The 125,194-nt window shown below is 40.7% G+C and overlaps 3 protein-coding genes and 1 pseudogene across 3 annotated transcripts in view; 2 read left to right on the top strand and 2 right to left on the bottom strand.

Annotated features, from left to right (window-relative positions):
- Positions 1 to 9,494, top strand: part of C3H2orf72 (chromosome 3 C2orf72 homolog) — a 9,763-nt gene extending 269 nt beyond the window's left edge. Inside the window, exons 2-4 of the mRNA XM_029932871.1 lie at positions 3 to 114; positions 2,662 to 2,769; positions 6,853 to 9,494. Coding sequence (XP_029788731.1) covers positions 3 to 114; positions 2,662 to 2,769; positions 6,853 to 6,992 — 360 coding nt within the window. The 3' untranslated portion in view covers positions 6,993 to 9,494. The remainder of the gene's footprint in view (positions 1 to 2; positions 115 to 2,661; positions 2,770 to 6,852) is intronic.
- A 7,755-nt stretch (positions 9,495 to 17,249) lies between these two features.
- Positions 17,250 to 110,343, top strand: PSMD1 (proteasome 26S subunit, non-ATPase 1). The gene is made up of 25 exons (XM_029933601.1): positions 17,250 to 17,422; positions 21,697 to 21,740; positions 22,347 to 22,420; positions 22,600 to 22,769; positions 24,946 to 25,151; positions 27,920 to 28,063; positions 30,969 to 31,195; positions 36,004 to 36,064; positions 37,425 to 37,553; positions 39,020 to 39,108; positions 39,746 to 39,824; positions 40,307 to 40,480; positions 41,857 to 41,968; positions 42,897 to 43,093; positions 44,040 to 44,135; positions 45,166 to 45,230; positions 82,377 to 82,491; positions 85,801 to 85,917; positions 91,415 to 91,517; positions 96,396 to 96,565; positions 98,786 to 98,878; positions 100,391 to 100,477; positions 101,238 to 101,384; positions 107,662 to 107,818; positions 110,122 to 110,343. The coding sequence occupies exons 1-24, from the start codon at positions 17,407 to 17,409 to the stop codon at positions 107,806 to 107,808; spliced, it is 2,862 nt and encodes a 953-aa protein (XP_029789461.1). The 5' UTR covers positions 17,250 to 17,406; the 3' UTR covers positions 107,809 to 107,818; positions 110,122 to 110,343.
- On the bottom strand, positions 50,810 to 65,925 carry HTR2B (5-hydroxytryptamine receptor 2B). The gene is made up of 3 exons (XM_029933602.1): positions 65,553 to 65,925; positions 56,635 to 56,835; positions 50,810 to 52,108 (listed from the first exon to the last, which is right to left on the bottom strand). Exons 1-3 carry the CDS (start codon positions 65,899 to 65,901, stop codon positions 51,216 to 51,218), a joined length of 1,443 nt encoding a protein of 480 aa, XP_029789462.1. The 5' UTR covers positions 65,902 to 65,925; the 3' UTR covers positions 50,810 to 51,215.
- On the bottom strand, positions 89,613 to 89,712 carry LOC115288701 (annotated as a pseudogene).
- Positions 110,344 to 125,194: the final 14,851 nt, after the last annotated feature.

Raw genomic sequence — 125,194 nt, 5'->3', positions numbered from 1 at the left:
AGGCGGGGGGCCCGGTGCAGGCGGCCGCCTACTGCCCCGGCCACCCGGCCTCCAGCCTGGCCGTCCAGGCGGCCGCCTGCAGAGCGCTGCAAGCCGCCGGGTCCTCGCGACCAGGTGAGACGACGAGGCCCGGGAGCGGGCGGGCGGCCGGGCGTAGGGGAAGACCCCCAAGTTGGAACTCTTTAGGCCGGCTTCCCTCCAGTGCATCACAGTAAACTGAGGCGGGGGTGGGGCGGGGGAGGAGTGCCTAGCCATAGATAGGTCTTCCAGCTCGTGTGGAGCGGGCCCTGGGCACGGGGTCCAGTCTGTTCCCGGAAGGATCGAGAGAACATAGATCAGGGGCTTGGGAAAGCCGAGCAGGCAAGCTCGAGGCTGGGAAGTTGGAGAAAATATCGGACTGGGCAGGGAGCTGGGGGAGGGGGAGACGGTGAGAAAGCCTCAGGATGCCCGAGTTGTAAGGTGGGAATGGGGACCGAACTGGGACTAGGGGGTTGGCGGTGCCGGGAGCTTCTAGGACGCTATGCAGCTTAGGGATGCGACGGGAGAGGCTCAGTGCGGAAGCGCCACGGCCTTATCATAGGAAGAAAGTGAGGAATCGATGGAAAGGGTGTGAGGGACTGAGGACCCAGATTTTTCTAATCCTCCTTGGCTACCCACTCTGTGCGCCCCCACTGCTGAATTTGTCCCTACATTTTCCTGAAGCGGGCGGAGGGGAGTGAGGGGCTTTTCCCAGCCCCGGTGACCACTGCCCGCAGCAGCAGTGTCAGAATCCCCTCCAGCCTGTGCAGAAGGTTTTACAAGAGCTTTTCTGTCTCAAGATTAAGGACATTAGGTATTTAGCTGGATCTGGAAAGGTGAGAGATGGTAGGATTGTTCTTTGCATTCCCCTTGCCACCCTCACTTTTCCAGCATCTGCGCCACCCAAGCCCTCCAGCTTTCCCTTCTGCTAAAGAGTTCATGAAGACAGAGACTGTGTTCTGCTTCCCCAGACACTGGTGTGTTACCCAGAAACTGGAAAATTCCAGGCTTGCAAGGGGGCAGGTCTTTTCCAACAAGGAGTTATGGGACCTCTGATGTCACAAAATGTCACAGACCTATCAGCTAGCCTGGCTTGCCTGTGTGGAGGCCGTGCATCTCGGCCCTAGAGTTGGCCCAACCTTCCCCTACATGCCTGCAACCCTTTTCTCTTGAATCTGTGAGCTAGCCGGCTAAATTTGAAACTCCACAACCAGTATCCTGGAAGATACGGGGAATGTCCCGAGGTGAGGTGTTATTGTGACTGGTGAGGCCAGCCCCTTCACTCACCCAGCCCCATGGGGCAAAGGGGGGAATTTGCACAACCAAATTTTCTCCCCCTTATGAGCCGGTGCCTAGAAAATTCTGAGTTCTCAGTCTCTTAGCCCTCTTCCATTCTCTGGGAACGACGTTTAATTCCCCACAGCCAAGTGGGCTCTGGCCTCCTGCGTTTTTGTACACATTACAGTTGCCTTGAATGCAGTTGCCTCACATGAAAGCCATCCTCCTCTTCACCTGACCAATCCCATTTCATCTTTTGGGACTGGACTTCCTCTTCCAGGAAGCCTTCCCTGACCCTCCCTACTCCCACTTGTAAATTTGTAAGTGAAACCCCAGAACCCTATGGTTTTGTCACTTTCCCTCGTGAGTTTAATCATCATTATATTCCCATTTCCCAACACCCTGCCTGACATGCAGATTCCTCGTCTCCTTTTACATACTAACACTTAGGAAATCTTAACACTCTGCAAGGTAATCCTTCTCCACTGCTTAAACTCATTTCTACTTTGATAAAAACATACTAAACAACAAAGAAACCTTTCATGACCAAAAGTCATGAGTATGATTGTAACTCATTGTCCACTGATTTCTTCAGGGTTTTTGCAGTGAGTGGCACCATGGATTCATTTGCTAAGGTTTTGCTAGCAAAACTGTGTCTGGCTTTTTACAGTTTTCCAGTCTGTTTCCTCACTGCCTCGTAGCTAGTACACTTTCAGCTTGCCTGCCTTTTGTCAATGATCCTTCCCCTGGTTTATGTTTAATTCAACCGAGGGTCCCAATCCTAATCCAACTAAGCATCCGGTCTCGTTAGGAGTGGGTACAAATTAAGAGTAAATAGGTCCTGAGTAAGGATTTATGAACAGGACATTTTTATGTTCCATTTGGCCTTACTGCAGAGAGGTGGGACTCTCTGAAACTGAGGTGGTACTGTAGAATAAGGAAACTAGACTCAACATGTAATTGCTTTATTGTAATTATCAAAAAAGATTAAATCTATTCCCGTTAAGAAAGAGTTTGAACTGAAACCCAGGGGGGAGAATTTCTGCTCTTTGAGTATTTTCTTTGGTGCTGTGTGATTGTTAGTTTCCTGTCAGTTTCGTTATTCTCTTTCCTGGCACAATTCCTATATCACAGGGTTTGGAGAGGATAAAGTAACATAATATATATAAAGCAATCTTTTGCAAGGGGGCTCAATTTTTTAAGTGTAAAAACCCCACCCCGTTTTATAAATCAAAATCCTTGTTTTGTTTTAGTCGCACAGAAACTAGGGCAGTTAATAATTGAAGCTCTTGGTTTGCTGAACAATCTCAGTCCTGTCAATCCTCACCTGCTGCCTCTGAAACTTTGTGTTCTTTCTCATGGCAGGAGCCTGGGAGAGACCGGGCCTCCCAGCACTGCTGGCGTGCTTTTCTTGGGGTCCCTGGAGCCGGGGAAAGGACCCAGATGCCGCCTCCCCCAGTGACCCAGCTCAGGGTGAGTGTGCTGCCTTCATGGCCTTCTGGACCCTGAGGGCCGGGTGCTTGGGATTATGGGAATGGTCATGTGGTCACGGGGACCTTAGGGACAGAGTGCACGGACACCCATGGAGCACTTGGCGTGTGCGGGGTGTGGAGGTGAGCAAGGTGAGGTGCTCCTTCCATGGGCAACAGGCACACAGGCTCCCCAAAGGGCTCAAGCCCCATGGGTCTCTGACTCATGAAGGCAGCTGGTGCGGGCAGGGCTGCCCTGCGGGTGTCCGCCACGTGCACAGTGGGACACTTGGAGCCCCACACATTCCATCTCCCCTAAGGGTCCAGGGAGTATCAGGAACAAGTGACCATGAAGCTGGGGGTTGGAGATTGTCCTGGGCAGAAATGAGAAGACTTACAGAGGAAGTACTGTGAAGGAAGGCTTGAATGCACAATGTCATGCTCCGAAAAGGAGCCCCTTGATGGGAAAGCGATGGGGGGGGGGGGGGGGGGGGGGGGGGGGGGGGGGGGGGGGGGGGGGGGGGGGGGGGGGGGGGGGGGGGGGGGGGGGGGGGGGGGAGCAGCGGGGAGTGAGGTATGGGAGACTGGTCCGGGCTAAGGCTGAAGAGGAGAGTTTAGACCAAATGGGAAATGGGGCCCTGGACCCAAATGTCTCGGGAATAGTGAGCCTCTGGCCATTTCTGAGCAGGGGTGTCCAGATGAGAGGTGTTTTGGAGAGGTGACAGACCGTGGAACAGTGAGAGACAAGAGGCAGAGCCAGGTAGCAGGGGACTGCCTGGTCCCAGGAGGACCGATGGGCAGCCTGGACCCAACGCCGGCAGTTTGGGAAAGGAGAGGAAGGAATTCAGCCTGAAGCCATTTCTAGGGTAGGATCATCAGGCCGCTAAAGGGGGCAGGAGCGGGAAGACAGTCCTGCCCAGTCCCCGAATGCTCTGTAAGCACTGAGGCTGCTGTGTCAGAGATAGGAAGTACCGGAGGGAGGAAGTTGTAACCAGCTGAATGTATGTGACCCGCACCCCCAAAGTGGACTGAACGGCACAGCTCTGTTACAGAAACAACGGCCAATGTTTTGTTTACTTAAAAAAAAATTTTTTAATGTTTATTTTTAAGAGCGAGGGAGGGGCTGAGAAGGGGACAGAGGATCCCAAGCAGGCTCCGCATTATCAGCGCAGAGCCCCTATGCGGGGCTCGAACTCATGAGCGTGAGATGGTGACCTGAGGCAAAGTGGGACATTTAACTGACTGAGCCGCCCAGGCGCCCCAGGGCCAATACTTTAAAACAAACTTTTATTGTGGGCTTTACGTTCAAAAAATACCATTAGGTGAAGTATCAGCCTTCTACTGGCACAGAACAAGTTACCACAAACTTAGCAGCTTAAAGTAACACCCGTTATTTCTTCACAATTCCCGTGGGTAAGGAGCCTGAACAGGGCTTAGCGGGGCCTTCCGTTCAGGGTCTCCCAAAGCTGCATCAGAGTGTCTGCCAGGCTGTGGTCCTTTCTGGAGCTGGAGTCCTTCAAGCTCACTTTGCTGTGGACAGAATTCACGTCTTTGCTGCTGTAGGACTGAGGCCCCTGCCTTCGGGGGGCTGTTAGCTGGGGCTGTTCTCCACTCTGACAGCTGCACCCCTACATGTCTCTCTACACAGCAACGACTTCTTCAGTTAGCAGGAGACTTTCTAGTCTCCTGTTATGTCACTTAATCATCAAATGTCACCTTTGTCATATACAGTACCCTAATCAAGAGTTTCACAGATCCCACTCACACTCAGAGAAGGAGATCAGACAGGATGGTACACCAAGGGTTGGTCATCTCAGAATTCTGTCTATCACAGGTGAAAGCTCAAAAAAATTGAAAAAGGAAAACAAGTATTACAATCATTTGCTTAATTCTGTCGCTCAGAAGTAACGATGATCTGCATTGTGGTGTAGACCATTCTGTCCATCTACCTATCTGGATCCCCTTGGTTATTTAAATTTTAATAACCACACTTCTATATCATATAGGAATCATCTGCAAAATGCATCAGATATTTAAAACATTTAACTGCAAAAATGTTAACTTCAACCTTTCATCATTTTGGATATTTCTGTGGAAACAAAAGAAAAAAATAGTAAAGCCAAGGAATCCTAAACAATTTTACATAAATCTTGGATAACGTCTCTTTCTGTAGCATATAACACATTTTTAAATTTTTATTTATTTATTTTATTTTGAGAGAGTATGCGCAGCATGTGCGCAGGTGGGGGAGGGCAGGGAGTGAGAGAGAGAGAGAGAGAGAGAGAGAGAGAGAATCCCAAGCAGGCTCTATGCTCAGTGCAGAGTCTGACATGGGGCTCGATCTCACGACCCTGGGTTCATGAACTGATCAAGAGTTGGATGCTCAGCTGACTGAACCACCCAGGCATCCCAACAAGTTTTTTTAAGTTCTATTTGTTTAAGTAATCTCTGCACCCCACTTGGTATTAAAACTCATGACTCTGAAATCCAGAGTCACATGCTCTTCTTTTTTTTTTTAAGTATATTTATTTATTTGGGGGTGGGGGCAGAGAGAAGGGAGAGAGAATTCCAAGCAAGCTCTGTGCAGAGAATACAGAGCCTGATGCAGGGCTCGAACCCATGAACTCAAGATCATGACCTTACCAAAACCAAGAGTTAGATGCTTAACCAACTGAGCTACCCAGGTGCCTCTGTAGCATACAACAATTTATTTACAAATGAAATAATTTACAAATACAACAATTTATTACAAATGAAAATTGCATTCATGGACTATGTGTAGGCAATCGTATAACATATATAATAAATACAGGGTCATACAGACAGACATTTATACATAATGTTTTGGAATCAGCTTCCTTCACAGTAACATATTGTAACTACAATATTCCATGGCAGTGAATACGTATCCACAACGTCTTTTCTCTTTCTGGGGGGATAGTATGTAATTGTAGATTCACGTGCTGTTGAAAGAAATGATACAAAGAAATCCTGTGTACACTTGGCCCAATTTCCCCCAATGGTAACATCTTGTGAAACCCTAGGATAATATTACCACTGGGATATTGACCTTGAAACAATCCACAGATCTTACTCAGCTTCCCCCAGTTTTACTTGTATGTGCGTGTGTGTGCGTGTGTGTGTGTGTGTGTGTATTTAGTTCTATAGAGTTTTATGTATCTTTTTTTAAGGTTTATTTATTTTGAGAGAGAGAGCATGCACGCATATGCATGCGGGGAAGTGGCAGGGGCAAAGAGACAGGGAGAAAGAATCCCAAGCAGGCTCTGTGCTGTCAGTGCAGAGCCCGATGTGGGGCTTGACCCCCCTGAACAATGAGATCATGACCTGAGCCAAAATGAAGAGTTGGATGCTTAACGAACTGAGCCATCTAGGCACTCCTATGCATCATTTTTTTTTAAAAGTTTTATTTTTGAGAGAGTGCAGGTAGGGGAGGGGCAGAGAGAGGGGGACAAAGGATCTGAAGCAGGCTCTGTGCTGACAAGCAGGGAGCCCCATTCAGGGCTCAAACTCACAAACCATGAGATCATGACCTGAGCTGAAGTCAGATGCTCAACTGACTGAGCCACCCAGGCACGTGCTTCATGCATCATTTTTAATCCCTGAATCCCATCATGAGGGCGAGCCATGGTGAACCCATCCCTTGGTTGCACATCAAATCGGTATGTCCGCTTTCAGTTGCAGGTAGAGAAACCCAACAGCAGTGCAGGCATTCAGTATCTCACCTAAAAGACTGTCTAGTGGTAGAATCAGCTTCAGAGCTGGTTCATTCAGGGGCCCAGGTTCTTTCCTTCCCTGCTGGGCTGCCCTCACTGTTGTTTCATCCTTGAGCTGCTAGCAAGAGGGCCGCAGCATCTCCACTAATTATCCCTAATTATTTCCATAGGATAAAATCCTAGAAGTAGAATTGCTGGGTCAAAGGGTATGTACATTTTTTAGGATTTTGATATGTATTTCACTGTGGCTTTTAAGTAGATTTTGGCTGGGGCCAACTCTCTCCCTTTCATTCCTAGCCTAGTCACTCCCAAACTTGACCTTCTGATTGTGTGGTTCCTGCTCTTTGTTCCAGGTCACCTCCGGGACCCCGAGGAGGAGCTGGCACTGACGGCGGCATTTCCCAATGGAGACTGTGAGGACCCCGAGAAGGGGCTGAGAGCTTGTGACGGATTCGTCCACGCTCCGGCTGAGCCCGCTGGAGGCTCGAGATGAAGGCTGACACCCGGCCTGCCTGGGCTCGAACCTGCACTCTGGGGACTGGGACCTTCTCACTGAGCCCCCTTGCCTCCATGGTGACCCTGGAATGGTGGTAACCACAAAGGCCCCCCGACCCCCACCCCGCCAGGGGGCTGCCGCATTGAACCAGCCAGGAAACTTACGTTCCTGGAACCCGCTGCCCCCCCTCACATCTGCTCACTCTCTGGTCATGGTGAGGGTATTTGTTCTTTCTGTACCTCAGTTTCTCTGCCCCGTGGGGACAGATGGCTGTCTACTTTGAGGCTCTGTGGTGCTGTGGCAGCCTGTGGTGCATTTGCACGAGGATCCATCATTTCAAGTGTGACTGGGAGAACTCTGGACCAGAAGTCATCAGATCTGGGGGGAGTGGTCTTGGACATGTCGCTGAACCTTTGCAGTCTTTGTTTCTCAAATACCTGAGGGGGCTATTGGCCCAGGGGCTCTCACCGAAGGGCCAGGCTGCTGCTCTAGGCAGCAGTGGAAACGTGTGTGTGTGTGTGTGTGTGTGTGTGTGTGTGTGTGTGTGTGTGTGTTGGGAGGGTTGCTGTAACTATGAGGTGCCCTTGGTACTTAGTGGGCATCTTACAATGTACAGGACAATCTCCAACAGCAAAGAATTGTTCTGCCCAAATGGCCCATTGTAGCACCTTTGAAAATTCTGAATGAGACAATCCCTTCTCCCCGTGAAAGTCTAGGAAGAGTTCCCCAGAGCAGAGAGGGTTGGGCTTCCTGAGACCCTGGCTCCCAGAGCAAGCCAAAATAAAGACTGCACTGCTGCCCTGGGGCTCTCGGGCCAGAGACAAGACATCCAAGTGCTTTGCATGCCCTCTCTCTTCCTCATGTTGACATTGACTTTCTGTGCCAAATCCTTTGAGAATAAGAACGCTAGGAGCTGCCCAGGGCACCAAACAAGGAAGAGTAGAAATAAGGATATGGGACTCTCTCTGGAGCTCAGGCCCTTGTCCAAGGTCAAAGCAGACCCAGCCCAGAGGTGCCAAGTTCCTGAATCATTTTTTCTCTGTTGGAGTCAGACAGGGTCAATGATGTTCCCTTAAAATCCAGGAAAACCATCTGTTCCTTCTACAAGGAACTCGGCATTACCGCCCTGCCTTTCTCGCCTGCTCCTGGAGTTAATAGTCTTTGGAGTGGCAAGAGCAACCTGATATTCCCTGGTAGGAAGCACTGTCTAAGAGAAGTCGTTAAATTCATTCGTTCGTGCACGATTTGCTCAGCAGGCGTCCAGTGGGGCAGGTTTCTGGCCAGGGTCCGCGAGATGCTGCATGACACCCAGTAGTTCTTTTGGCTTCCATTTCTGGTACCAAATGTGGACTTGTGGTTGAGGGGCTGTATGAGATCAAGGAGGGTCCCTCCTGGCTCTATGCTTCCATTTGTTCTTCATAATAAGCCTAATTCTACCCCTCTCTGCCTCACGGGCACAGTGTGAGGGCAGACAAGGTGACATCTTATTTGGGACTTGGTTATCAGCAGGTGTCATTTTAATAATCCAAGGCTGTCTCACTGATAATGGGCCCCGCTGACCTCCTTCTCCGCAAGAATGAACTCAATGAATTAACTTTTGATTTTGTTTTAAAATGGGGAGACTGGTATTTTTGAAGCTGCTATATTTTTCTATTTCTCTGTTAATTTTTTTGTAATAATCAGGTTGGAATTTTATATCTTAGTGGGAGGAGGGGAGCGTTTATTAAGTTAGGAAGTTATCAAAGGCAGAAGTTATAAGGCAGCATAGCAGCCTGTGCTGTGCTCAAAAGCCTTTTGTATTTGTTCACAATATTTGAGACTTGAGAGATTGCACATATAAAAGCTAGTTTTGCAGGGTGGAGGAAGGGCCATGCCGTCATCTCCAGTTTTCTGCTATCCCTCTCCCCTGATTGGAGGCCCCCTCCCACCCATCTACACCCCGCACACACTGCACGTCACTCATGTATGCCACCTGCCTGATCCTGGAGGACATATGAGTTTTGCAAGCCTGTGGCGTAGAGGGTGGCTTACCTATGATTTTTTTCATTGCTTTCAGTATCTCTGGTGAATAGTTGAAGAGAGAAGGTCTTTACTGAGATTTGTGTCCTGCCTCCCAACGGATAAATACGACTGAGATCCTTCCAGGTCTAGCTGGCTTCCTTGACACAGGGCTAAGATAAGCACTGTCCTTTTACGAACAGTCTAGTTGATATTTTCTAGCAGACAGAAGAGTTAGGTGCTGGAAGGGATGACCTTGGTGGTAGATCTCTTCCAAGAACTCTTCCAAAGCATGAAGATTGGGATGGGCCTGAGAATAGAGGCTCCAGATTAGGTCAGTGGTACCAGGAGCCATTGGCGAAGACTTCCGGTCAAGTCACGGTCTGGACCGTTGGGTATTAATCCTTCTAATATGGCAGTAATTGTGCTGCTTCTGACTGGAATCCATAAGTCCTTATATCTAATAAAACCAAACCGTACCTCCTTGCTGTCTAATCAAAACCAGAGTGGATCTTCCCTTTCATTTTCATAAGGAGTTCCTTGCAAGGGCCCCTGGGAGTGGGCGCAGAGCCTCTGGGCAGAGGGTGGGAACTTCTGGAATAGTTTGGCCTGAAAGACTTCCGGCGCTGCCCTGGGTCACACCTCCACCCCCCTGTTGGCTAGAATTGGAAAATCTATAGCTGGAAAGTAAATATTTGAAACGACATTTCTTACAAGATAGCATTTAGCTTGGTATTTAACAGGATGTGTGTGCATTATGAGCATGTTTAACGAGATCAAATGTCCTTGCCTGAGTCTCAGAGAGCCCTTTATCATTTGTGTCGTGGTTTGTATAATTCAGCTCAAAGGATTTGTCTCCAAGACTTACCACACAGGAGGAATCCCTTGGTTGTCAAACCAAAAACAAGGCAAACCTGCAAAGGGGCCAAGGGCTGAGGCCCCCAAACCTGTGTGCTCAAAACAAGCCCCTGTTATCCCAGACAGAGAACCCGGGGCCCAGCCACACTGGAAAAGGTGACTTCAGCCATGTTAACCTGACGGCAGTCTAAAGGGTGACAGAACCGCGCTGCGGGGCCGGGTTCCCTGTAGTCAGGCGGCCTGCACTTTGCTCTGTTTGGATGGCAAACATAACCAGCGCAGTGGAGAGAGCCTTTTGTTTTGTACCCAGAAGCTGCACAACCCCCTTTTGACCTGGTTTTGTGTGTTAGTGGATCAAGGATTGAGACAGACTGTCGCTTGTGTAATCGTAGAGTTCAAAGGAAATGAGGTACAAGGCAGCGTGGATGACCAGGATCCTGCATGAATTCCTGCGATGCCTTTGGCCCCGTAGCCAGAGCCCTCTGGCTGCCTTAGACTGGGGTTGCCAATTTGGGAGCAGAGACAGAGTCTGCCCGCCGGGCCACGCCATGGTTCACAGCCCTCTTGAAAGGACCAGGGTGAGGGATTGCTTGGGTCCAAAGTTGGGCAGGGCACTAGGACCCCTGTGGGTCCAGGGCTTGGCGAGGGCTAGAGCCCCATCTGGCTTCCTCCCTGGGCTCCCCAGCCCCAGCCAGGGCTCCTGCTTCAAATGCAGACCCACACCCGCACGTTCCATGGCTGGTGACACTCAGAGACACTCCACTAGGAGTTCCGATGTTAAGTCTTAAGTCAGGCTTGTTGCTATCCTGCTCTGCCCTCCTTTGGAGTAGTTAGACCCTTAGTCCTTGTGACTAAGCTCTCATTTTGAGTTCTGGTTACAAATACTGGGCCTCTGTCTTGTCAGCTTGTGTTCCTTCTCTCCCTCACTGGTTACTGAGGCCTTCTCAGATCATTTGCCCAACCCCAGTCTATTCTAACCCTGGCCACCTGCTGTCCGAGGTATATTGCCTATTCCAGAACTCCTGAATGCAGGGCAGCCACTCCAAGCCCCTTCCTCCCTGACGGGAGTGTTTCTCACCCATAGTCTCTGCCCCACAGTCTGGTCTGTTCCAGTACATGCCAGCACCAAAGAGCGGAACTAGGCTTGAAGGTTAAGTCAAGAGGGAATAAGACTTCTGCGTAGGTCCAGACCTGGCCTAGGAGAAATCTAGCATCAGGAACATATGTAGGTTCAGATCTTCTAGTAGCCACATTAGAAAAAAATAGGGGCTGGTGGCTCAGTCGGTTGAGCGTCTGACTTTGGCTTAGGTCATGATCTCATGGTTCATGGATTCGAGCCCCATGTCAGGCTCTGTGCTGACAGCTAGCTCAGAGCCTGGAGCTGCTTCAGATTCTGTGTCTCCTCCTCTCTCTGACTCTCCCCTGCTCACGCTGTCTGCCTCTCTCTCTCAAAAATAAATTTAAAAATACATAAAAAAAAAAAATAGGGGAGCCTGGATGGCTCATTGGTTAAATGTCCAACTCCTGATTTTGACGCAGGTCATGATCTCATGCTTTGTGAGGTCAAGCCCCGTATTGGGCTCTGCACCGATCTGGAGTCTGCTTGGGATTTTTCTCCCCTCTCTGCTCCTCCCCTGCTCACGAGCAACCCCCCCACCACTAAAAATAAATAAACTTGAAAAAAGAAAAGAAAAATAATTTAAAAATTAATGAAATCAACTTTAGTATATTTTATTTCACTCAAATGTATCCAAAATAGTATTATTTCAACTAAAATATTTTAAAAATGTAATGAGATATTTTGCATCTTTGAAATTCTGTGAGAATTTTACACTTACAACTCCATTCAGATCCTAAATTTTTGTTCAAAATACTTGATATTGTTCCAAATAAACTTAAAAGTTTCCCATAACCGAATGGGTGTCCATCTTTAAGCTTCAGCGAAATAAAATAAAATTTATTTTAAAAATCCGCTCCTGGATTGAACAGCCGCCTTTTCAGGCCTCAATAGCACCTGTCGCTAGTGGCTACTGGATGTGAAAGCAAGGTAGAAAACACTGGAAAGGTGGAGACCTGTCTTGGGGGTTCAGTGTGGCTCTTCCCAGCCCACCCTCCAGACCCCCAGCAAGGGAACAGCAGCGGCTTGTCAGCTTTCCGGTTGGCCAGGATAGGATTGTCCTCCTGGACACCGTCCCTAGCTAGGGTGCAGAGATTTCAGCATCTCAGATGGCTTTGCGGCTCTCTGGGCCTCGGTCCACCCAGGGCGATTCTGGCCCCATCCAGGCTTTTCCCTCCTACCAAGCACCCGCCCACCGGAGGCTCACATCACCCGCTGCGGTTCAAGCTTCTGCTCCAGTGAACAAATGCCTTCAGTCTAAAAGCACGTGGCATGCGTGCTGTACGTGAAGCCGGCCAGCAGCCTCTCCGCCAGGCCCTGTGACATAAGATCTAAGGCTCATTGAGCACTGCTCTATGCCAAACCCTTGACTAGAGCAACCCTCCCACCCCCCACGAGTGGCCCTACCAGGCAGGTGGACCCGTCCCCTCTACACCTGGGGTCGAGTGACCCAGCGCCACAGCGCCGCTAAGTGGCAAAAAAAAAAAAAAATCAAGGATTTGAACCTGTGGTTCCAGGCTCCGACGCCTGCCCTGATATCAACTCTTCACGCGGCTGCTCCAAAAGCAATCAAGCCCGATTCGTGGGAGGAGCGAGCCCTCCTAAGACCCAGGATGCAAATGCCAGGAGGCGGGGCGCCGGGGTGGCCGGGAATGGAGGGTGCGGGTGGTCACAGGGTCTCTCCCGGAGCGGTTTTCCGCCTTCTGGGGAGCACTGCGGCCACGAGAGGGCGCTGCTCCGGTCGAGGAGATGCTGCAGGCCGAGGGTGGCACTGAATCCTCATCGAGGTGGGCACACGGGCAGAGAAAGCGCAGGCTCTGGTTTTCTCCCTTCACCCTGACGGAGACCTCGGGCAGGTCGATACCTGTGTGAGCCCACAGATGACCTTGTGTGGACTTTGAGAACTTTTGTGTCTCTCCTAAACTTGGAGGGAGATAGTTGTTTATGAACAGAGCACTGGGTAAGAATTATTTCTGTGAGTTTGGTATGTCCTCAAACTTCTTTGAAGATAAATAGATCTCATTTTCAAGTCTTGAAGAGGATGGGAGCCTGGGTGGCTCAATTGCTTCAGCATCAGACTCTTGATTTCAGCTCTGGTCATGATCTCATGGTTCATGGGTTTGAGCCCCGCGTCCAGGTCTGTACTGGCAGCACAGAGACTGCTTGGGATTCTTTCTCTCTCCTCTTTCACTGCCCCTCCCCTGCTCTCCCTCTCAAAATAATTAAATAAACTTAAAAAAAAAATCTTGGAGAGGGCAAGGGTTTGAAAGACGTGGGCGTGAGTTTAGCATTGTGCCAACAACTAACTGAACCTGCGTTTATCCATTCATTCAACAAACATTTATTGAGCACCTACTGTGTGCCTAACACTGTGCTAGTTACTATAGGGGATGCTGAGCTGAATACGATGCAGATCGTTCTCTTGAGAAGGTCCTGGTCCAGTTGGGACATGGGCAAGGAGACAGGATACTAACTGTGTGGGGTAAAGTCTGTAAGAGGACACATAGGCGAGTGGTCAAGAAGGCCTACCTGGAGGAGGAGCTGCTTGTTAGCTGAGGGGGAGAGAGAGAAAGACAGGGGGAAGAGCAAGTACAAAGGTCAGAGACGAGGTGCATGGCCGCATGGCCACTCTGGGACATCAAGATTGAGGGAAGCAGGATTGCGCGAAAGTCTTGGAGGAGACAGTCCTTGTCTTCTTTGTTTTTGATTGTGCTCTGGGCTGGCTGTGAAGAATGGATTGGGGAATCATGAGATGGTAAGCAGGAAGTCAAGGTTGTTGGAAGCTGTTGCAGCCACGAAAGAAGAGGGGGAGCCCAAGCCCAGACTGGTGGGAAATGGAGCTGCGCTAATGGGAGCGACATTAGGTAGACCAGATCCGGTACAGAGCAGGTGAGAGGGAGTGAACAGTCAAGTGTGCGCCCCAGGTCCTGCTGCAGTAGCTGTTGGGTGCCCTTCACCACACTGAGTCCAAGGCAGGAGACACACATGCAGCTCTGAGGTTGTTGAGTTAAAGAATATCTGGCAGAGATGTATGGTGTGTGTGTGTGTGAGTCTGATGCTCGAGACAGAGGACAGGCATGCAGGGATACATTTTAGGGGCCACATATATGTCCATAGAGATGGGAGGCATTGATCTATCACAGGGAGAAGGGGGAATGTGACAAAGGCTATGGACAGAAACTCAGAAGAACGAAGCATAAGCATAGAGCTCGGGATGAGGGGAGAGCGTTTCAAGCAGTAGAGGCAGTGGTCAGAGATGAGTTTTGAAAAGATCGCTCCGACTACAGAGTGCACAATTGAGTGGAGAGGAAGAAACCAAAGGCCAGGAACAGCCATCTGGGTGGAAGGGCAGAATCCCCAAGAAGAGAGGGGGCCCCTCACGGGGGCTCCCCAGGGCTCAGGTGGGTTGTGGCAGCCAAAAGCACAGAATCCAAGCCAGAGGCATGATCGCCCTCCCATAGGGAATTGCTTCTTATTGCTTCTTTTTGAAGAGCACAGGTGGTGACTGGCCTCCTCTTTTTTTTTTTTTTTTTTTGAGAGATGGGTGGGGGGCAGAAGGAGAGGGAGAGAGAATCTTAAGCAGGCTTCACGCCCCAGCACAGAGCCCAACGTGGGGCTAGATCCCACCACTGTGAGATCATGACCTGAGCCAAAACCAAGAGTCGGACACTCAACTGACTGAGCCACCCAGGCACCCCTCCTCTTGTTTGAAAACATTTTGAATTAGCTGCCAACGTTTATTTTTCTTTTATTGAGATATAACTGACATGTAATATTGTGTTAGTTTCATATACAACATAATGACTTGGTATGTGTATATATGATTTATATATAAATTTATATATAAAATATATTTATATATATAAATATATATTTATATCATTTATATATAAATGATTACCACAATAAGTTTAGTTACCATCGGTCAGCCTATCACTAGAATTTTTTTCTTGTGATTAGAACTTTAAAGACTTTCTCTCTTGGGGTGCCTGGGTGGCTCAGTCGGTTAAGCGTCTGGCTTCCACTGGGGTCATGATCTCACAGTTCCTGGGTTCGAGCCCCATGTCAGGCTCTGTGCTGACAGCTCAGAGCCTGGAGCCTGCTTCAGATTCTGTGTCTCCCTCTCTCTCTGACCCTCCCCTGCTTGTGCTGTCTCTCCCCGTCTCTCAAAAATAAATTAAAAATACATAAAAAATTAAAAAAAAATAAAGACCTTCTCACTTAGCAGCTTTCATATACACAACATGATATCACGAACTATAGTCATCATACTAGTACATCCCCAGGACTTTTTTTAAAAATTGAAGTATAGTTGACACACAACTATTCATTAGTTTCAGGTGAATAGACCTATTTATCTTATAACTTGAAGTTTGTACCTTTTGACTACTACCTTCACCCATTTCACCCAAGTTACCAGCATTTTTAAAAATTAAAAAACAAATTTTTAAAATTTATTTTGAGAGAGAAAGAGAAACGGCAGGTGGGGGGGAGCTGAGAGGGAGAGAGAGAGAATCCTAAGCAGGCTCTGCGCTGGGGCTCGATCCCACAAACGGTGGGATCGGGACCTGGGCTGAAACCAGGACTTGGACACTTAACCGACTGAGCCACTCAGGTGTCCCCAAGTTGCCACCATTTAAAACTCAAAAGGTTTCACATGAAATTCTGATTTCTGGCTTTTCGTGGGAAAATCATAAGCTTTCCCAACATCAGTCCTACATTTCCGTACAGCAACTCTGCAGGGGCTGACCACAGCTCTCTTGCAATGGGACGCTCATCCTTCACGTTGGTACGGTCATCACCACCCGCTCCTGCCTCCCTGACACTGTTCGTTGCGATTACTCAGGCTGCTTTATTACTTTACATCACCTGTTACCATTTGTGATTCCTCTAGAAGTTTCGGGCATACAAATGTCTTTATATAAAGGATTGGCCAAAATGCGTCTGTAAAATGATACTCCCAGACATTTGTTGATATTTTGCGCACCCTTCCCAGGGCAGTGCCTTTCTGAGCTATAGGCTCTTCAAATGTGTCTAATATTTATATTTGATATATTTTAACAAGCTTATGTAAGAATACTAATTTTAAAAAATCACACGTACACTCCAATGTGTTATCAAGCAAGTTTTAATTCAATAGCAAAATGTTGCTTGTGCCAGTAGGTTACATTGTTTTCACAAGGCCCCAGAAATAATCTTGATTTTTTTCTTTCAGAAATAATCTTTACTAATTGCGATCCAACCGATGAGTAGCTTGATGGTGTAAGGCAAGTGGTTTATAAATGCCACCATCTGTCCCTAACCTTTGTCAAGGCTTTCTCAGGACTGGCTATTGAAGTAAATTGGCTATTGAAGCTGGTGTGTGACTGCAAAGGAGGACCACAACTGCCATTTCAAATTAGATACATGAAAAACCAAGAACCTGTTGTTATTGGAGGAAAGAAGGCAAGAATGGAAAACTTTCCCCTCCTTGGGAACACTTTCCCTGTATATCTTTTTACATTTCTATTAAACAACATACTGTATTAACAATTCCAAATGTAAAACAGAATTCTCATTGTTCAATTTTATTTTAAACTAGTGATTACTTAGGGATTCATTATAATAAAGCATTTCTGTGAGAATTTCTTTTGAAGACAGTTCTGCTTTTTAAAAACTTTTGAAACTTGGGGCGCCTGCGTGGCTCAGTCGGCTAAGCATCTTAGCTCAGCCCAGGTCATAATCTTGCAGTTTGTGAGTTCAAGTCCCACTTCAGGCTCTGGGCTGACAGCTCAGAGCCTGGAGCCTGCTTCGGATTCTGTCTCCCTCTCTCTGTGCCCCTCCCCACTTGCCCTTCTTTCTCTCTCTCTCAAAGATAAGTAAACATTAAAAAAATAAAATAAAATGAAAACTTTGAAACTCATTTCTCTAAGAAAACGCTTTGCCCTACTGCCAAAGGTTTGGCTGGGTAGGATGCTGCAGAGAAACCGCCTAGCCAGCAGGTGGCGCTGCGAGCACTGCGAGCACCCGCCTGCAACACCCTTTCTCTGCGCAATGGCGGGTGATGGTGGGGGCCTCTTCTTGGGGGTGGCTGCTCTGAAGCCTGATCACAGGTGCGCAGTAGTGTCCACGCCCCAGCAGGAGCGCTGAACCTCAAGGAGCGTTAGAAAAAACATGGAGCTCTCCGTGCCTTCTGCAGCGAGGGCTAGGGCGGCGGTCGGGGCGCAGACAACCGCAGGCCGCGGGAAAATTCGCGCCGGGCAGCAGGCAGGGCGGCGGGCAGCCCCGGAGCGGGCGGGGTCCTGGAAGAGAAGCGAGCCGGCGGCCTGAGGAGGCTACTGACTGAGCAGCTCACCGGGAGAGCGAGCAGGCGCGGCGGAGTGGACGGGCCCGGAGCTGACAGACACACGGCGCGGCCGGGACGGCGAGCGAGCGGGCAGGCCTGTGCGGGACGCAGCCATGATCACCTCAGCTGGTGAGTGCGACCGCAGCCGGCGCCGAAAGGGAGGAGCCGCCACGCCGGCTTTTAGCTGAGTCAGGGCCGGTGACTGGGCACCTCCCGGCGGAGCGCCGGCCCGCGCGGCCCCTCGCTGCCCACGGCCCACCCCTGGGCCGGGGGCTGGCAGTCTGGCCCGGCCTCTCTGAGGGTCCCCGCGTCCCCCCTCCGGCTCGGGGCAATCGCGCCGGCTCGGCCGCCTGGGCATCCCTCCCCGGTCACACCCCCGTGTCCGGACCCGAGCAGCCCCCTGGGCCCTTCCCCGACCCCGGGGCCGTGGACGGTCGCAATTCAGTCCCTCCCGAAGGTGGCCCTCTGGGGGTGGGGGGCGTCTGACCCCAGGGCGTCCTGGCAGGTGCTTGGGGTGGAATGCCCCCCCCCCCCCCGGTGCGGTCCGCCGATAAGGCGGCCTCGCTGCTCCCCAACTGCTCTGGCCCCATTCTCCTGATACCGCATTCGAGGCGGGTGTTTCTGGGCCTTTCCCGGGAGCGTTCAGTTAAAACGCCCGGAGAACTTCTGTGCCCGGTGAAGACCTCACCCGGACACAGCGTTATATTGAGAATCAAGCTGGGGCTTGATAGGTGCTCAGCAGATACTCTGCATCGAAGAAAGAGTGCCCGAGTGTGCGGAGCGGGCTTCGGACGCTTACTGTGTTTGGAGATTCGGGGAATGGCCTTTGACAGGGGATACGCTGTGCGGGTCGAGTGGCGATTTTCAGCTACGGATTGATTTGCGTGTAGCTGGCCCCAGCCTCGGTGGGTTTTTGCTTTGCCCGCTCCCACACCGTTTTCCCGTCCTGTTCTATCTCCGCTCGTCCCTCAAGCGTTTTGTTGTCCAACAGACCGGTGATCAGAGTAGCTTGTAAGGAGCTCAGAACCACGTAGTTGTGAGGATTGCTTCGAGAAATTGGTGGAGACCCTAAGAGACCTAAGAGTTACCTGCAGAGACTTCCAAGAGCTGTCACCCGTACCCGGGGTTAGAGTTTGGTTCCCAAGGGGTACAAATGAGAGGCGTTTTAGTTCCAACAGGGAAGAGTTTTTCCAGAACCAGCTCTCTGAAGATACACTAAGCGTGAAGTCTCTTGCCGTTTGTAAATGGGGGCTCTTTCTACTTCACATCCACGCGGTACCGCGGCGTCTTTGCCAGAGACCACCTTTATCTTTTGCCTCGGTTACTGTGACAGCCCTACGGTTTTGGTTTTCCGCTGTTATCTTCGTGCGTTCCATTCTTCGGGCTGTGTGTAGTCAGAGTTTTTTTCTTCAAATTTTAATCACATAATGTCATTTTATTTTTAAAAATTCTGTTTTTTGCTCTAAATCTCCAGTGATTTCCATTGTGTTTAGAACCAAATTGAGTCTTGTAACGAGAGACTTAACATGATTGGATGATTTTTCTTGCACTATTCTCCTCCTCACTCACTACATCCTAATCTCACTGGCCTTCTTTCTGTTCCCTGAATATGTCAGTTTCTCTCCTACCTGAGGACCCTTGCACATTCTGTTCCCTCTTCCTAGACTCTTTTTCCTCAAGTTTTCCCTTGGCTTCTCCATCTCTAGTCTCAGTTCAAATATTATTCTAGCCTGATCATTCTGTTTAAACATGCTGCCTGCCTCTCCTCCCTTAGCTGTCCCCTCCCTTCGTCACAGTCCTGTGATTACTTTGTTGACTTACCTGAGTGCTATCTTTCTGTTACAGTTTTGGGTGACAAACTGATCGTTTTCATAATTCCTAGAGCACCATCAGGCAGGTGGCAGGAGTTCACAAAGATGTCTTGAATGAGGAAATCATTAGCTAATCAAATCAATAAATCGATCCCTAAAGTATTTTAGAGGCCGAAAAAGCACTTGGTGGGAATATAACGCAAAGAATATAAGTCTTTTAGGGGGTGGCAAGAATAATGACCTTTGAGGTCCTACTCTGAGACTGTGGTGCTAATACTGTGTTTGTGGTGAGTGTGTATTTGTTGCTATCATTTGTTATATTTACTGGATTACTAAGCTTCTGCCCCAAACCTTATTTTCTGTCCTTTGGCTCACAGTGGCTTAGGATCTGTCCCAGGTGCTAGACAGCCTAGCTGCATGGTCCTGGTGTGGATTAATCAGTTTGTTTGTTCATTTGTTCTCTACTCACTTGCTAGACACTAAGAAGGTAGTGGTGAGTAAGAGGTGAGCATGTATTGTTACATTTTTCAAAACATTTGGCCGAGAAAGGGAGTGGAGAGATAGAAGGATAGGTGGTTACAGGAGAGATTCAAGATTGTGTTTTTTTAACATAATATAGGCACAGAAAGAGAAATTATGCCAAAAAGCTCTAAAAGCATAGCTTCCCACTCCTTTTTCCTCTTCTTCATCCCTGGAGACAGCTACTTTCAACTTTTAAGCTGTTTTTACTGGAACATACTTCAGTATTCATAAATCACATCCAAAGATTTCTAAAAACTGATTGGATAAGTTACATAATATCTGCTTACTTTTTATCATGGCAGAAGAGACTTTTCTCACATGCTACCTTTTTCACATTCCTTGCGTATCTCTCCTTCCCCCTGTCCAAAGGACTGTTCTTTTATTTTTAAGATGAGAAATACTTGTGTATGGAGTGTAGAGGATGTGATTTAGTTGTGTTCGTGAACAAAGGCTGAATTTCTAAGCCAGGATAACCATGTAACAAATTAGTCATAACCGAAACCAAACAGGAGAGTGTAAAAAATTTATCACCTCTTTTGGTGAAAGCAGTTCAAATACATCATTGATTGGTGATAGGCAGTGAGTGCATTTTTAGTAGTGGTCGAAGTGTTCTGTTGTTCATGATCTGTGTCACATTTAAACCATCAGCTATTCCACATCCCAGGTTCACAGTCCTACTTGTTACATCTTTTCATCTGTTTTCTGTCCATTCTGTTAGTTAGCCTCTCTGTTCTGGACTTGCCCTACCAAACTAGATAGAGTACCAAGAAGTTCTTTCACTTTGCTTTTGTGCTTTTAGAATAGCAACAGGACCTAGCCAGCACCATGGTGTGATTTTGTTGGCTAAATTTGTATCCTTTCCTATGTGGCTCTCTAAAGACTGCTGGAGCAATTTGGCAAACCAACACCAATTAAAAATGGCGACATCTATGGGGCACCTGGGTGGCTCAGTTGGTTAAGTGACCAACTTCAGCTCAGGTCATGGTCTTGTGGTTAGTGAGTTCGAGCCCTGCATCGGGCTCTGTGCTGACAGCTCAGAGCTTGGAGCCTGCTTTAGATTCTGTGTCTCCTTCTCTTTCTGCCCTTCCCCTGCCCCCCTGAGAGAGCTTGTGCTCTCTCTCTATCTCTCAAAAATAAATAAACATTAACAAAAAAAAATTTTTTTTAATGGTGATATTTCCTAAGTAAAGTTGTATTGATCAACTTTAATCACTCACAGTTTCAACTCAGTCAGTGTTCCAGAATGATTTTAAGACCTGCATGGAAAACATGTATCTGAGAGATAGTTTCTTTGTGGTCTAATTTCCTGTATATATTTTTCTAATAATCCCTTTGACGCATGACTGTTTTTCAAGGTGTGTTCTTTTGGAGAGGTTAGTTGTTTCCTTTACTCTCCAGTGTTAGTGTTAATACTTCAAGGTCCTGTGGGGAACACTGTGCTTGGGTACTTGGAAGTCAGAACCAGTTAAATTGCTCATCATTTAACATAACATCTAGATTACTTGTGATAAAAAGGAGGTGCCTTGAAATATTAGATGTATTTTACCCTGTTGAGTGGATGACTCTTTTTTTTATAAATAATTTTATAACTGTTGATTTATTTTGTGTGAATAAATTTGTTCTAAAATTGTCTGGGAAGGTTTCCCATTTTGGTCGGTAAGCTAGGCCAGTGATTATCAAACTGTATTATCAGTATCACAAGGAAAACTTGTAGCCCCATAACTAGACCCCATCCCCACAGTTTTTGATTTAGTAGATCTGAATGGGGCCAGGAATTTGCATTTATAACCAGTTCCCAGGTAATACTAATGCTGTGGATGCAAGGTCCACCCTTAGAAAACTACTGAGTTTGGCAAGTAATGTGATATATGTGGTGTCATAAGGGTTTGATAACGTAATTCTTAAACTTCAAAATATAAGTATTTACAATTATAAAGAAAAATAATCATTCTTGTAGTGAAGTCGCTCCTCAAAAAATACTTTTTTTTTTCCGACTGTGATATATTTTTGACTAAGTAGTAGGTTCTGTCTTATGTATTTCATTATCATGATAAACCTTTTGTCTTATAGCTGGAATTATTTCTCTTCTGGATGAGGAAGAACCACAGCTTAAGGTATGAGTTGAAGAAAAATTAACTGGGGTTAATAGGAGTACTGTGAAATCTTTGGATATAGTGATATTTGTGTATTTTCCATCATTTAAAATAGCCGTCTTACCCAGTCTATACCCATTCACATCTAGCCCCAAAGGACAGTATTTTGCAATAGCAGTTGGTCTTCCTTAGAGTTGAAGGAAGCTAAGGTAAAGGAGTCTCAGTATGGCACCAGAACGCTCCCCCCACCCTTGTTTCTTTATTATTCCTCACATGTCACATATTTTAAAATTATTTTTATTTGACTGAAATTTGTAACATATGTGAACAGGTTCTATACACCTGAATTCATTTATATCCAGACTTATAATCAACTTTGTATATACAGAGAAGAAAAATGTTCATTATAAGGAATAACCAATGGCTAGTCTGATGTTTTATGATTAAAAAGCAAGGAAATGTGTAAACCTAAGAGACAACATAAGTCAGTAAATTTTTGTATTTCTCATAGATTAAGAATTTTAGTAAATGTAACAGAATTTGGCTATTGATTTATTGGAAACTTTTTTTTTTTGAAAAAGTAATTGTAAGTCTCTCAAAATTGAATTTTGGTTTTATCTTCTACAGGAATTTGCACTACACAAGTTGAATGCAGTTGTCAATGATTTCTGGGCAGAAATTTCTGAATCTGTAGATAAAATGTAAGAAATCATTTTATTTCTATAAACTGGATTAAAGTAGATCAACTAATCTCTGTGGATGTGGGCCATGTGGCTTATTAATTCATTTAGAAATTTGCTGCTACTAAATATATTTAGATTCAGGATTTTTAAGAAGAAGCACAGTTTGAGCTAAGCCTATACTTCCTAATTTCTTTCAGAGAAGTTTTGTATGAAGATGAAGGCTTCCGGAGTCGGCAGTTTGCAGCCTTAGTGGCATCTAAAGTATTTTATCACCTTGGGGCTTTTGAGGAGTCTCTGAATTATGCACTTGGAGCAGGTGACCTCTTCAATGTCAATGATAACTCTGAATATGTGGAGACTATTATAGGTAATTATTTTTCATCTGGTAAGGCTTGGTCTTGTTGGCTTCTTTCTTGCTGTAGTACACGTATTCCTTCTTGCTCTTGCCAAATTTAATTTTTAATCCTTTTTTTTTTTTTAGTTTACTTATTTTTTGAGTGAGAAGGAAAGCAAGAGCAGAAGAGTGGCAGAGAGACCGCGGGAAAGAGAGAATCCCAAGCTTAGCTTAGCACAGAGCCTGACACAGAGCTTGATCTCACAGACTATGAGATCATGACCTGAGCCACAACCTGGAGTCAGATGCTTAACTGACTGAGACACCTAAGGACTCTGCCAAACTTAATTTTAATTGGAAGTTTATAATCTTATAATTTTATGCAAGCTGAGTTTTTATATTTGCCTTCTAATTTTGTGCTTTATTATCTTTTGACATAACATTAGTAACAGTAATAATGAAGATGCTCACCTTACAAAACATTTTAAAAATGAATTTAAGAAATTATTCAGGGGGCACTTGGGTTACTCAGTCGGTTAAAGCATCCAACTTTGGCTCAGGTCATGATCTCATGGTTTGTGGGTTCAGGCCCCGCATCAGGCTCTGTGCTGACAGCTCAGAACCTGGAGCCTGCTTCAGATTCTGTGTCTCCCTCTCTCTCTGCCCCGCTCCTGCTCGTACTGTCTCTTCTGTCTATCAAAAATAAAATAAAAGACATTAAAAAAATGTTTTTTTAAATATTCAGAAACTGCCTAATCAACACAAAGATCGTTATCTTAGATTATGGTTATTGTTATCCAGTGAGCATTCTGTAACATGAAAAAGTTCAGTCAGATTATTATGAATAACAAATTAAATGACAGCAGTTTATAGAGTTGTTTCTAATACCAGAAACCGTTATTGTACTGGGCACTGTGCCACTCATTCTTCATGGCGTGGTTTATTCCACAGCTCCTCTGTGACGAAGGCGCTATAACTCGAGTTTCGAGATAATAAAGACCCAGGGCTATTAAATGGGAGGGTCAGAATTTAAAACTGAGACTTAACTTCAGAGTCCGTACTGTTTCTACTAGAAACCGTCATTTTCTCATTTGTTTCTTTCTTTTTGAAGTGGGGGATAGGCTGCTGGCAAGGCTTTAGGCTCTCTATCTTATAAATTGAACTATAACCATGTAAGGATTTATTCAAAGATGTCTCACTTTAAAAAACGTTTGGAAACTGAACTAGTAGATGGAAAAAGGACTGCATACCCTTCAGGCAAGTCTTTAGGAATATCAAGCTTTCAATCAGAGAGAGCCCAAGGATGTGTTTTCTCAGGAGTGTGTGGTGTAAGTATTTTTTTTGAGTTGCTGATTTAGAAGAGATCTGCATTATTTACCTGAACCTTTAAAAGAGATTTGGTATTCCTCTTCAGAAATTAGGAAGTGCTGCACCGGGTGGTTGAAAGGGATATCTCTGATGTTGTAACTAGAATTCTGCGTTTGTGTTTTTATTTTTTAAGTTTTATTTATTTTGAGAGAAATGAGAGTAGAAGAAGGGCAGAGAGAGAGGGAGAGAGAATCCCAAGCAGGCTCCGCCCTGCCAGTGCAGAGCCTGATACAGGCCTCTAATTCACAAACCGTAAGATCTTGACTTGAGCTGAAATCAAGAGTCAGATGCTTACCCTACTGAGCAACCCAGGTGCCCCCACCATTATTTTCAAAAGATGATTTAGGCAAGGTCTCTACTGTCAGTGAACTAATAGTTTAACTGATGCAAAGAAGTCTAATAATTTATTGCTCTGTGATAATTGTTACAATAAGGTCTTTCTCAATATCCTTAATGATGGCAAATAATTTGGTTTTGAAAGTGAAGGAACTCTTGTAGGCAGTTCTATTTAATAAGCAACACAGTCAAATTGAAGAGTATAATTTTGGTTAAAATATAGTAACAAGATAGAAATATAGTGAATTACGTTAGCCTTATTGGAATTAGTGTGTAAGCCCTCGGTAAAACTTTGAAGGGAACAATATTAATTTGAATATATAACTTCTCAAATTAAAAATCTTTGAAATTTGCTTATTACTCTATAGTTACCCATACATTTTGCAATTTATTTATTACTCTACAGTTATCCCATAAGTTTTTCTGATTATAAATGTAGGCATTTGTCTTTTCTAGTATCTTACCCCTGTTTATAAGATGATTCATTATTTTATTTTCTTCATAGCAAAGTGCATTGATCACTACACCAAACAATGTGTGGAAAATGCAGACTTGCCAGAAGGAGAAAAAAAACCAATTGACCAGAGATTAGAAGGAATCGTAAATAAAATGTTCCAGCGATGTCTAGATGATCACAAGTATAAGCAAGCTATTGGCATTGCTCTGGAGACACGAAGACTAGATGTCTTTGAGAAGACTATACTAGAGTCGGTAGGTAGAATTGATGTGATTTTAGAGACTGTTATTAATGGGAAGTCAGCAAAGCAAGTTATTAAAACTAAAAACCTCAGGGATTGTGGAAAAAAAATCTAGTGTAGAAATAATAAGATGCTTTTTAACCAAATGTTTTATTTTTGTGTATTTATATGAAGTTTTGTGGTCCTCAAATACCTGCTTTTATCTTACCACATGTGCTCCTTTGAAGTCTTTCATAGGGAAGTTGTTTTTCATTATCCTACCCTTTTTAAGAAGACTGTACTGATAAGCTATTTTAATGCATTTATTATGGTTAAAACTATAGATTCTTGTTTGGGGGTGTTTTGCAATAATTATAACAGTTGTAGTAAGTTAGTGTAAGGAAGTGGTCAGGAAGGTGTAAGACTGAGTTAAATGGGTGTTGAGTTTTATGCCCACTTCGCCCGCCTACCAGCTGTCTCCATGAGCTGGCTCTCCGGACTCCAGCCAGTTTAACCCCACCTCCATTCCTAGATTTACCCTGCCCTAATCCCCTTACCGGAATACTGCCTCTGCCAAAAACATTCTTTCCTTTCTTTAACTGCTTTATCCCTGTGCAAGATACAGAGTTCAGCTCACCTGTCACTTGTTTACAGATCCATCGATTCCCAGTGCCCATACCTCCTCAACCCCTACTGCAGACTAGGTCCAGTTCTTCTAATAATCTCTTGGAGCCTTGTATTTTTTCATAGGGTTTATTATTATAGTAACTAACTGATTGTGTTACTTGGTAGTTAACAGCTGTCTTTGCCACCAGATTATAACTTCCATAGGACAGGTATCTTGTGCTTTCTTCACCACTGTGTCTCCAAAGCCTGAGGCAGTTTTAGCCGCAGTGATAGGATTTGTTTAAATGAGTAAATGAATAAGCAACCTAGTGTGATAGAATTGGACCTTGTTTTATACTATGTTTCATTTTTGTGTCCTTATCTTCATGTGAATAAAATTAAAATATTTGTTTTCATTTACTCAGCATATATTTTTTGACTCTCTACTGTATGTTAGACAACTGTTCTAAGCTTTGGACATGTAGTGGCAAACAAGACCAACAGTTCCTGCCGAGATGGAACAAACTGTTAGGGGATTGGCAGATGAGCAAGCAAAAATATAAAGGAAAGGGGTGACAAATGTTCAAAACAAGAACAAAGCAGAGTAAGAGATGTATCTTATTGGGGTATCTGGGCGGCTCAGTGGGGTAAGCATCCGACTTTAATTCAGATCATGATCTTGCAGTTTGTGGTTCTGGCCCCATGTCAGGCTCTGTGCTGGCAGCTCAGAGCCTGGAGCCTGCTTCAGATTCTATATCTCCCTCTGTCTCTTTCTCTGGCCCTACCCTGATCATGTTCTGTGTCTCTCTCTCAAAAATAAACATTAAAAAAAAAACACCTTACTTTGCATCCCAGTGCACACATACATTTGAATATAACTTAAATTTTATGAAACATTACCTGCTTTTACTACTTAGGATATAATTTTGATTTTTTTTTTGTAGTTTTTAAATGTTTATTTTTGAGAGAGAGAGCACACTCAAGCACCAGGGAGGGCCGGAGAGAGAAAGGGACAGAGGATCTGAAAGCAGCCCTGTGCTGACAGCAGAGTGCTTGATGCAGGGCTCAAACTGACTATCCGTGAGATCATGACCAGAGCTGAAGTCAGATGCTTCACCAACTGAGTCACCCAGACACCCCTACTCTGTTTTGAAATTGTATTTGATAAGAAATGCTGGTCCCATTGAGTTGATTTCATTATGCACTGATAGGTCACAACTTGGTTTTGGAGAAATAACTCTGATAGCTCTTCAATATGCTTATTTATGTTGAAGGAGTTTTATAGGTTGGTATGTCAGATATTATATGCTTGGAAGAACCACAAGGTATACATAGTCGAGTCCAAATTTTCTCGGGGAGGCACCAGCTAGGTGTGACAACACCAGCTGTATGTCACAGCACTCGAATCGTTCAGAGCTGGAAAACATGTCTATCATACTGTGTTCCTGGCTATCAAGTATAGGCAGTAAGCATAAAGGATGAAGGACTTCAGTAGACACAATTAAAAAACATAGCCATTTGACGTATGGACAGTTGTATATTAATTAATAGCACCACTCTTATAGGATACTGTGTTCACATAGTGAGGATTCAGGATGATCATTAAATATAGTTTTCAACCTCCTTTTTTATGAAAACAAGGAAATAGGTAATTTTCTTTTAAGATTTTTATCTAAAATGGTTATTTTTTAACTTTTTAAGTTTTTTAAAAGTTTATTTTGAGAGAGAGTGCATGCATAGATGTGTGAGAGAGCTTAGGAGAGAGGCAGAGAGAGTGATTAGGAGAGAGAGAGAATCCCAGGCAAGCTCCATGCTGTCAGCATAGAGCCTGTTGCAGGGCTTGATCCTGTGAACTGAGATCATGACCCAAGCTGAAATGTAGATTTGAATACTGAATTGATTGAACCACCCAGGCACCCATAAAAACTTTTTTTTAATTTAATTTATTTATTTAATCTCTGTACCAAGCATAGGGCTCAAACTCATGGCCCTAAGATCAGGAGTTATGTGCTTTTGCAACTGAACCATCCAGGCATCCCCTAAAATGGTTATTTTTAAGTTTTATTATTTAAGTAGCAAATAAATCTTTGGTTGCTTAAAATAACTAAAGAATGTAGATTCAAATAATTTGATTTCTAAATAAACATAATGCTTCAGTAGCCAGGTAATGATATATCTTTAAATTATCTCTTTCAGAATGATGTCCCAGGAATGCTAGCTTATAGCCTCAAGCTCTGCATGTCGTTAATGCAGAATAAACAGTTTCGGAATAAGGTTCTAAGAGTTCTAGTGAAAATCTACATGAACTTGGAGAAACCCGATTTCATCAATGTTTGTCAGGTACTTACATTACATTACTTTGTATTATGTTACCTTACCTTACGTCGCACTACTTTCTGCTGCATTGCTGGGCTAGGCCTTACTACGTTATATTACTTTATTTTATTGTAACAGTTTCATACATGTATCTCAGTTGATTTTCACATCAGCTCTGAAGATAAGGTATACATTTATATTCCTTTTTACTGACAAGAAACTGACTCTTAAAAAACTAAAAAAACTTGTTACACTGCATCCTGTGTATTATTTTTTTTTCTTTAATGTCTATTTATTTATTTTGAGAAACAGGGTATGTGCATGTGTGGGCAGGGGAGGAATATAGAGGAGGAAAGAGAATCCCAAGCAGACTGTGCAGATAGCGCAGAATCGTGAGATCATGACATGAGCCAAAGTCAGGAGTTGGATGTTTAACCAACTGAGTCACCCAGGCACACCTGTATTCTTTTTCATTTTGAAAGTATTCCAAACGTTTAAGGAAATTTTGAAAACTAGGTTAAAAAAAAAAAAGGTAGAAGGAAAGATAAAAAAACAGTACCTATGTTGTGTCATTCTAAGATGAATTTCAGGTAAATGATCTCTGTTTTATTACCCAAACACAACCAACACATTCAGGTATGTTTTATCTGTTTTCATGTATGAAATTTTTTTTAAGGATTTTATTTTAAGTAATCTCTACACCCGGTGTGGACTCAAACTCATAATCGCGAGAATAAGAGCTGTATACTTCCTGATTGAGCCAGCCAGGTGTCCCTTCATGTATGAATTTGCTTGCACATTTTTTAAAAATTCAGAAAACAAAAAGCGTATCTTTCCTTTTCCTTGGGCCTCTTCTCAAAGATCATGCATTAGAAGTTTTTCTTTCACTCGTTAGCACATGTCTTTTTAATGGCTAAGTTTGCTTTTTAACAATCATCATACTTTATAAATTTTTGTATTCTGCTTAGAGCCTAGCATTTTAACACAGCTTTTGTTATTTTTTCACTATAATGTGTTCTCATATATTTTCATCATCTGTATATATTTTATGTTTAGAGTAATGCATCCTTTTTTAAATGCTTTTTGAAGCAAGTTTGAAACAGAAAAGGCTGGGGGAAAATATCACTTATATCACCCAATCGCAACATTTAAGTGTATTTCCTTTCAGTTTTCTCTATATAGCTTTTTAGAGTTTTGTTTGCTTCTAAGCAGTTTTTAATAGGTTTTGTTTGTTTTTGTTTTTTAAATAATTGTGTTTTATTTATTTATTTTAAAAAATTTTTTTTAATTTTTATTTTTGAGAGAGAGACACAGCATGAGCAGGGGAGGGTCAAAGAGAGAGGGAGACACAGAATCCGAAGACAGACTCAAGGCTCTGAGCTCGCTGTCAGCACAGAGCCTGATATGGGGCTTGAACCCACAAATGTGAGATCATGACCTGAGCCGAAGTCGGACACTTAACTGACTGAGCCACCCAGGCACCCCCAAATAATTGTGTTTTAAAACTTACATGAAAAACAATAGTCTTCTGTTCACCTGTGTATTTCAGTTCTATTCCTCAGAGGCAATTTTCTTTTTAGCTCTTTTATTCCTTGTCTCTTCAAAGCTTTTTAAAATTTTATTTTACATGTCTAAAATACATTTTTTTGAACAGGTAATATACATTCATGTGATCCAAAATTTAAAAAGAATAAAGGGTATACAAAGAGAATCTTCCCACTCCTTTCTTGGCTCTGGAGGCAAATAGTATCAATTACATATATCCTTTTAACATTGTTTTCATATTTCGCAAACTCTTGTTCCAACTTTTTGAATATGCAGCAGTCATTTAGTGGATATACTTTGCCTTACTTAACCATTCCCCTATTATGAGTCATTTATTTTCATTATTTCCTATTTTTCATTAATTTTAATGTTTATTTTTGAAAGAGAGAGAGTAACAGCGTGAGCTAGGGAGGAGCAAAGAGAGAGGGAGACAGATTCCAAAGCAGACTCCAGGCTCAAAGCTGTCAGCACAGAGCCTGACGCAGGGCCTGAACTCAAGAACCAGGAGATCATGACCTGAGCCAAAGTCAGCTGCTTAACTGAGCCTCCCAGGCGCCTCATTATTTCCTATTCCTTTTTTTTTTTTTTTTTTTAAGTAGGCTCTACTCCCAGTGCGGAGCCCAACATGGGGCTCAAACTCAGGACCCTGTGATCAAGACCTGGGCTGAGCTCTAGAGTCAGATGCTTAACCGACTGAGCCACGCAGGTGCTCCTCCATTATTTCCAGTCTTAATTTGTAAACTTGATTAATATATTCATTTTGAAATTAGTTATATGCTACTTTAAGGGAACCAAAAATGTTTAATTGAATTCTTAAAAATTCCTAAATTTATTAGATAATTTTGTTAAAACATATGACAGATTATAAGTGATAAGAGAAATACTTCAAAATGGTCATTTCAGTGCCTCTTAGTAGTCTTGCCCAGCACTATACAATGCGTGTTAAATGAATGAATTACTCCTACAATTTATGGTTAAGCAGAAAATTCAAAGTAAGGAGCACGTGATAATAAAATACAAATAAAATTTGAAGAATCCAAGATTCATTTATTAGTACTGGTAGTCATTGAGTACTGCTGATTGCCAGGCATAATATTAAGAGTTGTGAGTATGATATTGTATGGGTTTTCTCATGGAAGGTAGCTGCCATTTTCAGGAAAACTTTGTCTGGTGCCAGGATCAGAAATAGAGTGCTAACACTGGAATTAAAATTAAGAATTATTTTTTTTAAAAAAGAAATGGAGTGCTGGGACAATTTATCTGCCCCAGTTTGCCTGTGCTTATATTTTCAGGTTCCTATATTATTATTAACTGTTTGTCAATCTCTAAGTATCTTGTAGACTGTTTTCAATTGTTATGTAATTGTTCTTTATCTGCATTTCAGTGCTTAATTTTCTTAGATGATCCTCAGGCCGTGAGTGATATCTTAGAAAAACTGGTCAAGGAAGACAACCTCCTGATGGCTTATCAGATTTGTTTTGATTTGTATGAAAGTGCTAGCCAGCAGTTTTTGTCCTCTGTAATCCAGAACCTTCGAACGGTTGGCACCCCTATTGCTTCTGTGCCTGGATCCACCAATACGGGTACTGTCCCAGGATCAGAGAAGGACAGGTATAAGTCTCTTTTTCTGCATCAAAACTAATTCAACAAACTTTATTTCGTTTTGAGCAGAGGTGGAATACTCGTAGACTGTGTATTCTAAGAATTATTTTCAGAATTCGCTTTCATGGATTGTCAAGTCTTATTAAGGCTATTGCTCTGTTTGGCACTCTGCTGGGTACGTTAAGGAAAACCAGAAATAGGGACTCTCCTGGAGAGAAAGGGAAGTGATTGACCGGGAGGGCTGATTGCAGCTGTGCTTTCTCACCAAGAGAGTTAAAACCCTCAGGGGAGCTGAGCTAGATTTTAGATGTTTGGGAAGTAAGAAACATTTCCAGCTTTTTGTGCTTTATTACAACTATATATACATTTTTCTTAGGCTGATACAGTATTAGATTTTAATTTTATTTTCCTGTATTTTCTTATGCATTTAGACCGCCTGTTTAAAATGTTTAACTTTAAATGTCTTCCTTATGCGTCCTTTTTTCCTTTCAAAGTTCACACAGCAGTGAGGGTTATTTTTCTGAAACCTAAATCTCACAATTCTTTCAATCTCCAGTACTTTACAAACATATTTCATATAAAATTCTAAATCTTGAACATGGCCTGCAAGGTTATACATGATCTTTCCTCTCCATACCCCTCAACTCATCTCTTGCTGCTTTCTTTTTTACTTAATGTCCTCAGATCTCACTGGCCTTTTTTCTGGTCCTCAAAAACACCAGAAATAGTCCTGCCTCAATAAGGTTTTCTAGTTTTTGTTTTTAGTATTTGTTTTTTTCCCTTTATATGTAAGTTGGATTTTCTTTGCCCATCTTCTGTGTTTCTCATTTTCTTTTGAATCCTTTTCAGCTCTTCAGTTCTTTCTTTTATTTAAAAAAAAAAAAAGGTTATTTATTTTGGGAAAGAGAACACATGTGCAGGTATGGGAGAGGCAGAGCGAGGGGGAGAGAGAATTCCAAGCAGCTTCCGTGCTGTCAGTGCAGAGCCTGACTCGGGGCTACATCCCACAAACCAGCTGAAATCATGACAGCCAAAATCAAGTCAGACACTTAATCTGACTGATCCGCCCAGGCGCCCCTTCAATTCTTTCTTTTAATTGAATAATAATTTAAATACTGTAAAATACACATATCCTAATGATACAGTTCATTGAGTTCTGACAGTATAAATACCCATGTAACTATCACCTGTATTATCGTCCCAGAAATTTGCCCTCTGCCCTTCAAGGTCAACCCCCTGCCCTTGAGGCAACCACTGGTTTGATTTGTCAGAATAGATTAGTTTGCCAGTATTTGAACTTCATAAAAATGGATCATATAGCATGTATTCTTTTGTTTCTGCTCCTTTCACCGAACATGTTTTATATATATATATTATATATATATATGTGGTTTTTGGGTAAAACAGTAACTGATTCCGTTTTATTGTTGATCAGCATTTCATTGTATGAATATACCACAGTTTGTTTATTCATTCTTTTTTTTTTTAATTAAAGAAACCTTTTTTTTAGGTTTTTTATTTATTTTTGAGAGACAGAGAGAGATAGTACGAGCAGGGGAGGGTCAGAGAGAGAGGGAGATATGGAATCTGAAGCAGGCTCCAGGCTCTGAGCTAGCGGTCAGCACAGAGCCCAACAGGGGACTGGAACCCATGAACCATGAGATCATGACCTGAGCTGAAGCCGGATGCTTAACCAACTGAGCCACCCAGGCGCCCCTGTTTATTCATTCTTATACTGATGGACATTTGGGTTGTTTCAAAACAAGGCTACTATGAACATTTCTGTAACGTCTTTATGTGGATGTTTTCATTCCTCTTGGGTAAATCCCTAGGATTAGAATAGCTGGGTCACAGGGTATGTGTTTAAATTGGTAAGAATCTGCCAAACTATTTTCCAACATGGTTGCCCATTTTACCCTCCCAGCAGCCGTGTATTAGCATTCCATTTGTTTGTTTGCCGACATTAGATGTTATCGGTCTCTTTAGTATTACTCATTCTAGTGGTATAAAGTGATGTTTTGTTGTAATTTTAATACAAGTAATTTGTCAGATATATTGTTTTGAATATTTTCTCCCAGTTTTTGGCTTCTCTTTTCATTTTATTAGTGGCATTTTTTGATGAACACAAGTTTTTACTTTTTTTTTTTTTTTTTTCAAATGCTTACTTATTTGGGGCTCAGTCAGTTAAGCGTCTGACTTTGGCTCAGATCATGATCTTGTAGTTCATGAATTCGAGCCCGCATCGGGCTCTGTGCTGACAGCTCAGAGCCTGGAGCCTGCTTGGGTTTCTGTGTCTCCATCTCTCTCTGCCCCTCTTCCACTTGCACTCTGCCTCTTTCTCTCAAAAATAAACATTAAAAATTTTTTTTAATTTTAAAAAATGTTTATTTAAATAAGTAAGTGGGGAAAGAGAGAGAAAGAATGCTTTGAACATGGCACTCAATCTCATGAATCATAAGATTGTGACCTGAGCCGAAGTCAAGAGTTTCACCCTTTACCAGCTGAGCCACACAAGTACCCCAGAAGTTTTTAATTTCTATTTTGGGATCCCAATCTGAGAAATTCTTTGTCTCACAGTTACAAAAATATTCTGCTCTTCTGCTACATTTTCTTCTAGAAACTGTATAGTTTTAGGTTTGTATGTGGTGTCACGTAGGAATAAAGAGTTTATTTAAAAACACAGGTGTCTAGTAATTTCATTTTTATTTGAAAGACTATCCTTTCCCTCTTGAATTGCCTTGGAACCTTTGACATGTGATATGTTGATAGATTTCTCTATTTTTTTCCGTTTGTCTTTCCTTATACCAATACAATAGATTGCTAAAGCTTATGGTCTTAAAATCAGGTCAGTGGAAGACCTACAGTTATGACCTCCCTTCTTCTCTCCTCACCACCAGGATTGTTTTAGGTCTTTTGCATTATTTTGTAAGTCTGAGGGAATTCTGGTTGGGATTCTCTTCAGTTTGGAACAAATTGAGATCCTAATAATATTGGGTCTTACAATATATAAGCATAGTTTTGTTCTTAATTTATTTAGATTTTCTTTAATTTTTCTCAACAGCATTTTATAGATTTTAATTCAGAGATTTTTTACATCTTAAATATATTTCTAAGTATGTTTTTTGATGCTATTATAAGTGGTATGTTAAATTTCAATTTCTACTTGTTTGTTGCTAATGTGTAGAAATACAATTGATTTTTTATATTCATGTTGAATCCCACAACCTTGCTTAAATCACTTATTAAGTCTAGTAAAATTTTTTATAGATCCTTCTATAGACTTTTCTATATAGGAATCCTTTTATCTTAATAGAAACAATTTTACTTCTTCCTTTATAACTTTCATGCCTTTTTCCCCCTTGTTTTTCTGCATTAGCTAGGATTTCCAATGTTACTGGGTAAATATAACAGTGAACATCCTTCATTCCTGATCTTTGGGGAATAGTATTTGTTTTATTTCTTGTTAATTTAAATTTTTTCTTTCTTACCTTCTCCTTTACTTGTGTTTATTCGGTCTTATGTTTCCTTTGAATTAATTTTATGAAATTCTTCTTCTTCTTCCTTCATTTATAATTTCCCCCCAGTTTTATATTTTATTTCTGAGTTTTCTAAATCTGGTATGTTTTATTCTTTTAGATCTTGTATAATTTTTTTAATGTCTTTTACCTTTTTTGAAATAATTTTTTTCTTTTAATATTGTATGGGCTTTTACTTTGATTCTTGTCAGTAACTTATCTGAACTGAAATTAGTTTTCCCAAATTTTTGCAAAAGGAGGCTTATTAAGGGGGCGCCTGGGTGGCTCAGTTGGTTAAGCATCCAACTTTGGATCAGGTCATGATCTCACGGTTTGTGGGTTCCAGCCCCGCGTCAGGCTCTGTGCTGACAGCTCAGAACCTGGAGCCTGTCTTAAGATTCTGTGTCTCCCTCTCTCTCTGACCCTCCCCTGCTGATGCTGTGTCTCTCTTTCTCTCTCAAAAATAAATAAAACATTTTTTTAAAAAAGGCTTATTTAGGATAGTTTTTCTAATTTCACTGGTCCAGAACTTTCTCTTTTATTGTGTTATGGAGTTTTAAACAAAATGATATCTTAAAATTTGAGGTCTCTCAACTCTCTTTCCCACTTTTTCCCCTTAAGTTTATTTCAAGAAAAACAGAGACAGCAAGAGAGAGGGAGAGAGAATCCCAAGCAGGCTCCTCCCTGCCAGTGCAGAGCCTAATGTGGGGCTTGAACTCACAAACTGTGAGGTCATAACCTGAGCCAAAACCAAGAGTCAGATGCTTAACTAACTGAGCCACCCAGGCACCCCTACTTAATCACTTTATTTGATCTTTCTTTTTCCTTTGTTTCTGCCATGTTAATTTGGATTATATACCCAGCATTTCATCCCCAGTAAAATGCTTTGACCTAGAAGGGAGTGTTGGCAGGTTGGTTTTCAAAGTTGTTGGGAGGGCCTCAGCTGCTTCACTTCACACTGGTGTTGTAGCTGGTGCTGGTGTATCTCCACTTGACTGTTTCAGGAGTTTGGCGGGTGCTTCGTCACCTGGTTTTGTTGTATTTGTTCTTTGTGCTAACCTAGTTAGTTGTTTTGTGTGGTTTTATGAATTTATCTAGAGTAAATTAAATCACTGTGCTGCCTCCATCTTAATAGAATCTTCTCTGTCTCTTAAGGGAAATACTTAAGTAATTAAACTTTTTTTTCTTGCAAAATATTTAATTTGAGCATGGTTCAGATCTCCTGTTTGGTAACAAGTCATGTATACATACTATTCAGAAAAGATTTATCAGATTAGTAACTGTTGATTCTCTTCATTTTAGTGACTCAATGGAAACAGAGGAAAAGCCAGGGAGTGTACTTGTAGGAAAGACACCAGAAGTGGTAAGTGTGTTTTTTGAAGTTGAAGTTATGTTTTAACGTATAATTCCCCCAGTATATTGTAAGTTACTTTAAAGTGTTATATGTATTATATATTTATAAATATATATTAAGTTTAATACCAGAGTTATTTTATAAAGATAGATCTTCTGTAAAAAAGTAAAATTTTTAAATTTTTTATAGTTTACTTATTTTTGAGACAGAAACAGAGCATGAATGGGGGAGGGGCAGAGAGCGGGAGACACAGAATCTGAAACAGGCTGCAGGCTCTGAGCTGTCAGCACAGAACCTGACACAGGGCTCAAACCCACGAACCGTGAGATCATGACCTGAGCTGAAGTTGGACGCCTAACTGACTGAGCCACCTAGGCACCCCATAAAAAAGTAAAATTTTAAAGATTAACCCTAGAAAGCACTTAGAAGAAAGCAAATCCTTAGATCCTTACAAAAGATTGAACTCTGGGGCGCCTGGGTGGCTCAGTCGGTTAAGCCTCCGACTTCGGCTCAGGTCAGATCTCACGTTCATGGGTTCGAGCCCCGCGTCAGGCTCTGTGCTGACAGCTGGCTCAGAGCCTGGAGCCTGCTTCCGGTTCTGTGTCTCCTCACTCTGCCCCTCCCCCTCTCATGCTCTGTCTCTGTATCCAAAATAAATAAAACATTAAAAAAAAAATTTAAAAAAGATTGAACTCTCTCTATAATAACTCTGAATTAGTTGTCACAGTGTGAGAAAAAAGTATGGCCTCTAACAAATGACAACTTACCATAGACAGAGGGCACTTTAGTTGTCTTTGTTATTTTTAATATTCGTGGTGTATGAGAAATGCGCTAAGTATTAGAACAGTGATCTGTTGGATGTAAATGTTTCCCCTATGAAGACTTTTGATTTTTGATACTCAGGTATATAAACGTTAACTATTCTTTACCTGGATAGCTTGGCAGTTCATGAGATCATGTATATGTGTTGGTTAAATGTGCTTTTGATTTTTCCAGTTGGGAGTAGAGAGTTTCTCACCCAAACTATGAGTTCTGTATAAAATAGGTTTTCTTGCATATCATCAGTAATCAGTTATTCTTTTATAGTTTGGGTTTTTTTTTTAACATTAAAGTAATTTTAGATTGGAAGTTTTTTTCAGAATGAATTATATTCTTCCATTAAACTGGTATCATATTTCAGTGGTAGCTATTAAAGAAATATTCTTTCTCTCAAATAAGTGATACATGTTTTCTAGGTTCTATTATTAAAATACAAGTTTTCTTGTGTGTATGGACTGTGAATTTCACTGGTTTAGGGCTGTTAAAACACAGTTGGCTTTTGGATATTAGTAATATATGAATTTTTCTTCTTGTTTGTTTATTTTGGCAGAGTCCAGAGCCCAAGGACCAGACTTTAAAAATGATTAAAATTTTAAGCGGTGAAATGGCTATCGAGTTACATCTACAGTTTTTAATACGAAATAATAACACAGATCTCATGATTCTAAAAAACACAAAGGTAGGAAATTCATCTATAATGGAGGCTTTCTAGTATTTATGTCTTTGTAGCATGTTAGTATGTATATTTCGTAGCGAATGTTGCATTTTATTCTGATCATGAAAGTAACAAAAAAAAAAAGAATAACAAAGGGAAAAATTCGTATATTTGTTGAGAGAAGAAAGGAAATTAAATTTGAGCTCCTATTCTTGTGTTCACATTCATTGGAAAGTTTAATGGTTTGTTGTTGTTGTTGTTGTTTAACGTTTATTTATTTCTGACGGAGTGTGTGAGCAGGGGAGGGGCAGAGAGAGAAGGAGACCACCAGAGAATCCCAAATAGGCTTCATGTCATCAGAGCCCAACTTGGGGCTCAAACTCACAAACCATGAGATCATGACCTGAGCCAAAAGTCAGGTGCTTAACTAACTGAGCCACACACATGCCCTGTGCTTTCATTTTTTTTTTTTATGTACATGTAGCACGTGGACAAAGCACAATCAGAGCTTTGATATAGTTTGTTTATGTGTCTTTGTTTGAACTGCATGCGAACTCCTAGAGTGCACAGGTTTTTGATATTGTGCAACGTTTGTTGAGATATTGATACTAACAATTCGTAGGATTAATTTCAATCTTTGAATAAGTAATATATTCATCAGGTTCAAGAAAATATTTTAATATGAAAAAAATTTATATAGTTTTCGTCCCTTTCCTGTCTTATCTACTCAGTAGCCTTTGACAAAGTCAATTATTCTTCTTTTACAGCAATATACTATTTCAGTACTAAACAGTTGTTTGAAACATGTAGTCATACTTGTCAACATTTTAATGATTATAATCAGCAGCTAGACACAGTTACACAATTTATATTTATGACAGTTTTTTAGGCTAATCTTTCTCATATAGTCTCATTAAAAATAAACAAAATCACTTTGGTGACTGCCAGAGGTGCAGCTTTGTTCTCAGGGCTGCCCTAACGTCTCAGAGGCCTTAGACAGGCCGCTGAAAGGAAGTGGCAAAGTAAGCTATTCAGAAACCAATAAACAGAAAATCTGCTACCTAAATTCTGACCTAAAATCTGCTGATCTCAAGACTACAGATAAAACCCTGACTTGCTTGTGTTTATAAACTACCTATTTAATCTTTATAAAAAAATATCCAAGGGGCGCCTAGGTGGCTCAGTTGTTTAAGCATCAGACTTTTACTCAGGTCATGATCTCATGGTTCGTGAGTTTAAGCCCTGCATTGGGCTCTCTGCTGTCAGTACAGAGCCCGCTTCAGATCCTCTCATTCTCTCTCTCTAAAAAATAAGTAAACATTAAAAATAATAACAATAATAATAGTAAGTATCCAAGATTCATAGTATAAATGTCAGTTCACTTTATTAATATTTTCATCACAAAATAGTGCCTCTGATGGTGTGTCTACATGTGACCTTGCATATGTGTGAATACTTTGCCAGTGGTAAACGCTTATTTGTTTTTATAGGATGCAGTACGGAATTCTGTGTGTCACACAGCAACCGTTATAGCAAACTCTTTTATGCACTGTGGGACTACCAGTGACCAGTTTCTTAGGTAAATATACTTGAAGGTTTCCACTTTGGTTTAAAATCATCTTTAATAGAGACTCTTTAACATTGTTACATAGATGTGGCTGCCAGTCCTCAATTTTAAATCCTGTTTTTGCTATTTTATACATTTTTATTGCATATGCCTGCTTAAGGTAAAATTAATTCCCTTTATTAGTTGGCTTGAATATAGGCTTTTTCATGTAATAATATAATTCTGCTTTTGTTCATAGTGAAATTGCATATCATGCATTTTTTATTTGTTTTTTAATGTTTATTTATTTTCGAGAAAGAGCACAAGCAGGAGAGGGGCAGAGAGGGGAGAACACAGAATCTGAAGCAGGTTCCAGGCTCTGAGCTGTCAGCACAGAGCCTGATGTGGGGCTCAACCTCACAAACCACAAGAACATGACCTGAACCAAAGTTGGACGCTTAACCAACTAAGCCACCCAGGCGCCCCTATCATTCATTTTTTAAAGTCTTCAGAATACTAAGAACTTAGGAGATAAAATAGAATCTGTAGTAACGAGCTCTGTAAAGTAAAATGATTTGTTATGGTTGAAGGTAAAATTTGATGCTTTGACTTTAGTATTACAAAAAGCTTGATGGAATTATTTCAATAGTATTGCCGAATTTTCTTGCAGAGATAACTTGGAATGGTTGGCCAGAGCCACCAACTGGGCAAAATTTACAGCTACAGCCAGTTTGGGTGTAATTCATAAGGTAATATACAATGATCAGTATGAACAGATGCAATTTTTCTGGAGTTCAAAAAATAAAAGTTTATTGTATTTCATTCATAAATGCATTTTGTTAAATTAGATCAATTTTTTTATAGGAAAGAGTAAAGTAAATAAATGAAAATACATATATATGTGTTTGTTTTTAATAAAAGGTCTAATGAAGACTAAGCCATTTCTCAAAGGATTAATTGAAATAAGTTATTTGCATAGTCTGAAATGAATTTGGGAGAAATATTAAAATAAAGGGAAAAATTGAAGCATTTGTTTCTAACAAGAATGTGATTCGGTCTCTTAAAGATTATCCTCTCATTTGAGTTATAAAATTGTAATGGAGAGAGCCCTACTTCCTCCTCTTTTAGAAAGGGAACATTCTGGAGAAAAGAAAAAAATTTTAGAAAATATTACATCTTTTTTCTCTCACTTCTCTCTTACTGACACCTTTATTGTGGCTCAAATTTACAGGGTCATGAGAAGGAAGCGTTGCAGTTAATGGCAACATACCTTCCCAAGGACACCTCTCCAGGGTCAGCATATCAGGAAGGTGGAGGTCTCTATGCCTTAGGTCTTATTCATGCCAACCATGGTGGTGATATAATTGACTATTTGCTTAACCAGCTTAAGAATGCCAGCAATGATGTAAGTACTAGGAGGGGAAACTAATTTCTATTACTTAAGAGTCCAGGAAAACACTACATTTGCCAAATTATTTAAGTGAATAGAAATTTTATAGGATTTTGAAATTTCTAAAATAAAACTGTTCTTAATAGAATTCTTTCTTAAAGTAGTTTTCCTTCCTGTTCTATAAACTAAAATTGTGCTTCTCAGTCCTTTAAAATTTGTGTGTGACAAGCAAAATAAAGTATTATATGTTTGTAAAATATATGTTGTATTTCCACACTTAGGAGTTTTGGGATGTTAGAACTGTAAGTGACCTTAGTGATCATTTCGTTTAACCTTGTTATTTTGTAGGAAACTAAGTCCCAAAGAAGTAACTTTGTCAGGAATCCGAAATCTTGGTTATTTGGTGTTTTATAATTTTTTAAATGTAATTCTTTTGGAAAAACTTACTAAGCAGCTTGTTCTTATTTTACAGAACCTTGAAATAGGATTTTAGACTTTAACTTTTATGTTAGGCTTTTTTTTAGGAGGTTATTAGGAGAGTAGCTAAGTAAGCCAGACAACTTTGTCCTTCTATTTCAGTGAAAAGATTGAGGCCCATGTCTCCACTAATAAGCCCCTCATCCACAAATTTTACATACATTTATTCATGGCTTTGCCTCATTTCCTTTAGTCTCAGATAAAAATTTTCTAATCAGACAAATCTCTTTGGTTACCAGCAATAGAAACCTCCACTGATTGACTTAAAACAAGATGTTTATTGGAAGTAGTGTGCATAATTAAAGGAAAAGGTGATGAACCAATTCTTGCAACAGTTAAGAGCCAGGGCAATTCTAGAGATCTAGATAACAGGAACTAATGGTATCATTTCTCTAGGGTCCTGCTGTCAGGATGAATGAACTTGGAAATGTTTTTTTGTCCTTTGGTCGTTTCACTCAAAGATTGAAATTTCAGAGAAAGCATATTTTTTTGAGAGAGAGAGACGACGTGAGCAGGGGGAGGGTCAGAGAGAAAGGGAGACACAGTATCTGATGGCAGGCTCCAGGCTCTGAGCTAGATATCAGCACAGAGCCTGATATGGGGCTTGAACCCACAACCATGAGATCATGACCTGAGCCAAAGCCAGAGACTCAACCAACTGAGCCACCCAGGCGCCCCATCTTTCATTCACTTCTCAACTTATTATTGGTTTGCATCAGCAAGCACCATTCTTTTGAAACTGAAGTTGCTGAGGTTACTTGCCACTGGCCATCTCATTCTCAGATCCTTTGATCATTCTCATTAGGTCAGCTGCTCTGCATGTTTGATATCACAGTACATTTTGAAGTTAGAATAAAAGCTTGGACTTTTAAGTACACTCTTCCAAATCAGTGGAGCCCATGCTTTTTCCCTAGATCGTTCGACATGGAGGCAGTCTGGGCCTGGGTCTGGCAGCCATGGGGACTGCACGCCAGGATGTGTATGACTTGCTAAAAACAAACCTCTATCAGGATGATGCTGTGACAGGTAAGTGATTCTTGGCAAAGACAACTCACTGTAGGATTAATTAATGTGACTCAATTTGTTTTCTACTTATATTTTGTGTGTGTGTGTGTGTGGTTTTTTTAAAGTATTTATTTGGAAAGATTGCGAGCTGGGGTTCGGGTGGGGAGAGGCAGAGAAAGAGAAGAAATAAAGAGCCCGTGCTGTCAGCACAGAACCTGACTTGGGGTTTGATCTCCTGAACCGTGAGGTTATGACCTGAGCCGAAATCAAGGGTCTGATATTTAGCCAGCTGAGCCACCCAGGTGCCCCTCTACTTCTATTCTGTAGCCTCTTAAAAATCTAATAAATTACTTGTAGAGGGAGTGGATTTTGTCCCATTTGTCAAACTCATAAAAATAGGTTTTGTGGTGTATAAGCTTTTAAAAATGACATATCCTGTGTCTGTATATAATGGACTTGCAAACAGATTTTTAGAGTGACCTACTTGTATCATAGAGCTATCTGTACTGCTTAGTGAGAGCATAGAAAAACATCACTGTTGGATTTGATGGTGCATTCTGTCATGATTTGAAAGGAAAGTAGCTATAAATATATGGATGTACTTTTTATCAGCTGGCTTGAAAAAATGTTTCCAGAAACTAACAGATGTTTTGGTAGTTGATAAGTGCCACTTCCAGTAGGATATGTTTTATTGAGTTTACATATGTAATTTTGTTTTTTAATGATTTTTAATGTTGATTTATTTTTGAGAGAGAGAAAGTGAGCATGAGTTGGGGAGGGGCAGAGAGAGAATGGGACAGAGGATGTGAAGTGGGCTCCATGCTGGCAGCCTAATGCAGGGCTTGAACCCACAAACCGTTGGACCTTGACCCAAGCTGAAGTCAGACATTCGACCAATTGAGCCACCCAGGCGCCCTGTATTTTTTAATGTTTTATTTTTACTCACTAGGGGAAGCGGCTGGCCTGGCCCTAGGTTTGGTTATGTTGGGCTCTAAAAATGCCCAGGCTATTGAGGACATGGTCGGCTATGCACAGGAAACTCAGCATGAGAAGATTCTGCGTGGTCTTGCAGTTGGCATTGCACTGGTGATGTATGGGAGGATGGAGGAGGCTGACGCTCTCATCGAATCTCTCTGCCGTGATAAGGTGAGCCGTACGTTGTCTGTCTCCCTCCTGCCTCACTATCACCTCCATTTACAGAAACACTTTCATTTTACCTCTGTTCCTGTCAGAACGCCTGCCTACACTTTTTGACGAAACTTTTTGTTAGGTATATCAAGCGTAATAGAATGTAGGAAAGAAAAACACTGATTAGAAGGCATGAAAGGGAATAATTTGAAGATTTTAAACTGTAATCAAGATTTCAGATCAGTAATTTTCAGATAAGCAGATCCAGAAAAGGTATTTAGAAATTTACAAGTTGGATTTATTTTAGAAATAGTATTTTTGAATTATTTTGTAATCATTTAATGAGATATAAAGTTTATTGTTTTTTCATCAAAAACCAGTGCCAATCCCCATGCTTATTTCTTTGGGTAAGTTTTTTCCATTCCTTTTTGTATTGTTTTATTTTGACAGTGGTATAGTATGTGGTGGGTACTCAGTGGAAAATAATACTGTTCTCTATAGTCTGATAAAAAAGAATGACTACTGTATTAAAAAATAAAGCTACTAATTATTTTGCTCAGTACTGAGACTCATATCTCTTCCATTCAGTGTTCATCGGTGCCCAAGAATTAAATAAGGCCAAAAAACAAGGTAGAAGGTGGAATTAGAAGCGAGCTTCTTTGTCATTCATTTAATAATGAAAGTTGAGTGTCAGAAGGTAGTAAGTGTTGGTATGGGACTTGAATTTATACTTCCTAGTAAGGATGAGGCAGTATAGGCATGTTACACAGAATGTTGGGAATGAGAAGTTAATTCCTCCTGTATTAGAGTCTTTAATTTCCACATTTGTTTAGAAAATTACCAACCACAAAATAGTTCTTATCATTTCTTAACTAAAACCAGCATCCTGGTCGATGCCAGTTAGACTGTAGAAGTTACTATTTGAAATGCTAACCTGTCTATTGATGTACATTATTCTTCTTAGGACCCAATTCTTCGAAGGTCTGGAATGTACACTGTAGCCATGGCTTATTGTGGCTCAGGTAACAACAAAGCTATCCGACGCCTGCTACATGTTGCTGTAAGTAGTCTTTCTTGGATGCAGGGGGAAGGGAAAGTTTGCAGATGGACACTAAATGTCTAGGTTACGGCAACCTCCACACTACATGACCACCACCAGTGATTTCATGTTCAGATTCTCATTTGCTGGACACAGTCAGCTGTAACCTAAGCACTAGGTTCACTTAGCTTTTCAGAAGGATATCCGACAAGATACCAGTATGTCGATATGAATAGAAGTCCTTAAAATCATTCAGGGGCAACTTCTGAAAACCTACTCCAAGGGGCATCCTCATTTGTAAGGGACAAGACCATGTGAGTGTGTGCAGCCACCCTAGGATAAGGAAATCTAATGAACAGTAAAAATCACTTCTTTTTACAGCCTGTGAAGTTAGCTTCCAGGTAGCCCTAAGTGACGTGTTCTATTACAAGAGATACGTTATACAGGAGCCAGTGCCCGTGTGTTCCATTAGGCTGGTCCCACGCATCAGCCTCCCAATCCAGAAGGAACTTATGAACAATAATGTTGCCTGGTAACACAGAGGACATGCACATATGTCTTAACTTAGTAGGTTTCTACCATCTTGGTGCCAGGAAAAGGTAAACCTGAAGTCATCTTCCCATCCAGAAAGGGTTTAGAACTTATTATTTTCTTTCCCAAAATACATCCCACAGATTTATTATTAAATTGTCTTCTGTCGGTGCAACTGTGGAGTGTTGTAAATGATAAATGTTTGTATTTTGCTTGAATTTAAGACCTACTTTTTTTAAAAACAACTTTGAAGAATGATTAAATTTTCAGTGTAGTCCACAAAAGCTAGTGTGGCTGAAATAATCTTTAGAAGTAGCCCTGAATCCTGAACTTCACTAAACTGAAAAGCCCTGAAATGAAAAGTATATCAGATTCGTTTTTCTTAAGTGAGGGAGGACACGCTAAAGAGTAATAAATTAATGAGGTCTAATTTACATTTGAATGACGTGAGCCTCATGGCAGTTTATTCTAGTAATAGAATGCATGGTATAATGTAATCATCCTTTAAAATTTTTCCTAGGTAAGTGATGTTAATGACGATGTCAGGAGGGCAGCAGTAGAATCACTTGGGTTCATTCTATTCAGGTAATAATTTCTGATTTCTGGTTCTCTTTATAGTCTTTTTTTTTTTATAGTAACTAAACAAATTAAATGTCTAAGGAATATGTCTAGGTTCATAGTGAAGACCATTTAATAATACGATTAGTACTGTTCGTCTGAAAAAGAAGCAAGTGTGTCTTGAGAGTCTAAGAACCTATTTGAGAAATAGTAAAATGACTTTATTATTTTTGTTTATTTTTTTCCATAACATTCAGTGTATTTGCTTAGTTTTTAAAATCCAAATAACACATTTAGTACTCTTCTTTCCAAGAACATTGGCAATTCAAGGGATGCTATCTCTTACACAGATTTGTAGAGTTTATGTTTAAAGAAGGTTGAAAAGTTTGCAGATTTAGAAAAACTATTTTGGACTTGAGATTTGGAGATGCCCTTGGCTTAGTGTAGTTGTGATTAGGAGGACCTACTCTGAAACCAGTCTGCCAGGATTGAATCATGGCCCTGCCACTTACCTGCTGACTGACTCTAGGCTTGTTACTTAGCCTTTTTGAATCTCTGATTTCTCATCTGTAAAGTGGGTACAATAATGGTGCCTATTTAAGAAAGGTGTTTTTACGTGAATAACTGAGTTAATATCTAAAGCCCTTAGAACAGCATCTGGCACGACTACGTGCTATTTAAGTGTGTGGTAGAGGTGGTAACTGTGATGGTGGTGGTTACAATAGTACTTCTTGCAGTAGTTCTTCCTGTTTATCTCCAATCTCATACCATTGTTTCTTTTAGCTAAGATACTTTATATTAAAATCTAACAAAGGCAAATTAAAAGTGCTTATTTAGCTCTATTTGCTTATAACAACATCAGGACGTTAATCCAGAAAGGCTGTAAAATATTTTATTCTTATTGTGGATTAAAATGTTGAGTAAAATAGCAAAGTACAGATCCATTTGACATGCTAATAGGTTTTTGTTAAATAAGGTTGTTCAGCACATACTAACCTCCGTCATTGTCCTCAAACCCTCATTTGCTCAGCTTGTTCACAAAGACACTGGAGAGCCTTCTTGAAATCCAACGACATAGTATTTACACAGATACCTCTAAAGTAGGATATGTGATTAGTTGGTTATCATTGCTTTTTGTAAACCCATACAAGTGTCAGATATTCATAGTTTTTCTAAGATGTGACAAAGCCTGTGTGCATTAAGCTATTCTACGTTTTTAAAAAGATCTGCAGTAGACTACGCAGTTAATTTTTTGATTCCTGTCTCTCTTCTCTTTTTATGAACATCATAATATTTAGCCACTTACAGTCTTTTTGTACCTTTGCCATTTTCTTTTCTTTTTCTCAGATTTGTCAGCAGTGGTTCCATAATTACAACCACAAAGTTCTGCTTCAGGGAAGTGATTCGTTTAGCTTAGAGAGTTGAACTCATTTAAGGCAGCTAGTCTTTTTCACCTAGTCTACATTTCAATCAATCTTTACATTACTTTTTATCTTTCTGGTCTAAAAATCATTCTCCTGAAGAAAAAATGGAAGCAAAACAGAAGTCGAATTGTTCTCTTTTCTCCCTGTCATCTTTGGTATATTACTAACTTCTGACCCTGAAACTTTGACTGGTTTTGCTCTACAATTTAGATGCAGTGTGGGGTTGGGAGGTGGGTAGTTATCGCCATCCAGAGAGGTTCTTTGACCAGAGGACCAGGTAATTTTGATTTGGAAAGTATATTTTTCTCGGAGTACCTTTAATAACTGTTGGTTTATGTAAACCGTCCTACTCATGATGGTGTCTGTTTTGTTTTCTTTGTTGTCAGCTATTAATTTTTAGAGGTGATTTTCCATTTCATATTCTCGACATCGGTGGTCTAGGATGTACATTCTGGCACATAGGAAGTTGAGCTTCGTGAAAACTGTTTCTCTTCCCTCTTTAACTTGACAGCACTTTGCTCTCTAATTAACAGACTTCATTTCTGCCTTGCCTTTCCCGTAGTTCACACTCATGCTAAATTCCCAGTTTCAGCAGCAGATGTCTCTCATGAGCTGCTTGTAGGCTTTGCTAAGATCTCAATTACCTATGATAGTCAGATCCGGCTAATGAGTGGATTCTGGGGGCTTGTTATTTCTTAGGGATCATTCTGAGTTTTATTTTCATGATAGGATTCTTTATAAGTAGAAGAAACTAGAAAAGACTTTATAGAGATGATCTTGTCTAAAAGTTACTTTATAGATGAAGAAAATTAAATGTAATCAACTTGTCTAAGAAATTGCTGTTGAAACGAAGTTCTCTAAATTTTAGATTAGTGCCATTTCCCTGGAGGGAGAATTTTTAAAGGTGAAAGAAACTAGAAAATTTTTTTAGGGGCCCCTGGGTGGCTCAGTTGGTTAGGGCTCCGACTTTGGCTCAGGTCAGATCTCACGTTCGTGGGTTGGAGCCCCGCGTCAGGCTCTGTGCTGACAGCTAGCTCAGAGCCTAGAGCCTGGAGCCTGCTTCCGGTTCTGTGTCTCCTCTCTCTGACCCTCTCCCTCTCATGCTCTGTCTCTCTCTGTATCAAAAATAAATAAGGCATTAAAAAATTTTTTTAAAAAAGAATTTTTTTAAAGAGAAGAAAATTGAATTCTAAAATAGTTAATAAAATTTCCTGTTGTCATAGAGCTAAATGGTAGACCTAAAATTCAAAACTGTTCCATTAGAGACCACTGCTTTCTACATCGTGGCTTTCTATCAGAGTACTATTTTTCTGAGCATCTCTCACAGAACATTTTTATTCTCAAATTTCCTTTTTACCTTTAATATTTGAAGAGTTTCTGTCCTGTCTCCTAAGAATAGTAAATGTTTTCTGGTATATGATGATTTATTTTCTTAGAATATGCTCCATTTTATCATTTCTCCCCTTTTAGATTTATTTTTAAAATAACTGCAGACATCTGACCTTTTTGAACCATATTTTAAGAATTTATTTCTTCTTAATAATCTTCTTTTCAAATGTACTTACTGGACATGAAAACTGAAAACACGTGGATAAACATGTATTTGTACTTTCAGCCACTAAATTGTCTTTGTGGGAAACTAAAAATTCTTATGGCTGTTGTTACCTCCTTTACTCTCAGATAATCCAGTTAGAATACTTTTACTATTTCTTTCTCCTGATATTTGTGGGTTGTTTGTTTACAATGTGTATGATAAACATTGAGAATTGAGTTGAAAAACATTCTTGCCAAGTTGAAATGAACCTAGTACATTTTTTGTATAATAAATGGGTGATTATTAGGCCCATTGTTATCTGTCAAGTAAGTAGATTTTATTATAACAACTCTTTGTACAGTACTATGCTTGGCACTGACTGAAACTCAGTTGGAACTGAGCATAATCTGAATTATTATGTGACATTGGAAAGCAAAGTGAAGAAAAATTAACAGAAGCATTGATCTTTATACACCTGTTTAAGTTGCTATCATTATCTGATATAGATCTTTCTTAAAATTATACAGTCCTAGAGGTCCCTGGTCATCTTTGCTGTAACTTTGCATTGTACCAATGTAAAACTGCATATTTTCCAGTGTATACATTAAAATGCGATCAGATATGGATGGATCTTACAAGATATGAGGGAGAGTCTTGGTGCACACACTTTTTAAGACCATAAAAAATGTTTCCTTGAATATAAAAATGTTGCACTATTATAAATCCTTAGAATTGGAAGGAACCCTAGTAATCAACTAGTTACCATCAAGTGCATGAATCATTTTTACAATATCTCCACATTTTTAAGTCATTTTGATACGTACTGTCCATATTGTTTCTACCTCATTGTGTTTATGATCTTGACCCTATAACTTCTTTACTTTATTCCTGTCTTTTTTAACTTTTTTTCTGTACCTTTTCACCCCTCCAGTAATTAACAGTAAATATGAAATTGAATGGAAGTTTGTTCCAAAATTATTTTTTAAAGACATACAGTCTACTCTGTCTTTGAAGATAAAACTATAGTCTTTGTGTTGTCATAGATGTGGTTAACATCTGAAATTTGCTTTGAAATTATAGATTTTTTGGAAGTATTTTGAAATGGAAGTATCAGTTTTATATCAAATTGATAAAATTTTGTACTATGTTGTACTTTTTCAGAAATAGTTGATATTGGAGTTGTATTTCATTTTCTATAATCTTCTGGAAGTACTTGAATGATTTATTCATTAACCTGAGAAAGATCTCTCAACTAACTATAAAGCAAAGATTTTCCCCCCCAGGAATTGAAGCTAACTAGTTTAAGGTAATATAGTTACTTTTGTAGGTGTGCGATTATTTTAAGTGCGTACATGAATTTGGAGGCAGTATAGAGCATGTGAGAAGGTAGTCCATCTAATTTAGTTCGTCTAGGGGTAGAGCTTTGGCAGTGTGAGTGCCATCTTTATTTAGGTTTCCTGAAACAATTATATCTGCCTTTAGATACACAAGATTCAGTTTGTGACACTTTCAAAGTGACATCAGAAAACTTAATCTTATGTGTCTTGTACAAATATAAATCGTAATGTATGTCAAACCCATCATATTAGAAACTAGAACCAAAATAGATTTTTTTTTAAGGAATGTAGTTTATTTTGCCTATCTGAAATGGGCCACCCTTAATGCTGCTGAAGAATCTTAGACTGGAAGGGAAGAGTGCCTAAAGCTTTGAGATTTAGGGAGTAAATTTGTAATCTGTTCTTTCTAGCAGATGACATAGAGCCCATAAAGTCTGTGTTCTCACAGTGTTCTAGGAAAGGATCCTACCATGTGGAGAATATACATCTGGTTCACTTGTGCTGACCTCCGCAGCCAGCGCATCTCTTGAAGTAATTTTCTTAAACTCAGTCACCTGGACAGGAACAGCAATACAGTAACAAATAGGTTGAGACCTAAGAATGGGTCAGCATGAAAAGGAAAAGCTAAGATACGGGCTGGCTTCACTGCAAACTCCCTCAGCCTGAACTTATTCACCATTTATGGGAATAGTGTAACAGTAAAATATCAAATGTAAATAGAATTGGCTAGCATGTACAGACTGCCCGTATGTACTAATTCTCATAAGAACCATATGAAATGTCCATGAGAAAACTGAGAAATTAAGTATCTTTCATAAATTCAGTCAGCTAGTACGTGAGATAGCTTGGATTTATTCCCAGATCTTGCAATGCAAAATGAAATGAGGAAGGGGTGAATAAAAAACGTTGTGCCACAAATTCAGCAGAGTTTTTGGGTGAGCTTGGGCAGCCATGATCACAATTTGATGTGGCCATTAAAGTTTAGGTTCCTGGATTAAGATCCCATGGCTCCAGTTTGCATATGTTCTTTAAGGAACAAAATGAGGTTTGGGTACCCAGGAGTGATTTCATTTGCTTTCTCCTCCTTCTCTAAGTTAGCCCCACCTCTGCTGAGTAGATTCCTGGTATCAGCCATGTAACAAAGAGGTCTAATTCTAAGCTCCTGTTATTTTGTCTGATATCCAACCACTGTCCTCTCTGTCCCTTCCATCATGACAAGTCTCCTGATCAAAGCAAAATCATGACTGTATCGAAGTAAACCAGACTAAATGACAATCTCAGCTTACCGCCAGATATGATTATTTTGTGCATTTATTTTCAGTCTTCTGTTCTTATCACTGTTGTTCTGTGTTACGCCTTATATTTTTAAGGCTTTGAGGAGGTTAATGCATTTTGTTGCTTAATAAAATGACACTCTCAACACAGCTTTCCATACAATTAGGAACTAAAATTCTTAATAGTGATCTTTATTTTTAAGCTTGAAATTATTTCACTTGAATACCTTAACATTTAGCCAGAGTGCTGTATTATTTTCATTTGCGGCTGTACAAAATGATTTTTTTCATGAAGTAGTGTTGTCCAAATAAAGAAAATTACATAATCTTGATAAAGAGATGATTTGATACATAGCATAAAATTCCTCCTTATGTAATTTTTGGTACATTTATATCTGCTTCATCACCATACTCGTTACATTAGATGAAAACTGACATTCCTTCTATACATAACTGACTTGCTCTTCAGTTTTATCACCTTCATTTTCTGTGAGGAGAAGTGTATCTAGTAGAATGATTGATGAAGACTGAATGGTCGAACTGCAGAGCCTCATTGGGCTTTGGTACATGGCAGGATTAATTCCATTCCGCATTCCGTGTTTCATGAAAAATGTAGAGTTCTCTGCCATTGGATTTCGGAAGTAGATATTACGGGAGCATTTTCTGACAGTTTTTATGGATTTTGTGGCCCGGTAATTGCAGGTGATGTATCGGCCAAATGCTCTCCGAAATGTCTTGTTGAAGAGGGTGTAGACCAAAGGATTCACCCCTGAGGAAACGTAGCCTATCCACACAAATATCTCCAGGAGCATTTGGAGAGTAGTCTGATTGCAGGAATCACATAAAACTAAAGTTATATTTGTAATAAAAAATGGGCACCACATAAGCAAAAAGAGAAAAAACACAATCCCTAGAACCTTGGAGGCTCTCTGTTCATTGGAAATGGTTTGCACTGACTTTTTTCCAACTGTAGACATTCTTCGCATAAGTAGATTATTCTTTGAATTGGGCAGAGTTTTGTCCTTGTGGGTACTATCCAACATTGCCATCTTTTCAGGTGATGAGCAAGGTGTTTCATCCCTTTGGAAAACTGTAGACACGGTCAGCCATGTTAGGCGGTGAGGTGGCTTGGTTCTGACCAAGTGAGCTTTCTTCCGTAAAGCATGGATGGTGAGGAAGTAGGTGACGACCATGATCGCCAGAGGCGTAAAGAAGGAGGCCAGTGAGCCAAAGAGCATGAAGCTGCCAAAACGGTCCTTTGTTAGCACACAGGTGATGTTGCTTGGGCTATCCACATCAGTTTCTATGCCTTTAATAGGGACTGGAATGGCAATGCCTAAGGAAGAAGAAACAAGATAAATCTAGTTAATATTATACTTTTGACTCTTAGATTATGTCCTTTTAGAGTTAATCTTAGTGACTTTATGTGGTTAGTGGTTAGTGTATCGTAATTCATGATACACACAATGCAGAATTTGTCAAAGCACTTAATCCATGGAAGATTTAACCAATAGAACCTAAGTAAGCAAACCTGCTGTTTTTTAGCAGAGATTGATTAGTGATTTCAAGTTTATAATTAATGCTACCCTAGAGTGCCTGGGTGGCTCAGTTGGTTAAGCATCTGATTCTTGGTTTTGGCTCAGGTCATGATCTCACCATTTGTGGGATGGAGCCCTGCCCTGGGCTCGGTGCTGGCAGTGCAGTACTGAGATCCTCTTTCTCACCCTCCCTCCCTGCCCCTCCCCCACTCTCACATGCGCACATACGCCCTCTCTCTCAAAATATCAAAATAAATAGACTAAAAACAAAAAAAAATACTTCCTAAATCTGTAGTATCTCCATGAAATAGCAGAGAATGTCTTCCTTTATCTCTGCTTATTGATCTATCCCAGGTTAAGGAAAAGGAATTCAGAAGAGAATTTGCTTATATCTTTATATTCCGTATAGTTGACTTAAAGAGACTTGACAGTACGTTCATGCAATATCTTAATTCTGGATAGATACCTATTATCTTTGAGGCTACGCAGCTTCATTGAATAGACATTTTCATTTTTTGAAATTCATGAATGTCTTCATCTTTTCCTCTAACTTAGGGAAAACTAAAGGGTTCGTTGTTTTTTTAAATAATGCTACTTAAAAATTTGAGAGGATATGAATCATAAAATCTATTTTCAAGTTGAGAGTTCCTCTAATAGAGATGAAAGAAATATATCTTATGCTAATCTTCTCATACTTTAAGTACCATGAAGTTCATCTTCATCTGCCTAGTGAAGTAGCTTATTAGGAAGACAAGTACACAAGTGTTACCTACAGCCTTACCCTCTGAAACAGCAGATCTTTAAAAGAAGTCTGAAGTAACTGATCTTCGGAAACCTCTAGAACCCTGTGTTTTATGAATCTGAAAGTACTTCATCATACACACAGCCTTTTTATGGCTACTGAAGAACCTTTGCCAGAAGTATCTTCCTCGAATCTTTTCTGACAGAAGGACTACTGCTTTTTCTACTTTCCCTCAGGTACACCACCAGAAAGAGGGTCCTGTATACTACTGTTCTGCATTGGGGCTCAGCATACTCGGTGTGAGGATCAAATCTGGCCTGTCTTCTGTTTTTGTAAATAAAATTTTATTGGGACAAGCCATACCTATTTGTTAACAAATTGTGGCTGCTTTTACTGTACTGCAGAGTTCAGTAGTAGCGACAGAAACCATACCGAGCTGCAGGCCCGGAGTGTTTACTGTCTTACCCTCTGCAGGAAAAGTCAGCTAACCCCTGCTGTATCTCTTTATTTCTAGGTAATCATTCCACTGTTCTTTACCCCCTAAAACCCTTCCTTTTTGAAGCCTGTTTAATCTACTTATACTACTCTGTTCCCCATCTACAGCCCTCAGGACATTTGTCCATCTTCCTCAATGGATTCCGTACTTTGCTGTTGCCTATCCACTGGTCCATTGCTGTTACCTTCCATGATTTCATCTCATTGATGACCTGTCTAGCACCTTCATTTTACATCTCTTGAACTCAACTCTGATTTTTAAAATTATTTAAAAATATTTTTTAAATTCCAATGTAGTTAAACATACATTGTTATATTACTTTCAGGTGTATCAACTTCTTCTTCTTCTTCTTCTTCTTCTTCTTCTTATTATTATTATTATTATTATTTGGACTCCTGAAGCCATCCATAAGCCCTCTTAAAACTGTCCCATATCAACGGACTCTGTGCCGACAGCTCAGAGCCTAGAGCCAGCTTTGAGTTCTGTGACTCCCTTTCTCTCTGTCCCTCTGCTGCTCACACTCTGTCTCTCAAAAATAAATAAACGTTAAAAACATTTTTTAAAAAAACTGTCCCATATCTAAGACTGAACTTTGTTTGATACTTCCCTTTCTTGTCCTGCTACTCTTCATTACTGTGGAACTTCTCTTTCCTGTTACCTTCACCTCTAGTCCATTCTTCCTCCTCTGTTTTCACACTCCATTAACCCTCTGTCAAGGCTCACAATACCTTCTCAACCGATTTGGTGGTCAGTAACTGGTACTTTTTTTTTTTTTTTTAATGTTTACTTATTTTTGAGAGAGAGTCAGGAGCAGAGAGAAAAGGAGACAGGATCAGAAGGGGACTGTGCAGCAGAATCAGGTGTGGTGTGGTGCTCAAACTTGGAAATTGTGAGCTGAGCTGAAGTTGGATGCTCAACCAGCTGAACACCCAGCGCCCCTTCAGTAGTACTTCTTTTTTTTTTAATGTTTTATTTATTTTTGATACAGAGATAGATGGAGCATGAGAGGGGGAGGGGCAGAGAGAGAAGGAGCCACAGAACCGGAAGCAGGCTCCAGGCTCTGAGCTGTCAGCACAGAGCCCAACATGGAGCTCAAACCCAGGAACGTGAGAGCTGACCTAAGCCGAAGTCGGAGGCTTAACCGACTGAGCCACCCAGGCACCCCTTCAGTAGTTCTTCTTATACCCTTTTCCTCTTATTGTTTCATACATTAACTGTTATATGCCAAGCCTTACCTAGGATAACTGAGCTGTTTTCAAAGCTCTTTGCAGAATTTAAAACCTAAACTGTACTATCCTCTGCTTTTTCTTTTACAAAGTTACCTAATTGCCAGTGGTTCTACAAAACAAAGTGTGATGAAATGAACAGAGCATTGATCTTGGCCTTGGTGCTGAAAAGCTGATAACAGTCTTTAAGCCAACAATTTAAAACTTTTAGGTTTCTTTTCTCATCTGTAAAAGGAAAAAGTGGATTTATGAGATCCCTTCTGAAGCTATAAACCTGGAGTCGTCTTTTTAGTTTTTCCCTTGTGCATACTTAACGCGTTGTATTAGTCTAATTTGTTTATTATCTGCCTTCCTTGAATGTAAAGGCTCTTTTTTGTTTATCTTTTATTCTTGGTACCTAGCATATCATAGGTACTCAAAGATTTGATCTGTTTATGGATTCATATGACCCAGCCTTAATTGAAGTAATCACTTCTAACAGGCTACTTATTTATTGGCTTGATCATATTTAATGGTTTCAGATGTTCTAATTCTTCTTAAAGATCATTTTTCCTATTTTCTCTCCTGCCTTTGCCCCCATTTCCCCAACCTACCCCAACACACACCCGTCACAGTGTCTCCCCCTTCTTCTCCCTCATTGCAGTAAGCTTACCAGAAAGATGGGGGTCTTTTGCCATGAGCTACTATAGTTTTCCTCCTTTCCACTTTAAATTTGGTAACTGTTACCTGCCCTTTCTCTAGCTTCTTTTGGGGGGGGGCCTCTTCTGCTCTGTCAATCAGCATTTGTTCCTAAAACTATCCTATTTCCCTGCCTGTACATTTGTCCATTCTGAATAGACTTTGCCTTGGCCCTGCTTTCTTCCCAAGCCAGAGTAGTAACACTCCGTACTTTTACCTCCAAACTTCTCAGCAGAGGTTTGGCCCTTGTATCATTATTTCAGGAATATAAAGGTCATTTTCATTGTCTTGCTTTCTTGCTTTTTTCTTTTTAGCCAGTTATTCTGGTTAGAGAGCATGTCTTAATCTTGTTTTTCTTTTAGCACTCCAGATCTCTCTTGGTTTTATTCCTCTTTGAATTCCTTTTTTGCTAGGAAGAAGTGAATCTGCTTGTCAGACTATTAATGTAAAATCATAATAACTGTTATGAATCTATTTGTTTTTCTGATGTTAACTTATAAATGGTTTGAGTTTTTTATGCCGTACTTGATGCTAAGATGCTCTATTTTAGTAGCTATTTTTGAGCATTAAAGATGGGCACAAAGGCATAAAACAGTTTAGAAGAAATATTTACTTCTTTAAATCATTTCTGTATATCTCTTGCATCTCTCTTAAAATCTCTGATTAAACATATATCCAAAACATTGCAGACATGTATTGCCTTTAGTCTATATACATATTGGCTTCCAAGATGAACTTACGATATTTAATATCTGCATATAAAATGTTTGGATTTTTTTCTCTTTTCCTGTTTATCTTAAATGTGATTGGAGATGCATTTTATTTTTTTGTCACTTGTGATTTCTTCATGCTGCCTAGATCTTAATGACAAAAATGAAAACTGCTTTCAGACTTAGTCTTCCTGCATGTCAAAATTAAAGCAGGAAGATACCTCAGTAAGCACTGTGAAGATGGTTCTTCAGAGGACGTGAACTTTCCTCCTCTTCACACACATTGCTGCTACTGTGGTTTAGGAGCTGTATGATGACGTGGGGTAAGGAGCTCATGTTGGCATATCAGTAGCCTGCCTTGATCTCTCTCACTGGGTCTCACAGCCTGCCAGGCCTGGTGTATTTCCTAGCCAAACAGCACCAAAGTCTATTTATTTACACCACCCCACACACCCTGACGTTCCCCACATACCTATTGAAATTAACCATACCACTGTAATCTTGATGAATGCTGTAGCTCGTGAGTTATATTGATTGGCCTGGATTGGCTTTTTGATGGCTATGTAGCGATCCACTGAAATGGCACAGAGATGCATGATGGATGCAGTAGAAAAAAGAACATCAAGAAATAACCAGGCGGGGCAGAGAACAAGTGGGAGGGGCCACATAGACTCTGAAAAACAAAACAAAAACACATTCTCCTGCAAAATGACAATCTTTAATTGGCAGCTTGTTTTTAAAGTGACATCTGAAATGTTATGATTTAACCTCCACAAAATGTTTAACCTAAGACAGTGGAGTGAATAATATTAAGTATATTTCTGCAAATCATACCATTTAAATACATTTTCTATTTCATGTAATAATTACAACACTATTTTTCAAAATCTGCAGTTTAGTATTCTTAGCATACCATTGCTCTTTTGTCTATTCTTTTGTGATTTTTTTTAAATTTTTTTTTAATGTTTTATTTTATTTTTGATACAGGGAGAGACAGAGCATGAGAGGAGGAGGGGCAGAGAGAGAAGGAGACACAGAACCGGAAACAGGCTCCAGGCTCTGAGCTAGCTGTCAGCACAGAGCCTGACACGGGGCTCGAACCCACAAACGTGAGATCTGACCTGAGCCGAAGTCGGAGGCTTAGCCGACTGAGCCACCCAGACGCCCCTCTTTTGTGATCTTTTAAACATTCCCAGTGTAGAGGTGCCTGGGTGGCTCATTCAGCTGAGTACTCCACTTTTGATTTCAGCTTAGGTCATGATCTCAGGGTTGTGGGATCAAGCCCCATGTTGGACTCCACACTGAGTGCAGAGCCCACTTAAGATTCTGTCTCTCTAAGGCACCTGGGTGGCTCAGTAGGTTAAGTGTACGACTTCAGCTCAGGTCATGATCTCATGGTTGATGAGTTTGAGCCCTGTGTCGGGTTCTGTGCTGACAGCTCAGAGCCTGTAGCCTGCTTTGGATGCTGTGTCTCCGTCTCTCTGCCCCTCCCCCGCTTGTGTGTGTAAATGCACTCACGCGTGCTCTCTCTCTCTCTCTCAAAAGTAATGAACATTAAAAAAACATTAAAAATTCTGTCTCTTCCCCTCTCTCTCTAATAAAAAATTAAAAAAAAATTTTTTTAATGAATGGGAGTCTCAGTGAGGCCTGGATTTTGGCTCAGTTCTAGCAATAACTGGCAGCATGATCTTTGTTTATACCAGACTCTCATTTGGTGAAATAAGTGGAATGATTTGAGTTTTCTTTTTGACAAAAAGTAGTTCTTTAATAAAGTTTGCAAAAGGAATGATTTCAGATCATTCTGAAGAAAAGTAGATCATTAGCCTTCCGTGTATTCCATCATTCACTCCAGACACTGGTGACTATAATTTAAAAAGTCTCAAGGATTAGACATAGTACTTAATTTATGTAACAAACTCTTACAAAAAAGCATTTACTCAATAATTCACATAGCCTTATGCACTTGAGAAATACTAACCTTGAAATTTTTCAGGTTTTGGAGATGATAACTATATTCTACATATCTTTCCAATAAAGTTACTTAGACAAGTATCCATACATATGTGGGTTTGATACATTATATATTGTACCCAGCATATATATGTTTGCAGTTCTGACACACATAAATTTATTTTAGGGTTCACCATAGAATATTCCAGTTAGAGTCCATTTTACTAAAACATACACACACAGATTTTAGAATTTGCTATAAAAGCAAATTACTTCTGTTTGAAGCAAATGTCATATATGAGAATATCTGAATCCTTTTTACAGTTTAATTGTTGTATGTGCACTGCCAACATAAGTTCCTTCTGTTGATTTTTCCACAGTGATCTGACTTTGACAGGTATGAAATGATTAGGATAATTGAAGGAGCACCAACATAACAATTTTAGGATTTCAGAGCACCAAGAAACTCTTCAGTTGTGATCTGTTTAAATTCAGGAATCCTGAGGGTGGAGAGAGGTTAATATCCCAGAACAATAAAAAAAAAAGTCTATAGTGTAGGGAAAAAGTTTTGAGATTGGCTTGAATATGTTATTTTTCAGAAGTATGCAAATTAATGTTTGAGAAGCAGTGTGTTAGAAGGCTCTGGCAAGATCGTGTCTAAAAGATGGCGCCTACATTTGTTTGCTGGTATGAGATAGGTGTTCAGAATGCCTCATAGAGAGGAATTTATGGAAGACCTCTCAAAATAAAGAAATCAAGAATGGCAGAGAAATCTGTCTTTAAAAAGAATTTAATAATATTTTAAAAGAATGTATAGTGTTCAGATTTTCTGTTAAGTGGAAAAGAACTTTGGACAGTGAAAGGCAGCAGTGGACCTGAGCTAAAGTAAACTAAGAATCTAAGCGAGTGAAAATAATCACATATGATCGAGAAAGTTTTGCAGCAGAAATGACTTGAAATGAGGCCACATTCTGAACTGTAGTGAAGTTCTACATTTAGGACTGAGTAGAAGATAGAAAAATGCTCAAGTCTAGAGCCACAACAAGAGATACTGATCATAGTTTTAAACTTGCTTATTTTGCTTTTCTAATTATGGGCTGTATGTCTTTAAATTAAGATATGGAAAATTCTTCTCATAAATCTAGGAGCTGTGAGCAGGAAGCCACAGTAGAACTCTCATGTAAAAAGGATGGATCTTTAGAAAATAGACTATTTGACCTACATATTCCTAGTTCTGTGCTAAAAGGGAAACCTCTTGAGTGCTCATGTAATTAAGCCTGTGAAGCCTTGTTAAGCTCACTTTCCAACAGAATGAATTTATTTTATAAACTCCAATTTTGGAACACAAAGTGGGTATTAAAATTAATGCAGATCGCTAGAATTTTACTATTTCAGACAGTACTTTTTGCTAACCGTAGAAGTACTGAGGCGTGTAGAGAAAAAAGGAGACTGTAATAGGTTTAGGATTAAGAGAAATGGATCTATGATTATTAACCTTTACAATTGCAAATTTCATGAAATACTAATCAATAGACTTTATGAAATGAATAAAAAAGTAACATGACTACATTTAATTAATAGAAATCTTTTATATGTTTGTCTAATTGCTTAAGTAGGTTCAGGTAATCTTAGAATTTATACAAATTAAAAGCAATTCTAGACATTCTCAAGTTACAAAGGGATTTTCCCTAGTCCAGATACTTTCATTCTAAAATTGTCTTTTCAGTTAGCATTCATTTGATAGGCTCAAGGTTAAAAGGGTGTCTTACTATTCAGAATAACTAGGGGCACCTGGATGGCTCACTCGGTTAAGTGTCCGACTTCAGCTCAGGTCATGACCCCACAGTTTATGGGTGTAAGCCCCATGTTGGCCTCTGTGCTGACAGCCCAGAGCCTGGAGCCTGCTTCGGATTCTTTCTCTCTGCCCCTTCCCTGCTCATGCTCTATCTCAAAAATGAATAAATGTTTAAAAAAAAAAAAAGTTTTTTTAAATAAGTAAAAAAATTGGGTTCTGTCTTGTCCCTTGTCCCTAGAGAAATTCTGTGGTTGTCTTTTTTTTTTAAGCCTTTATTTTTATTTATTTTGAGAGCAACAATCCCAAGCGGGCTCTGCACTGTCAGCTCAGAGCCTGCTGTGTCTCAGTCACAAACCTCGAGATCATGACCTGAGCTGAAATCAAGAGTCAGATGCTTAACTGACTGAGTCACCCAGGCACACCGATGGCTGTCTTGTTAGATGGTTATTTAAGATGTAAATGTTGGCTGTTTGCCAATTATGACTGTTCGGGTTGGTGTAATTTCTCATTTCACTTGAGAAGGCAATGTAGAAGAGGCTAAGAGTGTGAATTCTGGAATCGTTCTCCCAGATTCAAATTATTCTCTTCCATTTATTTATTCCTATGTCCTCTCTTGTAAAATAGGGATATGATGATAACAATACCAATTTTATAGGACTGCTTTGAAGATTAAAAGCTATACTACATGAAAGTGTTTAGAACAATGTTTGGCATAGAGAAAGCACTCAATAAAAGTTAGTTCTTATTATTGTTATTGTCTGACAAGAACTAGCCCAGCCATGAAAACACTGCTACTTAGAAGTGTAAGTCATGTCATTGCTGTAGCATGTTTGTCCTCCTGGCCGCTGTAGCAAGAGTGTGTGCATCCAGGGGCTCTGGGGCGGCGCAGGTCATGATCCCAAGCTTGTGGGATTGAGCCCCCCACATCGGGCTCTGTGCTGAGCATGGAGCCTGCTTGGGATTCATTTTCTCCCTCTCTCCCTCTCTCTCTCTCTCTCTCTCTCTCTCTCTGACCTTCTTCTCCTTCTCCTCTCCCTATCCCGCTGCCCATTTCCCTTGTGTACATGTGCTCTCTCTCAAAAATAATTTTTTTCCAAGGAAAAAACTTTTAAAAAAGAAAAATGGGTGCATGTGTCCAGTTGAACTTAAATCTGTACTCTTTTTTAAAAGCATGGGAACATGTTTAACTTTTAATTAAATTTGTCATGAAAGTATGCCTTTTGCAAAAGTTGATTTTAAGCTCTCTATATATGTGTATATGTATAAAGAGCAAACATAAATAACTTATGTGCATTCCCATGCTTAGCTATTTATGTGTTTGTTTATTTTGCTTCTTTTTAACCAGTATAAAAACCTGAATTTTTTTAACCAGAAACTTCGTTTCTTGATCAGATGGACTCATTTTATCTGAAACCTGCTTAATCTTTAAGGAAGTCTTTAATTTGGGAAACTAAATTATTAGTTCAGAAAGTAATTAAAATTAATCTGTAAATCTGGGATATAGGATATTTGTCTTTTGAGGACTTAAAGCCTTAAAAGACTTTTTTTAATGCTTTTTATTTATTTTGAGAGAGAAAGAGTGAGCGAGGGAGTAGCAGAGAGAGGGATGAAAGAGAATCCCAAGCAAGTTTCATGTAGTCAGCACAGAGCACGACATGGGGCTTGAACTCACAAACCATGAGATCATGACCTGAGCTGAAATGAAGAGTTAATTGAGTGAGCCACCCAGGTGCCCCTGAAAGACTCTTTTTAAAGCTGTCCCAAGAGGGCTGTGCCTGTAGAGATTACCAAGGTAAATCTCTAGAGCAGGACAAATCCTAAATAGCCTAATAATCCGAAAAGACCTAGTTCTCAAAATACTCATTTTTTAAATCTTAGAAATTCTTTGTTTCTGCCTTTGTCTTCCAGGAAAGGGAGACATGGATCAATGCTTCAGTGGTTATTACAAAGCTTCTGTTTTGTTTTTGTTGTCATTTTCCCACTACATTAGTGCATATTAAATATTCTGAGATTAGATGTCTAATATCATAGTGTTTTAAATGTTTCAAGTGATTTAATACTTAGGAAAATTTTTTTCTTGATTTTTACATTTCCACTTTCCAAAAAGAAGTACCTTTAATTGCTTTGCTCCCTCACTGCACAAGTGAATAACTGATGTTTTTTTTCTTTTACTGCTGTACATCTGTTTCATCTCTGGTCAGACTTACACCTAAACTAAATCACATATTTAATTATATAAACTCTTCTTATACTCCACTTAGCCAATTATTAGTGCCTATAATGTGGCCCTACTTGACCGCTCACAAGATGCCTTCAACGATTGAACTGATGTGAGTGAGTTGCCTAAGCCAACACAGGGGAACAGGAATCAGAGCCTGGTTGTCTTGCTTTAAACTCAATCTTTCAGTTATTTTATATTATACACCCTCTTCCAGCTGTACGGCAGATACTGTTTCAACTATAATTGTGAGGCATGGATTAAAACTTAAGTTATAAATAAGCCAATAATGACCAATGAATGACCAAACACTGTTATTTTCTCCTTTACATATTTAATCATTTATTTAACATGAGAAAGGAAAGTTCAGAGAATGTCTTAAACTGTGAGCATCCTGTCTTTTTTGTATTAGCATATGATGTTCTATTTTCCTTTGCATCTTATTCAATATTTCTAATGTAGGCATTTCCAAGCCTTCTGTTATAAGCTACTAACTTGTGATCATGCATTTTAGGAATTATATGCAGAATAGTAAAAACTGGAACTATAAAACAAAGGTTAAGTTTAGTGCTGAGTGGAAGAAATAGCAAAAAAACATTGACAAAGATATCACAATTCATTTGAGAGACCATGTTAGGCCGGTCATCATAATCTTGGTAAAAGAGAAATTCTGTAAAAAAAAAAAAAATTCAAACAGTATATAATCAAATATTATATAAATCATTGGTTGAATAAAATATTCTTTAGCCTAAGAGTCAGTTTTAAATTTTTTAACGTCTCTCCTTTTTTTGTAAACTTAATTTTATTAGAACATTAGTTAATGTAAAGTTTCTTATGTTACTTTCATTAAATTGCCCTTAGATAACTAAAATCACTCATACCCACTCAGTAGTAGTTAATTTTTTTATGTTAACAGAATTGGGGACACTTTTGTTTGTACCAGCTTCAGAAGTTCGGAAGATTATCCCTGTAATGAAAGAAAAATATACAAAATCTGTTCCTGCCTTTTAGAGTTAATCAGAAATTCTTATAAATGCGTTAATTTAGAAAGTCTTTGTGTTTGTTAACATGCGAAAGCCTATCAAAAACTCTTAGTATTTGAAGTCAGGTCCCAATTTACAGTATGTGCAGTTCCCAGCTTATGAATGTATTTATTTTTTTGAAGTTTTTAGAGGGCAGAGCATGCATTTTCTCATACACTTTCTCATAGAAATAGAATAGTGTTTTCAATAATGAATTTAATGTAATAATTTCCTAAATAGTGGTTCAATTCCCAGGTTAGTTTATTTTTTGAAAATCTAATCCCCCTATAGAGCTTAATTACTGATTGTAAAAGTGTTTGAGACCATGAAAGGTTTTATTTTGTAATTAAAAATTAACAAACATTTGAAAAAATGAAATGTAGTTAAAACATATTATTAAGACAAAAATAGGAAGACATTCCATATATTTTACGTTAAGATATGTTGGATTTTCTGCTAACATTTATTGCCAAGAATATTTTAGGCCCAAAAATTTTTAATATAAACTTAGTTGTCAGCTGCAGATACCTACTGTTTTCCTGTGGAATACTTGGAATTATCTCTTGTATCCGTTTTTGTGTTTTATCAGGTCACTTTAATACTGTAGAACTTTGCTTTTTAAGATTCATTAACTATTTAGCTGAAAAGTTGAATATTTTCCACAATATTTTTTATTTTGCATGTAGTAGATTTTTTATATTTATGGGCTCAAGTACTTTAAAGTTAAAATTCAGTTCTGTGTAACTCATTTTATCTCATTTGTTCAGTATGACATCAGTTACATTTATGGTAGTTTAAGATGAGTGTTGTAACATTTGCTGCATGCCCAGCAAAAGCGCAACTTGAAGAGTGTGAGTTCACTGTTAAGTTACTATTGTGTGTGCAGAGATAAGAGTTTGAACCAAATCGTTGTACAGTCTTTACCAAATATATATAAATGGTTCTATATAATACTCATTTTTTTCTTTTAAACTTTATTCAGAATTATGATCCTTTAGGTTCTCCTTTCAAGTAAGATTTCTTAATTATTTTCCATGGTTATGTGCAGCACTAAATTATCCAAAAGGTTACAGATTTACAGAAGAGAAAGGGAAAGATAGACATTATTAATGATTAGAGAATCCATTAAAGAAGTGGAACTTTATGTTTTACTGCCTGTCATGCTATAGAATGTAAAGCCTGGGCAAATGGATTTAGAATGGGAAGTTTCAGCTCGTCACTATCTGATATTAGGGGGATCAAATACTTAATTTTAGATATCTCTAATTACTTAAAAATGTAACATGTAACTTGAATGTAATCGTTTAAATTGGAGTTTTTCTTCTCTTTCTAATATGTATTCTAGTTAAATAAATTTCATTTTTCTAACCTGAAGTATTTTTATCTTTACTACATAAACTTAATTTCAAGAAGCCCTGTCTGCTACAAATAATCATCTTTCTTATGCAGTCAATGAATGGAATATCAATTTATGCCAGGCATTGAATAAGTTAATTCTGATTCTTATAAGCCCTCATGATTTATCAGGAGGATTATTTGAATTTACCCACATTCTATTAACTAGAGATGATACGCATAAATCAAGACTAGTGCATTTTAATATAATTATCCTTATTATTATAACAAACTAATATTTTAATATCAAACTACATTTTATTGTAATAACTCAGGGTCTGGTCACTTATTTTATTAATTTATTTTTAATAATTTTGTTATTTTAAGTAATTTTAAGTCAGATTTTTCTTACATGTATCAAGGACCTGGATGGTCAGAAATCATAAAAATTAAACAGATGAATCTAAGGACACTATGAGCCAGACCATTTCCTTTAGCAACCAAACATAATATTTTCTTAACATGACACACGTGTAAGAATTATGTTTAAGTCTAAAGTATACAAACAGTAAAGAAATTTAACAAGAATTTTTAGAACAATTCCAATTGTAAATAGGGGTTTGGTGATTCAAATTGGAAGTTAGTTACTCAAAGATTTTTATCTTTAGTAAGTCCAGCCCCCCCCCCCCAAAAAAATCCCAGCCCCTAACTGTTACAGAAGAGTCCTGTTACTTTGTCAAGGGAAAAATGTATTAATAATGGGGAAGTTAAAGTATAGGTCTGTTCTTCACTATAATTTTTAGGTAATGAATGCAGAATCTATGAATATTGATAACTTGGATGACTTTTTAAATGATGGCTGGGGAAGGAATAGAATTGTTCCTAAGAAATTATTTTTTGCTCTTTAAAACTGATTATCAACCATAGGAAATGATGGAAATAAGAATCTGTTTACTCACTATGTCTTTAAATAGTCTAAGTTCATCTTTAAAGACTAAATGAGTATCCATTTCTCAAACAGTATATCACAGTTCTGTGGTTTAATGTCAGAAACAAAGTAAAATACTTACCAAACATTATTGTCAAGAGGGCAATCGGCATCACAAACAATCCAACCAGCAAGTCAGCCACTGCCAAGGACATTAGAAAATAATTGGTAGCATTTTGCAGCTTTTTCTCCAGCGAAACAGCCAAAATAACCAGGATGTTCCCACCAATCGTGGGTAGTATCACCATGAGTGTCAGAAGAGCAGCCCAGCGTGGTTTATTTCCCTGTTGCTCCCCGATCTGTTTCATTTCCTCTGGTATCGATTCTGTCTGTAATCCAGACCAGTTAGCAAAGATTAAGTGATCAAATGAGCTCTGCAAAATGTGCTCAGGAATTGTGCTTTGTTCTGATATTCTATAAGAGAAGGCCATTTGCTGTTTTTGTGTGATTTGATCCAATTCCAGACGATGGTCAGCATGGTCAGCAGCTAAGCTTGTCATCTGCTTCTTAAAGGCATTGTACCCAGGACAAACTCTCAAAGCCAAAGTTGACTCCTTCCTTTAAAAAATATTTTCAGGTTCTCTAAAATGAAAGCGTACATCATCTGTCCATTTCTGTAGGTAGGTGTTTAGTCTTCTGTAGAGGCTCCAATTTCGTAAGGCTTAGTGAAAGAAACTGATAGCTGTGGGAAAAAAACTTGATTAGTTTCTCTTGCTCTCTTTTTTTTGCAGTAGTGGTAGACTCCTGTCTGAATTTGAATGCCAATGAGTTCCAGGAGTTCCCCTTAGATATAAAAAAATGTGAATTGCATTATTTTATTTCTTTATTTTAAAAAAATCGTTTAAAAAACACTTGAACTTAGTAGCTATTCTCATCTTAATAAGTCTCTTGTGCATTTATGACAATGCAGCCTATTTCCATAGTCATATTCCTGATCTGTCTCAGGTTATGAAACAGGAGGTACATTAATTTTTTCAGTAGTTATAAAAAAAAAAAAAAAAAAAAACCTAGATGTTTCCTGACCCTTGAATGTCTTTTTTGGCCTTTACTTTAGAATATGTACATTAGAATAGAAACATCAAAGCACTAAATAGTTCTGAATAGAACTTTTTGGTACATACTCATTACTCCCCTAGAAATACTTCAAGCCCACCTAAGGTTCAAATAAATGATTTACCAGCTAGAAATCCTTATTTGTAGTTGGGTTTTATCTGGCCAGGTTTATCTTAATACTGATGTAAATGCCATTTCTATGAAACATTTTAGAATTCCTTCAGTTTGTGAAAAGGAAAAAAATAAATATTACTAGGATCCAAATAATTGTTTTTAGTAACTTCACCTTTCATAGAAAGCCTGTTTCTGCAATAACAAATATTTTCCAAATATATCACTTTATGCCAAATTTCAAGCAGTTCTTTTTTTGTTAAGTATCATTTTTCCTTAATCTCTCCAATTTCGTTGAGAAGGAGGGAAAGCTAAGAGGAAGGTTAAACCATTTATTCATGAAATCTGTAAATCCCCTATTAAATATCTCTCCTTTAACATCAGTAAAATTTTCATTTTAGATTTTAAAACCACTGCATAGAAATGAAAGATATGATAGCAGTTTTTTTGAAGAAAGAAAAAAAAACCTTTTAGATTATTTGCTAAATACTTACCTCGTACTGTTATTCTCTCAAGCATGCCCTCTTATCTGCTCAGTGGACCTGTTTGCTGCTGGGACTGAAGTCGTCCCATTGACTTCTCCAGAGCCTCCAGCACTGGCCCTGAAAGCAGTGAAGCAAATGTGTTGTATAGCTGCAAGCCTGCCAAGGTTATTTCCTCCTTGATACACTCATTTTTAGAGAGAAGCAGCATTCATTACAACCCGTAAAACGACCAGTTAAGTGTGTTGAGCCAGTTCATGACCCTCTTCATGTCGTATTCATTAGAGCTTTCTTTGATATTTGGGGGACTGAAATAAACCTCTGTCATTTTAGTTTAAGATAGTTTCGTTTCAGATTAATACTGAGCTGTTTTTCCCATTTGAGAAAAAACAAATCTAGAGATTCTAGAGCTTTCATTCTGTGAAGATTTTGCCCTGTGAGCCTTATAGTAATTTCCAGAGTTCTAGTTTCAAAACAAGATTCTTATCCAGCTTTTATGTGTTTGCTATGGAACACAATGAATTCTCTCTGGTTACAGCCTTATATAGAAGAGTACAGAAAGGTCTGAATTCTACATGTATACATTGGTTTTAGCAGAAATTTTCATTGCTCATTTTTTAAACAGATGGCCTCAGGATTGGGGAGTTGGTTCTTCAGCAGGTTTTTCCTCCCATGGATATCTTGGGGAAAGCATACAAAATGTAATGAAAATGTATTTCTGCCTTATTTCGGAAAATTGGTATAAAAATTTTAACAGCTGTACGAAGTTTTTTTCTAAACTGTAAGACCAGCTTATTAGCATTAGAACTTCGAGCATTCTCAAAATTTTCTTTAAAAAATCATTATAGGTCTCTCATTTTTTATTTTTTTTTAACATTTATTTATTTTTGGAAGAGAGAGAGACCGAGCACTAGTGGGGGAGGGACAGAGAGAGAGAGAGAGAGAGAGAGAGAGAGACAGACAGACAGACAGACAGTATCTGAAGCAGGCTCCAGGCTCTGAGTTGTCAGTACAGAGCCCAATGCAGGCCTCAAACTCATGAACCATGAGATCATGATCTGAGCTGAAGTCTGACACTTAACTGATTGAGCCCCCATAGATCCCTTATTTTAAAAGTGTTAAATTACTTCTAAGTCAGCCATAGCATTTGTGCCCTTTTTCTGTTTAAAATTTATATTCCTTATCTTGTGTGGAAAATACTTGATTCATTTCAGTTCAACTGAGAACTTGTGATTTTATTCATTATTTGCTGCCTTTTTAAACTCAAAATTCAACATTTTGTAAAAATATTTGCAATGAATTTTGAGTGAAAACTTATAAAATAATATTCAAGTGGATTTTAATGTGCCAGGATTCTCTTCAGGAATATGGAAATATTCTGAAACCCTGCTTTATTCTGAATCACAATTTAGTACCTGTCACAAAATCACAATATTATATTCAATGAAAAGACTTCTGAAACAAACCTTCATGGATTTGTGTTTATAGATATTTATTTATTTATTTATTATTCTTTTAATGTTTAATTTTGAGAGAGAGAGAGCACAAGAGGAGGAAGAGCAGAGGGAGAGGGATACCGAGAATCTGGAGCAGCCTTCAGGCTCCAAGCTGTCAGCACAGAGCCTGATGGGGGTCTTGAAACTCCTGGACTGTAAGATCATGACCTGAGCCAAAGGCAGACCTTTAACCTACTGAGCCACCCAGATTCCCCTATAGATGAAAATTTTTTTTATATTCATGGGGTATGTTTTTTAAATGATGACCATTATTACTATTGTAATATTTTGCCAGTACTAACCCTCTCACCAACATTCACTCACTTTTTTAAAAAATCTTAACTATAAGTAGTTAAAATTGGTTAAAATTGGTAGTTGGATTATTTTTGTTTTTCTGTTTTTAAATTGGTTTAATGGCTAAGGAACATAGCTTGTTCAGACTGCTTGTTTGGCAGCTTTGGGTTCTTAGAAGCATAGCTGAGAATCAGGTAGAAAGCAAAATAATAATAGATGAAAGGTAGATAGATCTCCCAGTTGGCAATAACTATAAACTGCTCTAAAACCTCATGCATGTTAGATGGAAAGCAGCCTATAAGTCCTCACTCCAAATCTCTTTACATATACACTCACAGAAACATGTCTCTCTGCCCTCTTTAATGAAAATGCCGTTTGCACATGGTGGTAAATCTAAATAGTAAAAAAGAATGGTCAGTGATAGGGGTGCCTGGGTGGCTCAGTTGATTAAGTGTCTGACTCTTGGTTTCAGCTCAGGTCATGATCTCATGGTTGTGAGATCGATCCCTTTTTTGGGTTCTGTGTGTGAGTGTGGAGTCTGCTTGGGATTCTCTCTCTCCCTGTCTCTGTGTCCTTCCCCTGCTCGCACTTTCTCTCTTGCTCAAAAATAAACCAACTTAAAAAAGATGTTCAGTGACAAATTCACTCTGGATACGGTTTTGACAAACATTTCCCTGCTTACCCCACAGTAGGCTAAGGTAGACGAGCACTTTGGTAATAACAAAAGGGGTCCCACTGAAGAAACAGGAAATACAAAGTATAGGCATTTAGGTCCACTCAGAGGCTTGTGGCTCACCTATAACTCAGCCCTTCACAATTTTATGTGATATAATTCTTGATAACAGAGTGGTGATTTCTACGTATTTAAGAAAAGTTAAATCATCTTTATCTCTGGTTTGGATGGCAGGAATAAGTGCATTTTTTAAAAGATTGCTATCCAAAATGACAAATACAAAAAGTATGATTCTTAATAGTAGGATGAAATTTCAAATATCTGGAAACCTCATTTGTGTAGAATATGTCATTTATCGAGAACTCCAAATAAATTCTTACTAAAATAGCTTAAAGTTCAGATTCAGACTCTAATCTGAGTGTAACCAAAAAAACCTAATTGGTGCATTTTTTCTAAAATAATGAATTTTGTCCTTGGTGCCTTTTTAATTAACTTTTTTATTTTTTTGAGTTTATTTATTTTGAGAGAGAGATAGAGTACATGAGCAGAGACGGGGAGAGGGAGAATCCCAGGCAGACTCCAAGGTTTCAGTGCAGATCCCGATGAGGGGCTTGATCCCACAAACCATGAGATAGACCTGAGCCAAGATCAAGAGTCAAATGTTTAACTGATTGAGAATATTGAACAGATTCTATCTTTGACTTAAAAGGGCAGTCTAAAATTCAGATTGTCTAAAACTGAACTTCTGCTCTTTCTCTCCAAATCTGCTCTATGTATGGATCTCTTTATCTCTGGCAAAGGTATTTGCCTCCTTAGAGTCTCTTTATCTCACATTACTGCGTGTTATCCATCAAGAAATCTTGTTGGGGCACTTGGAAGGCTCGGTCAGTTAAGCATCTAACTCCTAGTTTCAGCTCAGATCATAATCTCCCAGTTTGTGAGTTTGAATCCCGCATATGGCTCTGTGCTGGTGGCACAGAAGGGCTTGAGAGTCTCTCTCTGCCTCTACTGCTCACCCCCACCCCCATCCCGCCCCACTTTCAAAATAAAAAAATAAAATAAAATATCTTGTTGGTTCTACCTGCAGTATATATATACACCAAAATCATATATACCAAATTTTCCTCCCACATCTACTGCTACCATCTTACCTAAGTCACCATCGTATCTTGACTGGATTTCTAGGTAGCTGCTTCTTCTACCTTTGCCCTCTATTCTCAGTAAAGCACCCAAAATGACCCCTTTCAAACAAGTCAGATTATATAAGTCCTTTGTTCAGAATTCACCAGTGGCCCTTTATTTCACTCAGTAAAAGCCAAAGTTCTAATAAACCCTTGGCCTATCAAGTTCCTATGAAGCTTTTATGATCTGGCCATAGTTTCAGTTATTCTTCCCCTTCTTCACTACACTCAAGCCGCTGGCCTTTGCTGCTTCTCGAACATGACTGGCATGGTTCCAACATAGGGATACGCATGAGCTGTTTCCTCTCCCTAATTCACTCTTACCTCACATAGCCACTTGCTTCCTCACTGCTTAAATGTCACTTCGTCATTGAATCCTACCCTGACTGCTGTAATTAATCCTGTTAAACCCTCCTCTCCTGCCTCTTCCAATACCCCTTACCTTGATTTACATTTTTATTCTCCTTAGTACTTCACCTTTTGACATACTTTTTTTTTTTTTAAAGAGAGATAAAGAGAGGGTGTGAGTGGAGAGGGACAGAGGGAGAGAGAGAATCCTCAGCAGGCTCCACACCTAGCAAGGTGCCTGGCATGGGGCTCATCTTTCTACCTGAGTCAAGAGTCAGATGTTTAACTGACTGTGCCACCCAGTTGCCTGTCACCTTTTTAATTACTTTATTTATTTATTTTTTTTTAAGAGAGAGTGTATGGGTCAGGGAGAGGGGTAGAGGAAGGGAGGGGAGAGAGAAGGGGGTGGGGAGAATCTTAAGCAGGCTTCACGCTCATCGTGGAATCGGACTGAAATCAAGAGTCAGATGCTCAACTTACTGAGCCACTCAGGTACCCCTCATTTATTTTTTATTGTAAGTCTCTTAACTAGTATATAGTGTTTGTTTGTCTTTTTTGTTCACTCATCTCTAAGTTTATCCTGCTTGGAGTTTGTTTAGGTTCTAGCCTTTTATCAAAATATGGAAAGTTTTGGCTATTATATCTTCAAATGTTCTTTCTGGCCCCCCTCTCGCTCTAGGACTCCCATTATGTGTATGTTGGTATGTTTGATGGTGTCCCACAGGTTCATTTTTTAAAATTCTTTTCTCTTTCTGTTCCTCAGATTCGGCAGTCTCTATCTACCTAACATCAATTCTCAATTAATCTAACTTAATATTGTCAGTTTACCTAACTTGGTTCTTTCCTTCTGTCTATCCAGTTCTGTTATTAAACCCCCTCTAGTAAATCTTTCATTTTACTTACATTTTTCAGTTCTAGAATTTTTTTGGTTTTGTGTGTGTGTTTAAAACTTCTGCCCCTTTATTGATGTTCTTAATGTGATGAGACATTGTCCTCATGTTTTCTTTAGTTATTTTCCTTTTTATTTTTATTTTTTTAGCTCTTTCAATATATTTCAGGTAGTTTAAGTCCAATAACTGGGTTTACTCGGGGACTGATTCTATTAATTTCTTTTTTTCTTTATTTTTTTTTAAGTTTATTTATTTTGAGAGAAACAGAGACAGTGTGAATGAGGGAAGGGCAGAGAGAGAGAGAGACAGAGAGAGAATCCTAAGCAGGCTCCACATTACCGGTGCAGAGCCTGATGTGGGGCTCGAACTCATGAAACTATAAGATCATAACCTGAGCCAAAACTAAGAATCATATGCTTAACCGACTGAGCCGCCTAACCACCCTTATTAATTTCTTTTTTTCCTGTGAATGGGCTGTACTTTCTCACTTCTTTGCATGACTCTTAACTTTTTATTGAAAACTGGATATTTTGTATATTATAGTGTGGCAACAAAGGAAATCAGACTTTTCTCTCCTTCCAAGGGTTTATTCTTGCTGCTGCTTACAGATTGTTTGGTGACTTCTGAGGTAGCTTTATAAGTTTGTATTCTTTCTCATAAATGGGCCACTGAAGTCTGTGTTACATTAGCCTGGTGGTCAGCTAGTGTTTTTGATACTTTCCTTCAGTGCCTCAAGCCAAGAAAAGAAAAATAAAGAAAGGGAAAAGGAAAAAGACTCTCCTAGTCTTTGCAAATTGGCTCTGTGCTAGGGCACTCCTTCAACACTATCCCGGGTCGTTTGCCACTCTGCCTTAGCCTTCACTTCCTGTTTGGGCAGAGCCTGAGGTGAAAGTTTACGGTTCTTCTCAGGTCTTTCCTGAGGATGCGTCCAACCCTGAGTGTGCATGTGGTATTCTCAGTTTCCCCAGTACACACGGGAGCTTGTAGAATCCCTTATTAGCCCCACGTATCTCCTTTCTTGGCCTCTTTCTTTCCAAGCTTTTTGGTCTGTTTATTTACTGTCCTGACTGTTCACCTCTTCTATGAGGATTATGGCCAGTACTTTTGCTTTTAAGTGTTTTCAGCAAATGTCCCTTGGGCAGCAGCTCCAGCCCTGGGAATACTCTTAGGTTTGGTGAAACAAAGGCAGACTGTTGCACTGGTGCTTCGAGGAGCCACCGGACGGGTTGAAGCAGAGCCACGATTCCGTGAGAGTAGTCTTCCCTGCTCCCTCTCACTAGCAGCCTGTACCGGGACACAGGCCTGTGCTCTCAACAGGCCCCACCAGTCTCAGGGGTCGGGTGGTAGGCAGGCATTTGAAAAGGTCATAGGTCTCCTTTACAACAGTGCTTCGTTAAGCTGTCCCCTGGTTGTTGTGAGTTTTTGACTAGATTGCAGAGTTCTATAAAAGTTGATTCTGACAATTTTTGCCAGGTGATTATTGCCAGAGAGCTGCTTATGACTTTATCTACTTTTGTCAAGAACAGAAGAATAAGATTTCTTAAAATATCAGTGAAGCTCTGTAATACAGCTTGATATCATGAAATGACAATGTCCTTTAATCAAAAGAAAGAACTCTTTTTTTAAATTTTTTTTTTAGCATTTATTTATTTTTGAGAGACAGAGCATGAGCAGGGAGGGGCAGAGAGAGAGACACACACACACAGAATCTGAAACAGGCTCCAGGCTCCAAGCTGTCAGCACAGAGCCAGACGCGGGGCTCAAACTCACGAACCATGAGATCATGACCTGAGTCGAAGTCAGCTGCTTAACTGACTGAGCCACCCAGGCACCCCTCAAAAGAATTCTTATACCTAGAATTATAGTTGATGATCATAAAAGACCCAAATATTTTATGTAAAGTTGCTCAGCTCTGCAAGTCTTTAGTAATCCCTATAATCAGCTATTAGAAACAGACTTTTATCAGGACACTTATTTCAATATCAGAAATGAATTAAACTTTCTGAGAATTGAAGTACATTTCCATTTTTATAAAATAAAGGAAATACCAATGAAATCTAATCGACAAGTTGAAAGCATCCTACTCATACTGTAAGACTTTTCTTGGTTTGCTCATTTTAAGGGTTGGTGGGAATGTACTAATAATATACTATCACTTTTTTAATATTAACGATTTCTCTAAATCCAGGAATACAATTTGATATATTTTTTAAAGTAATCCCTTCTTTTTTAAAAGTTTAAATAAACTTTTAAAAGTGAGAGAGGAGCAGAGAGAGAGAGAGAGAGAATCCCAAGCAGGGGCTTGAACTCACATAACCATGAGATCATGACCTGAGCCAAAACCAAGAGTCAGATGCTTAACCTACTGAGCCACCAGGCACCCCTGAAGTTTGATATTTTAAGAGCCATGTTTCTTATTACGGTGAAGTAGCAATTTCTTTGTATTTATGAAATTTTTTTAATGTTTATTTTTAAGTGAGAGAGCACACAAGCAGGAGAGAGGCAGAGAGAAGTGGGGACAGGATCCAAAGCAGGCTCCACACTGTTAGCAGAGAGCCTGGTGTGGGGTTCAGACTCGTGAGCCATGAGATCATGACCTGAGCAGAGGTCAGACACTTAACTGACTGAGCCACCCAGATGCCCTTTTGTATTTATAAATCTTATGAATCTACTTTCTTTTCCCTTTCTCTCCTACTTTGGTAGCACCTGAAAGAAATCGATCTTTTGGAAAGAAGACAGAAGCTTATCTAAAACAATAGCTATTTTTAGTTACTTGAAGTCCAGTAAAATGATTTAAAAAAATATATGTTAAAAGTAGGACTAAATTTACATAGTTTAAGGCAGGATCTGTGTAATTTTGTTTTTGTTTTCTTGATACTTTACATGTAGTAGTAAGTAGATATAAACTGATAAAGTGAAAATCACCCATAGCAGTAGCTTGTGATATGGGGGTTTGTGGGATAAAAGGATGCTTGGGAAACAACTGTTTCCTTCTTCTTCAGTTATTTTCCTGATAATGAATATTTGATGTATCTTTTTTTATATTGTGATAAAAATAAAATTCAGAAAAGATCTGTCTATCCCCGCTTTTTACCCTAATGATATTCAATTTTTATTTTTATAAACTGACCAAAAAGTAAAGGAGAACAAGAAACGTTGCTACAATTCCCACACTTTTAGCTCCATTGTTTTGTTTTTTTATGTTTATTTATTATTGAGACAGAAACAGAGCATGAGTTGGGGGAGGGGCAGAGAGAGAGGGAGACTGAATCCAAAGCAGGATCCAGGCTCTGAGCTGTCAGCACAGAACACGACTCGGGGCTCAGACCCATGAACTGTGAGATCATGACCTGAGCCGAAGATGGACACTCAACCTACTAAGCCACCCAGGCACCCCAGCTCCGTTGTTAAAAACAAATGCAGCTAACAAATTTATAATTGTCTGAGTAATATACTTTAAAATTTTACGTACCAAAATATAAATATGTGAAAGAAGCTGATGTGATACATTTTATGCTAATACAGTGGTTTCCAAATTGAATCCCTTGTTCGCTACCTCCCCCTTCCCAATAAAATAAAATCCACTATATTTCTGTGACTTGATCGCTTCTAGACATTTACTTTTCTAAATATGTTCATGGAGACATAGAGATGAGATGTTTTTATTGCTGATCAGGGATTAGTATTTAAATACTATATTATGTATTTAAATACTATATTTATTTAAATACTATATTATAAATACTATATATGAGTCTAAGGAGTATATCAAATGACAGGAATTATTTTGTGATGTTATCTGAGAGATAATTGTTTAGAAAAGCTAATATTTAAGTAGTGTCAGAATTATCTAAAATAACTGAAGGAAAGCCTTATGGACTACTATTAAAGATTTGGTGTGTTTTCTTTTAATCTCTCCTCATCTCTTGCCTTTCCTTGCCTCTTTTTGTTTCCTTCTTGCAGTTTATTTGTTGAAGAAACCAGGTCATTATTACTGTCAATTTTCCACAGTATGGATTTTGCTAATTGCACCCTGCACCCCTGTATGTAATATAATGTGGTTTTTGGTCTTCTGTATTTCCTGTAAATTGATAATTGGATATTGGAGCTTGGTCCTATTAAGGTTCAATTTCTCCCTCCCCCCCGCCCCCCCACTTTGGAGGGACAGGACTGGCAGTACACATAAGGCCTACTTGTTTCTATTTTTATGATGTTAGTAGCCATTGATAATTATCCTGAAGTCCATTAATTCATTCCATGCCTCAAAGGGCTCAAAGTGATAGTGATAATTATTTTACTGCTTATTCATTTATTAACTGTTATTTTGAAATTTTTATATTTATACATACATTCTGTATGTATTATATATTTAGACAAAGATTAGTGTGTAGAAATTTTGCTTTCATTGAATATTTACATTCCAATCATTGCTTAAAAAGATTCTTTTGTCCTTTTAGAGCTACTTGCTAAAAATTAAAGTAAACATAGAATATTCTGGCTTTATTGTACTCTTGAAGGGGCTGAACATCTGAGTTAATTTATTTAAAAATTTATCATTTCTTGTCTTAACACTTTAACTGAAGAATGGGTCAGGATTGGAATGGTTATAGACAGAGAAGTTTGACAAGAATTTTTTATGATCTTTGAGTTTATAGTCTCACAACCTATTTCTGTCTTTATGGTAATCAACTAGGTAAAGCTCTGCATTAAACCCCCAGTATTTGTTTGCTGGCAAAATTTTCTCTGAACCTCACGAAACTATTAATATCCTATCCTAAGTATAATTCTTTTTTAACAAGTGAGCCTCATAAAATAAATGAAGTTTTAAGATACATTTAGAATAAGGTCTGTGTGAGTCAGTTTTCCCTGGAATGTCCTACGGTGGCTGCAGCTGTGGGACGAGTGGGTAAGTCTTCTGTGCTGTTAGCTCCTTAAAAACTTGGTGGTGAGATCCGGAGGTCAAGACCGTGAATACAACAAGCTTCCTAGGTTTAATATCCAATTCACTTTATAATATTTTGCATGAATATTTGGGCATGAGTTACCTTCCCTTTTTTACAAATGAGAACCCAAGCTACAGCTGGAGTAACCGAATGCCTGGTTCTGACCCAAAGGCAATTTCTGGGAACACATTTAAATTTCAGTCATTAAATATAGTATTCTACTCTATCATACATACCACCAGCTCTCCCCAGCATAAATGAGGTGGAACAGATACCATTTTATGGGTCATGCAGTTAAGGCTCAGAGAGATTTAATGATTCCCACTCTTTTATTAAATGGCTATGCTAGAATTCAAATTCAGGTCTTTCTGATTCCAAACTCATGTTGTTCTCACTACCACAGCAAAATGAAGGCACGAGGAAAAGAAGGCAGATTATTTAAGGAGTCACTGTTATTTCCAGTGAGGGATTATTGAGGCCTGAAACAGGCAGTAGAAACAGAAACAAGAGTTAAGGGTTTCACGTGACTTGGTGGCAGGTAAGATGTGGGGAATGAGGGCATAGAATGATTAAAGATGTGAGTTTCCTGGGTGCGTAAATGAAGTGTCATGGGGAGAGAAGCAGTTTAGGGGGGGCTGCTCCTTCTCTTGCTGTATGGAATTATATTTGTTGATTGAGGTGTTCGTGGTATATTTGGTTGAAGATATTCAGTAGGCACTTTGAAATTGAGGGTACTAAGATTATTTAGTCTTGGGAATACAAGGGAGTTTAACAGAGTGTATATTCTTTTTATTTTTTAAATTTTATTTAAATCCAAGTTAGTTAACATGTAGTGTAATAATTGTTCAGGAGTAGAATGTAGTGATTCATCACTTAGATATAGCACCCAGTGCTGTTCCCAACAAGGGCCCGCCTTAATGCCTGTCACTGATTTAACCCATATCCCCACCCAAAACCCCTCAAGCAGCCCTCGTTTTTGTTCTATGTGTCTCTTATGGTTTGCCTTCCTCTCTGTTTTTATCTTATTTTTCCTTCCCTTTCCCTATGTTTATCTGTTTTGTTCCTTAAGTTGCACGTATGAGTGAAATCATATACTCTAGTTCCATCCACATTGTTGCAAATGGCAAGATTTCATTCTTTTGATCACTGAATAATATCCGTGGTGTGTGTGTGTGTATACATCTTCTTTATCCATTCGTATGTTGGTGAACATTTGGGCTCTTACCATAATTTGGCTCTTGTTGATAGCACTACTATAAATGTTGGGGTGCATGTGCCCCTTCAAATCAGCATTTTTTATCCTTTGGATAAATACTTAGTAGTGCAATTACTGGATTGTAGGGTAGTTCTATTTTTAATTTTTTGAGGAACCTCCACACTGTTTTCCAGAGCGGCTGTACCAGTTTCCATTCCCACCAGCAGTACAAAGATGTTCCCCTTTCTCCGCATCCTTGCCAACATCTGTTGTTGCCTGAGTTGTTAATGTTATCCATTCTGACAGGTGTGAGGTAATATCATTGTGGTTTTGATTTATATTTCCCTGATGATGAGTGATGTTGACCATCTTTTCATATCTGTTAGTCATCTGGATGTCTTCTTTCAGAGTGTCTGTTCATGTCTTTTGCCCATTTCTTTACTGGATTACTTGTTTCTTGGGTGTTGAATTTGGTAAGTTCTTTATAGTTTTTGGATACTAAGCCTTGATCCCATATGTCATTTGCAAATATCTTTTCCCATTCCATCTGTTGCCTTTTAGCTTTGCTGATTATTTTCTTCACCATGCAGGTTTTTTATGTTGATAGATCCCAGTAGTTCATTTTTGCTTTTGTTTCCCTTGCTTCCAGGCGACATGTCTAATAAGAAGTTGCTATGGCTGAGGTCAAAGAGGTTGTTGCCTGTTTTCTCATTTAGGATTGTGATGGTTTCTGGTCTTACATTTAGGTCTTTCATCCATTTTGAGTTTATTTTTGTGTATGGTGTAAGTGGTTCAGATTCATTCTTCTGCATGTTGCTGTCCAGTTTTCCCAACACCATTTCCTGAAGAGGCTGTCTTTTTTCCATTGGATATTCTTTCCTGCTTTGTTGAAGATTAGTTGACCATATATATATATATGGGTGCATTTCTGGGTTCTCTATTCTGTTCCATTGATCTACATGTCTGTTTTTATGCCAGTACCATACTGTATTGATAATTACAGCTTTGTAATGCAGTGTAAAGTCCAGAATTGTGATGCCTTCAGCTTTGGTTTTCTTTTTCAATATCATTTTGGCTATTTGGAATAACAGTGTGTAATCTTTTTTTTTAACTCTTTTTTAAAGTTTATTTTTTGAGAGAGAGCAGGGGAGGGGGAAAAGGGGAAGGGAACAGAGGATCTGAAGTAGGTTCCACATTCACAGCAGAGAGCCCCATGTGGGGCTTGAACCCCACCAACTATGAGATCATGACCAGAGCCAGTCAGATGCTTAATGGATTGAGCCACCCAGGCACCCCTATTTCTTAATTTTTGTGTCATTATGTTAATCCAAAGGCACTTACCTAGTGAGAATTATAAATTCACAGTTCTACCGAGGGACTACCCTGAAGTTTATGGCCTCAGCAGATTGCCACTGTGACAGACCCTATGTGCCTAGAACGGTATTTCTGTCTGTATTCTTATATTGCTGAATTTTTCCTTCTCTACATGAAGAAAGATTAGAAAAAAGACACCATATTCTTGAAAACATTTATTAATATGATTTGAGGTTGCACAAAATAATTGGTAAAGAAACAGTAGTTAATAGGATATTGAAAGAAAGGAGTTCATATATGCATGTATGGTCACATGATATAGGAGTGACTTATGCATATGCCCGGCACAGTTCCTGCTCTGTGGAAAGTCTGTATAAATAGTAAAGTTTGCAAGTTGACTGTTAGCTACAAGCCAAGAAACTATATTGAAACAACAAATTAGAATTAGTTACTAGAACACTTGGGTGGCTCAGATGGTTAAGTGTCCAACTGGCTCAGGTCATGATCTCATAGCCCTGCGTGGGCCACTGCACTGACAGTGAGGAGCCTGCTTGGGACCTTCTCTTCCCCGCACCCCACCCCTCCCCCAAATAAATAAACTTAAAAAAAAATTAGGTAACTATTTCAGCTGGTGTTTCATTTTTTAAAGCAGGCCTTACCTAGCCCTCTCTGTGGTCTTCCTGCTGAGAACTTCAAAGCACAATACAATTAAGACACTCAGTTAGCCCTTATGAAGCAGCACAGGTACTTATTAATCTCCCCCCCCCTTTTTTTTTTGATTATGCAGCTAAGGGAGCAAAAGAACTGGGAAGGGTTTGAATCCCACCCCACACTGTCCCCCAAAGGTTAATTAACCATTAGGCCTTGATCTTGAACCTAGTAAAAAAATACTTACTGTTTAAATCTCTAACTATAAATTTAGCCATAAATTTAGTTTTATGTTTTACTAAATAATAAAAATTATTTTGTCTTTAGTATCTAACACAGTGCAAATAATTTATGGGAAATAAAATAAATAGAAAACACAGTCTCAGCCCTTGGGATATGTGCAGTCTTGAGTTGGTTTTATATGCTTGAGTTTGTCAAAGAATTTTATTTTATTTTCTGATGTTTGTTTATTTTTGAGAGACAGAGAGAGGAGTACTAGTGGGGGAGAATCCAAAGCAGGGTTTAGGCTATGAGCTGTCAGCACAGAGCCTGACGCAGGGCTCGAACTCCTGGACCGTAAGATCATGACCTGAGCCAAAGTCGGCCCTTAACTGACTGAGCCACCCAGGCTCCCCTGTCAGAGAATTTTAGTATTGAGTTATGGACAGAGCTCTAAGTTGTTAGCCTAGTAGGAATGAAAAATAAAAGTCAGCTCCAAGTTGTAGAATGACTCTCCAGCAACCTGTTCTTGTAATAACACTTTAAATTTCATAGGAATATTTCTCATTGAAGAAGTGTCTTGTAATAATGAACATTGATTGAAAACCTTTAGTGTTTGGTTCATTAAAAGCTATGGAATTGTAAAGTGGCATAGACATTATGGAACTTCTAGTCCCATTCTTTTTTCATACATAGAAAGGGACAGACTCTGATTCATTGAACCTTGTCTAAATTATCCCAACTACTTAGAGACAAAACAGGAACTGGAACATGGCTTTGTGACTTCATGGCTTCCTCTTATGTAATGTATTGTTATTTATGTCACTATGCATTAACTGAAGGTATATATGTTATTACCATATTTTTATTCATTTTGTTTTTTATATTACTCTTGGAAAAAGAAAATTTATCTCTAATTACAAAAAAAAAAAAAGAAAGTGACTTGCCTAATGTCACATACTAAGAAATTACCAAAACTAGGACTAGAACCCAGATCTGTTTCCTAGTGCATGCATCTTTCACAAAACCAAACTTTTCCTCCATATTATTGCCAAAATTACAATTATTTACAGATTATTCCTACTAGGAAGGTTAATCAAACTGAGAACATTTTCAAGAAAGGATGATGGACTCCGTTGTAAGCAGGAAATAATCCAGCTTTCTTTTGTAGCAAAATTCTGCTTTTCTGGGCAGCTTTCATAAATTTGCCTCTATTCTGTTTGGAATTTGAATTTACCACTTACTAGAGTTTGAGGCTAGAGGATAGTTCAAACATAGAGTTAAAGATTTGAATTAATCTGTGGGTAATAACTGTTTCATTTACAAGATATCTTTTAAAAAATCTTTATTAAATGTAGTAAATGGTAGTGTTTAAGTTGTTATTGAATATAATATATTCAAAAAATATACATAATTAGCCTACAGCTTCATGAATTTTCACAACTGAACACAATGTGTAACGCACACCCAATTTGAGATCCTTCTCAGCCTCCCATGCATCGCCCTCACACTCACTTCTAGTTACTACCCCACCCTGCTGCCCCTGAAGAGTAACCACTGTAACAGGATAGGCTTTTAAAGATGAGAGCAGGCACTTCATTAGTCAGGGGTGTCCTGTTTTTCTGTCTTGGCTGAAATATGAAGAGGGTGAGAAGAGAACAACTTCTCTTCTTATCAACACAAAAATAATTGAAAACAATTTTTTATTATTAAGCATATTTACCAATTTTATATTCAGCCAAGCATCACGTGCCCCCCACGGCCTCCTGGTTTTTACCCACAATGGAGGAGGCATGAGGGAATGACTGTGAGGCTCTACGGCAGACTGTGATTGAGGAGTCACTGATACATTCTGCTTTCTTTGTGGATATTCTCAGAATATTGAAGAAAGATTTTTAATATCAATAATTAGAATTCCATGGGCAATTTTTAATTCTCTAACTTCTGTGTGAATATAATTCTTGTTTCCCATAAGTTAAAAAAGTTTTGGTTAAATTTCTTCCATCTTGATTTAAAATATTTACCTATATCACTGTCTTCACTTTCTGTTTCTTATCAGAACCCCTGAACAGTGCCCCAGCGTTGTTTCGTTGTTGTCAGAGAGTTACAACCCTCACGTGCGTTACGGAGCTGCTATGGCCCTAGGCATCTGCTGCGCTGGCACCGGAAACAAGGTAAAGTCCAAAGCCAGCGGGGTCAGTTCTTTCCTCGCACCAGACCCTTCTCCCTCACTGAAAAGTTGATGGAGCCGCTGCAAAAATACAAGTGCAGGGTGATCTCTAAGAGTTACCGTGCCTCGCAAAGCTTAGCAGCACTTCCTTCCTCACTCACTGTACTGTGCTGGAGGCTCAGAGCCAGTTATGGGCAAACCAGGGGAGCCTGCCTGGCTCAGGGAGGAGTGTGTGACTCTTGATCTCAGGGTCATGAGTTTGAGCCCCCGCCATTGGGTATAGAGAGTACTTTTTTTTTCCTTAATGTTTTTTTATTTTTTGAGAGAGAGAAACAGACAGAGTGCAAGGAGGGGAGGAGCATAGAGAGAAGGAGACACAGAATCTGAGGCAGACTCCAGGTTCCAAGCTGTCAGCAGAGAGCCCGATGTGGGGCTTGAACTCATAAACACGAGATCATGACCTGAGCCAGAGTTGGACACTTAACTAAGCCACCCAGGTGCCCCAGAGAGTATTGAAATTAGAAAAAAAATAAAGAAGAACAAACCAGCACATTACATGGGTGGCTATAATGGAGACAATGCTGCTGGATTTCTCTTTGAAAACATTAATTTTTTTTAAAGAAAAAGATAAAATACCTTTTTCTTCTAAGAACTTGATCATTTTAAATGGTAATTTACATGTTTAATTTTTATGATTAGCAATGTGGAAATCAGAATTTTCTTATGAGACCACCAAAATCAACCCACTTTGAATTTTTTTTTGTTTTGTTTAAAGCAAATCACTTAACTGCTATTTGCCTGAGCTCTCCTCACAAATATAATAGATAACTTGATATTTGTTAAGTCCTCAAAAGTGACAAAATAAAGAGTTGGGTTAGATAAGTAGAGGCGTGGAAAATACAGTTCATCATGAGATTCATAAAGAAATGTGCTGGTGCTTAAACAGTTATTCTTGATTTACAGCAGTGACCTAATCATGACGTTTTTGCCTGTCACAGCCCAGGTGCACACACCCTGACCACTGCCTCAAGCTGAACTTTTTTCTTTTTGGGGAGGGAAGGGCGTAAGTGAGCAAGGGGCAGAGATGAGGAGAAAGAAATGTAAGGTGCCTAAGAACAGAATAGAATGTTCATTGCTAGAATCAAGGTCACGACCCGGCACCCAATAGGTTTTGGTAAATATTTGTCAAACCAGTAATGGGGGAGTTGGGGCCTGGGTGGCTCAGTTGGTTAATAGTCCAACTTCCACTGAGGAGGACATGATCTCGTGAGCCTGCTTCGGACTAATTAAAAAAAAATTAATGACGGGGTAGAGATCATTTAAGGATATGATGGTGAACAAGTTGGGCATAGTCTCTGTTATCACAGAGATTTGTTTTGACCATGTTTTTGTTTCTTTGGGGGAAGAATTTCTTACATGATAATGTGTCTTCAGTTTTGTTAGAAACATCATCGGGTAGGGGCATCTGAGGAGTTAAATTGGTGGAGCCTCCAACTCTTGATTTCAGCTCAGGTCATGATCCCAGGTCATGTGATCAAGCCCCACATTGGGCTCCACACTGAGTGTGGCACCAGTTTAAGATTCTCTCTCCCTCTGCCCCTGTCCCCTGCTCACACATGTTCTCCTTCTCTCTCAAAAAAGAAAATGAGAAAGACAGAAAGAAATATCATTGAGTATATGAAATACAGTTTATAGAAATTTGCCTTCATTTTTTTTTCTGGGACACATCTGTAAACATAGAAAAAATACACTTCGATGTTTTTCGAAGTATTTTCTCCCTCAGGTCTTCAGTAGACATTTATGGCAAGCCTCATAAATTAAATATTTTAAATTAGATTTTTTTTTTCTTACTTCAATATGCTATCTAGGAGCAAATGTTCTTTGAAACACAGCATCTGAACAAGTTAATTCAATGAAAAATTTGTATTACTCTTAGTAAGCAAGTCTGTTTTGTTTCTAGATAGTTTTTGTGCTCTACATATATACCTACCTGACCAAGGTTTGGTGCTTTATTTTTGTTTCTTAAAAACCTGAAATATCTATTCTAAAATATCTTTGAGGTTATATCACATAGCTCAAAGACCAAGTTAGTGTCTTTTAACTTACAAGTTGGAAACTTGGTTATATTTGTATCATGACTATCTCAGAAACAGTATTGCCAATATTATGAGTAATATTTGAAAAACTTCTCTGCACAAGGTCACAACATTTTTCAGTGAAATGAGGAGAAAGAATACACTTATCTGGTATGTATAGTATCTGTTAACAACACTGATTTTAAAAAATAAATAAGTAAATCCACATTTAAAGAAAATTGAAATTATTTTCCCAAAAAAAGGATTCAACTTTTTCTTTCCTTGGCCTTGAAACAAAGTATATTTAAGAAATGGTATATTATACTAAGAAAGAAGTTTATCTTGTAAACCTATTTCTCTGTTCCTCTAGATTTATTCCTACTAAGGACCTTAGAAGGGATGTTGTAAAGTGGCACTTAGCTGAGGTCTCGCAGAGTGTTAATAGACGTTATGGAGGGTGAAAGAGTTCTTGGTCAAATACAGTGGACAAATACAAAGTTTAAGTGATTTCTTTAAAAAGGCTCTTTGGAGCTTTTGCTAGGATATGTACATTCATAGAGTATTTGATAAGCTATGTATATTTTGAATCTGCAAGAGGGGTGATATATAGTACACAAGAACTTCCAAACATATTTCACCAAGGAATCCTTTTTTTGTGGGACTGATTATTCTGAGGAATATAATATTAGGGAAATCCTGGTAAATATCTATTTAATTTTTTTTGGATCTTATAAAGTCATCAAAGACATTACCTTACCCTAATATTTGAAAGAAGTTGGTTACTTAATCCAGGTTTTGAGGTCAGACTGGCCTGAGTTCTCTACTTGTATGACTTTAGGCAAATTTCTTAACCTATCTTACTCTGTTTCTTTATTTATAAAAATTGGTCAGTGTTGTGGTATTTTGTTTGTTTTGGAATTAATAGAACTCTATAGGCTAACACACATAAAATACGGCTGTACTTGGAAAATAATGGGTGTTTATCAGACATGAATCTTGTTTTCTGTTACTTTACTTTTGACTTATTTTACTTCACAATAGGAGCATTTGTGTTCTATAAGTTTCCTTTTCACTTACCATCAATTATATTGAAATTTAAAGCATATTCAGTTGCAGGTAGTCTTTCATGAACTTATTACAAGTTATTAGATGAAAATACTGACTTAGAATGACAGTAACTGGAAAATACAGCGCTACCAGCTTTATTTAAAGTTTTTTTTTTTTTTTAATGCTTTCAGGAAGCAATTAATTTGCTAGAACCAATGACAAATGACCCTGTGAACTATGTGAGGCAAGGAGCTCTGATAGCTTCAGCTCTCATCATGATCCAGCAGACGGAGATCACTTGTCCAAAGGTGAGCAAACAACAGGACTCTGTAGAGGAGAACTGGTGCAGGCTTTTCTTTAGTGACTTCCCTTCTTTTAAGGACATTTTGAACTCGAATACGGTGAACACTGAACTCACAGGAAGTAAGAAGGTATAAGAATGGGGAAACTTTAAATATGTAATACTCCTTAAATGCCTTTTTTACAGATATATACTCAGTTTGTTAATTCAGCTATATGCCATACTTGAAAATTAGAACTTACAGATTGATGAAATCATTAAAATGAACTTTAATTTTTGACGCCTACTGTCCTTTTAGAACGTATTCAGCAGGATAACCTGTTCCTCTGACATAGGGTGCAGACTCAGGGAGTTCGTGACTTTTCGATCCATCTTTCTATGGAAATAAAAAGTCTTACATTCACTTTATATGGTTTATATAGTCTCAGTTTCGAAAACGAGTGCATCCAGGGGCACCTGGATGGCATAGTCGGCTAAGCATCTGACTCTTGATTTTGGCTCAGGTCATGATCTCATGGTTCGTGAGATCGAGCCCCTCTGTGCTGGCAGCACAGACCCTGCTTGGGATTCTTTCTCTCCTTCTCTCTGCCCCTCCCCTGCTCACTGTCTCTCTGTCTCTTAAAATAAATAAACTTTAAGAAAAGAAAAGGAGTACATCCAGACTCTCAGAATATCACTGCCCTCCTCGGCAGTCTTTGGGCAGAATTTCACGTGGCTCCAGGACGAGCTTCTTTCCCTCTTGACCCCTTCTGTTCACATAGCTCATTCTGCATATTTTGCCCTTGTAGCTGGAAGTATGGCTCTTGGTGCAGTTTTACCTGCCGCTCCTTTTCCCACTCTCTGTCTTCTTCTCCCTCCTCTTTTTCCTTCTCCCTCTCCGCTAGTACCTCAGTCAGTAGCTCATGCCACCTACTTTTCATGTCAGATGTCAATGCACAGTGACCACTATTCATATGAAGCTAAGTGGTCCCTCTGAAGCCCATCTTTAGACTTGGAGTGAGGGGGAAAGATCCACAGAAATCCCCTTCCCATATCCTGCAGTCCAGTTCTCATATCAGCCCTGTGGGTGACTCCCCTCACAGAGACGCCTATTTTAAAATTTCCTTGTGACAATTCCCTAGACATCATGTTAGAGTATAATATCTAATGCAAATTGGCATCTCAGCCAAAACTTCCCATTTTGTTCAGAAACAGAAAATGTGTAGATCTTATTCACGTGTGCTAAAAACTGTCATGTTTACTATATTAAATGTGTACAGTTTATGCAATAATTTCAGATCTTTTCATTCTTAACTTGAAATTAAGGCATTTGATAGTTTTATATCAATTTTCTTTGTGTTCGAGAAACCGTCAAAATATTGACAACTGGAAAAACCATTGACATGCTATCTTCTTCATCTGGCAAATGTAGAACAAATCCTCATTTTCAGTAAAGTAGATTGATGGGGAGGGTGGAGAAGAGAAGAATTTCCAGAACTCTTGGATAATTTATTCTCATTTTATGAAAATTTGTTTAATAGATTTCCCTTTCTAAACATTTGCTGTCATTTTTATTTATCCAGTGCTGCTCTCTCTCTCTCTGTCAGAATCATTTATGACTTCCAAAAATTGTATTATTGCAAAATAGAATCCAACTTCTCACTCAGTTTTAATAATGTCTATATGTTATATCTTTTAGAACATAAACATCTTTTCAAAGAGTCTGCATTTCTTTTTGGTTTTTGTTTTTAAATATAGCAGTTATAAAACGAGCAGCTTTTGCGTCTTTTATTTGTTTTTGATCTTCTGAGCTTCATCAGCTGGAAGTTATCCAGTTGAGTAATGTCATTAAAGAAGGAAGTTTAGGCCACAGAGTGCACCTCCCCTAACAGTAATATATAGGTATTTATTCACTTTGACCTTGCTGTTGCTTTCATGTTTTTTGTATTGTGAATTATCTTTCCATCTTCTGCTGTAGGATTTTGTTGATTTTTCAATCGTAAACTCTGCATCAACAATGGCAGAGTCCTTTGGAATGGGGTGGAGTAGGATATAGGCTGTGTAGTTTGTAACAGCATTCAACTATTTATTCTAATAAATAAAACTTCCTCACAATTAGAAAAAGTGAACAAATAACAGAATTTAATGCGTATTTTTAAATCATTCCATAAAATCCTGTTGAACCAAGTCTTAGCTGATGTGAACACGTGGGGCACGCTTCCATCCTCAGATTGTATCAGAATCCTGAGTACTGAGTAAGAATGTTGAAATGCAGTTATAGCTCGTGGCTGTTGCCGAAATATAAACTCATGATAGCATTGACAATATCTTCAAAGAAGAATAAAGATTGTTTTTGCTTTAAGATATAGAATTTGAGATGATAGCAAGTCAGCTGGAAATAGCATAGGAAAAAAGTCAGAACTGAAGATAGAGATTTGAGACTAGCCACAAAGAAATTATACAAGTTCATGGCCTTTTATCTGCAATTCCAAAATCCAAAAAGCTCTGAAAATTGAAAAGAGGTTTGTTTGTTTTTAAGGACTCAGTTTGGGGGTGCCTGGGTGGCTCAGTGAGTTAAGCATCCAACTCTTGATTTCAGCTCGGGTCATAATCTCACAGTGGTGGGGTTGAGCCCTGCATCGGGTTTTGCCCTGAGCAGGGAGCCTAAGCGCTTGGGATTCTTTCCCTATCTCTCTCTTTCCCTCCCCCTTCCCCACTCATGCCCTATTTTGTTCTCTCAAAAACATAAAAATTTAAAAAAAATTTTAAGGACTCATTGACTGGAAAACTTGACCTCATATGAACTCATTTATTGCCTTTATCCAATTTAGTGTTAATATTCAGTCACTTGGCTGCTTTTAAAATATTAATTTGATTATAGGTTATTGCCCTCATGCTCCTTGAGAGTACTACATAATGTACGGTGTATGTACCATGCTATCTTTCTGAATTCTGAATTCCAGAATTCATCTGGCCTCAAGGATTTCATTGAAAGAGTTATAGACCTATAGTTTAACTCCTAAGAGCAGATGAAATCTCATAGAAAGAGAGAAAGAAAAACAGCTTTAAAACTGATCCCCAGTGTGCTGCTTTATTTCTATATCCAGGAGTGTAGAAGAAAATTGAAAGGAAACATTCCCAGATGATAAGTACCAACAGAAATGACCCCAAATAACTTTATTCCCTTCTCCCCATCTTTTTTCTGAGAGTGTTTTTTCCCCCATCAGTAGAAGATAGAGTTAAAAATATGATGAATATTAAAAATGCATGAATTTGGTAAAGGTAGATTTTTAGACAGTCGTGCACAGTAGAAAGCATGGATCACAGGATTGCCTAGAATTTGTCTTTTCTCTGAGACTATCAATATAAAATAGGAAATGAATATGATTTTCTCCCACAAATTCTACTTTATATGGGGGCACCATACTATGCATAACAGTTAAATTGAATTAGAAAATCATGATCCTAGCCATGCTTGCAATTAGTTTTTTGTGATTACAAGCAAACTAGGCATTCCACCTGTCTTACTTCAGTTTCACATCTGTAAAGAGAAGGAGTACATGATCTCAAACTTGCCTCTCAAATTTAAGATAATTATCCTAACCTAGTAAAATAATTTTTTAAAGATTTTTTTAATGTTTATATATTTATTTTGAGGGAGCAGAAGAGGGACAGAGAGAGAGGGAGAGAAGGGGAATCCCAAGCAGACTCCACACCATCAGCATGGAGCCTCACACAGGTCATCAATTCATGAACTGCGAGATTATTAAACTGATCAGAACAGATAGTACACTTGATCTTAGCCAAAAGGCCGAGAAGCGATGAACTGCGAGATTATGACCTGAGCAGAAATCAAGAGTCGGACACTCAACTGACTGAGCCACCCAGGCGCCCCAAAATAATAATGATTTCTGAAGAATCATAAACATGAGAATTAAGTTACTGTTGCATAAGTAATAAAATGGGGGGGGTGTTTAAATGATTTTAAAAAAGTAGCTCTTTAATCTACTTAATAGTAATTGGATAATCCTATTATGATTTTTTTTATTCATATTTCAGTTTCACTGAATGTTTTCCTATTGTTTTGGGTGTAGTTTTATATTTAAATTCTTCCTCATAATGTACATACAGTGCTTTGTCCAGTGTTTCTTTTTATAAGTTCATGACATACTTCATAAACCTTTAGCACATAAAATTTCCATCCTATATAAGGTAATGTTAAGTGTTCATCTAAAATAAGTTCAGAATCAAAGGAATTTGACCTGTTGAACCAGAGTAAAAGCATCAAACCTTAGGATCTGTGAAACTAGAAGGGAATTTTACAATGATCTAATCATGCTGGATTTTATAGTTAAGAAAGAGTAAGACCCAGAGAAGCAGCTCACTAATGGTTAGATGCTGTGTAGTGGTAGAGTGAGTTCATTGTTTTTACCATTACCTTCTGTTGCTGTCTATGAATAAAACATGAGAACCGTGTTTAAGGAATATCATTTTGTTAGCAATATTAGGTTGCAGAGATCATAGTCAGGGGGGAATGGTAGGTTTCTGCCCTAGTATGGTAGGATGGCCAGCTATTGGAGTATAAAATGCCTTTTACACATTACATTTCATGTATATTTACATCATGTAATCCTAAGAGCAGCTGTGTGAGGTGGTGCTCTAATCCCTGCAGGGATGAAGAAACTGAAGCTCATAAAGGCTAAGTAACTTCTTTAAACAGCTTTTTGGAGCAGGTATTTCTAAGCCAGGGTTGTCCGATTCTAGATTACCCTGCACTGTAGCACATAGTGGCCTCTAAGACCAAGGCAAGTGAAGAAGGGAAGAGATTCTGAAAGAATATGTAATGCAGATAAAGTCATTAATTTTATTTTTTAATTGTAAAAGTAATATATATTAATTTTAGAAGATATAGAAAAGAATAAAGAAACAAAAATTACCAGATGTCCCTCCCATCCTAAGTTAGCACGTATTCCATTTTGGTGTTTTTTGATGAGACTCCTTATCGTGACATGTTCTCAAAAAAATTAATATGTGTGCATAATGAAAATCTTTATGTACATATACACTAAATCCAAAATACACTTCACACAACTTCAGTAACGGGTAGTTCATTTGAAGATAGAATTGAAAGATTGTGCCTGCTAGGAAGTCTGTAATGATCATGGTAAGAAAAACAGCTGTGATTCACAGCACAATGAAGTTCTCAGTGTTGCTTGAACTGTTTAGGCCTGCTAACAGTGGTGCGATAGGAAATCGCATTCAGCCTTCCCGTGAGTGTGAATCATCCACTGTGGAATGAGGATTGAAAACAGCCCTGGTGCTCCCACACCAGAAAAGTCATAACACCCATGATTTCAGCCATGGAAGTTTTCTGCTTTCAAGTCTGGTTTATCTCGCTCTTTTTGAATGTTGTAAAATTCAGAACTCAAGTTTCATTACAATTTGAGCAGTCTATTCCCTGTTCTCCTGAAATTACATCACAAATCTATAGAATTTGACTGTAATTCTTTTTCTTGTTCATACAGGTGAATCAGTTCAGACAGCTGTATTCCAAAGTTATCAATGATAAACATGATGATGTCATGGCCAAGTTTGGCGCTATTTTGGCCCAGGGCATACTGGATGCAGGTAAATGTTAAATCTTCCAGACGTAGTAGCCATAGTAGAACTTAAGTCTGGGGAAAATCATTCCTGGAGAAAACGTAGAGCCTGGAGTTCATAGAAATAGCAGCGTTGTTAAGCATGAAGACTTGGGGTTTGAGTCCCAGCCCTTTATAGTACTAGGTATACAACCTTGAGAGGCTTCCCCCGTGTTTATCTTGTGAAGTCTACCTTGTGGTGTTGGGAGTGTTAGAAATCCATGTAAAGCTATTAAAACAGGACCTGTCACTTAATAACGTACTCAGTGAGTATTGATTTTTTAATTTTCTTAGTGTGTATCAATTTTTAAACAAGTTGACACTAGAAACATTTTAAGAAAAAAATTAGGTTTTAGACTAATTCCACAGCAAAATCATCTTAAGATAGGATATATGGAATATTTAATTTATACTAATAAATACGTAGTATAACTGCCATCTGGCTCCTGAATTCACGCTCTTCACCGCTGTCTTATGAGGTCAGAGAGGCTTCCCTTCCAGGGTAGAGGGATGTGCTTAGTGCCTTGGGTCTTTGCTAAGTTGAAAGCTGTGAAGAACTGTACCTCAGGGTTTTCATAACAGTTCTACTATTCAGTGACCGTTTTCTCACGCTTATTAGCCATCTGTGTATCTTCTAATGAGAACACTCTACGCCATACTTACTGCAGGCATTCCTGTCTTGGTCACCTAGAAATGCGTGTATATTTCTGTAGGAGGTTAGGAAAAGAAGTTTCAGTCTTTTTATATCTTCAAAGGTTTTTTAATGTCTCTGGGTTTTCTACTTGCTGAGAGTGTTTTCTCGATTATATTTGCCAGAGATTTCTTTTTGTTTCTTTGCTGATGCTACTTTTTTCCTCCCTAAATTCTTTCATTTTGCTGAAGTCTTTTATTTGCCTTTTTCTCTCTTTTCTCAGGATGTTAGCTTTTTTTTCTAAATGTTTGAGGCAAATAGTCTTCTCTTTTAGTCCATTGTCACATGGGGGGGTTTGTTTTGTTTTCATTTTCCATAAAAGGTTTGTTGCTTAAATTTTTAGTGGTTAAGGTACAATTTATTTGTCTCTCTTTTTAATTTAAAGACAGTTCTTTGTAGCTGGGTATAAGTAAGGAAAATATTCGATACTTGAGTAAAACATTTCCGTTCTCAGTGGTATCAATTCTCTCCCATAGATGAACATCACAGATACTGACGTGTCATACTTTCTCCTTCCTTATTCTTCACCACCTTCTGATATTTTTATATTGTCATGGTTTATAATGTTTACATTCTCTTGTGAAATTGTATTTCTCACAGTTTAGTCTTAGTTCCATATTTGAATGGATTCATTGCTCATCACCATTTCTCTAATTGTTGCTTCTTTTTCCTAGATATCTAAACTAAGGCTCAACACTTAATTGGCTGGATTTTATCAGTCCCTAGTTTACATGTGGGTTCACTTTCTTTTTTTAATTTAATTTTTTTTTATTTTTAGAGAGGAAGAGTGCACAAGGTGGGGAGTAGGCAGAGAGAGAGAAAGACAGAGAGTCCCAAGCAGACTCCATGCTCAGAACACAGCCTGACATGGGGCTCAATCCCACAACCCGGGGATCATGACCTGAGGTGAAATCAAGAGTCTGACGCTTAACCGACTGAGCCACCCAGGCGTCCCACATTCAGGTTCATTTTCTATGAGTTTTGACAAATGCATAAATATATCTGCCATTACATCATAGGCAATAGTTTCACTGCCCTAAAATTCCTCTGTGCCACCTTTTCATCGCTCTGTCCTTCCCCAAAATCCCTGGCAACAGCTGATCTTCTTACTGCCTCTGTAGCGTTAGTTTTCCCTGGTCTAGAGTATTGTGTAGTTGGAATGATGGAGGATGTATCCATTTGAGATTGGCTACTTTGGATAATTGGTTTTTAAATAGGATTTAGGAGTAACATTTTACTACTCCATAATCTTTTATTTCTTTATTTTTTAGCTGCCAGTTTTTGAAGTTTGTACTTTACAACCCTTCACTTGTCCATTCAGAACTACTACGATTTTTTTTGCCAATTTCTGCTACATGAGTTATTTGTTAAGAATTAAGGGAGAATAAGGGTGCCTGGGTAGCTTACTTCGTTGAGTGGCTTTCTCTTGATTTCAGCTCAGGTCATGATCCCAGGGTCGTGGGATCAAGCCCCATGTCAGACTCCGTGCTCAGTGAAGAGCCTGCTTAAGATTCTCTCTTGCTCTTGCCCTCCCCCACTCCTCCTCCCATCCCTCTGTCCCTTTCCCCCTGCTCTTGCCCTCTCTCTCTCTAACATTAGAAACAAAAACAAAAAATTAGGGGAGGATAATTCACTGTTTCAGCTTAATTTAGCTATCTTTCCTGGAAGTGTTTTCTCTCCCTTCTTCCTTCTCCCTCATTCCTTATACTTCAGACCTTTCTCCGTTCACTTCCTTTTGTGAATATCTCTTTAAATTGTTGTGGACCAGTCAAGTTTTGGTGCTTTTTTGCATTTCTCTTTTTATTTATAGTTGTTTTTTGCCTTACTTATTTAAGTGTTATTTGGTGTGTAAAGGTTCTGTAGTGTCGTGTTCACTATTAAAAGCATAATTATTCTTATACCCCTTTCCGCTTTGTCACTATCCTGTCCTCCTACAAATGAAGCTGCAACTGCATTAGAAAAAATGTGTAGTCCTGTAGTCTGGCTCTCAGAAGTTCATGGTAATGGAGAAAATCTGGAGGGCAACTTCAAAGGAATGACTGAGGTTGAAGTTTATGAGAATTCACTAATGATTTGGTCTCTTCAGGGAAAAAAGCAAAGATTAAGGTTTATGATTGAAGTTTGTAAAACTGTAAACACTATCTATAAGACAAACTCTTTCTTGTTTTGTAGTAAATCTCCCACTGTTAGAACAGAAAGCTAGTTTAATTTCTAAGTCTGAAGAAAATGGGTTTCATTGAAATGAAAGGGAATTTAGCTTCAAAACTTAAATACTGCATTCTTCAGGAAGCCTTCCCCTCTCCTGTACCCTGCCCAGTCTCACGTTAGGTTAGGTGCCATGCTTAGCTGTATGTTCTCACTAGTGCCCAGGTTTCTATCCTAAGGTTTTGTCTGCCCTGATCTAATTATCTAGTTATCTGACTTCCCTACTAGACTAGAGGCTCCTTGGGATCTCTTTGAGTATTTTGTTCAAAATTCTCCATATATATTGTAAGCATTCAGTGACTAGTGGAGGTTGAGTGGGGAAGAGTATAAGCAGACAGTAAATGTATAAAACTCATTCCTGTTGGAAAAACAAAGAATATCTGAATTTTTTTTTCCAGATAAAATCTAGGTTATTTGAGTAATAAAACCCTGATTCCTACAAAAAACTCAAGTGCTTTTTAGGTTAGTAAAATTAGTACTTGACTTCCTGATTCTAATTTGGAGGCATCCGGGAGAGACTGAGGTTTAAAGAAGTGAAATGTATGGGCCACCTGGCTGGCTCAGTTGGAGGAGCATGTGACTCTTGAACTTGGGGAGTAAGTTCGAGCCTGTGTTGTATATAGAGTAGAGAGGCTCCAACCCAGCAGCCTGTGGGCCTAATCATACTTAAGCATGTTTTGTTTTGCATGCCTAACAAAATGTACAAAATATTGGACAAAGTCCAGATTCTAATCTGCTTTTAAAAACAAAATTACCTAGTGACCCTGGCCCTACACCTTGGTAATATGTCCTCTTTAAATACGATACACACTTTCCAGTTGCCTCAGTTTCCCATTGCTTCCAGTCCAGGTTTTCTCATTTGTTTGCCTGACTGGTTCCTAAAGGCCTTCGATTTAGCAATCCCTGTGAGCCTCCGAGAGCCTCAGCCTGGCAAGGGCCGCTGAGGGTCCAGCTGTCCGACTGGTGGTGGGCTCTTAGCTCTTGTTCACTAGTCTTCAAACCATGTTGCTCTGCATCCCCTCAGGGGATAGTCTAGGGGATGTGGCAAGAAATGAGTGAACAGAACAGGCTCTGAGCCATATACCCTCAACAGCCCAGACTTCTGATTATATAGTAGTAGCTCTGATTTCATTGTTTCACATATTGTGCTTCCTCAAAGCACATTTTAATCAAGGATTAGAGATTAAAAATTTTCTTTTGTTAGTGTAGTACTCTAGTTCAAGTGCTCAAGTTCAAACCTTCATTTTGCCAATGAGAAAAGAGACTTTTAGAAGTAAAGTGATTTGTCCAAAGTCACAAGGCTAGTTAAAATGTTGGAGCTATCTACATTCGGACATAAGTAAAGCAGAAAGAGAAAAATAAGCAAACAGTATCTGCTTCTTGCCTCTTAGCTATTGTTTGCAAATATGTGTACTGAAATTTTACTTTTTGTTAGCATTAAAAGCCCCAGTGTAGAATATAGATTAATATTTAATTCAGTGGGGCACCTGGCTGGCTCAGTCCAGCTTTGGCTCAGGTCATGATCTCATGGTTTGTGGGTTCAATCCCTATATCAGGCTCTGTGCTGACAGCTCAGAGGCTGGAGCCTGGTTCAAATTCTGTGTCTCCCTCTCTGCCCCTCCCCATCTCACGTTCTGTCTCCCTCTCTCTCTCAAAAATAAGTAAACATTAAAAAAGTTTTAAAAATATTTAATTTAGCATTCAGTTTTGATATCCTGTAGGCTTAGTTTTTGGGAAATCCCTACTTATACAGAAAGAAGGTCTAGATTTACTGAGTCCAATTAAAATACAGTGCTTCTAGTTTTAGAGATCCTAGATCGTTCACTGGCTAACAAACTCCAGCTACTCCATATTCTGTTTGATGAACTGTAAGCTTAAAATAATCACCAAATGCTTCCCTAGTTCAGTGCTTAGAAATCTTTATTATGGCCCTTCTGGTTTCATGTTCATAGTTTCTCTCTCTTTCTACAGGTGGTCATAATGTCACAATCTCCCTGCAGTCCAGGACGGGGCACACCCACATGCCTTCCGTAGTTGGCGTCCTTGTCTTCACCCAGTTCTGGTTCTGGTTTCCTCTTTCACACTTCCTGTCTTTGGCTTATACCCCGACATGTGTCATTGGCCTTAACAAGGACTTAAAGGTATGTTTGTAAGGCTTCACTTTTGTAGTGTATCTTCTTCACTGTATCCTACCTAACCACCCACTCACAAGGATTTTCATGACATTTTGAAGATAAATTGGCATCTCACCAATATTTATTTCCCTTTCAAATTGAGTCATCACCTTGTTGAGTGGAATGTGTCAGTGGAAGTTTTGAAAATCAAATCTCCTTACTAACTGTGTAACCTTGGATGAATCAGTTGAGAGGGACTGGTAAGTGAGAGGCAAACACAAAAATATAAAAAGGTTGTATAGATCACTCTTAACAATTTTATTTAGTACTGAAGTTCTGTGAGAGCTGTTGAAAGATTTTCTGCAGATAAATGACATGACGAGGTTTGCACTCTAGAACTCTCATTCTGGTATCCTAGGAAATCCGTTACAGTGAATGCTATTGAAATAATCGGGGCAAGGAAGAAAGGGGATCCAAACTAAGTCTTAGTGAGGAATGAGCCTTTGAGGCAGGGCCATGCTTCAGAGTTGTATTATGCCAGAGTATTTGATGGAGGAAAGGATTGTTACTAAGGGGAAAAAGCAAAATAGGAGGATGTGTCTTTGGTAGTGTCAGAAAGCAAGACTTACTGTGAGGAGCCTAGGAATCTGACCAGGAAAAACTGGTCATGTAAGTCAAGGACCGAAAGGGATGTGTCCCCTGTCATCACGCCAGCCGAGTTTTTTACGGGGTTTGTGCTTAGGGCTTTCCTAAGCCCTGTGGCTTGATGATTCACCGTCTTGTTCTTGCATCTTCTCAGAAGCCTTTTGACCTTCAAATAACTCTTACATCTGGTCATCACTGCTGTTAAAATATTCTATTAAATTTTTAAAGCGGAAAAATTTAGGGCCAGAAAATGGCTGATAAAGATTGAGTATTTCATCCAGCTGACTTTTTTTTTTCCTATATAACTGTACAGACATTTATCCTTCAAGTGTTTTTTTTTAATGCTTTTTATTTATTTTTGAGAGACAGAGAGAGAGAGTGTGATCAGAGGAGGGTCAGAGAGAGAGGGAGACACAGAATCTGAAGCAGGCTCCAGGCTCTGAGCTGTCAGCACAGAGCCCAACACGAGGCTCGAACCCACAAACCGTGAGATCATGACCTGAGCCGATGCCAGACGCTTAACCGACTGAGCCACTCAGGCGTTCCACCTTCAAGTGTTTCAGTACTTACATCTGTGAAATTACATCTGTAAAACTACTTACATCTGTGAATATTAAGTAAATATTTGTAAATATTCTTTCAGAACAAGAATCTTTAGGTTTCCCAGTCCCTGACCTTTAACATTGCAGTGAAACATCCTGTAGAGTCTGAAGAGACTTTTTCCTCTAGCACAGTTTTCTGATTTCTGTTTCCATTCTTTACAAGGAAAGTGGAATGAAAAAAACAAGATTCCAGGGGTGTCTGGGTGGCACAGTCAGTTGAGCATCTATCTGACTCAGGTTATGATCTCACAGTTTTGTGAGTTAGAGCCCCATGTCGGGCTGTGCACGAACAGTGCAGAAACTGCTTGAGATTCTCCGTCTCTGCCCTTCCCCTACTCTCACTCTGTCTCTCTCAGAATAAGTAAATAAACTTGAAAACACACACACACACACACACACACACACACGATTCCTTATCCTAGTAAATATAATGCCTGTTACCATTCTCTGTCAGTGTAAATTGGGTAAATAGAGAAAAATTCATCCTGGAGAACTTTAAAACCTAATCACTAAGTAATGTGAAGCTGACTTTTTCATTAGGTTCATGTTAGGCTCTTGTAAGGAGTGATTACGTCGTATAGAAGCTGTGTACAGGCTTGTATAGATTGTTAGAGTGTTATGAGGAAGGTACATGGAAGTTAGGTGTGCAGGCCAATCAAATAACACTTTACAAAGGAGATAACAGTTGATCTGGTGCTCACACCATGAGTGAGACTTGTGAAGCAGGGTGCACGGCCAGTAGAGATGAGATCAAGGGGTGCCCATGGACAGGCACAGAACCTCAGTAAAGTCTCAGGCACTGCAGGTCGTTCTGTAAAGCCCCTAAAAACAAATTCCGTGAAGAAGCCAGATGCCTATAGGGAGTACTGTAAGGGAATATTTAGCCTAGATTGAAGCTTCTGGCACTCCTTTGTATTGTATACTTGTTAAGAGCATAGCACACTTAAATCTTGATTTGAGTTATTTTAATGTAAGGAGGAAAACTCTCTTATTTCTTCAGATGCCGAAAGTTCAGTATAAATCAAACTGTAAACCATCCACATTTGCATATCCTGCCCCTCTGGAAGTCCCAAAAGAAAAGGAGAAGGAAAAGGTAGGTTCTTTGTTCCCTTGAGCAACACTTGTACTAATATACAGAAGCTGCTTAGTGTTTTGTTTTGGTTTGTTTTAAATCTTTTTATGTTATAAATTCGATATTTTCAAAGTAATGCTTCTTATGGTAAAATCTGACATTACACAAGAATGTGAAAAATAAAAGCCCTTTTTCTCTATTGGTCATCCAAGTTCCACGCTGCAGGAAACATAATTTGTGAATCCTTCCAAATGTTTTCACTGCACGTCAGTACTTTTTATACCACAAATAATTGTTGACATACTGTTCTATGGCTTACTGTTTTCACTTTAGCAGTTACTCTTTAGGGGACGCCTGGCTGACTCAGTCAGTGAAAAACACGACTTGATCTCAGGGTCATGAGTTCAAGCCCCACGTTGGGTGTAGAGCCTACTTAAATTTTTTTTTTAAATCTTTAAATTTTTCAGTGTATATGGACCTCATTTATTGCTGCAGAGCAATCCTTTGTGTATAATACCGTAATCTGTCTACTCAGTTCCTCAGTGATGGACATTTTAAGGTGATTTCTCATTTGTCACTGTTACAAATGAAACTAGAGTAAGAGTCTTTATACATGTATGTCTGTGCACTTGTATATCTATAAGTTAGGATCTTAGATGTGATTGATTCACGTAATATACGTTATTTATTTTCATAGATAATGACTAAATTTCATTCAAAATGGATATAACCAACTTCTTGACAATCAGCAGTGTATGAGAACACTCACTGATGTGTGTTAAATCAAACTATTGTGTTAGCTGCACTTGCCCCCGAAGTTTTCTCAGTAAAATTATCCTTTCTGATACCTTATGCTAAGGAAAATGCTTTCTTTGCTGTCAATAGTGTTCCATTATTAGCCAATTGATTATTTGCTGTAAGTTTTGTAAGTGGGGATAATTATATAGTTGACCAAATTTGAGGATGGTGGGTGATGAATATCTCTGACGACAATATCTCGTTTCATCAGCTGTGTTTCAGACCCCCAGCTTTTAGATCTGAAACAAAACCAGCTTATCCCAGTACTGTAGCCTTTCAAATTCCCTGGCAAGAAGGGTAATTCTAGGCTAACCACTCACCCACTATGTATTACAATTGTAGTGCATCTAATTCAGTGAGAATATCTTTATGACTAAGTTTGGATGAAATTTTTATATTTTCTAGTGCTTTCCCTATAAAATAAAAAAGTGTGCAACACCCAAATATCTCAGAAGCTCATAATAGCAAATCCACATCCAAGGTAGACTGTGGATTAAAAAAGTAATAATAATAAGAGTTACATTGGACACAAGCCTTCAGGAACTAAAGAGTCACCTAAGGACCATAGCATAAAATTATATGAATAAATGTCCTGCTTGTTTTTCCCATTTGTTCCCTGATTATTTTTTCTTATGATACTGCCAGGAAACAAAATTAGTATTATGGAACTGATTTCTCTGTGGACTTGTACTTTGTAGCGAACAGATTTTGGTTTACTGTGTTCACTTCCTCTAGGTTTCCACTGCTGTGTTATCTATTACTGCCAAGGCTAAAAAGAAGGAAAAAGAAAAAGAAAAAAAAGAGGAGGAGAAAATGGAAGTGGTAAGTGTAATTTGGTGATCATGTGGGTTGATATATCTATCTTTGTCATGGTCCAGGCTCTTCCTAAGTGAACATTCCCATACCTGGCTCTTTAAATAAGTGTCCCATTCCAAGCACAAAGACTCCTGCAGCTTTAATTGGAAGAGACTTGAGTTCTTAGAGGAAATGACAACTAAAGTGGGTTTTGAAAGGCGGAATAGAAACTTCAGACAATGAGATGATGGTGGGAGGAAAAAATTTCCTTTCAAGCAAAGAGATTATCATAGACCCTCTTATTCTGGTCTCTCCTAGTAGAAAAACTTCTCATCCTTTAAAACCAAGTTACATAGCATTCTCACCCGTAAGCACGGCTGCCCTCTCCATCCTCTCAGTCGGTATGACTTTAGTTGTCCTCTCATCACATTTAGTCCTGGCTACCTTTGGTACCTAAGAGTGACCCCGTAAAAGGAATACCTGAGTAGCCCCATTCGGTTAAGCATCTGACTCTCAGTTTCAGCTCAAGTCATCATCTCACAATTTTGTGAGTTCAAGCCACGCATCAGGCTCATGCTGGCAGTGCAGAGCCTGCTTGGGATTCTTTCTCTCTCCCTCTCTGCCCCTCCCCAGTTCACACTGTTTCTCTCTCTCTCTCTCTCTCTCTCAAAATAAATAAATAAACTTAAAAGAATTAAAAGGAGTTGCTCAGTAAACTTATCAAACATTATTCAGTGATATGGAAGAGAAGTGAACCTTTGTGGGGCTATTTTTTCTCATTTTCCAGGATGAAGCAGAAAAAAAGGAAGAAAAAGAGAAGAAAAAAGAACCTGAGCCAAACTTCCAGTTACTGGATAATCCAGCCCGAGTTATGCCTGCCCAGCTTAAGGTCCTGACCATGCCAGAGACCTGTAGATACCAGCCTTTCAAACCAGTAAGTTATCTTTGGCCCTTAGCTATATACCGGCGGGATATTAGTTCGTAGAACAATGGTATATTGATAGAGGAGGATAAATCTCCAAAGCATTGGAGAAAGCTCCGTAGAACAAATCAGTCTCTTAGCAAAAGAGAGAACATTCCCTTCCATTTCATATGGATTTGGGAGAGATCTTTTTTTTCCTTTGGGTAACCCAATAAACATCCTCCGTCTATCAGACGCTTACACAATAGAAGTTCCTAATACAGCATAGTGATAGCTGTGGAGCCAGCCTGGACTCTGGGATCAGACATCCTGAGTTTGAATCCTGATTCTACCACTTACAGCCAATGTAACCATAAATCTAGTACTAAACCTCTCTGCCTCAGTTTCCTCTACTGTAAAATAAGAATTATACCCAACTCAGGAATGTGGCAAAGAGTGAACAAGGTGATACCGTTAATACACAAGCATTTACAGTGTTGAATATTACAATTTGAAAAGAATCTTCGTACCATTTAAGGAGGGAGAATGTTCCAGGTTAGAAACAAATGCTGAACAATAATTGGCATGAAAATGCCTCTCCCCCTTCCCCCCTCCACATTCTTATAACTGGAAAACTAGAAAGCCATTAGTAGACACATTTAATACATCCGTATCCTGGGTCTGTCTAAAGTGCCATAATGAGATTTCTAAAAAAAAAAAAAAAAGACCATTCTCATTAACTTAAATGGTCCATGATAGTGGTGAGTGGAAGGCATCCCTAACCCACACCTGTGAGCCCACGTCTTACCCGACTAGAGTATCAGCGAGGGGAGACAAGGACAGGGATACTGAGTGGTGGAGAGCTAGACTTGGGCAGAACTGAGTTTATATTCCAGCTCTGCCTTTTCTTAGCTGTATACCTGAGACAAGTCTTTTGATCTTTTCGTGTTTCAATTTCCTCATCTGTTAAATGAGGAATATTATACTATCCACCTCCTAGGAATGTTGAAAAGATTAAATAGATCATTATATGTAAAATACCTAAAACAATGTCTGGCACATGGTAAATCCTTAATAAATATTAGTTGATGGGGTGCCTGCATGGCTCATTTGGTTAAGCGTCTGACTTTGACTCAGGTTATGATCTTGTAGACCATGAGTTTGAGCCCTGTGTCGGGCTCTGTTCTGACAGCTTGGAGCCTGGATCCTGCTTCAGATTCTGTGTCTCCCTCTCTCTTTGCCCCTCTGCTGCTCATGCTCTGTCTCTCAAAAATTACAAATATTTAAAAAGAAAATTTAATAAATACTAGTTGATGAGGTTGACAAGTTACCAGATGTCTGTAGGCCAGAAAGGCAGGAATAGTTTGAAGATCTTTTCCCATCTCTTATTAGTCCTTCATTATTACTAAGGACCTAATACTACTTGGTCTTTAGTGTTCAATGAACGAATCAACACCTTAAATGTAGTCACTGTCTGCTCAGCTGCCTAGTTCATCAAAGTGACATATTTACAGAGAATGTCTTCTAACAGCATCTAGAAACTGCTGTTGCCAGTTTAAGTGGGGTATATTGAGAATAGATATATTAGTGCGTAACTAGTGAATACTTCAGCACACAAGACACCCAGTGTCTTTGACAATTATGAAAAACTGAAGACAGCAAAGTATGTGCTCCATATGGTGATGCCATGAGGACACTGGTATGTTTCTGCTGGAAATTAAATGTATGTTAAGCATTTGCTCAGAATAAGAGGAAGCTACAATCATTGTCCATCTATGAGTCAAAAGACTGCTTTTGTCTGTGCAAGCCAGAAGTGAAGAGTAAGGAAGAGTAACCAGCTGCCTGGCTGATTGTTGACGATGTGCTACCCTAATGCACACACGACCCCTCAACAAAGACTGGAGACTTACTAGTTCCAGGTATTTAAGGACATCCCTGCCCAATCACAGCTGACCACGTACTTGAGTAGAGACTTCGTGGTCACATACAGCAAAAAATACTGACTTTACAGAAGAAGTTGAGAAAAGTCACAAAACAGACAACAGCAGCAAACCCTGGGGAAGGGAGAGAATCTGATTTCCAGAGTTGCTGCATTGTATTATTTTAATGTCCAGTTTCAACAAAAAATTACAAGACATACAAAGAGGTAAAAACCTAGATTCTTAGGCAGACTAAATCATCTATTTAAAATACGTCTGAAGACCTAAAAGAACTAGGTCTAAAGAACTAAAGGAAAGTACGAGAATGTCTTCACAAATAGTATCAGTAAAGAGATAGAAATCATAAAAAATAATGAAGAGATTATGGAGCTAAAAAATACAGTAACTGAAAGGAAAACTATTAAAGGAACGCAACAGCTGTTCAAGCAGACTTGGGCAAACTTGAAGACAGGTCAGTTGAGGAACAACCCCCCAAAAAAGGATGAAGAAAAATGAACCTCAGAGATCTGTGGAACACTACCAGGCATACCAAGCTACATAAAATGGGATAATGGGAGTCCCAAAAAAGAAAAGCAGAAGAATGTTTGAAGAAATCATGGATGAAAACTTGGCAGACTTTATAAATATTACTAATCTACATACCCAAGATGTTCAGTGAATCCAAGAGTGATAAACCCAAAGAGATCCACACCTACACTCTTTGTGATGAAATTGTTGAAGAAAAGGGAATCTTGAGAGAAGCAACCCATCATAGACTGGGACCCTAAATAAGATTAACAGCTGATTTGCCACCAGAAACCATGGAGGCCAGGAGGCAATAGGATGACATACTCGCAGTGCTGAAAGAAAAGATTCTCAACCACAAAGTCTCTGTCTATCAAAACTGTCCTTCAGAAGTGAAGGTGAAATTAAGACATTCCCAGAGAAAAATGAAGAGAATCTGTTGCTAGCAGAGCCTGCCATCCAGGAAGTACTAAGGTGAATGCTTCAGGCTGAAATGAAAGGACACTACATAGTAATTTGAATCCACATGAAAAAATAAAGAGCACTGGTAAATGTAACTACATAGGTGAATACAAATGAGAATATAAATGTATTTTTGTAACTCTTCTCCCATCCGGTTTAAAAGACAACTATATTAAGCAGTCATAAATTGGTATTGATGTGTACACACTGTATAAAAGCATAATTTACATTCACTATGTCTTAGTTCTGGCTGCTAAAACAGATTGCCACCTATCATTTAAAACTAAATGGCTTAAACCAAAACATTTCTCCCAGTTCTAGCTAGTGTCCCAAGATTAGGATGCGAGCATGATCAGGGTCTTAGTAAAGGCCTTCCTTCATCTAACTTTACAGATGACCTTCTTCTCATTGTATCTTCACAAGGCAGAGAGAGAGGAAAGAACTTCTCTTCATGTCTCTCCTTATAAGGGCACTGATTTCATTATTAATGAGGGCTGATTGCTTGCTAATGACCCACCTCCTAATACTATCACTTTGGGGCTAGGATTTTCCAACATGTGTTTGGCAGGGTGAGGAGACAGAAACATTCAATTCATAACACAGTAACAACAAAGGAGTAGGGAAACAGCTATATTGAAATGTTTTTGTATATTATTGCAATTAAGTTTATTTTTCAGTGAGATTAAGATGTTAATTATAATCCCAAAGACAACCACCAGACAAAATAACTCAAAAAGTAGACTAAAAGAAACAAGGAAATTAAACTGGTACACTAGAAAGTACCTACTTAATGCCAAAGGAAGGCAGTAGTGGAGGAATTGAGGAAGAAAAATATGTAAGATGTCTAAAAAACAAATAGCAAAAATGGTATGAGTAAATCTTGCCTTAGTAATCACATGAAATATCTTTTTTTTTTTTTTTTTAAGTAAGCCCTAGACCCAATATGGGCCTAGAACTCACAACTCTAAGTATCTCATGCTCTCCCAGCTGAGCCAACCAGGCACCCTTATCACATAAGATGTAAATGGACTAACCATGCCAGTTAAAAAGGCAGAAATCAGCCAAATGGATAAAAAAGAAAATGATCCAACTACATGCTCTCTTATTAAGAGACACACTTTATGGGGCGCCTGGCCCCAGTCAGTAGAGTATGCTTGATGTCATCTTGATGTCAGGGTTCAAGCCTCACATTGGGTGTGGAGATTACTTAAAAAATAAAACAGAAAGGGAGGCAAACCATAAAAGACTCTTAAATACAGGGAACAAATTGAGGATTGATAGTGAAGGGGCCAGAGAAAATAGGAGGAGATGGGCGTTGAGGAGGGCACTTTGTGAGAATGAGCACTGGATGCTGTATGTAAGGGATGAGTCACAGGAATCTGCTCCTGAAGCTAAGACTACACTGTATACACTGTTATGTTAGCTAACCTCACAATAAACTATTAAAATTTAAAAATAACAAACAAAAAATAAATAAAATCTTAACATGCTTTAGATTCAAATAAATTAAAAGCAGAAGGATGGGGAAAGATACCCCATGCAAACAAGTAACTAAAAGAGAGATGAAACAGCTGTGCTAAGTCAGAAACTAGATATTTTAAGAAAAACTGTTGCTAGAGACAAAGAACATTTTATAAAAAGTTCATGGGCACATGACTGGCACAGTCAATATAGCATGAACTCTTCCTTCTTTTTTTATAAGTAATCTCTGCACCTGATCTGGGGCTTGAACTCTTGATCTCAGGGTTGTAAGGTTGTAAATTCGCACCTACGTTGGATATGGATTACTTTATAAACTAGAGTAAAATCAAACCTAAACCACATAGCTATAAAAGGCTCCTTCCATATGTTGTTTACAATTGCAGGATTTGAGTTGCATTATTTCATTCCAGATAAGCGTAACATAGTACCGTTATAACCTGGAGCCATCTGTTTCCAAAATATTAGAAGTCTTTTTTGTTGAACATAGGTATTTCCTTGTGTTTGGTAGACAATTCTTTTCCAATTGGTCCTTTAGATGGTTCAGGTAAACTTGTAGGCCATGGAGGATTAGTGGCTTTGTACTATGATTGTTCTTGAGTGAATAGTGATAGTAAAGGCAGGGTCCATTCATAAAATGACTCCTCTGCAAGGAAAGCACACTGTTTAAGGGAAAGAGTTAGAAATCAATGTGTATGGATAAGTGTGTGTTGAGAGAAGAGAAATAGAATATAAGTAGAAATTCATGAAGGCACGCCAGTTTTATAGCATGGCAGGGCAGAGTGCTGATGAGGAAAAATCAGATTAGGTTGAACTGCAGAGATACTCATACATACATGAATCATTTGACTAATGTGCTTGTGCTTCTTTTCCTTCCCATTAATGTGCTTTGGTAGAAATAATGTTTTTCCAGATGTGCCCTGCCACTGTTGACTGATTTAATTACAGAGAGCAGCTTTCCATTTCCTTTGACACAGGCAAGCAGATAGAATAAGATTAGCACACCAGAGATGGGTGAAGAGTTTGGTGTTTAAATTTACTTCTGTTAATATGTTTGGGAAAGAGCTAATACAATTGCTTTTACACTCTAGGGGTTTTTTTGTTTCCTATCTACTACTTCATTCTCTTGTATCACAAGGATTTGTAGATTAAAGTAAAAAATACTCAGTGTATCTGTGATATTTATGTTGTTCTCTCTGTCATTCTGAAATTGCTGGAGAAAAATTGGCTTTTCATTTGTAGATTGTCTTTTGTGTCCAAAATGATAGTTTTCTCACAAAGTAATAAAGTATCTATTAGACTAGTGTGCTTTTCAAACTTTAGTGTACACACATATCACCTGTGGATCTTGTTAAAATGCAGATTCTGTAGGTCTAGGCAGGACTGCATTTTCTGCATTTCTAACAAAGTCCCAGGTAATAATGATGCTGCTGGTCCAGGACCGCATGTTGAGTAGCAGGGCATTAGATTTCCATGTAAATTTTACATAGATTTCTATGTAAACAGTTTCCCTACAGTCAGACTGAGGCAGTTCTGGAAGTACTATTCTTCTCTTGGGATGCATCATCTAAATAGAACAGCAACACATGTCCTACCGTCCGGAGCCACTGGGTTAAGTTTGTAAATTTCCTCATGGATTATGAGTTTCTTTATCCTTTGTGATGTGCATTGACGTTGTTTTCCTGAAGGAATAGATGAGGAAAAACTGATTAGCCCCTTCTCTGTGTTGAACGGTCTGTCACCAGTGTAGCATCGCACAGACACAGGTGCGGATTTGTCTAGTAAAGTGTAGTTCTCTTCCAGTGCTTTACTTCCAAATCATCAAGTAGCCTCACAGGCATCATTGCACAGGTATGTGCTCTAGCCTCTGAAGCAGTCTCAAAATGAGTGGAATTTGTGCTTCTTTCCTTGCTCCGTGTGCACAGCTCTCCATTGGCGGCATCATAATCCTGAAGGACACCAGTGAAGACACTGAAGAGCTGGTAGAACCTGTGGCAGCCCACGGCCCCAAAATTGAGGAAGAAGAACAAGAGCCAGAACCCCCAGAGCCATTTGAGTATATCGATGATTAGGGACCCAGAGGTATGTGTAGGATGAAATTGGGTATCAGGAGAAATCCGTTCGTCAGTACGTCATAAATGTTTTCGGCACATTGTCTCTTTTTCCATTCCTATTATGCTCAATCCCTGTTTACCTAAATGGTATTAAAATTTCACCTCTTTTTTATTTCTTCCTGTTTACTTAACCACCAATTCCTTTTTCTTTTTCCTCCACTCCCTCTCTGCCCTGTAGTGTTGGACCAATTCTATTCGAAGTGGCTACAAACTGTTTTCATAGGTGTGTAGGAGGTGGTAGGAAGGTTGCTCCAGAATGTAAATCTCCTCAATGTTTTTTTCATCAAAAAACCTTGTTTAATTACCCCCTCACCCTAGAAAAAGTCTGCTGAACTCACAGGTTGCTCGTGGTAGAGTTGATTTACGTTTTGATGTAAGCCCCTTATTACAGATTAGTTATAGTTTATAGCCGGCCTGGTTCATGGATTACATAGGTCTAGGCTTCTCACTGATTCGTCTCTCTCTCCCTTTCTGGCAGTACTTTTGACACTGAAAGCCTTAGTAATTCATTTATTCACTAAAGCGATTGAACATGTAATGTGTATAAGACGTGGTGCTTAAAGGTACTTTGGAGTCCATTAGACTATAACACAAAGCTTTGTCCGATTGAAAAAGATTATTATTCCAGTGTTATAACAGTGTTGGAGTAGGTTTTAGATGCAGAAGATTGGAGTAATTTAATGTCATGAAATTATCATTCTTTTTTCCACCATTTTGTTAGTAGTCATCACATATTTAAAGATTACTATGAACTATATAATCAAGGTTTTCTAACTCCACCCTAGTACATGTACATTGTCAGACAAATAAGAATTTACTCTTCTACTCTTTGAAGATAAAAAGAACAGGGGTGCCTGGGTGGCCCAGTTGGTTAAGTGTCTGACTTGGTTTCAGCTCAGGTCATGATCTCAGTTTCATGAGTTCGAGCCCCACGCAGGGCTCTGTGCCAACAGTGCAGAACCTGCTTGGGATTCTCTCTCTGCTCCTCCCCCACTCACGCTGTCTCTCTCAAATAAATACACTTAAAATGGAAATAAAGATAATAAGAACAGTATCATTTATTACATTATGACAAAAGGAAAATACATTTAGATGTCAGGTTGTAAATCTAGCTCCATGAGTGTCACCCACTGACCAGCAATTAATCAAAGCTTTTACAGAAATCTCAGATAAATATTAAGGCAGAAACCTTGCCATTAGTAGGAAACTATATTCAAGACTCTGAGAGTGTTTGGACCTTTGAGAGAGGGAGGTTTATACTAACTTCCTGGTTATGTAAACTTGCTTTTGAAAATTATTTTTCAGCCTTTGGTTTCCTAAGCTTTACCCAAGTAGCACAAGGCAGTATTGATACCATGAGCATTCAGTGTCTGTGTGGAACTGAACGGACTCACATTAGCCCCCTCAAGCCTTACGACACGCTTACACCTTACTGAAAGCCTCGATTTACTCTTTCAAGGCAATTAATTACAAGATGGCTTAGAAAAGTTTTTAGTTAGGGGCGCCTGGATGGCTCAGTCAGTTAAGTGTCCGGCTTCGGCTCAGGTCATGATCTCACAGTTCGTGGGTTCAAGCCCCGCATCGGGCTCTGCACTGACAGCTAGCTCAGAGCCTGGAGCCTGCTTCAGATTCTGTGTCTCCCTCTCTCTCTCTGCCCCTCCCCCTCTCATGCTCTGTCTCTCTGTCTCAAAAATAAATAAAACATTTAAAATTTTTTTTCTAAGTTTTTAGTTAGAAATTGGATCCTTCCCTCCCCTCCTCTCCCTTACCCACTCTGTACCCATTCACAACCGCAAGTTCAAATGTTGTATTTTCCACTGACTGAGCCAGCCAGGCACCACCGAAATTGGAATCTTACTCTTTTCAAAAGGATAAAATATTCAGTCTAGTAGGAGTGTAAAAACTGTAGTCTGTCTTAACAAAAAGCAGCTTCTTAGGACTACATAGCAGGGGTAGGGGCTAGTTTTAGACTTCAACAGCTAGTAGTAAAAATAAAATATTTTTTTTAAATAAAGAATGATCTTAAGGCTTCCTGGGTGGCTCAGCTGGTTGAGCATCTGACTCTTGATTTCGGCTCAGGTCAGGGTCTCATGGTTGTGAGATTGAGTCCGTGTCCGACTCCATACCCAGTGTGGATCCTGCTCACAATTCTCCCTCTGCTCCTCTCCCCTGCTCAGGCATGCTCTCTTGCTCGCTCACTCTCTCTCTCTCTCAAATAAAATAAATTTAAAAAAAAGAATGACCCTAGCTTTTCCCTTCCCCCTTCCCTAGGATCTCATTGCTCTTCTGAAGAAGACTGTCCAGGCTCGTATGGGAAATGCCTGTGAGGACGTTCATGCTGAGACCCCGCTATTCACTGCATGTATCATTGCCTCTGCGTTGACCCGAAGAACCTTGTCTCCAAGTCTTTGGTGAAGAGAAGATAGAGGACTATTTAGTGTGCTCTTTGCAGAACTTGGTTTTCAAATAAATATATTAAAATTTCAAAATGGACAAGAGCTTTTTAATTTGTTCGTTTTTCAGCCTCAATTTTAAATAAATGGACCTAATATCCTTTGCCCCCCATCATGAAATGCCTAAACCCAAAGAGCTAAATCCTCAATTGCCAGGATGAGTATGCATGACTCTCATATTGATGAGAAAGGTAGACTAGTTTATAAGGTCTTTGAAAAATAATGGAACAAGAAATTTTTAAAAAATCAACCTTTGTTCATGACTCCAAGAATCTCTGCAGGTTTTAAAATTGGATTGAGGGTATGAGATACCATCATTTACTGAAGAAGACCTTGTAGTGGCCCAAGGGAAAGGTTTATTTAGGCAGTCCAGAAACATTTGTTTTTAAATCAGTTGCTGGGGCACTGAGTGGCTCAGTCGGTTAAGCTTCTGACTTGGGCTCACGGTCTGTGAGTTCAAGCCCTGTGTTGGGCTCTTTGCTGACAGCTCACAGCCTGGAGCCTGCTTAGGATTCTGTGTCTCCCTCTCTCTCTGACCCTCCCCCACTCACACTCTGTCTCTCTCTCAAGAATAAACATTAAAAAAGTTTTTTTAACAAGCTTTGCTTATTGTTTCCTGCTTTTGAGCCTGTTGAGGACAATAGATGGAATTCATTTCATTTAGCCACAGGATTTGATAATGTGCCCTTCCCCCCCCCTTTTTTTCTATCTTTTTTCCCCTGTGCTTTTTAATTTGAAATATAACATATAATAAAGATGCAGAAATTTGAAGTATATGTAATTTGATGTGTTTTGACAAGTCCAATTTTGATTTCTATATTATCAGATCTTACTTAGATGTTGGGCTTTTGAAATAAGCAGATAAGGTCATTATTCTGACGACCTCCCCTTCTTGTGTTCTGGCATCTGAAGCGGGTCTCTGATGAACTGGGACGCCCCAGTAAGAGCTAGGCTTGGGGGGCTGGGGGGAGGGTGTTTTGGTCTTCAATCATGTAAAATAAAAGGTGATTTCTAGCAGTTATACAGGAATAGTTCTTTGCTCTAACCTTGACTCTTACACTTTTTAATTTAGCATATAGCCTCTGAGGGTGGGTGTTATCATTAGAGGAAACCAACGCCCAGATGGACCGCCCGGCTACGCTCAGCCACCACAGCTTTGTCGTTAGGTCCAGGGCTAAAGGTTATTGATCCCAAAGGATGGCTCCACTCATTGGTTAATTTCATTGTATCCCCTCCTTTGTAAATTCCTGTTTCCTCAATATCAGATGATTCTATAAAGGAGATTATCTCATTTCCTAGCGTCTCATTAGCTCTGTCCTTCCTGTTCAAGCTCCTAACATTGCTTGCATTTCAGACAGTTATCTCTAACATTTCCCTTAATATATGAAATGTTTATAAAACAGAAGTCTCTCAATGATGTCACTGTCCAAAATTGAGTAGTCTGGGAGAGGTGGTGCATTCGCTGGCCTCTGGCCAAAGTTCTTAAATTCCTTCCAAGCCAATAGATTGAACTTCAGGGAGCAGTCAGCTGTAGTTCCTCGTAGAGCAGTGCAATTTAGGATTTGTAACTTGGTCTTAGATCTTGAGGTTGTAGCTCTAAAAAAAGTAAGCTGTAAAGTAAAATGACCACTTGGATCAGATTTTGGTGAGCCTGCATCTCATCATAATGGTTTTCATGATGGCTTGTTATCCCAGATTTCCCAGGATCTGCATAGCACGGAGAGCTAACCAAGGAGCAAAGGAGTCTAAGATGAAGTCGAACAGGGTGAAGAAAGGCATGTGTGAAGACAGGATAGGAGCTAGAACTGGCACATTCTCCAGAAAAAAACCGGAAAGTGGTGGCAGTTAACTCCCAGGGGATGTCATTGGGGCAAACTTTCAGAGGTGAAGGCAAGTGAGATGCAGAGCAAGGAAATCAAATGGAAGGAAATGGATTTCTTAGACTGGGTTTAATACTAGAATCCTGCCTTTCTCCCACCCATCTGCAGTTAAATGACTGCTTTTAGAAGGACTCTTCTTATGGGGCCCCTGGGTGGCTCAGGCGGTTGAGCGTCCAACTTCAGCTCAGGTCACGATCTCGTGATTTGTGAGTTGGAGCCTCGTGTCTGGCTCTGCTGACAGCCAGGAGCTCAGACCTGTTTCAGATTCTGTGCTCTCCGTCTCTCTCTGCCCCTCCCCCACTTAGCAAGTCTTTTTCTCCTGTCCCTGACCAACCTCTTTGTTTAACAAATTTAAAAAGTTTAATTTGAGCATTTCTTTGTGCAAGGATTCTTGGGCACTTTGGCAGGTCCTGCTCCCTCTGACTGCTGGTGAGCCCTAGCCTTCCCCAGAACGGGGTCTTTGGTCTTTTCAGTCCACTCAAAGCAAGCCCGTCCATGCACACCTGCCCCCACGGTTTGCAGATGACTCCCCACTCCACATCTCTCCCCGCCTTTTCATCTGACCTCCTAGCACACACATCCAGCCACTCACGAGACCCTCATTGGGCTGCTTCTCAGGCACTTTGTACAGTGTGTCCAAGACACTTCCAGTCTCCTCTAGCTTTTCAGAGCTAATGACAACCCCTCCATCCGGCAGCCCACACCAGAAACCCATGCTTCACCCTTGACTCAATGTCGAGCTTCAAGTATCTCCCATTTCATCCCCCCTCCTTCCCCACTGGTCACTAACCCAGGCTCAACCACTTACCTGTCTATCAGCCCCCAGACTTAGCCCACTCTAATCCATTCTCCAAATTGAGCTTTCTACAATGCAAATCGTCGTAGTCTCTTGCTTCAGGTTTCTCAGTGGGGCTTTGTTGAATAATGCCCCAACTCTTCAGTGGGTGTTCAGAGCTATACAAGGCTTTAGCTGCTGCCCGCCTCTCCAGCTTCTCTCTTGGCTTCTCCCACCTCACACTCAGAACCACTTTCACTCCCTGCAAAGATCCCAGCTTTGTGTCACCTCCTGGCCTTTGCACATACCATTCCTTGTTCCTGAAATACCCTTCTCTCTTTACTCCCACCCTCTCCCTCCAGGTCTGGTGAATCTACTAGCCAGTTCTATCAGTTTCAATTTATAGAGACTTCCGTAACTCACCCCAGTTTCACCTCCCCACCCCACCTCCACCCCCAGAACGGACTAGGACCTTCCTTCTGCCTCCGCAGCAGCCAGTATCGCCCCTAACTGTCCTTACTACACCTTCATTCACTGAGCTGCTTATTTTCCCCCCTCATTTGTCTTTGGTGGGTTTTTTTTTTTATGTTTGTTTTTGAGAGAGAGAGAGAGAGAGAGAGAGAGACAGAATGTGAGCAGGGGAGGGTCAGAGAGAAAGGGAGACACAGAATCAGAAACAGGCTCCAGGCTCTGAGCTGTCAGCACAGAGCCTGACGTGGAGCTCGGACCCATGAACTGTGAGATCATGACCTGAGCTGAAGCCGGACGCTTAACCGACTGAGCCACCCAGGCGCCCCTTTGGTGGGTTTTTTTTTAATGTTTGTTTATTTTTGAGAGAAAGAGGGACAGAGGATCTGAAGCGGGCTCTGTGCTGACAGCAGTGGAGCCCAATGCGAGGCTTAAACTCACAAACCATGAGATCATGACCTGAGCTGAAGTCAGACACGCAACCGACTGAGCCCCCCACCAGGCGCCCCTCTCTCTCATTTGTCTTTTTACTTTTATAACCTTAGCACATGGAGCATGACCACATAGTCATTGACAACCTCTACTGAGAACTGTGAGAGCCACAGCTGAGCACTAACGGAACGATGGGACTTAGTCCATGAGCTTGTAAGAGGTGATTAATTCATCTGTCTTGGAGCTGCCTTTTCCAGGGATCTATAAAAGTCTTCTCATTCCTGTCCTGCAGTGATTAAATGTTCCTGCAAATGACTGGTTTTCGGTTGTTTTATTCTTGGAGAACCCGGGCTTTTCTCTGTGTGTGCAGGGAAGAGCATGTCTCTGAAATCTGTAGTTGGCATGAGATGAGAAGAAATGAACTTGGGCAAAGAAGCTCTTGTGTCTTTGTTCCAAACCACTCCCCAACCTCCTTATCTTCGTTATTAATGAGACCACACTTCCACTTTCCATGAAGTATCCCTTAGAAGGTAGTTGGCTTGATTGTTTCTAAAGTTCAAGTTCCTTTTCTACCCTCTCCTTTTTTACAATTAAAAGCCATAAGGGCCCTTCCAAGCCAAACGATGTAATGGGAAAGTCGTGGACTCTGGCCTCAGACTGGTTCATATCCTGATCTTGTCCCTTGGCGGTTTCCTCATTTGTACAGAAGAAATAATGTTCAGCTCAAGGTTGTTACAGGGGTTAAATGATAATGGCTAATTATTACATCCTTAATATGTGCCAGACACTAGGAATCACATGTGCCGATATACTCCTTCCTCACAACCCCCCTAGGATACAGATTATAGATGCATTTACCTTAAGATCTTCTATATTAAAGAGCCTAGCTCTTAAGTAAGCCTTAATTAAATTTAAGTTGAATAACGGTATGGTCTAACCATTCATTTGACACATGAGGACACTCATAACAGTGACGGCACCTGTTCAACATCAAGAGCCATTTGTACAGTTGTGTCTCCAGTTCATCTTTCTGTTAAACTGGTTTCTGGCCTGTTAATTTACTGGCCTTGTTTGATCCAAAGGGGCAACCAGCAATGACAAATAGCCACTTTGCCTGTGCTATGTCCAGACTCTGCTCCTAGTTTGTGTCTTCCATACCCCTAAGCCAGGACACCCTTTTAGAAAGGGGTTGTCAATGAAAGTAGCATTTTTTCCTCTTTTTTTAAGTTTTTATTTAAATTCCAGTTAACACACAGTGTAATAGGAGTTTGGGGCGTACAATATAGTGATTCAACACTTCCGTACCACAGCCGGCAATCATCACGACTGTGCACTCCTTAATCCCCATCCTTCTCCCCTCTGGTAACTATCAGTTTGTTTCTACAGTTAAGAGTCTGTTTCTTGGTTTGCCTCTCTCTCTTTTCCCACTTTGCTTGTCTTGTTTCTGAAATTCCACATATGAGTGAGATCATATGGTGTCTGTCTTTCTCTGACTGACTTATTTCGTTTCGCATAATACTCTCTAGCTCCATCTACATCATTACAAATGGCAAGATTTCATTCCTTTTTATGGCTGAGTAATATTCCATTATATACACACATATATATAATTGTGTGTGTGTGTGTGTATCTCACATTTTCTTTATTCATCAATGAACACTTGGGCTGTTTCCGTAATTTAGCCGTTGTAGATAATGCTGCCATAAACGTCAGCGTGCATATATCCCTTCGATCAGCATTTCTGTACCCTTTGGTTAAATAGTAGTGCAATTGCTGGATTGTAGGGTAGTTCTACTCGTAACTTTTTGAGGAAACTCCATACTATTTTTCTAGAATGGCTGCAGCAATTTGCATTTCCAACAGTGCAAGAGGGTTCCCCTTTCACACCCTCACCATACCTGGTGTTCCTTGCATTGATTTTAGCCATTCTGGCACATGGGAGATGACAGCTCACTGTAGTTTTGATTTGTATTTCCTTGATGATCAGTGATGTTGAGCATTTTTTCGTGTGTCTGTTGGCCATCCAGAGGTCTTTTGAAAGTAGTTGTCTCTAATCCCCGGGAGCCTCTACAACACAGCCCACTGTTGATGGGCATTTCCCATCTGTTTGCTGGGCCCTGGGCAGCTCCTTTGGTGCATGCACTCAGTGTTTTCCAAATCAGTGGGTTATTTATTTGCATCCGGGAGATAATTACTTTCCAAGTTCTCAGGCATTACGTAGAGCTGGGACTTGGCAAAGAGTTGGATAGACATAGAAAGTTTCCCATCAAGTCGTATTCCCAGGACCTGGTGTGAGCAGCCTCTGACTCCTGTGCCAGGATCTCTCAGAAGCCCTGAGTCACGTGCTAAAGATTAAGAGGTTTAGAAGCATCAAAGGCTTTCACTTGTGATGGGTATAAACTAGCTGGTCCACAATAAGGAGTCGGGAATGGTGATGGGTCCCTAAGCAAATCCTTCCTTTGTTCTCAGATCAGAAGCCTTCAGGGCCAGGCCGAGAGGAAGGGTTGGTTACTCACTGAGACCTCACTGCCGGCCCGGGATCAGGCCCTCGGCCAAGCAGCTCCCAGGCGTGTAGGGCGCACGGTCAGCAAGGGGGTCCATGGTTCTCCAGTGGTTCCCTGGGTGGGAGGTCTGTCTCCAAGGCAATCGATAACTAAGCTCCTGACAGGCAAGCATCAGAGTATCCCCCAAAGTCCTTTCACAATGTTTGATAAATAAAGCCTATCTGTTTCAGATTAAATCATTGCTTTAGCCTGGGGAGTTTGGGGATTCTAATTTTTCTCCATGGCACTCACACATGATTAGCATATAAATTTGATGAGGACAAGGAGCTTGTTTTTGATAATTGCTGTATTCTTGGTGCCCAGAGCAGTTCCTGGTTCAGGCACTCAGTACGTATTACGTAGATGAGTGGATGGACAGACGGATGGATGGACAGATAGCAACAAGCCTGTATTTTGCTCCCATGTGTGCTAGACACTATGTGCAGCACTTTTATTCACGCTGCCATTTTGTAATGTTTATCCATTTCTTTTGATTTTATTTTTTTTAATTTATGTTTATTTCCTGCATGAGCAGGAAAGGAGCAGAGAGAGAAGAGGAGGGAGAATCCCAAGCAAGCTCCGTGCTGTCAGTGCGGACCCTGACGTGGGGCTCGATCTCACAAACCATGAAACCATGACCTGAGCTGAAATCAAGAGTCAGACGCTTAACCGACTGAGCCACCCAGGTGCCTCTCACGTTGCCGTTTTTAATCCTTTCAATTCTGTCTCAAGTTCAACAGTTCAGCCACAGGAAATGAGGCTCGGAGGGGGTAAGGGTACATGGTAAGTTATGAGATGGGAACTCAAACCAGATCCGTGTGACTACAGAATCTGTCTTTTGTTGTTGCTTTTGCTTTTGCTTATATTTTAGTCACTGCGGCAGTGACTCAGCGGGTCCGAAGTCCGCCTCCAAAATGCGGCAGGTTTAGCTCCCACTCAGACAATGGTGACACAGGTGGACCTGAGAACACGCCGAGAGACACTGTCCTATACAAAGCCGCCTCCAGGAGACCAATGTCCCCTTGCCACTTGCCTGGGGTGCAGATCTGGGGAGAGCGAGGACCCGTCCAGCAGCGTAGCCTTCAGTCTCGGGGGGGATGCAGGACCTCACTCCTGAGACAGGGTGAGCACACCTGGAGACAGGGCGTCCTCCCCAAGGAAAGGTCCTCAGAAACCAAACTGATGGGCCGAGTGGCAGCAAGTAGGAGCGCTGTCCTGCCGTGGTCCCTCGGGAGTGTGTCTTTGTAGAACAAGTGACACGTGGGCCCAGGCCCACTGGCTTCCCCGTCTCCAGGCTCTCCTCGACGCCCCACTGCGAGGACTCACCATCGAGAAGGACTCGGGGTCTGTCTAGCTCTGGCAGCAGCCCAGTGTTCCAGATGCCTCCTGCTGCCTTTCCCAGAGCCTGTGATGGGCGTACGGAGGAGCCCAGAGGCCAAGATGCACCACTTCCCCTGGGGAGCCCCCGACGGTGGCCCCCAGCCTGAGATGTGGCATCGCCTGACAGTGCCTGGCAGTAGACGCCACGTGGGGCGTCCTGGATCTGCAGGCCCCGGGCAAGCCCCACGGTGGCCGGAACACCGCCTCTCCTCTCCAGGGCTCCGAGGGGACCAGTGATCGGCCAGCAGCAAGCCCTCAGCCAGCAGCAAGGGGAGAGCAAGGCGGCCCCGCCAGGGTCAGGGGAGGACAGCAGCTCCGGACCCCCCAGTGTGGACAAGCTGCAGCCTGAGCCAGCACAGCAGGGGCGCAGGACCGAGTAATCCCAGGCTTCTGAAAATAATTTGATCAGCATATATTTGCAGTTGAAATAGTCTTGATGGGAAAAATTAACAAGTTGTTAGACTTCCCTACATTTATTCTGTGCCTTAGAAATGGTTTGTTTTGTTTTTTATGGGAGCAGGGAAGGCTGTTGAGCGGAAGCTCATAATCTTTTTAGAGTCTTGAAAAGCCCTGATCCAGGCCCGGATGGGGACATGTAATCTGTGCTTGGTCCTTTCGGATTCTCAAGCCTCTGCTTCCAGTCACACTGTTGGGGACCTGGGTGGTTCAGTGGGTTAAGCGTCCGACTTTGGCTCAGGTCATGATCTCGCGGTTTGTGAGATCAAACCCCGTGTTGGGCTCTGGGCTGACAGCTCAGAGCCTGGAGCTGCTTCAGATTCTGTGTCTCCCTCTCTCTCTGCCCCTCCCCGCTCACGCTCTGTCTCTCTCTGTCTCAAAAATAAATAAACACTAAAAAAACTTAAAAAAAAACCACAGTCATTCTGTGGTGGCGGTGGAGCTGACACAACAAGGAAATATGGAAAAACCGCATCTGAGAACAAGCCAGTGCAACCGAACCAAACTGTGGAAATTAAATCCATCCACGACTGGGCTTAGCCCGTACGTCTAGACCACTTTACAGAAGATCCAAGAAGCTCGTTCACTCATTCATCGCCCTTTGTCCAGAGAACTCCTATAACCTTTGCGGTCCAGCCACCACTTCCGTTCCTTCTGATAACCGGTGTCTGTGTCTTCATTCCTCCTTGAGGAAATGGCCACTTGCCGGCTCTGCTCAGACACCAGTCAGCGCCCTCCCTCCACGGGCCATGGTCACTGGGTCAGGGCTGAGCCCGTGACTCCCATCAGGCCGATCCCAGCCAGTCAGACCCAATCCTGGGGCATCTGCTCCAGCTACTGGGAACACTCTCTCTTCCATTTCTTTTTTTTTTGTTTGTTTATTTTTAATTTTTTAATGTTTATTTATTTTTGAGAGAGAGACAGACAGACAGAGCACAAGGGGGAAGGGGCAGAGAGAGAGACACACGCAGAATCCGAAGCAGGCTCCAGGCTCTGAGCTGTCAGCACAGAGCTTGATGCCAAACTCGAGCTCATGAGCTGTGAGATCATGACCTGAGCCGAAGTCGACGCTTAACCGACTGAGCCACCCAGGCGCCCCTCTCTCTTCCATTTCTGATGTGGCCTGGATCTAAGGACACCAGGCTCCAGGTGGCTTTGGGTGATTCCTGAATCCAGCCGAGCCTCTACTTCCAGACTTTGAAATTCTGTGAGCAACAAGATCTCTTCTGCTTAGGCAAAACGCAAGCCACTTTGAGTTGAGTTTTGGGCATTTGATACCGAAAGAGTACTTCAAGAGGTGACTTGCTCTTTCCACACCATGCGTTAGGTCCTGGGGCTGGACTTGGTCAATTCACACTCATGTGCCCTCAACCCCCATGGCCTCAAGCAGCGGTTTTCAGACCAGGGGCACAGATGCCCTAAGGAGGGAGGCATTTCGCACATCGGTGGGGGCATTTTTGGTTGATGGAGGGCATTTCCACAATGACTGGGGAACCCAAGTGGCATTCCCGGTAGGAGTCTGCCACACCGACGTCCTGAAGTGTGTGGCTGCGAGGAGACAGGGCTTGCTTCAGTTCAGAACGTTACCAAGAGCTGTTCATCATTTTGAAAACTCGCATCAGAAACGGCCGTGGCACCAGCGATCCCGCGGCACCGCCGCCTGAAGGCCCCGCGCTCAGACTTCTCGCCACGTCTCCTGGGGTAGCCAGCCCCCAAGCGCTTACATGTGGAAATAGATTTATGTTTTTACAAATCACTTTCTTTTGATTTCTTCTCTTTATCACAGTGAGGGCATTATAATGATTATTTTTAAATCATGTAGGTAAATAGATTAAATTATCTGGAAATTTCATTTTAGGATAGGAAGGACATACAGAACATGTGATTAAAGAGGGCATCTGGGAAGATGGAGCCTCAGTGCCAAGGCAGCTGGGCATCCTCAGTAGGGAGCCCCTCCGAGGCCTCCCTGTCCGTTCCTCCCAGCAGCCTGGCCTCCGCTGGCCGCGTTGTCCGCAGACTCTACCCTAAAAGGACATGTGAGGGCTGAGCAGGCAGAGAAAATGAATGGGCTCCGGTGGCTGGCATGGAGCCCACAGCTCTCACAGCTTCCCGGAGGGAGGGAGAGGGGCGCTGGCGGGCCGGGGGCCAGGTGGCCTCCCAGGGGAGGGCCTCTCCCCCAGCCTGGGCTCCGCTGTGGTTCTGGCCCCGGGAGCCCCTGATTAGAGGATCCAGAGCAAGCCAGACTTCCAAGTGCAAGCAAAGAGCACTGTCGGAGGCACACACACATTTCTATGACACAGTTTTAGAAAATGTGAGTCAGGACAGACCAGAATCTTGATTCTTGGGGCCAAGATGGTGGGGTGGGGGGTTGGGGCAAGGCGGAAAATCCTTCCCCGTCTCGGCTCCTTCCCCAGACCTATGTCCTGGGTTTGGTGCCATGAGTGGGCACGGCAAAAGGGCTGCTTAGGAAGCCGTGTGGCCACAGCTGGCCCGGCCTGAGACCTGGTTTCCAAGGCCTGGACAGCGTAGACTCATGGGGCTTCAGGATCCAGACTTCGGCAGGGCAGCGCTGCAATCACACGCCACCCTCCACGAGTACCCCTGGATTCAGTGGTGGGGCAGCCAGCACCCCCACCTTCCCAGAGGGAGGGCCGCCCCCAGACCCCAGCACACCTTCTGCATGTCCAGGCTCGCTCCAGGGAGAAGGCTGAGAAGGAGCTACCCTTGCACTTCCTTCCCCAGCTCTTCCCGGAGCCAAAAATGCTGACTGACCAGTCTGTTGGTAGTTCCTCGGGGAGGGGATCTTCACGAGGAGGCTCAAGGGGGAGACGGAGGCACGGGGCAGGTGGTGATTCATCACAGGTCATCCTGTGCCTCCCTGCCCAGTCCTGCTGCGTATGGAAGCCCAAGTCCGGACCATGGCAAAGCAAGTCTCAGTTCCAGCAGTCAGCTGGGCCACCCTCCCCTCCACCCCCTGCTAGATGCTGCCCTAGCCTAGTCCTGTGGCCACCAGACAAACAGGGATCTGTGGGTCTTGGCTGGACCAACTCTAGGCAGGCCTTGACTTGGGTCAAGGCAGACAAGACAGGCGGGGTCAGAGTCCCATCCTTCCAGCTCAGGGACAGAGCGGGCCCGGGACACGGCCCTGGCACCTGCTCTAGGTAGGGTGCAGCGGGTGGGCTGCGGGGGCCCGCTCGCGTCCAGGGAAGCGGCTCTGCGTGACGAGACGGCCAGGGCACCCCCAGCTGCCCACCGCTCTCAGGGCAGGGCCTTGAATCTGTGTCTCCCCCAGGGGCATGTATGGAGAAGGTCAAAGAACACCATGGGGCCACGCAGCCTGGGCAGCAGAGACAGAGCTAGGTCCTTAAGCAGCGCCAGCCTCCTGATGCTCCCAGCTCCCAGGACAACCCCTCCCCAGATGCCACCCCTTGGACCTCCTCCCGGGATGCCTGACCGCTTCGTCAGTGCTCCCAAACCAGAGTGCTCAGCGCGGGAAGTGCTGCTCAGTAGATAAGGCATCCAGGCGGATGTCAGCTCTCTCGGTGTCCACCCCGTGCCTGATCATAAAGAGAACTCGGCTTCCTTTCAGGTGCCCCTCTCATGAATGCCCCCAAGAGAAACCTGTAGATGGCGTGAGGGGTTCGGAGGGGCTATATTCGCATGAGTTAGAATTGACCACACATCCCTCTGAACAATCAAAGTGACAGAAGCTAAAATAAGGCAGAGGTCTGTTTCCCTCTGTTCATCACGTCTGTAGGGATTTAGAGCAGGCTGGCCTCATGCGCCTCAGTGTCAGGGACCCGTGCTCCTTCTACCTTGTGGTGCCGTGCCCTGGGCAGAAGAGTGTCCCCTCAACATTCACGTCCACCCAGAACCTCCAAACGTAAGCTGATTTGGAAATACGATCCTTGCAGGTAACTAAGATGAAATCGAACAGGAGTAGGGGGAGGCCATAACCTCAGCGGTGTCCTTATAATTAGAGAAGAGGACACACAGACGCAGATGCAGAGGAAAGACCACGTAATGACCGAGGCAGAGATGCAGGCTGAGGCTGAGGAATGCCAAGGATGGCCCACAACCACCAAAAGCTAGGAGAAAGTTTCCAGAAGGAACCAACCCTGCCCACATCTTGATTTCAGACTTCTGGCTTCCAGAACTGTGGGAAAATATACTCCTAAGAGAGAGAATATGTTTCTGTTGCTTTAAGCCAGTTTGCCATCATTTATTATGGTGGCCTCACCAAACCAATATGGCTACCATGTATGGTCTCCTTCCCCAAGGTCACCTAAAGGTCCCACATGGTGCCTGCACTTTAAACAATCCATCTGCGCTCCAGCCGTCAGGAAGGAGAAGGGAAGAAGAAAACGAAGAAGACACAATTTTCCCCTGACTGACATCCAGGCTTTGGACGCATCGTCACTGCCTTCATCCCCTTGGCCACAGTTGAATCACTGAGCAGCATGTGGCTGGCTAAAAATGGTTGCTTTTAGGGGTGCCTGGATGGCTCAGTTGTTTAAGCCTCCAACTTTAGCTCAGGTCATGTTCTCATGGTTCATGGGTTCAAGCCCCATGTTGGACTCTGTGCTGACAGCTCAGAGCCTGGAGCCTTCCTCGGATTCTGTGTGTCCCTCTCTCTCTGCCCCTCCCTGCTCATACTCTGTCTCTCTTTCTCTCTCTCAAAAATAAATAAACATTAAAAAAATTTTTTAACGGTTGCTTTTATTACTGTGGGAAAAGGGGAGAAGGGTAACTGGGCACAATGTTGTTCACTCTACAACCTGCCTCCATTCGATGTTTCTGGCCCCCAAATCGCCCGCTGACGGATCCAGCACCACCATCCTTCCCCATAGTGGCACCCCACTGGCTCCCTTCCTCCCCAGCCTCAAATCCCCTTCTCTGCCAGAACAGGTCAGCCCCAGCTCCCCAAAGACTGGCACAGCCCACAGCCACCTCAGTGTTCAGAAGCAAAGGCCCTGGGGCCAGCACCCGGACTCCTGGGAAGACGGAACACTGGGACCCTGGACTCCTGTCTGCTCCTCAGGCCACCCTCACCCCGAAGGACTTATCCAAGTGTTTTTCCTAAATAAGCCCAGTGCTCGGCCTACCAGAATATCTGGAGGAAGAATTTCCTTCATCTCCATACAAACGAGACCGCGTCCTCTTTGCAGCCTGGCCTTGGTCGGTCAGATGTCACCACTTCACAGCCCAGCCTGGGAAACCACACTCAGAGCATCTCCCCTCCCTGCCGCCAGCCAACAGGCCAAGGGCAAGGGAGCAGTGGGGTCCCAGTGACCGTGCTTCCCCAGCACAGCTGGGTGTTCAAAGGGGATGGATTGCAGGGTCCCTTGACAGCAGGAGGTCCCCCTCACACCGTGGGCTTCTTTCACTCTCACTGTTGACGCGGGGCCCCTGCTTAGCAGTCCCAGAGAGCTCTGGCTCCAAGGCTCTGCGACTCTGCGCTAACAGCCTCTCGGAGCTGGGGCCCGCTGCATCCCGCAGCTGGTGGAACTGGAAGGTGGCCACCAAGTGCCACAAAGCGGGGGGCACAATCTTGACATGTTAGTGTCGACTGCGGGGACGCCAAGGGGCCCGGAGAGCGGCTGTCCAGCCTCGGGTGGTTGCAGCTCCCCTCTGTCCGCACCCATGTTCCTAGAGCTTCCTCTGTCGGCTCTGCCCAGGCCCTCGGTTGGGCCATATTTGCCCAAAGGGATGGACACAGTTCATATCACTTTTGCTGGACAGCTTTTTAGCCCCCAGGGGCTGCACATACTCAGAGGAAGGGGTGACTTAACTCGATTTAGCAGAAGCCTCTGAGCCCAGGCAAGATGCTGCTACCAAGCACATTCCCCTCCCCCCCCCACCTCTGCCTACTTTGGCACCTCGCCCCAGGATCTTGGCCGGCCCTCCAGGGACCTGGTCCAGCCTGGAGTCAGAGAGCCAGGCCGGTCCCCTGACTTACAGGAAGAGGGAGGAGGGAGTCCCCGAGCTGGAGGGCGGAGCCTGTGGCTGTGCCCCCTGCCCCCACCTCTCCTCTTTGATGGGAAGCTCCGAGGCCCGGGTGGAACCCCCACTGCCCAGGGGGCCTGCGTGAGCCCAGACTCCTCCTCAAGTAAAGCGATCAAAGGAGCCCTCCTTACCCGATACACACAGAGCCGTTTTAGAAAAGCCAAGGGCAGCCTGTAGCCACCCTAGAAGGACTGGAATCAGACCCTCGGGACCCCCAGACTCCAGGGAGAGCCCTGCCAAGGTCGGGGTGGGGGGCTTAGCTCTGTGCAGGCCACCCACTTCGGGCCTGGCCATAGAGAGAACTGACTTCCAGTCACTCCCACACGGAGCTAAAGGCAGAGACCAGAGGAGGAGGGCGTCAAGTGCGGGGCTAAAGGCATCGCTGGAGTCCTCACTCCGGCCTGAGTGTTGGGGGCTCCTCCTCTGACTTCCAGCTGACGTGAGCAGACAAAGATCCTTTGGCTTAAGCTGGGTTTTAGACACATATATTTTTTTCTTTTTACTTTTTTTTTTTTTTTGAAACTTATTTAAGTAAGCCGTCCACCCAACTTGGGGCTCAAACTCACGACCCCAAGAAGTGTCGCATTGCTCTGACTGCGCCAGCCTGGCACCCCTGGCTTAAGCTGTTTTGAGAGGGGTTCCTGTCCCTTGGACTTGAAGGAGTTCAGGCAGGAGGGAAGGCGAGGCGGCCCGAAAGTGGGGGGAGCTTGCAGTGAACCGGGAGCATGAGGGCCCGGGCCTGGGGCGGGGGCGGCGACGGGTGGGTGGCCCGGGCCGGCGGTGGGTGGAAAGCAGCGATGGCCGGATGGCGCGGGTGGGGACCGGCTCCTGGAAGTGACCGCCCGAGGGTGGGGCGGAGGGGGCGCGCCTGGGGCCCGGCCGGAGCCAAATCTGCGCCCAGCCCAGGCCCAGGTCGGGGTGGACCGGCCGCCCCCCTGCCGCTCTAGCCCG

Source organism: Suricata suricatta, chromosome 3, assembly GCF_006229205.1.
Source record: "Suricata suricatta isolate VVHF042 chromosome 3, meerkat_22Aug2017_6uvM2_HiC, whole genome shotgun sequence".
NCBI lineage: Eukaryota > Metazoa > Chordata > Mammalia > Carnivora > Herpestidae > Suricata > Suricata suricatta.
The sequence above is the reverse complement of the archived record's forward strand: the minus strand, read 5'-3'. Positions and strand labels throughout refer to the sequence as shown.

What these genes read in the sequence shown, in the direction of transcription:
- PSMD1 (XM_029933601.1), top strand. An exon ending in TAGGAAAGACACCAGAAGTG is followed by an intron (nt 36,065 to 37,424) that starts GTAAGTGTGTTT and finishes TTATTTTGGCAG; the next exon opens with AGTCCAGAGCCCAAGGACCA. An exon ending in GCCTTAACAAGGACTTAAAG is followed by an intron (nt 96,566 to 98,785) that starts GTATGTTTGTAA and finishes TTATTTCTTCAG; the next exon opens with ATGCCGAAAGTTCAGTATAA.
- HTR2B (XM_029933602.1), bottom strand. Translation starts at nt 65,901, where the DNA reads ATGGCCTTCTCTTATAGAATATCAGAACAAAGCACAATTCCTGAGCAC. An exon ending in CCTCTTGACAATAATGTTTG is followed by an intron (nt 56,836 to 65,552) that starts GTAAGTATTTTA and finishes TTTGTTTTTCAG; the next exon opens with AGTCTATGTGGCCCCTCCCA. An exon ending in GGTATGGTTAATTTCAATAG is followed by an intron (nt 52,109 to 56,634) that starts GTATGTGGGGAA and finishes CTTCTTCCTTAG; the next exon opens with GCATTGCCATTCCAGTCCCT.